The 110,679-nt window shown below is 46.5% G+C and overlaps 4 protein-coding genes across 4 annotated transcripts; 1 reads left to right on the top strand and 3 right to left on the bottom strand.

Moving 5' to 3' along the window:
- Nucleotides 1–60,274: 60,274 nt before the first annotated feature.
- Nucleotides 60,275–63,732, bottom strand: LOC125945159 (uncharacterized). The gene is made up of 5 exons (XM_049666768.1): nt 63,328–63,732; nt 62,642–62,766; nt 61,766–61,827; nt 61,445–61,689; nt 60,275–60,406 (listed from the first exon to the last, which is right to left on the bottom strand). Exons 1-4 carry the CDS (start codon nt 63,373–63,375, stop codon nt 61,520–61,522), a joined length of 405 nt encoding a protein of 134 aa, XP_049522725.1. The 5' UTR covers nt 63,376–63,732; the 3' UTR covers nt 60,275–60,406; nt 61,445–61,519.
- Nucleotides 63,733–65,916: 2,184 nt separating this feature from the next.
- On the bottom strand, nt 65,917–67,694 carry LOC125945155 (uncharacterized). Its single transcript, XM_049666763.1, has 4 exons — nt 67,218–67,694; nt 67,050–67,146; nt 66,316–66,441; nt 65,917–66,183 (listed from the first exon to the last, which is right to left on the bottom strand). The coding sequence occupies exons 1-4, from the start codon at nt 67,557–67,559 to the stop codon at nt 66,029–66,031; spliced, it is 720 nt and encodes a 239-aa protein (XP_049522720.1). The 5' UTR covers nt 67,560–67,694; the 3' UTR covers nt 65,917–66,028.
- Nucleotides 67,695–80,379: 12,685 nt separating this feature from the next.
- LOC125945153 (uncharacterized) lies at nt 80,380–90,024 on the bottom strand. The gene is made up of 10 exons (XM_049666761.1): nt 89,893–90,024; nt 89,337–89,450; nt 88,692–88,771; nt 88,405–88,587; nt 87,453–87,546; nt 85,421–85,579; nt 84,074–84,280; nt 83,874–84,009; nt 82,385–82,458; nt 80,380–81,409 (listed from the first exon to the last, which is right to left on the bottom strand). Exons 1-10 carry the CDS (start codon nt 90,022–90,024, stop codon nt 81,143–81,145), a joined length of 1,446 nt encoding a protein of 481 aa, XP_049522718.1. The 3' UTR covers nt 80,380–81,142.
- A 542-nt stretch (nt 90,025–90,566) lies between these two features.
- On the top strand, nt 90,567–96,798 carry LOC119449283 (uncharacterized). The gene is made up of 2 exons (XM_037712459.2): nt 90,567–90,702; nt 92,483–96,798. Exon 2 carries the CDS (start codon nt 92,483–92,485, stop codon nt 94,847–94,849), a length of 2,367 nt encoding a protein of 788 aa, XP_037568387.1. The 5' UTR covers nt 90,567–90,702; the 3' UTR covers nt 94,850–96,798.
- The last annotated feature ends 13,881 nt before the right edge of the window (nt 96,799–110,679 follow it).

Genomic DNA, 110,679 nt, shown 5'->3' with positions numbered 1-110,679 from the left:
GAGGCAACTGCTAATGATATTGCGATCCTTCTGTACATGGCATCGTACTCCGCACGTGCTCCAACAGTGGTTATAACCGACCGGGGCACAGCATTTACTGCGCAGCTCACAGAAGATATCCTGCATCTCAGTGGTTCAGTTCACCGCAAAGCCACCTGCTTACCATCCCCAGACGAATGGGCTTACAGAAAGGCTAAACAAAACGATCGCTGATCTGATTTCCATGTATGTTGACGTCGACCACAAGAACTGGGACGACGTTCTCCCATATGTTACGGTTTGCGTATAATACTGCCGTTCACGAACTACCGGCTTCACCCCTTTTCGCTGGTGCATGGCGGGAAGCTGTAACAACGTTGGACGCGATGCTTTTACCCACCCACTGTTCTAATGTTGTCACTGATGCTGCCGAATTCGCTCGATGCGCCGAAGAGGCGCGCCAGCTCGCACGAATGCGTATCCGCTACCAACAACACAACGACGCCAACCGATACAATCTTCGTCACCGAGACGTCACTTATCAACCTGGTGACAAAGTATGGGTGTGGACACCGATCCGCCAGCGTGGTCGGTCGGAGAAACTTTTGCGCCGCTACTTTGGACCCTATAGGATCGTTCAACGACTCGGCGACGTGACATACGAAGTGATTCCTGAAGTAGAAGGCACCACTCGCCGTCCCCGACGCCCACGCCTGTCGATGTCGTTCACGTCTCTCGGTTGAAGCTTTACTACTCCCGCTGACCTCAAAACTCTACAACTCTCTCATCATCTACGTACCTTAACAGTATCACTGTGGCACCCCCCAAGTGCATCAATGTTCTGCATCGAGCCGATGCTTCTAGGGAGGGGGGTAATGCCACGACCTTGACACGACTGAAAGCCACCGGTGCAATTCCATGCTAGGCCGTCGGGTGATCATCGAAGAAGACAACGACGAAGGTGCCAGAGTGTTCTATAAAACATCTATAGCGTCGACGGAAGTCTTTTGTTGTTTTGTCTGTGACAATATATATACGATGGATATATTTACAGGGTAAGGCGCACAACGCTGCAGCAATCGTTCAGGGGAGCGCGTGCACACCAGAAAAACCACCCGTCGTCGTCGTCATCGTCCAAGCACCGACCACAGGATCGCGGCTCGTGACATTACCCGCCGGCGGCAGAAGCACCGTCCCGGTGCAATTAGGGCCCGGGCCGAGAGTGGTACGGTTTAAGACGCGAGACATGGACTATGTCACTCGCGATTGTTGCAGAGGCCGACGTATGATTTAGCGGAGCGATTTCATAGGTCACATTAGTGACTTTGCGTACGACGCGGTAAGGGCCAGCATAACGGGAGAGGAGTTTTTCGCATAGGCCAACGCGACGTGACGGGAACCACAGCAAGACGAGCGATCCTGGAGGGCAGTTCACCTCCCGGTGTCGGTGGTCATAGAGACATTTTTGATTGACCTGTGAAGCCGACAAGCGATCGCGGGCAACCTGACGGGCGATGTCAGCACGGGCAAGAGCATCACGAGCATAGGCAGAGGATGTGTCTGCGTGAGCATGAAGTATGGTGTCCATAGGCAATGGTGGGTCGTAGCCAAACAGTAGATAAAAAGGTGAATAGCCAGCTGTGTCGTGACGAGAAGAGTTGTAGGCGAAGGTCACAAAAGGCAAGTTAATGTCCCAGTCTCGGTGGTCCTCAGACACGTACATAGCAAGCATATCTGTGAGAGTACGGTTGAGGCGTTCAGTAAGGCCGTTTGTCTGTGGATGGTACGCAGTGGTGAACTTGTGATTGGTCTTGCAAGAACGAAGAATGTCGTCGACTACTTTAGTACAGGAAGCAGCGGCCGCGGTCCGTGATTAACTGACGAGGAGCACCGTGGCGCAGGATGACGTCGTGAAGAAGGAAATCGGCTACATCAGTAGCACAGCTGGTGGGAAGTGCCCGTGTAACAGCGTACCGCGTTGCGTAGTCAGTAGCGACTGCAACCCATCTATTGCCAGTGGTCGACATGGGAAAAGGCCCTAGAAGATCGAGTCCCACCCGGAAAAATGGTTCATCAGGGATGTCGAGGGGCTGAAGGCTGTCAGCAGGCAGTAGGGCAGGAGTCTTGCGTCGCTGGCAGAGGTCACAAGCCGCAACGTACTGTCGCACAGAACGGTAGAGACCAGGCCAAAAGAAGCGCCTACGGATGCGATCATACGTGCGTGACACGCCTAGGTGTCCGGCCGTCGGTGCATCGTGAAGCTGGCGCAAAACAGTAGAGCGAAGATGCGCGGGAAGAACAAGCAAGAGCTCAGCGCCGTCAGGCCGGGCGTTGTAGCGGTGTAAGGTGTCATTGTGGAGCACAAACATCCGTAGGGAAGGGTCAGGGTGTGGTGAGTTGAGACCGTCTATAATAGGCCGCAAAGATGAGTCCCGGCGCTGTTCATCAGCTATGTGGACGAAGTCTGTAATGGCCAGAACAAAGGTGTCAGGTTCATCTTCCAGTGTATCAGGGGGATCGACCGGGTATCGTGACAAGCAGTCAGCGTCTTGGTGAAGCCGTCCAGATTTGTAGAAAACAGAAAATGAGTACTCTTGCAAGCGGAGTGCCCAACGGCCAAGGCGACCAGTAGGATCCTTGAGCGAGGAGAGCCAGCAAAGCGCATGGTGGTCTGTAATAACTGAAACGTGCCTGCCATACAGGTACGGACGGAATTTTGCGATGACCCAGACGAGTGCTAAGCACTCGCGTTCTGTGATAGAGTAATTTTGCTCCGATGGCGACAGAAGGCGGCTTGCATAGGCGACCACGCGGTGGAGGCCGTGCTGCTGTTGTGCAAGGACGGCGCCTATACCGTGGCCACTGGCGTCGGTACGAACGTCCGTGCTGGCTGACGGGTCGAAATGTACTAGAACAGGTGGGTTCGTTAGGATGGCAACGAGCGATGAAAAGGCGTCCGCTTGGTCACGACCCCAAGTGAAAACGACGTCCTTCTTGAGTAGGCCAGTTAGAGGGCGGGCCACTTCCGCGAAGTTCTGGACAAAACGACGGAAGTATGAACACAGGCCAAGAAAACTGCGGACATCCTTGGCCGACCGTGGAGTAGGGAACTGACTAACCGCGCGGACTTTGTCAGGGTCTGGCTGCACGCCTGCAGCGTCAACAAGGTGGCCGAGTACGCAGATTTGACGGTGCCCAAAGCGACATTTCGACGAGTTAAGCTGAAGACGAGCACGGCGAAAACATCAAGGATGGTGGACAGGCGAGTGAGATGGTTTTAAAACGTAGTCGAAAAAAACGATAACATCGTCCAGGTAGCAAAGGCATATGGACCACTTGATGCCTCGAAGAAGAGAGTCCATCATGCGCTCGAAAGTAGCAGGGGCGTTACATAGGCCAAAAGGCATCACTTTAAATTGATAGAGGCCATCAGGAGTCACGAAGGCGGTCTTCTCGCGGTCTTGGTCGTCCACAGCGATTTGCCAGTATCCTGAGCGCAGGTCGATGGAAGAGAAATATCTGGCGCCGTGCAAGCAGTCCAGTGCGTCATCAATACGCGGGAGAGGATACACATCCTTCTTGGTAATCTGGTTGAGGTGGCGGTAGTCTACACAGAATCTCCAGCTATTGTCCTTCTTTTTCACGAGTACGACGGGAGAGGCCCAAGGACTGCATGAGGGTTCAATTATGCCTTTGCCCAGCATTTTCTCCACTTCCTGTAGGATGACAGGACGCTCCGGAGCTGACACACGGTAAGGCCGTCGGTGAATAGGACTCGCATCGCCGGTATGAATGCGATGGGTGACGACGGAAGTCTGGCCCAAAGGACGGTCGCCAAGTCAAAGATATCCTGGTAGGAAACCAGCACGCGGCGAAGGGCAGCGGACTGTGCGGAGCGAGGTCTCCTGATATCATGCGGGCGAAGTGGTCGCAGGACGAACCTGACTGCGATGACGGCGGTGAAAAATCCGGTGGAGGTTCTGTGGTCAGGGCAGAAACCGTGTGGCCGGCCAATGGGGTCAGATGAGCGAGTGATATGCCGCGAGGAAGAACTTGCGTCGAGTAGCCAAAATTGAGGATTCCTCAATTGAGGATTTCCTGTATTCTCCTTAATCTTAGCCTCGCTCTTCGTTCTCAGTCCTAGGTCGGTAACTTCAACTCTTTCAGCCATCCGTCAAGGTTCGGAATGGCGCGGCGGGCCACGAACATTCCTGTTCTTTTTTTTATTTTTCTTTATTTTCTGTTCCCTTCCAACGGAGAGCGCCTTGTATAGATGTCTTGGTCGTCTGACCAAACCTTTCTCTTCACTCCCCCCTCCCACCCTCGTATATCTCTTGTCGCGTTTTATCTGTTCTCCGCCTTCCCCTTTCTTTTCAGTGTAGATATATTTGGTGTCGTGCAAAATAAGCATTTCATTATAAGTTAGCGTTGGGCTTGTCTCACATTCTTGTCTCTTCTATTGGCTGTTTTTTGTTTTAGAAATATGCACCAATAGCCCAGCAGAAACCTCTTTCTCAACATGACGCAGTTTCTTTTTTTCCCCGGTTCTTTCTGCGGGGAGGAATTTACGCATACTGTGCCAGTTGGTCTGAAAAAATCATCTGGCATCAAAAAAAAAAACAAAAAAAAAAAACAAAAAAAACACGCATGACAGAGTTTTCCGGGAAAGGCACCTAACATTATAATGAAGCTGGCCACAGGAGACACTACTGCACAGTTCGATACGCTCTCTATGCAAAAAAATAATATAAGGAGCAGTCATCCAAAATGCCTTGCATTGTACTGGCAATAAAATTTACAGCCCCTACAGAAGTTGAGCTAGCGACGGCATTAACTGGCAAGCGGTACAGATGATTGCACCATAAAGTTATGCAGTATTTTGCAATTCACTACCTGCAACACTACTTAAACGACGCACATGTAAGCGCACATGCTTTTTAATTATATACCCCCTTGAATTTGTTATTGCGCCTATTGAGGATGCACACGGCATGCGCGCATTGACGCATTATAATGGCGTGCCCTTGTGCCACTTGTTAACAATGTCCGATCGAATGATTCAACACAATAAATACAATTACGCGAAAGCTAACAGCCTTTGTAATAAAACGAAAAACATGTGCAGAACTTACATAATAATTTAGTAAGAAACAAAAAAAAATACCAGAGTGATCTCGTTGCAGTTGGCGTGAGTGGTGAAAAATTCAAATAAATATTGCGTGCTGTAAACATATATAATCGGGAATGGCCAGCGAATGCGGCGTGAAAAGTAATATTGAAATGCCGTTCTCTTTGACAGGCCGATATTTACGGGTCTATCAGAACTGCTAAACAATGTGGCTATGCCTATAGCTTTGAACGGACGTTGTCAACCAATGTTTAGAGATGTACAGCCAATGACGGCACTCTTACGGCAAAGCAGGCCCGGGATAGCCAGGTGCGACGCCCGGCCTAGCCATTAGCGGGCATTCACCGGCAAAGCAGGGCCAGCGCTGGATGTCTGTTACAGTGGCCTTGCCAGCACTGGCATTACGGAGGCAACGGCGGGCCTTCGCGGCCCAGCCAGTGCCGATTGAAAACCATCATCGGCCCTAGTTGGCCCCATGTGATGTGCTGCCTGGGCGTGAACTATTTCTCGACCACGACGACGTAAGTCTTGGGACGGTGTCAAAGGCTCAACGTCATAATTGACTGGAGATGTCCGAGCGAGGATGCGGTAGGGCCCATGATATCTTGCCAATAATTTAGACGAAAGGCCAGGCGTACTCGGGGAATCCAAAGCCAAACTAGGGCACCGGGTGCGAAAGTAGTAAGAGATCGGTCGGTGTCGTGCCTGAGCTTCTGGTGACCTTGGTCCTCGGTTGTCAATGAACGGGCCAATTGTCGACAATCTTCGGTGTACTTGGCGACATCAGAAATTGCAGTTTACTCAGATGGGTCAGGTGTGTAGGGAAGCATAGTGTCCAGCGTGCATGATGGCTCACGTCCGTACAAGAGAAAGAACGGCGAGGATCCTGTAGTCGCGTGCGTAGCAGTGTTGTACGCATATGTGACGAATGGAAGGACGGTGTCCGAATTGGCCTGGTCTGACGCCGTGTACATACATGGTCAGCATGTCCCCCAGAGTGCGATTGAATCGCCCAGTGAGGCCATTAGTTTGCGGATGATATGCACTTGTCATGCGATGAACGATGTTACACTGAACGAGAAAGGCTTCAATAGCACCAGACAGGAAAACACGTCCCTTGTCGCTTAAAAGTACACGCGGAGCACCGTGGAGCAGTACGAAGTTGTGTAAGATGAAAAACGCAACGTCTCTTGTGTGGCTGTGGGCAAAGCTGCAGTCTCGGCGTAACGCGTGAGGTGGTCCACGCCGACAATTATCCACTTATACCCAGAGGTGGTCGAGGGAAGCGGGCCGTATAAGTCGATACCGACGCGGTCGAATGGACGGGCCGGGCAAGGGAGAGGCTGAAGTGTACCGGCCGGGCGTTGAGGTGGAGTCTTGCGCCGCTGACAGGCAGTGCAAGCACGTATGTACTTGCACACAAATGCATACGTGCCGCGCCAGTAGAATCGCTGTCGCAGGCGATTGTAGGTCTTGAGAACGCCGGCGTGAGCGCTTTGTGGGTCAGTGTGGAAAGCAGCGCATATGTCCGTGCGCATGCATGTGGCGAGGTACAAGTAGAAGCCACCTCCGGCCATCAGACGCGTAATTCCGGCGATACAGGAGATCGTCGCGAATACTGAAATGGGCAGCTTGGCGACGTAGAGTTCTTGAGGCGGGATGAGTGGATGGGTCAGTGAGAAAGTCAAGGAGTTGACAAATCCACGCATCCTTGCGTTGCTCCGACGACATGTCTGCAAAGTCAATAGGCGACAAGGGAGCCGAAGAGGCTGACGGAGAAGCCGTGTCAGACGCTAGCGGCGAACGGGACAGTGCATCAGCGTCCGAGTGTTTTGCGGCCGGATCGGTACACAACACGGATGTCGTTATCTTGCAGGCGAAGCGCCCAACGACCGAGGCGTCCCGAGGGATCTTTTAGCGACGAGAGCCAGCATAGAGCATGATGGTCCGTGACGACGTCGAAAGGGCGGCCATAAAGGTACGGACGAAACTTAGCCAAAGCCCAAATTATGGCGAGGCACTCTTTCTCGGTGACAGAATAATTACACTCGGCTTTCTTGAGCGTTCGACTCGCGTAGGCAACGACGTATTCTTGGTATCGTGGTGTTTTTGAGCCAATACCGCACCAAGGCCAACACCGCTGGCGTCAGTATGGATCTCCGTAGGCGCATTAGGGTCAAAGTGACGAAGTATTAGTGGCGACGTTAGTAAGCACCGTAGCGTTCGAAAAGATTCGTCGCACGCTGTTAACCAAGCAGACAGGCCGTTAGAGGCGGTCAGAAGGTTGGTAAGAGGCGCGATAATGGTAGCAAAGTCGCGCACAAATCGACGAAAATACGAGCACAGCCCAATGAAACTTCCAAGTGTTTTCATGGAATTGGGCTTGGGATATTCGGTTACGGCACGGAGCTTCGTAGGGTCCGGAAGAACGCCCTCCTTGCAGACGACGTGGCCTAGTATCGTCAACTGGCGTGACGCAAAGTGGCACTTAATGTTAAGTTGAAGGCCAGCAGAGGTGAGGCACCTGAGAATCGCATGAAGACGAACAAGGTGGATTGGAAAATCGCGAGAAAGAACGACGATGTCGTCAAGGTAGCTGAGGTAGGTATTCCACTTGTAGCCACGAAGGATGTTATCCATCATTCGTTCGAAAGTAGCTGGGACGTTGCACAATCCGAACGGCATGACGTTAAACTCGTACAGGCCGTCAGTAGTGACAAAAGCCGTCTTAGGCCGGTCAGAGTCGGCCATGGGAACTTGCCAGTAGCCTGAGCGCAAATCCAGTGACGAGAAATATTCTGCCCCTTGCAAACAATCGAGAGCATCATCGATGCGGGGCAACGGGTATATATCCTTCCGAGTTATCTTATTGAGGCGGCGGTAGTCAACACAGAATCTGATAGATCCATCCTTTTTGCGCACAAGTACAACAGGAGATGACCAGGGACTCTGGCACGGCTGAATGACACCGCGCGTAAGCATATCATGCACTTGTTCATTGATAATACGCCGTTCTGCCGCTGAAACTCGGTATGATCGTTGGCGTAAGGGCGCATGGGAACCGGTGTCAATGTGGTGTGTGACGCTTGTTGTACGACCTAAAGATGGTTGAGCGCAATCGAAGGAGGAGCGGAAGTCTCGAAGATGGGCCAGGAGTTCTCTGCGTTGTGTTGACGATAGATTGGCAGCAATAGAAGGGTGGAAACTGTCTGGACCCGAAGGTTTGGGAACAGGTGACGTCATGGCATTCAGTTGAAGATGGGGTTGGTCCTCTGCAAACTCGAGGGAGCGCAGGAGATCAGCACCTTGAATGTGACCCAAAGATTCCCCACGAAGTAATGTAACGGAGGATGGGAGCCAGTTGGAAACTAACATAGTAGTAGCACCCGATTCAACCGTAAGTACAGCAAACGGCAGTCGTAGGCCGCGACGGCGGAGAAGTACCTCCGATGGGGCAAACAGAACAGTTCCGTCAGGGGCGGCCGTACAGGACAGAGGCACAAGGGTCGACGTTTCAGGGGCAATATCTGTGTCCGCAGCAACGACAAGTTTGTGAGCGTCGGGATGATTATCCACCGAAAGAGAGCTTTGCAGTGGCGTAAGGGCCACTTCTGCACGGGAGCAGTTTATGACGGCGCGATGACGTGAAAGGAAGTCCCATCCGAGAATAACGTCGTGGGAGCATGACGGGAGCCCGAAAAACTCGATGACATAAAGTTCACCTTGAATATTGACACGTGCGGTGCAAACAGCTGAAGGCGCAATGCACTGTGAGCTGGCAGTCCCGAGAGCGACGTGGTCACTTTTTTGATCTTGCGACATAGGTTTTCGCAGATAACCGAATCAGCGGCCCCCTTGTCAATAAGCGCTAATGCGGCGGTTCCTTCAACGTCGACATCGATAATGTTTTGCGGCGAAATAGATGGAGGCCTTGGGCAGTTAGACGCGCATGCAGCTCTTGCCTCCGGAACTGCAGCGACCAGTTTCCCTCCTCCGTAGGAGGTCGGCGACGCATGGGTGATAGTGAGCGTCGTCGCGGAGGGCGGTTAGCAGAGGCTGGTTGATCATCAGGGACATACCTTGGTGGCGACCGGGCAGACGAAGGAACAGGCCTGCCCATGACGTCAAATGGCGAAGGTGGACATCAGCGACAGTGGCGGGCGACGTGTCCGGCGACCAGGGGCGTAGCCAGAAATTTTTTTCGGGGGGGGGGGGGGGGGGGCAAGCTTCTGCTTTCCTCTACGTCACGTGATCGATAATACATATCGGTAGTTTAAGCAGACTCTATTCACGTATATCAAAGACATGGGACCCCCCTCCCCCCCTCGCCTGTGCGTGTGCTTGTGAAGAAATTCAGTAAAAAGTAAAGTAAGGTCAGTAAATACAGTAAGTACGACAGGTACAGCGGGCGTTTGGAGCAACGGTCTCTCATCGCGCCACTGAATGGACCAGTCTTCGAAAACGCATCATTGAGACGACCCGTGCGATCGGAGAAGGCATCATTAATTGTAAATTTCCGTTAAGCGTAGATGGCGTCGTCCTCGTCGGGGCGAAGTGCGTTTCACAAGTCAAGGACGCCTATACGCGTGAAAATGCACGTGTGACCAGGCTATACCTACTCCCATAGCAATAGCTTGTTCGCTGCGACTTTGCGCTAGAAAACTTAAATACGCGCAAAAACGCGTGAGGCTTTTTTTTTTTTCGAAGCTTTCGTCGCCCTGCTCCCTCATACGAGAGGGTTGCATTTCGTGCGGCAAATGCATGGGCCGCACTGTCTTCCGCTGTGTGCGAGCGTGCAGCCGTCATTTGCCTTTACGTCAACAGATTCAGAATTGTACAGAATATTTCACCGCACAGCATAGATATGGCATGTGTACGCATTTTAAGTAGTGCGTGCAACTCATTTCTGCTTCACTTACGCCGGTGCAAACAGGAAGCGGCCTTGACCCTAACAGAATATCGACTGATTGGTGTACTAGTGATGCAGGAATGAACTCCGCTCTTGTTCAGTGCATAGTGCACATAATCGAGAAAGCAGTGTCGTCACTTTTCCAATTTTGAGGCATATACGGGCATCTATCGCTGAAAGCGCAGCGCCGGTGTCAACAAGGGCTAGCGTCAATATTCCTTCTAAATTCTCGCTGAAACAGCTTCGGTGTAATAATCCGGAGTCACCCACTACGGCGTGCATCGGATCGTGATTTTGACGTAAAGCCCCAGTAAGGCAAAATTATCCTCCAATCAATTTCTCAGGACGCGTGAACGCCGACGAGAACTGTCAGCGCCTGCAACAAGAGTTTACTTACGCAGTACTGCGCACAGCAGTAATTCATGCTTGTCAGCTGTCTGTTTCGTGCATTCTGTGGCGAGTCGGTGGAATTTCACTGCTGTCATCAACCCCTTCGTGTGTACATTGCTTGTTTGGGATTCCACAATAAAACAGCAACTACCAGCCTTCCGTAATTGCTGGTTTGGGATTCAACAACACAACAGTAATTACCAGCATTCCGTAGGGGCGCAATCGCAAACAAGAGACGTTTCTCGCGCAGACTAAGCCTACGTTCACACTTGGGAAGCGGCAAGCGGGCGGAAAGGCCAAAGCGGCCGGAAAATTTTTTCCGCGCCCGTCTAAGGTTGTTCACATTTGTTTTGCTACCGCCGCGGCCGCCGCTGCCATTTTCGTCCAGATCCTTCTAGTCTGCGTACGTTTGTTGGTGTGGTGGCGCTCATTATCGCATTATTTCGAGCGGTATGTTCATTCATTGACCCACGTACCGTCATCAAAAGTGATCATCTTACGCAACTTCGCGTGTCATCTGCGACCTTCGGTAAATTCCTCGTTGGCACTCCGTAATTCTCCTCACACGGGCGCGGTAGCGCTGAGTCACAGTTTGGTGCCTAGGCGCGATAATATTTATTCAATAGCTTTTATTTACAAGTTGTAATAACATTTCATCATTTCGTATTGTCGGCGCCTCCAGGACACCAAAGGGGCAACGGGAACACCAAAGCTAAAACCCGGGCTGGCCCTTGTGTTGGGGCTCGCCAAAGCCTGCGCGTCCTACGTGAGACCTACGCTCTCAATCTATCGTCGCGACGAGAAAAGCACCCCACGACTTCTGCAACATACCGTACACGTGCGAGGAGAATTATGGAGCGCCAACGAGGAATCTGCCTAACTATTGTCTGCCGTGGAAGTGGAAGAAGAAATGGCTTTTATACTTCTACCTACTTGTTTTCTAGAAATGGACAATGACTAAATGGAAGACGCGGACACCTCGGAAACGGCGGTGGTGGGTTCGCCTGGCTTTGCAAAAGCGCGAGAAGTTGGGTCACGCCAAGGCTTCGTTGCCGCACCTCCGGTCGCGTAACGTTGAATACTATCGCGAGTATTGCTGACAGTACGTTTTAGTTCCACTCTTGTCGTAGAGCAAGGGCTGGTTCTTGATTGCGTCGATCAGCATTACAGCCTACACTTTTGGTGGCATGTTCAATTTAACGACCGGTTGTTTACATGCTAGTGTAGCTTCCAGTGAAGCAGAACGACTTTCCGCCGCGTTTCCGCTTCGCCATGGCGAAAAAATCAGCCCGAGACCGATTTGGCTCGCAGCCTGTTTTTCTGCCTGTTTTGCCGCCTAGGCGGCCGGATTTTTGCAAGATTTTGCCGCTTCCGGCAGCTTCGAGACCAAGTGTGAACGTAGCCTAAGATCCTGCGCGAGCGCGGCCTAACCGGCATCTGAAGGGAAGCGGCGGAAATGTATACCGGAGATTTCGACCACCTGGGGTCTCTAACGTGCACCTAAATCTAAGTGAACGGGCCTCGAGCGTTTTCGCCATCATCTAAAATGCGGCTGCCGCATTTGTTGCTTCATTTGTTGCGCATTTGTTGCTTCAGAATGCGGCCGCCACATTCTCGCCCAAAACTTCACAGAGTGTCAAAGCCTTGACAAACACCGTGACAGTTTTCTCCATATGCAGACATGATTCGCAGTAAATTACCAACCCAAACGGAAGCGCCCAGGAATGAAATTGTGATAGTAGCACCGGTGTCATGAATTATGTCAGCGCGAAGCGACGAGAACACAGGGTGGTTAAGGGGGGGGGGGGGGGTTGCGGAAAAAATTTCGGGGGGGGGGTTGAACCCCCCCCCCCCCCTTTTGGCTACGCCCCTGCCAGCGACACCACAGGCGAAGCAGATGGGCCTATTGTCTGGCGTTCGCCACGCGTCGGGGCGGCGGAGGAATGGAGCCGAAGGTCTCGCGAAGGCGAGCGGCGCAGCATTCGCGGTCGTCGGCCAGGCATGGGTCGGCATCGCAAGTCGAGCAGATGGCGCAGGATGTTGAGGGGGCCGAGCCGCGACGGAAGCGTAGGTAAGTGGCGCAGTGACGGGTTGTTGGTGAGTCACAGGCGGGAGGGCCTCAGCAACCTGGGTCCGAATGACGTCTTGAAGGTCCGGAGCTAAAGCCTGCGAAGGCTCGTGCGTGAGAGGTAGCAATGAAAGCTGACGCGCTACCTCTTCCCGGATAAAGTCCTTGATGGTAGATAGCAGCGGCTGTTGATCGGCAGGGTGGGCAGCTAGCTGCAAGCTCGATAGTGTGTCTGGCGTCATGAGGGCTTTGCGGGCGATCGTGCGCTGCCGACGCAACTCGTCAAAGCTTTGACACAAGGAGACGAGTGCCGCGATCGTGGTGGGATTTCTCGCGAGCAGCATCTGAAAAGCGTCGTCCTCGATGCCCTTCAGTATGTGCTTGATTTTCTCCCCCTCTGCCATGGTGGGGTTGACGCGGTTGCAGAGATTCAGCACATCCTCGATGTAGCCCGTGTAATTCTCCCCTGGATGTGGCGCACGTTCACGCAAGCGCTGCTCTGCGCGAAGCTTGCGGGCCGTAGGCCGACCAAAGACGTCCGAAATGGAAGTCTTAAAAACGGACCAAGTGAGTATGTCGGTCTCGTGGTTGCGATACCACAGTTACGCGATGTCCGCGAGATAAAACATGACGTGACTCAACTTCGTTGAATTCTTCCCATTTGTTATTGGCGCTGACCCGTTCGTATGTCGACAACCAGTCTTCAACATCGGAGTCACCTGAGCCGTTGAAGGTGGGCGGATCCCGCTCACGGTACAGGGCGCTGCAGGTGGCAGGCGCTGCCGAAGGGTCAGTCTGAGTCGAGGAGTCTGACCATCATGAGTGCAGGAACAGAAGGGAGCGTCCGGGAGCGGAGTTGAAGGTTGGTGTTGGGGACCCACGCAGCCTCCACCAAATGCAACGTGATTTATTCACGTGTAAACGTCAATGAAGGCGAGAAACGTCAGGCGAACGTCAAGAAGCGGCGAGGCGACCAGCAGCCAAAAACCGGGCAAGCGCAAGCTCGGGGCGCGTGGTTAGCACCAACACTGTGGCTTGCTTGCTGACTGCTTCGTCGTCGTCTTGGCTTCTTCATTACACCTTTAATAAAAATTACACTGGAAACTTCGAGTGACCTCGGAAGATAGTTCACTGAAGTGTCGAGCTTATATGAGTATTTGCAAGACCTCAGAGTAGGAGACAATTCAGTTCTACAGCCTGAGTCCCCTCTTACCAACAAGAGAGTGGTATCTCTCGGATCAGCCGTGCGACAAGCAGATTCAGTTAAACACGTTAGGGTGTTATATTTGTTTTGTGCGCATTATGTCGCACAAATACACATAAATGAAAAGAGCCGCCCATGTAACGCCTTGTACATGTTTTAATACAAAAGATACAATCTAGAAATCTTTTCCTGACGAAAGGTAAGTTATTGAGAAGATACGACATAACATATATAAAAATTAAACAATATATAACAATTTCTGAACACAACTTATGACGAATAAGTATGTAATTTCATAATGCAATAGTTTCATTACTTGTCAAAGCATGCCTTGTGCCCCGGGTTTTGTTTCCGGGGGCAGAGTAAAAAGCAACAGGTGCCCAAATGAATAAACATATTAACAAATAAATAAGACAGCGATATCTCAAAAGCGCGAAAGGACTCGATAGCAAATATAGGAGCAGCGTGGATTGTGTTATTGAGCGGCAAATGAAGCATATGACGAATAAAACAGCCGGCAGATCCCACGCCCTGTGGGAATCGATGTTATGCGAAGCAGTGTGCGGGGGGCGTACCAAATTAACGAAATGACCATGAGAGCACCAAGACTGAGGCGGCTGTTTCATGTCCTACATGACACGCATGATATGACATTCATGTCATGAGTTCCTCGGGAGTCCCTTTAGCTAGGCCTAAGAGACCTTAAGGCGAAAGCCTTAGTCGTGCTCATGACTATGACATCGACCATCAACCTTTAGCCTTTTCCTTCACTTAGTACCCACGTCCAAACCCATTTAAGTGGTTTGTGAGTGTTAATCTTTTCTCGATGACTCATTGTCATTTTTGCTGAGTCATGCTCATGACTATGACTTCTACCATCATCCTTTAATGTTTCCTTCCCTTAGTACCGACGTCCGAACCACTTACAGTGGTTTTTGAGTGGTAATCTTTTTCACTGGGTCATTGTCATGACCTACATAACACGCTTGTTATGGCATTCATGTCATGACCTATTATTTATGTTCGCCATACACTGTTGTCATACTATGCCTTGTTTTGGTACCTACCAAGTTAACGAAACGACCATGAGAGCACCAAGACGTAGGCAGCTGTTTCATGACCTACATGACACACATGTCATATTTATGTCATGACCTATCGTTTATGTTCGTCATACACTCTTGTCATAGTATGCCAATTTTGCTAAATACCAAGTTAAAGATACGTCCATGACAGCACCAAGACGTAGGCGGCTAGATAGATAGATAGATACTGTCAAAGTGGCAAATGTTCGCCAAGAAATGGTTCACATTTAAAATTAATAAGGAAAATGCACAGACAGACTAGGGAGTTTTACAATTAGCCAACCATGCATCTTTTCTTACCCGAATGGCCTCACTCTGCTTGCGCTGTTATGTACCCCATTTTCGTTCTTTTGTATAACTTTTTACATTGTTTTCTAAGCCAGGTGGTTTGCTTTGACTTGTAAGTTGGTGCCTTTCTCTCTCCTATTAAAGACATCAGTTCGTTGTCTGATGCGATGATTTCACCATCATTGAAAAAGTGTTCGTTCGAGCACTTGCTCTGGAAATGAAGTCATCGGCAATCTTATTCAAATTGATTTCGCGGGAGAGTTCTTTGTGGGCGTGCAAAATTGCCAGATGGTTCAAACGGGCTTGTCCAGTTGTCGACCGCAAGTACATTTTCAGTCGCCGAAGGCAAGAAAAGGACCTCTCGGATGTGGTCGACGAGACCGGTATGGCCAACGCAATTTTTTCTAGCTTGGCCATTTCCGGCAAAACGTTTCGCAGGTGTTTGCCCTTGCCCCCCGTAAACATGTGCACGACGTCTTCGAATGTGTGCAATGATGCCGACCTTTGCTGGCTTAAAATGTCAATCAGCATATCTCTGTGCAAAATCAGGCGCCCTGGTTCAAGGGCGTCGCCGTAGTTTTCTATCACTGTAGAACTTCCCTATGGCAAGCTGCTGAATGTGGGACTTATGCTGCCACATATCATGTGAATACCTGTTGTTTCACGAAGACAGCAGTGTGTCAAGTGCTTCATAGAACCTCTGGCGGTACATGTCACTCGCTGATGGAAACACGTGAGCTGAGGAACCTTCTTGATAGCGGCGTGGTGTCTTCTTTTGTCTAGAAGCTAGAACACACGGGTCCTCAACTCGTACTTTTCCTGCCTCTGCCATACGTACGCGGGTCACGCGCTATATTTTGGAGTTAATCTGCACCTAGTTCAAGCTTGGGCCATCCGAGATGGCTGGTCACTTCGCATGCGCTGTCTCCCCACGCGCCTAGTGTTATGTTTCCGCTGGTGCTTATACGGTGGAAAATACGCTTCCTTTTCAGCGTCAGACGGGTTCTGGCGAAGTACCGATAAGCGAGGTGCCCACTGTTGGTTTTGTCGTTCATACTCATGCTGTGTTTGTAGCCGGTGCACACTGCAACGTCCGCAGTCGCGGTAGAAGCGTGCTCGACGCCTGTTTTCTATTTCTCCTTTTATTGCGACCACAATTGTATCGACACTCCAGGCAAACTTTCGCTTTCGTCTTCGCCGTGATATTCCGTATAAAGTCCAAAAGTCATACGAGTAAGTGACCCATACACTGGGGGTGCGAGAGAAAGCGCGTAACACTGAGCCGAAAGTGATGGCGGCTTGATCGACATTATCTTCCCCCGCGGACAATATTCTGTTTAGTTGGAGGTCACGTCAGTGAATGAGTGTGGGGAGGTCACGTGACCAAATGTACGCATGGGGAGGAGAGCACGCGTCTTCTCATCTAGCCCTGCCGCAGCTGGCTGCAAATTACTGCGTGCGGTTGATGCTTACGCGGCCCGCGTGCCGTATCCAATTGTTGGTAATCTTGGGGGGGGGGGGTGCAACAAACAAGGGCGAGTAGGGATGGCTGCTAACATTTAGTTGGAGGTCACGTGATCAAATGCAGCCTTGGGGAGGAGAGCACACGTCTTATCTAGCCCTGCCTGCAAATTTCGCCGTGATATTCCGTATAAAGTCCAAAAGTCAGATGAGTGAGCGACCCATACACTGTGGGTGCGGAGAAAGCGCGTAACACTGAGCCGAAAATGATGGCGGCTTGATCGACATTATCTTCCCACGCGGTCAATATTCTGTTTAGTTGGAGGTCACGTGAGTGAGTGAGTGTGGGGAGGTCACGTGATCAAATGCACGCATGGGGAGGAGAGCACGCGTCTTCTCATCTAGCTTGATGCACATTACTGTGTGCGGTTGATGCTTACGCGGCCCGCGTGCCGTATCCAATTGTGAGTGACCCATACACCACATGTGGGTGCGTGAGAAAGTGCGTAACACTGAGCCGAAAATGATGGCGGCTTGATCGACATTATCTTCCCACGCGGTCAATATTCTGTTTAGTTGGAGGGTGCAATCATTGGAGGGTGCAATAATCAAGGGCGAGCAGGGATGGCTGCTAACTTCATGCGCGCTGTCTTCCTTCTAAGGCTGTTTTTCCGCGCCCCAAGTGTTGCTTTCGTCTTCGGCGTGATATTCCGTATAAAGTCCAAAAGTCATATGAGTGAGCGACCCATACACTGTGGGTGCGAGAGAAAGCGCGTAACATTGAGCCGAAAATGATGGCGGCTTGATCGACATTATCTTCCCACGCGGTCAATATTATGTTTAGTTGGAGGTCACGTGAGTGAGTGTGGGGAGGTCACGTGATCAAATGCACGCATGGGGAGGAGAGCACGCGTCTTCTCATCTAGCTTGATGCACATTACTGTGTGCGGTTGATGCTTACGCGGCCCGCGTGCTGTATCCAATTGTGAGTGACCCATACACCACATGTGGGTGCGTGAGAAAGTGCGTAACACTGAGCCGAAAATGATGGCGGCTTGATCGACATTATCTTCCCACGCGGTCAATATTCTGTTTAGTTGGAGGGTGCAATCATTGGGGGGGTGCAATAATCAAGGGCGAGCAGAGATGGCTGCTAACTTCATGCGCGCTGTCTTCCTTCTAAGGCTGTTTTTCCGCGCCCCAAGTGTTGCTTTCGTCTTCGGCGTGATATTCCGTATAAAGTCCAAAAGTCAGATGAGTGAGCGACCCATACACTGTGGGTGCGGAGAAAGCGCGTAACACTGAGCCGAAAATGATGGCGGCTTGATCGACATTATCTTCCCACGCGGTCAATATTCTGTTTAGTTGGAGGTCACGTGAGTGAGTGTGGGGAGGTCACGTGATCAAATGCACGCATGGGGAGGAGAGCACGCGTCTTCTCATCTAGCTTGATGCACATTACTGTGTGCGGTTGATGCTTACGCGGCCCGCGTGCCGTATAGAATTGTGAGTGACCCATACACCACATGTGGGTGCGTGAGAAAGTGCGTAACACTGAGCCGAAAATGATGGCGGCTTGATCGACATTATCTTCCCACGCGGTCAATATTCTGTTTAGTTGGAGGGTGCAATCATTGGGGGGTGCAATAATCAAGGGCGAGCAGGGATGGCTGCTAACTTCATGCGCGCTGTCTTCCTTCTAAGGCTGTTTTTCCGCGCCCCAAGTGTTGCTTTCGTCTTCGGCGTGATATTCCGTATAAAGTCCAAAAGTCATATGAGTGAGCGACCCATACACGGTGGGTGCGAGAGAAAGCGCGTAACATTGAGCCGAAAATGATGGCGGCTTGATCGACATTATCTTCCCACGCGGTCAATATTCTGTTTAGTTGGAGGTCACGTGAGTGAGTGTGGGGAGGTCACGTGAACAAATGTACGCATGGGAAGGAGAGCACGCGTCTTCTCATCTAGTCCTGCCGCAGCTAGCTGCAAATTACTGTGTGAGGTTGATGCTTACGCGGCCCGCGTGCCGTATCCAATTGTTGGTAATCTTGGGGGGGGGGGGGTGCAATAATCAAGGGCGAGTAGGGATGGCTGCTAACTTCATGCGCGCTCTCTTCCTTTTTAGGCTGTTTTTCCGCGCCCCAAGTGTTGCAGATCGCATAGCCTAAGTTAAGAGACAGGGGTAATTGGAGATCGCTGACAGAAGCCGTTTTGTAGTGGGCATAAAAATATACAGGTGATGATGATGAATCTAATTTTCGGAGTCGCGGTGAATCGCATGGCTGTACGAACCGTTCACCCCCGCTGCCGGCGTTCATCATAATGCCAGCGTTTGGATAGCGACTGCTCGTGGTCTTACAGCGAGATATTTACAGGCTTACATGGTCGGTGCATTGCACGATATTTGTTATTTTAATTAGTAAGTAAGAAGAAGAACGTAAGCTTTATTATCAAATCGATAAGATTTGAGTCCGGCGTATTTTTAGTGGGCCTGGGCACCCGCTGCCGACGCGGTTCCGAGACCTTGTCTCGAAGCCCTGCCTGCAAATTTCGCCGTGATATTCCGTATAAAGTCCAAAAGTCAGATGAGTGAGCGACCCATACACTGTGGGTGCGGAGAAAGCGCGTAACACTGAGCCGAAAATGATGGCGGCTTGATCGACATTATCTTCCTACGCGGTCAATATTCTGTTTAGTTGGAGGTCACGTGAGTGAGTGTGGGCGGCTCGTTGGACGGTCCAGAGCTGTACTGTCAGGTTCGAGCTGAGCAGTGCGGTCTTCCAACGCGAGCGGAGGCTGACGGTGGAAGAGACGGAGGTGTCGGCACTGCCCGAATTGTTTGTTATGTCCTGACATTCCCATAACATGTGATTAAGTGTGGCAACCTCGCCACAGGATGTGCACATGTTTGTAGTGTACATGTCTGGATACATGGCGTGGATGAGTATTGGGTTTATGTAAGAATCAGTTTGTAATTGCCTGTAGTGTACTGCTTGCGCCCTGTCTAACCTAGCGTGAGAGAATGGGTATACGCGTCTCTGTAACTGGTAGTGTGTCGTGATGTCGTGGAACCTGGTCAAACGATCCTCCCACGCCCAGACGTTTGCAGTACCCCGCGGGGGCTCTTCCTCCGATGATGCTTGATGAGTGAGGCCTCGAGCAACGCGGTGAGCCGCTTCGTTGGGGGTGCTCAGTCCAGTGTGTGCCGGGATCCATAGCAAGTGTCTTCGGTTATCGACGTCGGCCTCTCCCTGGTGTATGGGATGTCGCTTGAGTATGTGATACGCCTCTTGCGATATGCGCCCATTTGAAAAATTGCGAATTGCCGTTTGCGAATCGCAGATCACGTATGTAGCCTTGGTTTGTGTGAGGGCCAGTGCTATGGCCGCTTTGGCATATGTCGTGTTCACGGTGACGCTCGTGAGGTGGTTACCTCGGTGGCTAGTAACTGCCGCCACGAAACTCTTCCTGTCTCGATAACGGGCTGCGTCGGTGAAGACTGCCTCCTTGTCGTTGGAGTAACTTTTGTTCATGTGTTGTGCCCTGGCTTTACGTCTCCCCGTGTGGTGTTGGGGGTGCATGTTGCGAGGCAATGGGGGCACGTATAGTTGCTCGCGTATGGTTCTTGGCATTTCCACTTTGATGCCGTGCTGCGTGTGGTATGTAATGCCGAGCTTTTCGAGCACGTGCCTGCCCGAGCGGGTCTTGGATAGGCGCTCGAGTTGGGACACTTGTTACGCGCCTCCACGAGTTCCTCGAGCGTGTTGTGCAAGCCTAGTTCCAGGAGCTTGGTGGTGCTCACTCCGGGCGCAAGTCCCAACGCACATTTGTACGCCTTGCGTATGAGGGCGTTGAGCTTGTTTCTTTCTGCAACCGTCCAGTTGTGAAACGCTGCCGTGTACGTTAATTGAGAAATAACGAAGGCTTGTATAAGTCGTATGACGTTGCCTTCGCGCATGCCCGCGTGTTTGTTGGTGATGCGTCGGATGAGCTGCATCGTGCTGGTGGCCTTTGCTGTTATCTTGCGAAGTGCTTCGCCATTGCCGCCCTTGTGTTCAATCATCATTCCTAGTACCCGAATCTTGTCTACCATCGAGATGGGTAGGCCGTTTGATATCGTTAATTGGATCTCTTCCTTTTCCGGGGGGGTGTAGCCTTTAGGTGGGCGCCACTTTCTGACCGGTCTATATTGCAGCAATTCAGATTTTTCGGCCGAGCAGGTGAGTCCCGTGCCCACCAGGTAGTTTTCCACGCACTGGATGGCCTGCTGTAAACGTTTCTCGATCGCTCCGTCGCTGCCCGTTGTCGTCCAGATCGTAATATCATCCGTGTATAGCGTGTGGTGCAGTCCTTCGATTTGCAACAATCGGTCGGGTAACCCCAGCAGGACGAGGTTGAAGAGCATCGGCGAGATGACCGAGCCCTGCGGGGTGCCCGAGCTCCCGATGTTGATTTGATCTGAGTCTAGTTGTCCCACTCGCATGCGAGCTGTTCTTCCCGTGAGGAAGTCTCGAATGTAGTTGTGCGTTCGCAGTCCGAGATTTAGCTTGTCTATTTGTCGTAATATGGCATCGTGGCGAACGCTATCGAAGGCCTTCTTCAGGTCCAGCCCGAGAATGGCTCCAGTCGAGCGCCCCGGACTGTCTATGAGTTGGTGTTTTAGTTGCAGAAGGGCGTTTTGCGTGGAGAGATGTCTTCTGAACCCAATCATGGTGTGTGGAGATAATTCGTTGTCCTCGAGGTAATCCGTGAGTCTATTGAGAAACGCGTGCTCCATCAACTTGCCCACGCAGGACGTGAGGGAGATGGGCCCGGGCGCAGATCCCCCAGCTGTAATTTCTTGCCGGGTTTTGGTATCAGTATGATCTTTGCTTCTTTCTATTGCTGTGGTAGCTTGCCGTGTGCCCAACACTCGTTAATGCATTTTGTGAGTTTCTCAACTGATCCGTAATCGAGATTGCGCAGTGCCCTATTGGATATTCGATCGGGGCCAGGGGCCGACTTGGTGTTGAGTTTGACGAGGGTCGCCTGGATTTCGGCAACGGAGAATTCCGCGTCCAGGGTGGCGTTGCTTTCTCCCTTGTAGTCCGGATGTATTAGCGGTGGCGTTTGAGATACGTAAAGGCGTGCATCCCGTAAGAATTGTTCCGTTCCCCCGTAAGCGTGTATGATTTTGTATATGCCTTGCATGTGTGTGGTCTTAGTGTTGGCGGGATCTACAGGTACCGCAGCATCTGCCACGTGCCACGCGTGGTGAGTTGACTGTCCATCTCCGCGCATTTCTCTTCCCTTTATTGTCGTTGCAGGGTAAGCGCGTGCTTTTCTATTTCTTTGTTGAGCTGCGCTATCCGTTTACGCAGTCTCCTATTGTGTCTCTGTTGTTTCCATCGGCGCTGCAGGTGGGTCTTGGCTTCCCACATGTGCAGTAACCGGGAGTCTATTGTATCGAGCCCAGCTTTTGACGAGATCGTTTCCGTCACGCGCTCGATGTCCCGCCGCAGTTGGTCGGTCCATTGGTCTATGTCTTTGATGTCTACCACCTGTTGCTTGTCACGATGTTTGCGTAGTTGATTCCAGTTGGTGATCTTCATTTGGCGACCGGCATTGTGTTCCTGCGGGCCGTCTTCTGCCGTTATGCAAATGATGTAGTGATCGCTTCCCAAGTCTTGCATGGTGTTTGTCCAAGTGACTTGGCGAGTGTTGCACGTAAAAGTAAGGTCCGGCGTCGTGTCGGTGCTAACGCTGTTGCCCTGCCTTGTTGGTGCCGCGGGATCGGTGACGAGCTCGACTCCGGCGTATTGCACCGTTGCCCACAGATGCGTGCCTTTGGGCTGATCATGCTTGTAACCCCACGCCGTGTGCACCGCGTTAAAGTCCCCGCCAATGAAAAGCTGTTGCCCTTGGGCGATGTCGATTGCCCGTTTGGAGAGAACATGGAAGCGGTGCTAGCGGCATCTGGGACTGCTGTAGATGTTGAGTACGAAGATGCTGTTGCGCGTCTTGCGTGGTGGAATTAGTTCTACGAGGACGTTTTCAATGTCTCTGACTTTAGTGTCGTGTTCGATAGCTGTGTGCGCTCGCTTGACCAGCGTGGTGACGTTTGGTTTCTCCGCCTTGCCTGTTATAGACTGGTACCCCGCGAGTTTGGCGGGGCCGTTCGTTTCTTGCAATATGATGACGTCTGGGCGTTCGGGGATCGTTTTCAGGTATTGCTGTAAGCGCGCTCGTTTGTTTTGGTAACTTCTGCAGTACCACTGCCATATTGTGTGTTTTTGTTTAGGTGGGTGTCGGGCCATGTTTATACGTTGTTACACGTGTTGCGCCGCTTCCCTATGCGACGGTACGATCGTGCTGTTCGTGGCTTCTAATCTGGACAGTCTGAGGTGAACGCTCTCCAAGCTCTGCTGGATGGTACGTGTGATGGACGCGATGATGGTTTCCTCGAGATTGCTTAAGCGAGCCTCGAGTGCATCTATTTGCGCGTCGCGTATCGCTGCGCGCGTGCGCTTGCGTCGTGTTGCTTCTGTAAGGGCGGGAGTGGGTCTGCCTTTAGTATCGGGGTATTCGACCTCGTCGTCCTCTATGAGTTCTTCTTGTGTTTCCTACATGGCCTCTGTATCAGTACCGCTTTTCACGGCATGCTGGAGTTGTTCTATGAGTTCGTATTTTGCACGAATCTGTGTCTGCATGTGTTCTATTTGCTTCTGCAGCGCTTGTATCGCCTGTGTTAATTTAGCTATCTCCGTCTCTGTCTTAGCGGGTGTTTTGTCGCCAGCCTTCGCGGTTGGTGCTCGTTTTCCGGTGACCGCATCTGCCCAGCTCACCTTCTCGGTGGTCTCGGTGTCTCTCGTTGCGGTCCTTCTGGGGGTGCGACTGCGCAACCGGCGTTGCTTCCGGGAGTCCGGGGTGCGGCTCCGGGACCGGGAGCGGCCTCGGCTGCGGGTCCTGGATCTCGAGCGGGACTTGCCGGCGGAGCTGGTGGCTTTGGCGGCCTGTTCCGCCTCTTCGGCGGCCCTGTGTCGTTACCATTGCCTCTTTGTCACGACGTAGGGGGTCTTGTATCGTGCGCGGCAGTTGCGATCCGCCGTCATGTGTGTTCCCCCGCACAGCTTGCAACGGGGGGAGCACTGGTGGCCGGGGCCTGGGTTAATGGCGTCGCAACCACGGCACACTTTGTCCTGAGGATTGGGGCACACGTCCATGCGGTGACCGAGTCTTCCGCAGCAGTGACACATGTCGATTTGCTTACGATACAGGGCGCAGGGAAGGAGGGCGCCGCCGTACCTGACATAGGAAGGCACTCGCGGTCCTTCAAAGGCCACTATGACCGTCTTGGTATTACTGAGCCGTATGCCTGCCACGGCGTGGGGGTTGCGTCCATGAATGATGTTGGTGTGAATAGACTCGGCGTCCTCCTCCAACGGGATTCCCCTGATTATTCCCTTCACCGTGTAGTGGGGGCCGTCTCGTAGGCACTGACCTCGTGGCGGCGATCACCAATGGTGATGGCTTCTAATTGTCTATACTTCGCGGCATGAGTAGCGTGGGGTGTACTCACGACAATGATGTTTTGGCGGTTGTTGGAACACACGGTGTCCTCCCCTGCTTCATGCGCCGGCACGTTGGCCGCCCGGTAAATGGCCGATGCGAGGCGCACGGTTCCGGTGGTGGCAACGTCGAGGCCTCCTCTTCGTCGTATCACGATCTTGAAGTCACTTCGTGGGAGTAGTGACATTTTGCTGTTCCTGATGACTTGCTGCCTTACGTTACGCTGCTGTTGACGCGAACGCTGTCGGTTGCCGTTCGCTCCCTCGCCGGTGTGGGAGTGGGCTCCGTTCTGGGTGTTGCTCTGCGCGGTCTCGCGGTTAGATTGGGTCTTGTATCTGATGGTGCACCAACCGTTGCCTTAAAGAAACTCTTCGGGGGAGATTTCCTCCCCGTTCACTTGGACTTGCATCATTGTGACCCTTCGGGGGGCTGGTGACGTCCAGTGTGCGGACTACTCCGGTAAGGGTTAGCGTGGTGCCGGTCGGGCGTGGGTCAAGACCTCTCTAATTCGGAAGGAAGTCGTTTCCCACCTTGAATATGGTGCCAGTAGAATCTTGGTGACTTCCTGCATACGCTGGTGTTAAATTCATCGAGTGAATGACTGATAATCACTGCGAAATTCTTTGGAAAACGGAAGCCGACGTGAGATGCGGCCGCTCCCTTCGGCGACGTAATGCTGTACTACCTCGCTTCACACGCTTCGAAGAAATGCACAGGCTACAACAGACACCATGCCAGAAAGCGCCGAAACATTTTGGTCCCATGATGACCCTTAACTCTACTACACCTGGGCATACCGTGAACAGACATTTAAAGACCGTCACAGTACCCACTGCGATCGGGAATGAACACGAATGACCATCGGCTTACGAGCACCACGCTACAAATATATTCGTCTAAAAAATCAGCTATATAACGTAACAACCTGAGATCCGCAAGATATCTGCTGAGAATAGAGAAAATCACAATGCTTCGCTTGCCACGTACACAATAGCCGCTCTCCCCAGAAGAAGCACTGCGTTCTTTAGTCCCAAATAACCAGTAGCGAAAAAACAAACTGAGGGAAAAAAAAAGAAACAAGAGACACACGATGTGTGCTTCCCGTGAAAAAGTAAAATAGGTGGTTTACATGACGATTTGTAGCTAATGTAAGGCTATTTCGCGGCGAAGCATTTTCGTCAGTTCTTAAAATAAGGATACTACTCGCATAGACGGCGCTGATCAAAACGGCAAAAGCCTATGCGACGCGCGCTCGCAACCCATAGGCTACTCAGCATCGGTGCAGTGCTTAGTTCGTGAGCGAACGTAGGTACGTGAGCGAGGATCAGAGAATACTTTCTTATTTATGAAAAACACGATGCGATAGTCTAAACTTTCTTGACACTTACCTCGCAAATGTAGGAGCTATCCGTTGCCTTCCAGTGATACCGCTTTACTTGGGCTTCCCATCTCTTCCTTCGCTCTGGGTCCCGGGGGAAGCGTAAACAACGAAGCCCTTTACGCGTCGATCCGGTGCACTTGGGAACACAACATCCCGTCATGTCAACTCGATGCACTTGACAAGCTTGTCATTCACGCGGCTGAACACTGTTCAGCAAGTAGAAGCGTCAGCGAAGCATCCGCGCGCACTGTGTCTCGAACTAAGCACTCGCAACCGCTCGCTGTGACTCAAGACGGCGTCGCAGCGAGAAAGCGGCGGCGCGGGTGCGGTCAAAGGAATGCACCACCCTGAACGGCGGTGCTGGCATCGAGGCACCCTAGGCACCCTAACCGTTGGCGCCTCCGCAAAACGCGTTCACAGATGCGCTCCGCCACCAGCAACATCTGTGCAACTCCGGCTGTCAGACGCAAGTTATCTCGAATTTTAAAGCCTAATCTTTATTTTCAAAGCCAGTAGTCAACACCATAGCCTCATACGATGTGGATGAAACGGCTTACAGCCTCTGCTTGAAGCCACAAGCCTGTAGCAGACGACGTTCGAAAGATTAAAGGGGAACGTTAAGCCAACATGACATGACAAGAACTTTGAGTCCTGAGGAACTGAGATCTAGGCGAGCCGAAGGCTCCCCCAGATTAAGTCGGTGGCTCCGCCCACGATGGGACCGGGAGACCAAGTCCCGTCGCGATGTCGTGGGCCCTCTGGACAGCCTGGAGTTGAATTTGAATATTGCTGCTCTTGATGGATTCCTCCCATTGCTCTTTCGTGATGGGTGAAGAGGCGTTAAGGGCTGGGCACAACCAGAGCATGGGATCAAAAGAGCATGAGTCATGACCTCACTTGGAGCACGACTGTGAATGGTCAGTGTCTATCCTGTTAAGGGACCGGGGAGTGGGATGCGAACGGGTTTGCAGAAGTCTGAGTGTGCTAGCCTGAGGTTTGTTCAACTTGGGGGGGGGGGGGTGGAAATGTCCTCCTGCCGAGACGATAATGGGAAACAATTTCGTGGAAGGTACACAATGGATCTTTGTGGATGTTGACCTCGTTCCGAGCCTGGCTACCCCTGATAGCGCGGTACGTGAAATCGCGCGCTATCCGGTGGGCCTGCTCGTTAGGATTACATCCGAGCGGGTTAGCTGAGGCATCTATATGGACGAGATGTGGTATCCTCCTTCGCTGCTCTCCCGAGTTCTTTGAAGTGCTTTGTTCACAATATTGTTCGCCTGTTCAGACACTAGTGCGGCCGAGAAGGATCTAACTGCTGTGCGTGAGTCCGAGAAGATGATGGGGGAACTCTTGCGCTGCGAAAAGCCAGAGCGATCGCCGCTTCCTCCGCCACATGTGCAAACTTAGTATAGACAGAAGCTGCATTAAGCAGGTTGCCCTCCGCGTCTACAACCGAGACAGCGAACTCACTGTCATATCTGGCAGCATCGACAAAGAGGACCCCTAGTTTGTGCTGATTGATCTTTTTAAGGATCGACTTGGCTCTCGCGAATCTTCTACCCTCGTTATGCACTGGGTGGATGTTTCGCGTTACGGGGTCAACCATGATGCGAGTTCTGGCTTGCTGGGTCAGGCTAATTTTGGTCCCCGGTTCATGTCTGGGTTGGATACTCGCTTCTTCTAAAATTTTGATCCCTGGCTTAGAGGACGACAATCTCATTATTTGAGCCACTATATGAGCTTCTATTAACTCATCGATAGTGTTGTGGAGTCCTAGCTCCAGCAGCTTCTCGGTGCTCGTGGACTGCGGAAGGCTGAGCACGCGCTTGATACCGGTTCTGAATAGAGAGTCGTAGTTTGGCCTTTTCCTCCTTACCCCAATTAAGGTACGGCGCGATGTAGGTAACATGACTTAAGAAGAATGCCTGGTAAGCTCTGAGCAGATTGTCCTCTTTGAGACCGCCTCTCCGATTTGAGATGCGGGCTAAAAGTCTTAGGACATTACTAGCCTGTCCAGTGAGCCTGTTGAGGGCCGTCGAGTTACAGCCCTTAGCATCAATGTGGAGACCTAGAATCTTGATCAAATCCATCCTTGGTATGGGATGTCCATTCTTAGCTCGAATTTCTATCGGCAGAGTTTTCAGAGGCTCAAGGTTTCTGACCCCTTGTCGGGACTGTCGGTATAACAGTAGTTCTGATTTAGCGGGGTAGAGTTCAAGGCCCGTGCTGGAAAGAGTTTTCCGTTGCCTCCAACGCGCTTTGTAACGAATGTTCGAGCATGGCAAGCGAGCCGCCCGGCGCCCAGATCGTGATGTCGTCCACATATATGGCGTGACCCTCTTTTGGGATTGCATCGAGGCAAGTGGAGAGCTTGTGCATGGCTATATTAAATAACAGTGGGGAGAGGACCGAGCCCTGAGGGGTGCCGCAGTTGCCTAGCTGGTAGGGCCCTCCCAAGATCGTGCCTAGTCGGACTCGGAGGTGTGCCTTGCGATCCGCGAGGAAAGATTTGGTGTAGTCATGAAAACGCTGACCCAGGTTAAGAGAGGAAATCTCTGTTAGGATGTGTCTATGCGCGACCCTGTCGAAGGCCTTGGAGAGGTCTAGTGCCAGGATCCCTCTCACGTCACGAGTGTTGTTGTAAAAGATTGCACTCTTAAGCAAAAGCATAGCATCCTGTGTGGACAACGCCTGTCTAAAGCCAATTAGGTTGTGTCTAAAGAGCTCCTTGTTCTCAATATGCTCAGTGATCTTGTTGTGTATCGCGTGCTCCGCAACCTTGGCGATGCATGATGTAAGGGATATGGGCCGCAGGTTGTTTATATGTGGGGGTTTGCCTGGTTTGGGTATGAGTACCACTTTTGCGGTACGCCAGTCTATCGGGACCTGTCCAGTTTTCCATACCTCGTTTATTTCGGCCGTGACTATCTCAATTGCCCTATCATCTAGGTTCCTGAGGAGTTTGTTCGTGACTCCATCGGGTCCCGGGGCTGATCTGCCACTTAGATTGAAGAGAACATGTCTGATTTCTGACATGGTGAAGGGTTGGTCTAGATCAGGTGCCGAGAGTCCCATGTAGTTTACATCTACCGGGCGATCTCCGTCTTTGGCGAGGGGGAGATAGGTATATGCTAAGTTGTTGGCTAATTCCCTCTCGGTGAGACCGCTTGCGATTTGCTTATTTATGAGCCTATCCGTCGCGAGGCTAAGGGTGCCCTTAGACTGTTTATCGTTAAGTAGACTTTTCATTAAGCTCCATTTGCTACCTCTTCGCATACGCCCGTCCGTTTCGGTACACGTCTCGTCCCATTGCTGCCGGGCGAGCTGGGCCGAATAGGACTCAATCTCCTTGGTAAGATGCGCGATTTTCGCTCTGAGTCTACGATTGAACTTTTGGGTCTTCCACCTGGTTGAGAGGGCGTGTTTTGCCTCCAGAAGGTGAGCTAGTCTCGAGTCCATTTTAGGAACATCCAGATCCGTAGTGATTTCCTTGGTTGCTTCTTTAACTGCCTTGTTGAGATTCTCTAATAGATCTGCATACATCTCGTCTGGTGGGGCTGTTTCTGCTCTGATTTTTCGAAAGAGATCCCAGTCCACAAACTCATATCTGGCGGGCTGTCTGGATTTAACACGCAACAGAATTTCGAGTATGTGATGGTCACTGCCTAGCCCCTCCTGGAGGTTGTCCCACGTGCCTTCGATACCTCGGAGGAAGGTGAGATCGGGGGTTGTATCTCGACTAACCGAGTTACCGGATCTGGTGGGGAGCGTAGGGTCTGTTATAAGTATTAAGCCGAGCTCTGAGGCGTTGAAGGCCAAGTTCGTCCCTTTTGCACTTTTATAACCGTACCCCCACTCCGTATTGGGGGCGTTAAAGTCACCCGCAACAACGAGAGGTGTGTTTCTCGCCGCCCTAGCCGTGGTGACTAGTAACGTTTTGAATTTTCTTTTCCTATCCGATGGCGCGCTGTACACGTTTAGAATGAAAACATTAGTCTCGCTTGTTCTGCTGGGTATGATCTCTATTAGCTGAGCCTCGAGGCCCGTTTTGTGCCAACACCCACAAATATTGAATACACATGTCGTTACTTAGGGAAAATTATTATCTCAGTACATGCACTTGAATTTATAAGAGAGGTACAGATACTGCGAGGCTACAACAAAGGTAACAATTTTACAGGTACAAACTATTTATTTCCTGATCAATACAGTGTACTCTTGTACATTTTGGTGCCAACAACCTTCACATCATGTACATTAAAGCCTAAAATATTTTCTGGATGGCTTATGCACAAAAGCAACTGGTTTTTCATTTTTTTCGTTAATCTTTGTGATCTACTAGAAGTAGTCGGACAAATTTGTCAGCAATCACACCAGCTGTGCGCCTTGTGTGACCATTGCCAACATCTGGGCAGTTCAAGATGCGCGATTATTCAAGGTAGAGCGCAACGAGAAGTTGAAGCACTTCATGCACTTTTGTTCGCGGAAAGTGCTTCGCAGCCGTTTCAAAGAAAGCCACAATGTTGTCCAAAAGTGCCGAAAACATGCGATTTGGGTGAAGCGCCGGCACTGTCAAGAGGTCAGATTTTTGAGCGTGATCATAACCTTTTGGCGAAAGGAAGCGAATCTGGTGACGGAGAAAAACAGCCTTTTTCTCACGTTTCTCGGAATCGGCAACGATCTTTTTGACGGCAATATAGTGTTAGTAGTCGTTGTACTCTTTCATCTTTTCTCAGTAGCCCCCCGCACTTCGAGCGCTGGTAGGCAATCTGAGCCTGAAGCCTTTTCATCATGACCAGATAGTGACAAGCTCGGTAAGCATTGTTACTGGTGGTTTGTGTTGAAGCACTTTGTCTCTCCTCGGTTACCTCCTCCCTGGCTTGGCATGGCAAGAACTTTATTTTGGTCCAGAGAAACTAGGGCCCGAGGCAAAAGCCCCCAGGCTAAGTCGGTGGCTCCGCCCACGTAGGCACCGGTAGGCCAGAGGCTTTCCCGATGTCGTGAGCTCTCCGGACGGCCAGGAGTTGATCTTGGAGGACTTCGCTGGATATGCGTCGACTCCAGTCCTCCTCACTGTTGAAGTCCGAAGCCCTTTGGTTGGGGCACAGCCAGAACATATGATCAAATAGACACGGAGTGTGTCCACAACTTTTAGCAGACTTCTAGCAGACTTCACTCAGCAGAGTGAGCTTGCTCGTTAGGATTGCAGCCATTGGGGCTGACCGAGTGGCCCTGATGAGCCGGAAACCAGACTAAGTGTGAGCTATCCGGTTGCTGGTAATTATGAGTATTAATACTGTGTATAAGTAACTTGTGTGCTTCCATTGAGACGAATCCGGCGGAGTAGTTCCTAATAGCTGTACGGGAATCGGAGAAAATCGTGGAGCTTCTCCTCATTGTAATTGCAAGTGCTATGCTTGCTTCTTCGGCGGCATGAATTGAGCTCGTTCTTAGTGACGCCGCGCTTATTAATTTACCATTCTCATCGACCACGGCAATAGCGTAGCGGTGGCCCTATCCGTAACTAGTTGCATCGACAAAAAGCTAAGCTTTGTTGTTGGTGCAATTTACCCAGAATGCATTTGGCCCTGGCGTCCCTTCTGCCCTTGTTGTGGACAGGATGAATATTTCTAGGTATGGGGTCGACAAGTAATTGTGTCTCCACCTCCTTGGGTAGTTTGAATTTAGAACGTCTCCTCCTCGAGGCAGAATTCCGACTTCATCTAGAATTTTGCGCCCTGACTTAGTGTTGGATAGTCTTGCAATTTGTGACATCGAATGCGCCTCAATAAGCTCATCTATAGTGTTGTGAAGTCCTAACTTGATGAGGAGTTCGGTACTCGTTCCGTGCGGGAGCCCCACTGCCCTTTTGAGTCCGGAGCGTATAAGTGCGTTCACATTAGCCTTCTCTCCTTTCCCCCAGTTCAGGTATGATGCAATGTGCGTGACATGACTGATGAAGAATGCCTGATATGCTCTGATGACATTGTCCTCCTTGAGACCTGCATTTCGAATTGAGACCCTGCCCAGGAGCCTTAAAGTACTGTTGGCCTGCCCTGTGAGACGGTTTAGAGCCGTAGCATTACAGCTCCTTGCGTCAATGAGAAGACCCAGAATTTTAATTGTTTGCACCCTTGGTATGACCCGTCCTGTGTTGTCTGTGATTTTAATTGGCAGAGTTTCTAAAGGCGCAAGGTTCCTAACACCCTGTCTCCCCTGTCTAAAGAGCAGCAGCTCAGATTTACTAGGTGATAGCCTGAGTCCGGTGCCCTTAAGGAAGGATTCTGTGGTGTCTACGGCTGCCTGTAGTGTCTGCTCTAGTGCAGCGAGTGACCCCCTGGGGACCCACACTGTGATATCGCCAGCGTATATGACGTGCCCCAAGCTCGGGATTTTGGCCAATTCCTCCGAGAGCCTGTGCATGGCAATGTTAAAGAGGAGTGGGGCCAATACCGAACCTTGTGGTGTGCCGCTGTTGCCTAAATTGTATGGACCGCCTGTGACTGTCCCGAGTTTGACCCGAGCTGTCCGATTAGCTAGAAAGGACCTCACATAATTGTAAAAATTGCTTCCCAGGTTCAAGGTTGAGATTTCATGCAGGATATGTTTATGTGCCACCGTATCAAATGCTTTGATAAGATCCAGACCCAGAAGGCCCTTTACGTCCCTGCTAGGGTCGTGAGCATGGCGTCATGAGCATGGCGTCTTGTGTGGATAATGCCTTCCGAAAACCAATCAGATTGTGCCTGAAAAGCTCCTGGTTTTCTATGTGTTAATTCTACTATCCTGTTATGAATAGCATGTTCGGCTACCTTGCCAATACGTGATGTAAGAGATATGGGCCTGAGGTTCTCCTTTGTTAGTGGTTTGCCAGGTTTCGGTATAAACGTCATCGCGGCCTCCCTCCATTCCGGTGGGACCGGGCCGGATCTCCAGTGACTGTTAATTTTGACCGTGATTATGTCTATGGCATCATCGTTCAGGTTTCGCAAAAGCTTATTTGTGATGCCATCCGGACCCGGGGCAGATCTGCCATTTAAATTAAAGAGTACGTGCCTTATCTCAGCTGCAGTGAACTCACTGTCCAAGTCTGGTTGCGATATTCCGGAGTAAGGTGCGCTCATTTCTTCTTCGTTCTCATATTCATTTTTAAGTGGCAGGTACATGTGTGCGAGGTCGTTTGCGACCTCTCTTGCTGTCCGCCCTATAGTTACCTGCTTATTGACGAGTCTGTTTACGGCGAGGTTTGTAGTACCTCTGGAGAGCTTGTCATTAAGGAGGCTCTTCAATAGATTCCATTTTCCACCTCTGCGCAACCTGCCGTCTGTTTCCGAACAAGATTCGTCCCATTGTTGACGTGAGAGTTGAGCCGCGTAGGTTTCAATATCACGATTAACTTGGGCGATCTTGGCTCTAAGTCTTCTATGAAGTCTGTGATTCTTCCATCTGGTTAGAAGTGAATTCTTTGCCTCCAGCATGTGAGCTAGCTTGGAGTCCATTTTCGAGACTTCGATTTCTGTTGAGACTGCTTTAGTAGCTTTTTTAATCGTTACCTTTAGTTGATCTAAAAGCTCTTCATAAGATTCGCCATCCATACTGGTTTCCTTGCGTAACTTACAAAAGAGATCCCAGTCCACGTACTCATATTTCCTTAGTGGTGCTGGTTGCGTCTGTAAAATGACCTCAATTATGTAATGATCACTTCTTAAATTCTCCTGCAGATTGTCCCACGAGCCTTCAATTCCCCGAAGGAATGTTAGATCCGGGGTTGTATTTCTGGTAGTGGAGGTACCAGTTCTCGTGGAGAAGTTAGCATCTGTGATAAGAGCAAATTAATTTTAACTCACTGGCAGATGTTGCTAAATTAGTGCCCTTCACGCTCTGATGACCATAGCCCCATTCTTTGTTGGGAGCGTTGAAGTCCCCAGCCACTACGAGTGGGGCTGTATCCGCCTTATTGGAAATTCGGGCCAAGAGGGTCTTAAAATCCCTTTTCCTATCTGCCGGAGAGCTATAAACGTTAGCTATAAACACGTTCGCTGCTTTTTTGTTTTTCAGGATGAGTTCGATCATCTGTGCTTCTAGACCAACCTTGTACTTGGGAAGCTCGTGAGTTTCATAGGAAGTATCCTTTCTAACCAAAGTCGCTATTCCCCGACCCCCTGGAATGATCAAGGTTTCGGAGTTGTAACCCGGTAGAGAGATATCCTCCTTAGCTAGTGTTTCTTGTAAGAGAATAACGTGTGGCTTAACTTTGGCCGATCTAATGAGCTGCTGCAGGAGAGCCTTGCGCCTTCGGGAACTCGCACAATTCCACTGCCAGATTTTAATGTTATTGCTGTTTGTAGCCATTATGATACCATCGGTTCACTACCCGAACCCCTAGAGTCCGCGCTCGGGATACCGCTTGTGCCTCCGTGGACTGCCGATGCAGCCGCTGCGTTTGCCTTTGCCTTAACTTTGGGCCTTTCTAGTTGACCCACTCTAGCATCTAGATTAGTGATGAGCTCCATGATTTTCGCCAGAGTCCTGTCTATTGTTGCTAGCCTTGCGGCTAGTCTGACTTTCTTGGGTTTAGGGGGTGCCTCACCCTCTTCCATCTCCTCTGCCTCAGTGGTTTCTAAATCTTCCTCCTCCTCCGTTTCGCTAATGGGATCAGGGTGGGGGGCTTTACGTTTGGGTTTGCCGGCCAAGGCTTTTGTAGCCGTCGTCTCCATCTGACTACGGGGTGTTTCGGACCCTTTAAAAGATTTGAAAGCTTCCCTGAGCTCAGACAGTTCTTGCCTCAATTTCCGATTTTCGGATTCTAATGCCAATATTCGTGGATTTGACTCACGTTCCGGCTGTGCCCTACCGTTAGTACTTCTAGACCTTGTCCTTGTCGGGTGTCCTGGTTTCCCAGGGCCTCCATACTTGACTCGGTCGCCCCAGGTTGCTCTTGGGGTTGACTGTGAACGGGACCTCGATCTTGTCCCAGGCCCTCGTGGTTTCGAGTCGACACCAGAAGATTCTCCGGAGCTGGGTTGTCCTCTGGATCGAGAACGCCTCCTGGAGCGGGAGCGCCCTCGTGAGCTGGAGCGCCTTCTCGTGCGAGAGCGCAAGTTGGCGTCATTTTCTTGCATCACCCCTTTGCACTGGGTATCGTCGCTGTCGTCAATGTCGTCGGCCACCTGTGTATAGCGCTCTTGTTCTTATATCTTCGACGCCTTCGTCTCACGATATAAGGCATCTGGAAACTTTGACTGCACTTTCGGTCTCCAGTTGGGTGTGCGCCACCGCAAATGGCACACTTGGGATCACATTGATGATCTTCAGGTGGGGAAGTTATTCCACAACCCCTACATTTTCTAACACTCGCCGGATTGGGACACACGTCAGATCTATGTCCGATTTTACCACAACCGTAGCACACATCTATCTGTCGTCGGTAGAGATTACAGGGCATGAGTACGTTACCACAAATGACGTGGTTTGGCACTCTTTGTCCCTCAAAAAGTACCACCACCGTTGTAGTTTGCTTGATCCGACGTACCTCGACGAGGTCCCGATTTCGATGATTGACGAAAAGGGTTTTCAGTTCCGTGTCGCTAATGTCCAGGTCGATACCGCGAACAACACTCTTGCATGTATCTTCTCCTGCTGCGGTGTAGGCCGCCACTTCGAAGGGTCCATCCTTCGTATGGATCTTGCGTACCTTGGCGTTAGCTCTTGCGTTTTCTTCCCACGGAGTCGACACCACCAAAATGTTTTGACAGCCGTTCGGACAGTACGTGTCTTCCGCCGTGTCTTCCGGTGCTAAGGCTGCCGCCATGACCAGCGCTCTGGAGAGATGTACCATGCTGAATTTTTTAACGTCGAGGCCGCCGCGTGGGCGTACAATTATCTTGATGTGATCCCTCGGTAGCATCGGGATCCCAGAGGCGGTAGCGACGCGCTTAAGCACGTTCTGCGGGGTGGCCGTGCGGCGACTACCTTTCCCGCCATGGTTGGTATCCTTAATAGCCACGGATTTTCCGCCAGCGGCTCCTCGTCCTCCCTGGCTCCAAAATATTGATGAGTAGGCAACAGCGACTCTGCTTTTCGCTTTGATGAATTCCCAGAAGCTGGGGGGTCACGATCGACATTTAGGGTCCTTAAGCGGTCTCTTTGCAGCTGGCACCATGAAGAACGGATAGAGTTCGAAGATGGTCGGTACAGCTCCCACAAGCAACTTCCGTATTCGGCATCCGGGAACATAATCACTCTAATGGAAGTGTTTGCTACACACTACAGTTTATAGTTGATGAGGACTTGTCGTTGATGACGCGATTCTCACCGGAAAGTTTTTTCGCCACTTGGAACACAGTTCCGCATCGCTAGGAAATTGGTGAAAGGAAACACCTGGCGTCTTCCCCTGTTGAGATTTGAAAAATGGCACACAACAGTACACCATGGCTACAGTGATCGCGTTTGAGGCAGGAGGAAGAAATGACGCTTTCACGCTTGCAACGATCCCATGGAGTAAACTCACACATACAGCTGCAAAAGCTGGCACACAGTAGGTAGCACACGAGGGATCGGCGACATAGGCTTGCTGCTTCAGACGCCGCCGTCAAGCACAGAAGTGGTGAAGTAATTGCGCCCACAAAAGCAGACCAAGCAGACCATACTCATGTCGATCGTGGGCATCAGCGGACAAGTCTGATGAACGTTGTGCGCACAAGAATCTCACTAGTCGGGACACCAGCACACAATAAAGAACCAATTTGACAGCAGCTATTGAAGAAAATGGCAGCAGCAAAACCAAGCTCGCGCAAGTTTGTATGGGTGTTCTGTGCCCGCGCTACGGTGGCTACCCGCGCGACCCTTCGCTCCCACGGACACGGTTACGATGGATGGATGGATGGATGGATGGATGAGGCTGAACCCTTTAAACCGGGCGGTGGCATACGCCACCTAGCCATGACTATTTACATATTTTGTACTTTGTGGTGGGTGAAATTTCACCCCTGCCTTGACGATGATGATGATTTATTGGCATCCCCTTTGAAGCGGGGTGGCGACAAATAGTCACCTAGCCTGCTTGATTTAATCAGCTATACTACACATGTTCTTTATCTAGCATTTTTGTATACCTCTCATTATCTTTCTTTTTCAAAAATTTAGCTTGTACCGCTGCCTATGATTTTAAGAGATCAGGTAGTATCCATCTTTTCCCTGCTTTTTTTCCACCAGTACTCTAATCGTCTCTTGCTGATCTCTACGGCTGATCTGTTTATGTTTCCTTCCACTTTAAACCCAAGCGCTTCTGGGAGTTGCACGTTACCTACGGTTCTCGCTGGGTGGATCCCGTCGCATTCCATTAGGATGTGCTGAGTGGTCTCTGGATCTTTACTGCAGCATACACATGTCTCATCTAGTTCCGAATATTTGTTCCGATATGTTTTCGTCCTTAGGCAACCGGCTCGAGCCTCAAATAGCAAGGCACTGCCCTTTGTGTTATCGTACAGATTTTCCCTTCTAATTTCTTTCTTCTCATTCTTGTAAATCTCCATTGTCCTTTTCGTTTCCATTCTTTGCATCCAATTCACGGTCTCTATTTCTCTCACTTTCTTTCTGATGACCCCTGGTTGTCTATTTACAGTTTCGATTATCCTGTACTTGGTTGCCAACTTCCTTGACCTCTTCCTCCATTCTGTGTCCACGCTTTTCATGTAGAGATACTTGTGCACTTTAGCCGCCCATTTATTTTCATCCATGTTCCTGAGCCTTTCTTCAAAACTAATTTTGCTTTGTGCTTCTCTGACTTCAAAGAGGCCCAACCCATGTCTCCATGCACTGCCTCATTTGTCGTATTACCGTGTGCTCCCAAAGCCAACCGGCCTACTGATCTTTGGTTAACTTCCAAACCCGCCAATATATCCGATTTTAAGCATATAATGACATTTGCGAATGTTAGCGCTGGCACCATTACTCCTTTCCAGATTCCACGCACCACCTCATACTTATTGTGGCCCCACAGTGCTCTGTGTTTCATTAATGCTGCATTCCGCTTCCCCTTTATTTTCAGATTATCTTGGTGGTTGCTTGAGTAATTCTTTCCTTCGTTTATGTGTACGCCGAGGTACTTATATTGCTGCACTATGGGTATTACTTGCTGTTGAATTGACACCACGAAGTTACTCGTGTGTTCATTAACGATCATAATCCCTGATTTCTCTGTGCTAAACTTAAGGCCAAGATTTGTCGCTGCGTTCCCACAGATATTCGCAAGTATCTGTAAATCTTTTTTATTGTCCGCTAGTAGCACAATGTCGTCTGCGTACATCAATCCAGGGACCTTCTGTTGCACCATTTGTCCATTACGCATGTAGGATAAATCAAAACCTAATTCGCTGTTTTCCAGTCGTCTTTCTATGCCCTTGACGTAAAGCGTGAACAACAATGGTGACAGAGGGCATCCTTGCTTCAATCCTTGGTGAATTCCCACCATTTCATTTCCTTTTCGGCCTTCCCATGCCACTTGTACTTGGTTGTCTCGATATATCTCCCTCAGCAGCTCCACGAAATCGTCATCTATGCCTTCGTATTGAAGAATATCCCACAACAATTCCCTGTCTACGTTGTCATAAGCTCATTTAATATCTAGAAATGCTACCCATAAAGGTCTTTTCTGAGCTACTGAAATCTCTATGCACTGAGTTAGTACAAACATATTGTCTTCTAAGCGTCTGCCTGGCCTGAATCCATTCTGTAGTTCCCCCAATACACCGTTTTCCTCCAGCCACTTCGACAGTTCTAATTTTATGGCTTGCATTGCCATTCTATATATCACCGACGTTACTGTAACTGGCCTGTACGAGCTCGTCTTATCCTTATCTCCTTTGCCTTTGTAGATGAGATTCATCTTGCTTTCACGCCATCCAACGGGAATATTCTTTGTTCTAATCACTTGCTCTATGGCATTAGTCAGCAGTGCCTTGCTTTTTGGACCGAGGTTTTTGATTAGCTGTATTGGGATTTCATCGGGTCCTGCTGCCGTGTTGTTAGGGACATTTTCTGCTGCCTTTTTCCAATAAAAGCTTTCTATGCTGAATTTTGATCTCTCAAGCCTCTCTGTTGTTGCTGGATCTGTTGTCTGAACTACGCTTTTTCTCGTACCGAAGTTATGCCTGATAACGTCTGTGATGTACCGCAGCGCATCATCGCCTTCATAGATGTTACCGTCTTCATCCCTTATAGCCGTTTGCGAGTTTCTAGTTGGAGCTCCGAGTGCTTTTATATGGTTCCAGAATCTTTTTGGGGCGCCTTTGTCTCTTTTGTGAATGTTATGCACCCAAAGTTCACTTGCGCATTTAATTTTCTCTTGCACGAGCTCACTCGCAACCCTTTTCTTTTCTCTGTATGTATTCCATCTAAGGAGCACCTCTTCTTCTTGTAATCCCAACTTTTTGGCTTTTCGATGAACCCTAGATGCCTCTTTACGCTCTTCTATAGCTTGTTTAATTTCCTTGTTCCACCACTTACGTGGTTTCCTCTTTCCAATCCAACAATTGTATTGCCGTGTCCGCCTTATTTCATGCTGCATAACCTCCACCAGTTCCTTATATTCCCAGACTGCTGTAGGAAAAGCCTGAATTTTCTTCTCTATGTTGTTTGCGATCTCTGTTATTTGCTCGTCATTCATTTTTAAAAACTCTGAGGCTATTGGTTCACGTTCTGCGCTGGTATCTCTCCCAAACTTTAATGCTAAACGTCTATGATCGCTTCCCAGGCTATTTTTTCCATTTTCGTCTATTATCATTTGGTCCAGTTGTTCGTAGACCATTTCTGAGACTAAGGCGTAGTCGATACATGACTGCCTGTTTCCGCATTGCCACGTTACCTGTCCATGACACTTATTCTCCCTGTTAACTACTATAAGGTTATGTTCATCACACAAATCCAGCACTAGAGAGCCGTTGTAATCAGTATATCCGTCTAAATCGTCCATGTGCGCGTTCATATCTCCCACTAATATCACCTGGCCCGAGTTCCTGAACTCATTAATATCGCTTCTAATGCAATCGACCAATTCCTTATTTTTTTCCTGCTATCACTACCTGTCCATAGGTAAGCTACTCCCAGCCACGTCTTTTTACCTTGCCATGTACCACTAATCCATAAATGCTCTTTACATGTCTCGTTTACCCTTCGCCATTTCAGACCTCGCCTAATTAGTACGCCTACGCCTCCGCCTTTCCTTGACCCGGTCATTCTGTTGCACCCTTCCCATACAAAGTTGTCAATAACAGGCGGCTGCTCCAAATCTCGTAGATGCGTTTCGGTCAAGGCGTACACGCTAATCGCTTCATCATTCAGTTGCGTTTGAATTTCCAGCCATTTTTCCTGCTTACGACCACCCTGCATGTTAATGTAGCAAATTTTACCTTCTCTATTCTTATCCTTTCTGCGTCTTTTCCTGACTCCTGGTCGCCTAATTCTGCCCTTTACTGGTGTTTCGCTATGTTCAATACTCAATCCTGCTTCCTGATTGCCTGGGGCCCGCCTAAAAAGCTACAGCTCGTGCCGCGAATCGACTTCCGACCGGTGTTGCTACACTTTCACTAAAATGTATGCCGTCACGCACAAAAGCGCCTTCGCGGCCTGCTCGGTGCACTTCTCGGTTGATGTCAATGACCGTAAAATTCATTGCTTTAGCTAGACTCCAAATTTCCCTGTTTACTGCAAGAACTGCCCTTTCAATTTTATAACCCTGCCTTTCAACCTCTGGCACCGTGCACACCGCGATTTGTACTTCTTTTGAAACATTCCGCAGGTCGGTGACCCCTTTGGCTATTTGCTTTGTGATTCCTGCTCCTCGTCCGTTCAGTACGTAAATCACTCCGCCCATTATCACCACTAGGTGTCTCTCCTCCATTGTGTCCCAAGGTAAAAAGACGTGGCTGGGAGTAGCTTACCTGTGGACAGGTAGTGATAGCAGGGAAAAAACTAAGGAATTGGTCGATTGCATTAGAAGCGATATTAATGAGTTCAGTAACTCGGGCCAGGTGATATTAGTGGGAGATATGAACGCGCACATGGACGATTTAGACGGATATACTGATTACAACGGCTCTCTAGTGCTGGATTTGTGTGATGAACAGAACCTTATAGTAGTTAACAGGGAGAATAAGTGTCATGGACAGGTAACGTGGCAATGCGGAAACAGGCAGTCATGTATCGACTACGCCTTAGTCTCAGAAATGGTCTACGAACAACTGGACCAAATGATAATAGACGAAAATGGAAAAATAGCCTGGGAAGCGATCATAGACGTTTAGCATTAAAGTTTGGGAGAGATACCAGCGCAGAACATGAACCAATAGCCTCAGAGTTTTTAAAAATGAATGACGAGCAAATAACAGAGATCGCAAACAACATAGAGAAGAAAATTCAGGCTTTTCCTACAGCAGTCTGGGAATATAAGGAACTGGTGGAGGTTATGCAGCATGAAATAAGGCGGACACGGCAATACAATTGTTGGATTGGAAAGAGGAAACCACGTAAGTGGTGGAACAAGGAAATTAAACAAGCTATAGAAGAGCGTAAAGAGGCATCTAGGGTTCATCGAGAAGCCAAAAAGTTGGGATTACAAGAAGAAGAGGTGCTCCTTAGATGGAATACGTACCGAGAAAAGAAAAGGGTTGCGAGTGAGCTCGTGCAAGAGAAAATTAAATGCGCAAGTGAACGTTGGGTGCATAACATTCACAAAAGAGACAAAGGCGCCCCAAAAAGATTCTGGAACCATATAAAAGCACTCGGAGCTCCAACTAGAAACTCGCAAACGGCTATAAGGGATGAAGACGGTAACATCTATGAAGGCGATGATGCGCTGCGGTACATCACAGACGTTATCAGGCATAACTTCGGTACGAGAAAAAGCGTAGTTCAGACAACAGATCCAGCAACAACAGAGAGGCCTGAGAGATCAAAATTCAGCATAGAAAGCTTTTATTGGAAAAAGGCAACAGAAAATGTCCCTAACAACACGGCAGCAGGACCCGATGAAATCCCAATACAGCTAATCAAAAACCTCGGTCCAAAAAGCAAGGCACTGCTGACTAATGCCATAGAGCAAGTGATTAGAACAAAGAATATTCCCGTTGGATGGCGTGAAAGCAAGATGAATCTTATCTACAAAGGCAAAGGAGATAAGGATAAGACGAGCTCGTACAGGCCAGTTACAGTAACGTCGGTGATATATAGAATGGCAATGCAAGCCATAAAATTAGAACTGTCGAAGTGGGTGGAGGAAAACGGTGTATTGGGGGAACTACAGAATGGGTTCAGGCCAGGCAGACGCTTAGAAGACAATATGTTTGTACTAACTCAGTGCATAGAGATTTCAGTAGCTCAGAAAAGACCTTTATGGATAGCATTTCTAGATATTAAAGGAGCTTATGACAACGTAGACAGGGAATTGTTGTGGGATATTCTTCAATACGAAGGCATAGATGACGATTTCGTGGAGCTGCTGAGGGAGATATATCGAGACAACCAAGTACAAGTGGCATGGGAAGGCCGAAAAGGAAATGAAATGGTGGGAATTCACCAAGGATTGAAGCAAGGATGCCCTCTGTCACCATTGTTGTTCACGCTTTACGTCAAGGGCATAGAAAGACGACTGGAAAACAGCGAATTAGGTTTTGATTTATCCTACATGCGTAATGGACAAATGGTGCAACAGAAGATCCCTGGACTGATGTACGCAGACGACATTGTGCTACTAGCGGACAATAAAAAAGATTTACAGATACTTGCGAATATCTGTGGGAACGCAGCGACAAATCTAGGCCTTAAGTTTAGCACAGAGAAATCAGGGATTATGATCTTTAATGAGCACACGAGTAACTTCGTGGTGTCAATTCAACAGCAAGTAATACCCATAGTGAAGCAATATAAGTACCTCGGCGTACACATAAACGAAGGAAAGAATTACTCAATCAACCACCAAGATAATCTGAAAATAAAGGGGAAGCGGAATGCAGCATTAATGAAACACAGAGCACTGTGGGGCCACAATAAGTATGAGGTGGTGCGTGGAATCTGGAAAGGAGTTATGGTGCCAGCGCTAACATTCGCAAATGCCATTATATGCTTAAAATCGGATATATTGGCGGGTTTGGAAGTTAACCAAAGATCAGTAGGCCGGTTGGCTTTGGGAGCACACGGTAATACGACAAATGAGGCAGTGCATGGAGACATGGGTTGGGCCTCTTTTGAAGTCAGAGAAGCACAAAGCAAAATTAGTTTTGAAGAAAGGCTCAGGAACATGGATGAAAATAAATGGGCAGCTAAAGTGCACAAGTATCTCTACATGAAAAGCGTGGACACAGAATGGAGGAAGAGGTCAAGGAAGTTGGCAACCAAGTACAGGATAATCGAAACTGTAAATAGACAACCAGGGGTCATCAGAAAGAAAGTGAGAGAAATAGAGACCGTGAATTGGATGCAAAGAATGGAAACGAAAAGGACAATGGAGATTTACAAGAATGAGAAGAAAGAAATTAGAAGGGAAAATCTGTACGATAACACAAAGGGCAGTGCCTTGCTATTTGAGGCTCGAGCCGGTTGCCTAAGGACGAAAACATATCGGAACAAATATTCGGAATTAGATGAGACATGTGTATGCTGCAGTAAAGATCCAGAGACCACTCAGCACATCCTAATGGAATGCGACGGGATCCACCCAGCGAGAACCGTAGGTAACGTGCAACTCCCAGAAGCGCTTGGGTTTAAAGTGGAAGGAAACATAAACAGATCAGCCGTAGAGATCAGCAAGATACGATTAGAGTACTGGTGGAAAAAAAGTAGGGAAAAGATGGATGCGACCTGATCTCTTAAAATCATAGGCAGCGGTACAAGGTAAATTTTTGAAAAAGAAAAATAATGATAGGTATACAAAAATGCAAGATAAAGAACATGTATAGTATACCTGATTAAATCAAGCAGGCTAGGTGACTATTTGTCGCCGCCCCGTTTCAAAGGGGATGCCAATAAATCATCATCATCATCATCCACATGCGTTCCTTGGCCTTCGCTATCACCTCTCTAATCGGCTTTCCGAGAAGCGCGCTAACCTGGACTCGTTCGTCTGCCCCTACCCTCTCTGCTATCGCCGGTTCTACTTTACGCATGTTGGAATCCCCAACAAAGACAACTCGACGCTTTCCTTCCCCCTCACCGCCGAAAGCTGCCCCCGAAGTCACAATGCCCTCCCCTCCTTTCTTATCCTTGCCCTTGGCTTTGTTTTCTTCCCCGGCCGCGTCAGTGGTATCCCCTTCGTGACTATCACTGACGTTTCCGCCACTGCTTCCCGGCGTGGCGGGTTCGGCTGTCTCTGCACTCGCATCGGAGCCAGCTCCGTTCGCGGTGCTCGCCTCGATGCGTTCATCATTGCTTTGCAGAATGGTGGCGCTCAGCTGGATTTTTGCGTTAACTACCTTTTCTGCGTTAGGTAGCGAGCTACCACCTCACACGGTGAGGTGGTAGCGACCTCTTGCGGCGAGCCATCGAACTACTCGTCAGAAAAAAATACATTGACTCCCTACGCGTTGCAAAGGCCGTAAGGGAGCGCGGAGGAGAGTCGAGTCTGGCCGTGAAATGCACTTTGCCCTCTCCCGGTTCTCGCTTGCCTCTCGCGACGCGCGTGCCGCGCGGGAAGAGGGAAAGTATCCGGCGGGCGAGGAGGACACTCCCCTCGCAGAAAGGTAAATAAGGATAAAAGAGCGCGACCGAGAGACACCCGGGTCTCTCTGAACACGCTTGTCCTACCTGCCCATACGGAGGAGGACACTCCCCTCGCAGAAAGGTAAATAAGGATAAAAGAGCGCGACTGAGAGACCCCCGGGTCTCTCTGAACTCGCTTGACCTACCTGCCCATACGGAGGAGGACACTCCCTTCGCAGAAAGGTAAATAAGGATAAAAGAGCGCGACCGAGAGACGCCCGGGTCTCTCTGAACTCGCTTGTCCTACCTGCCCATACGGAGGAGGACACTCCCCTCGCAGAAAGGTAAATAAGGATAAAAGAGCGCGACCGAGAGACTCCCGGGTCTCTCTGAACTCGCTTGACCTACCTGCCCACACGGATTTACCCGCTGAAACCCGTGAGTGACCTCGTTTGCGCGACTACTACACGCGACGAGGCAAGCCTATTTTATTACTTATTATACAGAGCGGACTTCCCTCTGCAAGTGTGTTTTATTGCCCACAGCAATAAACGTTGTTGAGTTGGCTCGCTTGTTTCCTTATTGGGCACGGCGGCACCATCGGAATGCACCCTGCTAATCCATTCGCCTTCTTTATGCAGTTACTCGTCGTTCTGCTGATGTTGCCATCGGGCTACGAAGGACAGGCGCGCATTGCGCAAAGCAACTTGACAGAGACATTCCACGATACTAGCACCTTCGTGTCATTGATGCCGCTGATATTCAGCGATGACATAGGCGCTTCGCGCCTGGTGACAGCAACGAATACGGACGCTACATTCGACGGCACCCTGGCGGGAAGGTGGTCATCGTGGGACATAAAAGTCGCATTCAGGCTTCGCGCGTGTCAAGGGCACGGCGGCACCATTGGAATGCACCCTGCTAATCCATTCGCCTTCTTTATGCAGTTACTCGTCGTTCTGCTGATGTTGCCATCGGGCTACGAAGGACAGGCGCGCATTGCGCAAAGCAACTTGACAGAGACATTCCACGATACCAGCACCTTCGTGTCATCGATGCCGCTGATATTCAGCGATGACATAGGCGCTTCGCGCCTGGTGACAGCAACGAATACGGACGCTACATTCGACGGCACCCTGGCGGGAAGGTGGTCATCGTGGGACATAAAAGTCGCATTCAGGCTTCGCGCGTGTCAAGGGCACGGCGGCACCATCGGAATGAACCCTGCTAATCCATTCGCCTTCTTTATGCAGTTACTCGTCGTTCTACTGATGTTGTCATCGGGCTACGAAGGACAGGCGCGCATTGCGCAAAGCAACTTGACAGAGACATTCCACGATACCAGCACCTTCGTGTCATCGATGCCGCTGATACTCAGCGATGACATAGGCGCTTCGCGCCTGGTGACAGCAACGAATACGGACGCTACATTCGACGGCACCCTGGTGGGAAGGTGGTCATCGTGGGACATAAAAGTCGCATTCAGGCTTCGCGCGTGTCAAGGGCATGGCGGCACCATCGGAATGCACCCTGCTAATCCATTCGCCTTATTTATGCAGTTACTCGTCGTTCTACTGATGTTGCCATCGGGCTACGAAGGACAGGCGCGCATTGCGCAAAGCAACTTGACAGAGACATTCCACGATACCAGCACCTTCGTGTCATCGATGCCGCTGATACTCAGCGATGACATAGGCGCTTCGCGCCTGGTGACAGCAACGAATACGGACGCTACATTCGACGGCACCCTGGCGGGAAGGTGGTCATCGTGGGACATAAAAGTCGCATTCAGGCTTCGCGCGTGTCAAGGGCACGGCGGCACCATCGGAATGCACCCTGCTAATCCATTCGCCTTCTTTATGCAGTTACTCGTCGTTCTACTGATGTTGCCATCGGGCTACGAAGGACAGGCGCGCATTGCGCAAAGCAACTTGACAGAGACATTCCACGATACCAGCACCTTCGTGTCATCGATGCCGCTGATATTCAGCGATGACATAGGCGCTTCGCGCCTGGTGACAGCAACGAATACGGACGCTACATTCGACGGCACCCTGGTGGGAAGGTGGTCATCGTGGGACATAAAAGTCGCATTCAGGCTTCGCGCGTGTCAAGGGCATGGCGGCACCATCGGAATGCACCCTGCTAATCCATTCGCCTTCTTTATGCAGGTGAGCAAACGTTACGGCAAATGTTGTCGATCAAATTATGTATTTTTGGTTGTGCTGCCGTGCCCGAGGCTGCTTATAGAGTTGCTGTGTGGCTGTGTTAACGTTACGCTTGCCGATACACTTCTATTATTATGTGGTGATGTTGAGACTAACCCCGGGCCTGAGGCTGCTGCTCTCTCGAAGCAGCTTCAGCAGATTGCTGAGGATTTGAGGGAAATCAAATTGGAACGATTAACCGCTATTGAGTCTAAGTTGGAATTGCTGACGGCTCTAGACGATAAAATAACAGGCTGTATGAAGCAGGTGACTAATTTGCAAAATGTTGTACAAGCTCTGGAGCTTAAAGTAGACGATCTGGAAAACCGTTCCAGAAGGTCTAACTTGATAATTTATGGAATACCGGAGCAGGAAAAGGAAAACAGTGACAGTCTGGAACTACTAATTAACGAAAAAGTTGTTAAGAGCGTCCTGAAAACGGAGCCTCTAGCTATAGAAAGAATTCATAGGCTCGGAAGACCAGAAAAAAGAAATCTAGGCCAGTAATTATGAAGCTCGTTGACGCTCGAGAAAAAACTAGAGTACTGAAAAATTGTCACAGGTTGAAGGGGACCAACTACTCTATTAGTGAAGACTATTCAACTAGAATACGAGACATAAGGAAAAAGCTCTGGAACTACGCCAAAACAAAAAAAGGAAGCTGGTGATAAGGTGTCCTTATCGTACGACAAGTTGAAAGTTAACGGTGAACTGTTCTGTTGGGATGACCCAAAGGATGGCGTAGTTTCATTAAAGAGCAACCGCTCCCCCCCCCCCCCCCAAAAAAAAAAAAAACAGAGAAGCGAGCCAATGTCGCTGCGTCCGCGCCGAACATAGGAGCATCCGGAATAAGTTTCATAAATGTAAATTCACGTAGTGTCATGAATAAACTAGATGCTATCGAATCCGTACTGATTAGTCTAGAACCTGATTTTGTTGCAGTTACGGAAACATGGCTAACGGCTGATATTCTAGACGGTGAACTAGCCACGCCAAATTATTCAATAATACGGAAAGATAGACCGACACGTGGTGGAGGCGTTGCCTTACTAATAAAAAGAACATCCCTTTTGTGGCACTACCTGATGTCGAGAACGTGGAAGCAATCTTTTGCAAGATAAATATAGGCCAGCACACTATCACCGTGGGTTGCGTTTACCGCAGTCCCACGTCTGATAATGACGTGATTCAATCATTATGCGACTACTTGGAACGTCATGCATCATCTGGTCGACTAATCTTACTTGGAGATTTCAACTTGCCAGATATTGATTGGTAAGCCATGCAGTTCCCATCCGCTTCATCTGAACTTATTTGTGATATGATGCTCCATTTTAACTTATGCCAAGTTGTCACAGAGCCCACGCGCATTAAGGGTACCGCATCAAACATTCTTGACCTGGTATTCTTGAGCAATCACTTTTCGCACGAACGTATAGATACTCAAATAATGGAAGGAATATCAGACCACAAGCTCACATATTGCACTATACACATAAAAGGTTCTACGCATACTCCGAAAACGTGCACGACCTTTCTTGACTTTTCAAATGCTGATGATGCCAGTATAATCGACCACCTTAGTTTTGAATATGCTAAGTTTGAGGAAATTTCTAAGCATGCCTCTACAGACAATAATGTCCTGTGGAGTAAGTTCAAAGACATCTTATTTTTTTGCACTCGTACGTACGTGCCAAGTAAGACAAAAAATCAAACACGGCTAATCCATGGATTACACGTGAAATTATCCAGGCGAAACGAAAAGTAAATAGGCTACGACAAAGGCTAAAAGTAAACACTGCGCACACAACTAGGCAGTGGCTGAGTGAAGCCATTTTCAATATGAAATCTAAAATTAAGGACGCTAAAGCTAACTACTTCGCCAATACTCTTCCTAATTTCTTGAAGACCGCACCTCAGAAATTTTGGAATTATCTTAACGCTAAGAAGCATGACGGCCCTACAACTTATAGTGCCGACAACCGAAACACCGCGACTTCTTTTAACACTTATTTCCAATCAGTATTTAATATCGATGACGGGAGGCTTCCGAACGTAGAGCCGTGCACCCGCACACGTATTGGCCCACTTAATATAACTGAAGCAGGGGTACTACACCTTCTACTGAAAATTGACACTAAAAATCTGTTGGGCCAGACAATATACCCAACGTATTTCTTGTGAGATATGCTGAATGGAGCGCTAAATATCTGTGCCTAATTTTTAAGAAATCTTTAACAACCAGTACTGTTCCTGCAGACTGGAAAATTGCCAAGGTTGTCCCAGTTCATAAATCTGGAAGCGCTTCTCAGGAGTCGAATTTCAGACCTATTTCACTAACTTCGACTGTATGCCAACTTCTTGAACACATAGTCCTAAAACACATAACCACATACCTTGACGAAGAATCCATACTATCACCGTGTCAGCATGGTTTCCGGAGAGGACTTTCGACAGTCACGCAACTTATAGAACTAACGCACGACATATCTCAATGTATAGACAATGGACAACGGATAGACCTAATTTTACTAGACTTTGCAAAGGCCTTCGACCGCGTACCCCACAAAAAACTAGTTTAAAAAATTCGTTCAGCAATATGTAACGGTCCTGTTGTTGATTGGATTGAAAACTACCTCGCTAACCGATCACAGTTCGTTCAAATAAATGATGAAGCTTCTAGCTTAGCCCCTGTAACTTCCGGTGTACCCCAGGGTAGCGTCCTGGGACCTGTTTTATTTCTTATTTACATAAATGACTTACCTGCTAGGTGTCAAGTAAATATCCGTCTTTTTGCGGATGATTGCATCTTGTATCGTGAAATTAATTCTAATGATGACCATGAAATTCTAAATAATGCTCTAGAGTCGGTCTTCATTTGGTGTCAGGAGTGGCAGATGACACTAAATGCACAGAAATCGGTAACATTAACAATAACTAGAAAGAAACAAATATCGCACTTCACCTACACATTAATAAGCACGCCTCTGACTAGGGTTTTAGAGCATAAGTACTTGGGTTTAACGTTATCCCATGATCTTCGATGGAATACGCATGTTGAAAACATTACATCGACTGCACTAAAGCGACTCTTCTTCCTGAGAAGACGACTTCGCCTGGCATCACCCGCCACAAAGCTGTTGGCTTATCGCATGATTGTTCAACCAATCCTTGAGTACGCTAACGTTGTTTGGTTTCCTTTCACTAACGAACTTATTGACAGACTAGAGGAGGTGCAGAGAAAGGCGTCAAGGTTTATCTTTAATAAATACAAGCTAACTGACTCACCAACTAGCTTACTAAAGCAATCTGGTATGCTAACCTTACAAAATCGAGCAAAACTAGCCCGACTGAAGTTCTTGTATCAATTAATTCATGGCGAAATAAACATTGACACATCTAAAGTTGTCTCTTTCTCCCGTACAAGACCTACACGTCATAAACATCCTCATGCCCTTATTGAACGCAGGTACAACTCAAACTGTTTTAAATACTATTATTTTAATCGTGCAATCAGAGAGTGGAACCAACTGGACCCTTCAGTCACGAGCACTCAGACTTTGTGAAATTTTCTAGCATTGGTCGAGGAAATAATACGTGCATAGCTGTTCATCACTAATCTTACACCTCATTATGTACATTTTTGAACTGTATTACGTTCTATGTATTCTGATTTCGCACTTGCGTCACAATTGTGCTCCCTTTCTTTTTGCTGACTTAGTTTTGTTCTACTTACTTTAACTGTGTTCCAAGTACTTTCGTCCGTTATATTGTTATAGTTGACTTGATGAATAATTATTGTAACACTGTATTGCGTTGTGTTTTACATACCTGTCTTATGTATCTTTTACACCGTACTCATGTATGTGCCCTCCCTGCTATGATCTCATGTGAGATCAGCAGTATTGGTAAATAAATAAATAAATAAATAAATAAATAAATAAATAAATAAATAAATAAATAAATAAATAAATAAATAAATAAATAAATAAATAAATTCGCCCGAACCCTACGGAGCTGCGATTATACGCGCTACGGGTTGGGGAAGACCCCCACAGTTGTGGGAATCCTCGGGTCCCATAACAGCCGCACGGGCAGCGAACGTCGCGTCAAGCGCATGCGTGCCAGGGAGAGTTGGGAGAGGGGAAACTTTCCTTCCGCGGGCGGCGCGCGGGAATCGCAAGCGCTAGAGTTACTGTATATGCTACCAAAGGTAGGGAGCATATACAGTAACTCTAGCAAGCGCTATCAGCGGCACCGGGTGGGTCACGTGAGATCCCGCTGATATCGCCCGGGTCTTTTTGGTCCCCAGCAAGCGGCGTTGGCGGAAGTCTCCGCCGCCGCTCCCGATTCCCGCACGTGGTTAGTCAACCGCGTTCTTGCCGCGGCAAACGCCGCGGCCGCCCGTATTCCCCAGTTGGTAAGTCGGAAGCCCTTCTTTACCTAGTGTATTATTTCTCTTCGAGGGAACCCTCAGCGATGTCAACTATAGCTAGCTGGCCAGCTCGAAGTGTTAGTTGCAGTCGTAATAAATGCTTTCCGAGTGTACACGTGGTTGTCGTCTATTGTTTCCTCGAGCTTGTACCGGACCGCGGTTGATGCGCAGGCATGCGCCAACCGCGGGGCTCGGTGTGTCGAGGCAGAGGGCCGTTGGCATCCGTTGGCGTTTCCAACGGATGCAGAGGGCCGTTGGCGTTTCCAACGTGGGGCAAGCTATTGGAAAACGGGACGACGATCGGTTCGGATGCGAGGAAGCCTGAAGGCTTTGTCCGGACCGGCGTTAGGCCTCAGCCGAAGGCGTGATTGCTAGCTAGATCTGTGTGTGCTTTCTTGAGGGCGAGTTAACGCTGCGCCAGTGTCGCCGAACTCGTGTAGACGCTGAGATTTGCAGCAAGTTTTCTTTTAAGAGTACGCCAGAAGCGAGTGAGTGCAGCAGCCGACGCGGTGGTCGATTTCTCCTGTACATATGTAAATAGCCTCCTTTCTGTATCTTTGGCTCTGGGAACCGGGCGCCGGAAACGCTGGCTAGGACGTCAGCGGGGCGCAGTCCCAGGAGTCGGCTCGAAAGCTGCGTGTTGAGCAGCGAGCGGGGACCGCTTAGCTAGGCCTGCATCTCCTCGCGGCGGCTCATTGGAACCCTTTATGGGTCTTTTGTGGCATTGGTATCCGTCATGGACGCGATTAGGCCTAAGGCTCTGCGGAGCTGCCGGTCGCATGTCCGAAGACGACCATGCCGTGACATTTAGCGGGTGCAACCGGATTCGCTAGTTCTACTATACTCGCCCGAGCGGAGAAACCTCGTTCGAAATAGAAAGCTTATTTTGTTCAGATGAACTCAATATTTTGCGGGCGGAATAACCGAAATCTCGGGGGACCAGAGAGCGCTTTGTTCATACGAGCATCGCCCACGTTCGCGCTATATCGGACCGGAAAAATTCGGTCGAAGCGAATAACTTCATTCAAACGAACTGGATTGTTTTTTTCCTCGTTGCCGCATAAAGCTATGCGGTAGACGGGTGGTTCAGCATCGTGTCAGACGGCCGACGCTGCGGCGGCCTCTACTGCCTTAATTCTAAGTGTTTGTGGAGTGCATTTGAGCGACTTTGCAGAACGAGTGAAGCCTCCTCGACTTGCTATTGCTGCCATGGTCCACGTCCCTGCCTGCTGTCTCGGCCCCTCCCTGTTCGCGGCCCGATGCAGCAGCACATGGCAGCCACAATGAGGGAGGCCCACCATCATACACTCCCACGAGGATGCGTCGGTGCGAGGTTCATCGAGCCGGCGCACGCGCCGCTTCGAGAAAGTCCTGACCCGCTGTTCCCGGGTGGACATTGCGGCGCGCATCTTGAGGGCAAGCCATCTTCAGTCCCGTCATCGCCAACCACTATGACGGCTGCCACATGTGGGCGGCCGCCACACAGGACTGTGCTGCCTATCAACGTGGATTCGGACATTTCCTGCCGGAGTTTACCATCGCATCTGCCCGGATACTTTGTCAATACGTCGTTCCAGCGATTTCTCCGCCGTAGGGCAATATTTAAGGGTGGAGGGATGTGGGCCGTTGGCATCCCCTCCATTTCCCGACACAGTCTATGAGAAAAGAATCATGATTTTTTTCTGCAAGTACGATATCTCTTAAAGGAGTACTGACACCAAAAATTTCCATATCGTTTTTATGGCTTTAACAGGTAGTTAATGACCCAGTAATCACGGTACGAAACCTCATTTACTTCAGAGCGCGACAGGTAATTATTTGGAGTCTTTTTTGTAGCGACCAGTCCCAGTTTCGGTTTCAGAGAGCAACGAGACGGGAGAAGAGGGATTGTAAACAAAGTGGGCACGTGATCGCAAAAAGCCGTGACGTATGCTCTGACGCGCAGCCAGCGTGCGCGCCGGCGTGCGAGCTTCGTTTTGCTAGTTCGTCTGCTACGCCTGCACGTGATTTGCCATGTCCTCGCCAACATCGTCGTCCTCGTTTTCGTCGTCCAGCGGCGATGATTTCCTGCATGTGGGAGTCGCCGCCGTATTAGACGTGGCCCATCACTTTCAATTTGACCCACTACAGAGCAGCGACTCGGATATTGCGGCCGGCGACGGGGAGGACGAACCTGAACAAAACCCTCGCATCGGCCACGTTCAATGGTAAGACACAACGAATCGGCGTTGAACGTTGTGGCCTGCACGGTATTTAACAGTAGCGTATATATATATATATATATATATATATATATATATATATATATAAGCATATCATAATGGGCCAACAAACAATAACACCAAGGACAACATAGGAGAAAATTACTTGTACTGAATAATTGAATTAAAGAAATGATAAATTAATGAAAATGGATGAAAAAACAACTGTCCGCAGGTGGGGAACGAACCCACGTCTTCGCATTACGCGTGCGATGCTCTCACCATTGAGCTTCTGCTTATCGCATCTCCATTTATTGTTACCAGACAATTCACGCAATACATTTCGGTCAATGAAAACTAGAAACCCTCCGAGAAATGACATGCATTTAGAGATTATTCGCTTTCTTTGCATGCACATACCAAATGGCTAATTCCAAGTGCAACATTATAGCAGCGAGTGGAGCGTATTATGTATTTGTGTGATGTACAATTGCACCGAGGAGTAGCTGCACAAAACATATTTAGAGGGCTCAGTGGTTGTGTGTATTTAACTACACAGGCAGCTCTCAGAAAAGGGAAACTAGCTTGTGCAAAGTCAGGCTTCTTGGTCTATTTGGTAAAGGTTTATCTTGCAACAAATGGCACAAGAGAAGACGACACGTAGTAGACTAGACAATTGCCCGTTTCTCGTCGTGCCATCATCCTTTCTGCCAATTCAGCCAAGGCTTACGCCAAGTCGTGCTATATAAGACAAGATTTCATTAACTATGGCAGAACTGGCCACTTTTCTTTTTTTGTCAGAATGATGCAGAAACAAAGTGGGTGAGGTTACAAGGTGGTTCAAAAAGATAAAACACGAGACACAACAAAGTAGTAGCCCCTCACTTCCTGATGTTGTACAGACCATGCTAAAGTGGCAGTTGCTGTCAGAAGGGGCCTAGAGGCACCAATTTTAGATATAAAGTTTGTGAGTTTTTTTTGTAACCTTATGAGGCTCTCTACTCACGGTTACAATGATAAACAGAGAACACTGTAGTCAGACGAAAATGTCATGGCCCTTTCACAGCAATGACTAGCGTAAATACAATGTTACAATGTTGCAGTACATCAAAAAGCAGGAGTAGCAGCAGAAATGTTTATTAGTACAAGAAACGTAACAAGCTCCAAAAGAAAACCAAGATAAATATTGTGACGATGCGTCGCATTTATTTACAGGATAGGAGATGATAGCTCAAGGTAGGCCATCTATGGAGACAATCGCAGTACAGTGCAATTCATTGTCTTCATTTGCATTATCACATTTCATTTCCCCATTCGCAGACGATGCCCAGTGGGCAAGTCAATCAGAGGATCAATGGTGGTAAAGATTCAGGCTTGCGGCGTAAGTCGATTGTCTCTTACTAAAGCGGTGATGGGTACTTGCGAGACGAGAGATTACATACGTAACGTCACCGAGGTGTTCAAGAATGACGAACAGGCCAAAATAGCAGGCCAAGAACTTCTGACACAAACCACGGCATCTAGTCAGTCACACAAGGTCACCTTTAGCATAAGAAACGTGTTGATGGCAGGTGTCGTAGATCGTCTTTGAATGCTGCTGGGATGCCAGAGTGCATAGCTGGGTGATACAACAGGCCTGTTCTGCACGGGATGGGAGATGATAGCTAAAGGTAGGCCACCTACGGAGAGGCTCGCAGTACAGTCCAACTTTGTTGTCTTCTACCTTCCGTTAGCATGTTTTATTATTGCACATCATCTAAGTATAAATTGCAATGCAGTTTCAAATGGATTTGCACCTTCAGCCAAAATAATGTCCCTCGGTAGTACATTACATTCACTGATTGTGCATGGAAAGAATACATTAAACAATTTTCAGCATGGCTTATGGAAGCAGGTCGCGTGCGTGCTGTTACTCTATGAGAAGGACAGGAACAGCTCTATGTATGGACGCACGAGTGCTAATTTTCACCAACGTGTTAAAGAACAAAAATATGCACCCTGACATTTTTCATTTGTAATGCCGGGGCAGAGTTTTGATGCACTATGTCCGACAGAGAATTGGTCCATTTCTACCTTCTAGAAGTAAAACGAAATGTGCGCCTTTGAACCATTTCTATTTAGTAATGCCCTTACAGGCTGCTGCTGAATAGCTCTTGAGGAATGAGTCATACTGAAAGTATGGTTGTTGCCACATCATCGATGTAAAAATTGTCATCACTGCTGTCTGCTGGCATTGTCTTGCACGACTGACCTGTACTGGGCATAGTACGAACACTGGATATGGTGCAAATTTAGGCACCAGGTGATGCACGTAAGCTTGGACGTGAGCTCCAACATTATCACGCGTAAATCATGCCACCACCACTTCGTCAAACCCCCCTACAAGCTATAATCTCTTCTGTCATCGCAACTTACGGACAGAAGTCTCTTACCCTCTGTTGGCCGACGTCGACTGGCCGATGGATACTGGATGGATACTGGATCTTACCCTCCGTCGACGTCGACTGACCGAGCGGATACTGGCCGATGTCGACCAGTATCCGCTCCCAAAAATGGACATCTTCGCCTCTCTCAAGAATGGCTACTGGAAGCCTACTGCCACATACCACTGGATGAACAAGCGAAGCAAGTTGCAGTACTAAACACCCATAAAGGCTTATTTGCTTATAATAGACTGCCACATGGCATTGCATCAGCCCCTGCCACATTCCAAAGGATGATGGAAGAACTTTTGAAAAACGTACCAGGCACTCAAGTCTTTTTAGACGATGTACTGATCGCAGAGGCAAAGAACAGCTACGGGAAGACGGTAAACAAGGTACTGGAAATCTTTCGGGAAAATGGTATCCGTTTGCGGAAAGACAAGTGTGTGTTTGGCGCACAAGAAGTGACCTACTTGGGACGCAAAATTGACCAACACGGCTTGCATCCAGCAGAAAAGAAACTGGACACTATCATGGAAGCATCAGCGCCAATAAATGTCCAAGAACTCAGATCGTTCCTGGGTCTGATCACCTATTACCGCAGTTTTTTGCCTAACATGTCTAGTCTCCTGGTACCCCTGTACCGGTTGCTACAGAAAGACAGCAAATGGCTGTGGGCAGCTGAAGAGAAGACAGCGTTTGTAGCTGTAAAGAACGCTCTGATAAATTCAAATTTGCTTGTGTACTTTGACCCCACGAAGGAACTAGTGCTAGAATGTGATGCCTCGCCACAGGGCATTGGTGCCGTGCTATCTCATGTGATTGATGGTATTGAGAGACCAATAGCATTCAGATCCCGTACCCTCACAAAGACAGAGAAGAATTATTCTCAGTTGGAAAGGGAAGCCCTGGCCCTCGTGTTTGCTGTGATGAAATTTCGTGACTATTTGGTATGCAGGGAGTTCACGGTGAAGACTGATCATGAACCACTGGTGGGGCTCTTCAAAGAAAACAGGTACATTCCTAGTACTGCTGCATCACGCATTCAGAGGTGGGCAATTTACCCTTGGGGCCTACAAGTACACTATAAAATACAAGCCTGGATCCAGCAACCAAAACGCAGACGCATTGAGTCGACTACCTGTGCCAGCCAGTGAGACGGAACAGCAAATGCAAGACTCTGACCAAGACAGTGCATTGGTAGACAGCATTTTGGACACAGCACCTGTCTCAAGGAAGCAGCTGGCAGACATTACTGGAAAAGAGCAACTGATGCAATGCCTTCGTTTATAAATACAGAGGGAGTGGCCCAAGAAACCCCCATGGTCTAACCATGACGAAGTACTGCCATTTTGGAGACGAAGGAATTCCCTCACTACAGATGGGCAGCTCATCCTTATGGGAGATCGACTAGTTGTTCCTGAGGCAGCTAGAAGAGCATTCCTGCTGGTACTACACGAAGCACATCCTGGAGTCAGTACCACTAAAGCGTTGGCAAGGAAACTTGTGTGGTGGCCTGAAATCTATCAAGACATTGAACAGCTTCTACGCAATTGCCCGATCTGCCGGCAGACAGCATCTATGCCTCCATCTGAGAAGCCAGCGGCATGGCCAGCAACAACTCAGCCATGGACACGTGTTCGCATAGACTATGCCGGCCCAATTGAAGACAAGATGGTGTTGGTTGTTGTCGACAGCTATTCAGGCTGGATTGAAGCCATCGCAACAAACAGAGCAACCACCGCAGCAACTATGGAGATCTTAAGGAGCATATTTGCCCGATTTGGTCTGCCCAATTGTCTAGTGTCCGACAATGGCAGTGCCTTCGTCAGTGCTGAATTTGAAGAATTCATCACGAAGAATGCCATAAGGCACATCCGTACAGCACCCTTTCATCCCCAATCTAATGGGTTAGCAGAAAGAGCTATCAGGGCACTCAAAGATGGTCTAAAAAGGCTCACAAGTGGAACACTCTCAACGCGCTTAAACCGATGGTTGCATGACCACAGACGCACACCATCTGGAGGTAGGGACAAGTCTCCTGCTGAAATGCTTCTGGGCTATCGACCCAACGGACGCCTGGACCTGGTTCTGCAGAAACCGCAAGGACCGAAGATCGAAAGGCACACGCCAGTGAAAGGGAAATGGGTCTGTGGCCAGACTGTCCTTTTTCGTAAGTTTGCCCTTGGTCAATGTTGGATGAAATGGATTGTTGAACATGTCTTGGGAAACAGAATGCTCAAGATCACCACAACGGAAGGATCTGTCACCCGACACTTCGACCAGGTTCGTCGTCGTGATGATGATCAATCACCGATCATTGAGCAAAATGCATGGTGGGACATACCGGAACCACAGTCAAGCTCAGCACCAACCCCTCCAGGTGAAGCTCACTCAGGACGGCCCACTCGTATGCGACGACCGCCAAACCGACTGAACTTGTGACCTGGACTTCAGTGGTGCGGCTCTAAAACCAAGTGTGGGGGAGTGTTGGCCGACGTAGAAAACAGGTCTGGCAACTGTGGGCGCGTGTGGGACAAGAAAACATGGCGTGCAAATAAACGTGTTCGTACCGTTGTTCGTTGTCGGCCTCATTACCGCGGTCTGGTGACCCAGGGTACACCACAAGTGGACAACTAGTCAACACCCGCGATCTTGGTCTTAAAGGAAGGTTGCAATGGCTATTTTGGATAGCAAAAATTTGCTATGCCACATTAGGGGCTGATTTATTGACATTTTCATCTACTCGTCTGCCCATCTGTGGCAAACTTTCTTTCTTCTGGCGCGTTGCCCGTTTAGACATGAGCATGTAGTGGGGGATGGCTGAGCGAGGTGAAGAGGAGGAAGTGAAACGATGGAGTAGATCAAGTGAAGGGACGTACAAATAAAGCCCCAGTGTTCTTAACTGTGCTTGGTGGTTCCACAGAGGCTATTCCCAGTGAATATGTGTCCAACTGGGATCTGCGGATATTTTAGGCTTGGCATGATAAATGTGATACGTTTGATTACACAGGGTTATAAAGAACACTAGCTTTTTGAACAGTCAGCTACTTTCGAAGCACAACTTTTGAGACACGCGGAAATGCTATGACATTTGCGCTGTTCCTTGCACATGAGCAGGGCACGTCAGAGATCATGAAATGGTCAGGAAATTACTGCTTCCCAAACCTAGATAAGTGGGATTGCACAAGTGATGTCTTGTCGACAGGCCCCGAAGAACTTGCGACATGAGGTGGCTTCGCTGGAAGGACATATGGAGTGCCTCCATTGACGTACTCTTCAAGAGTGCAGAATAGACGGTTCACATAACCTGCATGGCCAAGAGGCACTCATGATCACTTAATATGCAACGAAGCAAGTGTAAAAACACACAATAGCAAATTTTGCACTGAGTGCTATGAAATTGTGGTAAGCAATTCTAAAGCATTTCTGAGCTGCTGTGAGCCTATCGAAATGCAAACAATTATGTGCATAAGGCTGTTGCTCTAAACAAATGACAATAATTGCTCTTTACAGACAGACAATGCTGAAATATTTTTCGTATACCGTCTCGCTAGTTTCAGTTTCTTTCTCCGATTATGAAAGCAGTATTCATATATTTCTGGTTGAGCTGAATTTTTCTACGGGCTTCAATGAGCTAGTGTGCTAACTTTCAGGACATATGCCCAATGTTTAGAAAGAGTGCCTCAGAAAATAAGCAGTTTCAATATATGTTGCTGGTCTTGCATGCAGTTTGTGAAAAGTTATTTAAAAAGTAGTGGTGATACCGGTGACAATTTTGCCAAAATTTCATAACAAGGACACCAGCCCCTTGCATACCATAAGTGGGCTCCTGCTTGATGGAGGAGACACTTGCTTCTCCGTTCCGCGCTTTCGGGTGCTTCACCTTCCAGCGAAGTTCCCCACTCAGTGTCACGGCCTGACCCTTGTCGGCATTTTCGTTGTAATGCAAGGCAGCCAGTGCAGTGCTGCAGTACAGAAATATGCCACAGCTATGTACATGCTATATTTGTTATGTGCACTTGCCCAACTCAACATGCAAGCAGTAAGGCAACTAATTGAATACACTTTCACAGTCGTCAATATGCACAGTACCATAGGCAGAAACTGCTATATTCCTCTGGTAACGTAACGGAAACGACACTCTGAAAGGGAACGTACACTTCCCAGACTGAGAAGTGTACTTAATGAGTAAACAAAGGCAACGAGAAACTGAAATCAAGTATGTGTTCTGTCTGGGGAATTCGCGAACTTTTTTTTATTTAGTGTCACGAGTAATAAAATTTTAATCACATTTTTATCACCATCTAGCAGCACATTTAGTGTACCAGATCGCAAAAGCAGCTCTCTATACATGCACTATTCGGTTTCTCTTGCATGTTTGTGTGAATTGATGTCAATTGGTTTGGGTGATATTTGCCTGATGTCAAATGAGTGAGTCAGGGCAGCAGTAGGTTTGTGAAACTCGGCACGAAGGTTAAAAAAATTTCTCACTAAGACAGCTCAGATGCTAGGAACAGCTCTTGGGATTGCAGTTTGAGGGAAGGCTACAATGTATAAATGGCGCGAACATTTTGAAGAAGGCCATAGTTCTTCTATTGAAGAAGATGACCATTCAAGAAGACCATTAACTTCAAAAACTGATTCCACTATGGAGAAAGTGAATCAAGTCATTCTTTCCATACAGACTTTGTATGCTTTACAGAACACTGCTTATTAACCTAGTGCAGTGAACTAAGGAATCGGAACGGTATCAGGAAATGCTAACACATCTAGTTTTGACCTTACTATCACTCCATGCATTTGCTCACAATAATTTCTACAACACACTTACCTTGCAAACATTCCATGGAATGAGTAAGCATAAGCTTTCGGGGCGAGGCGATTGATTATTGCATGAAAAGATTCCACGCTAAATGTCTGCATGTGTGGCGACATTTGGCGGATATCATTCAGAAGCCTCTTGTTTGTCAATAGGCTGGAGAGCTTGTCATAAGCATGGGTACCTGCAATAATGTATACAAAAATGAAAAAAATGAAGACACCTATTACACCGTGTGTGGTTGTGCAAAAAATGTCATTTTCTGGCATTACACATGTATGAACAACTCCAAAAGGTCTTGTAGCAAAGAATTCGAGAAAAAGTTAATTTACTTGTTAATTCGGCTCTCACCCTTGAATATAATGAACAATCTGACGTTCATAAAGGGAAGTCTCCAATGCACATTACAATGGGAGAGCAGGCACAATTTCTTTCATGGTGTCTGTGCTCTAACAATTTTTTGCAGTTGCAGATACTTTGCTTCTACACTTCCATCAATTCAGCCCTGACATGACTAAGAAATGGCCAATAATTTGGTGCACCGAGTTAAACAAGAGACAAATTTTATTTAATATCCATTGTCAACGCACTGGACAGCACTTCATTACTGTCTGTGAAGAACCACATGTCCTCCTCTGTATACACTGTAATCCACAGCGCATGTGATACTTTGCATTTATGAAACAACTATGCAGCAATTAGAAATCGGTATGGTGGCCCATGCCTATACTAACCCCTTTGCTAGTTTGTCCTCCACCAAAAACATGCGATGCAACTTGTTGCCACTAGCTATATCGAGTAACTTATGGTTTGGATGTGCTTTCATAATTATACTGAAAGCAGCAGGCCACCATGCTACATTAATCATGCTGGTCATGCTATGCAAGACCGTTTTTCAGTTACTGATGCTGCCTAGGCATGTGGTTTTAGTTTCATATCAGGCTGCACCACACAGGCAGTTTCCAGGCGAATGTTCTAGAAAAAATGGTGTGCATTACAGTTGTGGAATATACTGTAATAATTCATTGTCAGCTATCCATTCTTGCTTAATATCTTCTTGTGACAGGTGAAAAATAGGGATTTTCGATGCGGAGATGATGCACGTTTGTTAGGCTCACTGTACCCTAAGCGCCGCCCAGAGAGGTGCTGCCACATTTATGGTAACCATTGGATAGGGTATGCAAAGAAAGATTTCCTTTAAAAATGTACAAGAAAGGTGCACCTGGAAAGATCCACTTCCGTGGCTCAAGGTTCGCCATGCTGGCATCTGTCATAAAGCAGGCTGTGGCCGTGGTGTTTATCTTGCACATGGTTCATTACAGACATCCCACACAGCCACGGCAAGGTCGCTATTGCCATTCCCACACTGCACTGAAAAGTATAGGTGGTTGACAATTGAACGCGTCCACAGGCCAATGGCAACGCATCCTGTGGATTTCGCAGCCTGCAAAAGCTTCTTGTTTAGCCCTGTACAACCAAAAAAGAAGATAAGAAGCAACTATCAGTAAAGGAGTCTCTAGCAGAAAAGACAGACAATGCTGACCTTTGCAGACGTGCCATGCATCAAACAGGTGGTCCACCTCAGGCCTCTCAGACTTGAAGTACCTGCATTAGTGTTGCAGACTTTGCTATTTCACAAACAGCTGCGTTACAGCCTGCACCACAATCGTTAGTATGTGGCCCAGACAAGAGAGATGTTATTGTGGCACATTGGTCTCTCACTTTTTGTGAGAAATGTATAGAGTGGTGGCCTTACATTGCTTTCCTTGTGCTTCATGGTTCCCACACTACTCAACTGTTTTCATACGCATTAAGAGTAGATGTAATAAGTTAGTTGTATTGACACATGTACTTGTTTAACTTTCATCAGTGACCGCTTTTAACCGGCTAATGCGCAGGATGCGCCTGCATGCATCGGAAATTTCTTGAACGTTATCGATGCTTCTATTCGTTGTCTGTGGTCATTGACGTTTATGTAATCTGATTGTATGAGTGACACGAATTGTGTAGTACTTTCTGGAAGAAATGCGAGCACCAGGGATTACTCTGGAACCTTCGATGACTCATGTATAAAAGCCGCTGCGTTTTGCCGCTGATCAGTTCATCAACGACCGACGATTGTGCACGCCGCTCTTGTTGTCAAGTGAGTTAGTTTCTTTGCTGGGCACAGGATCGCCCAGTAAAGAATCAGCTTCGTCATTCACAGTTTTAGCACTGTTTTCTTCAACGTCACTGCTACATGACATTATTGTATTATTTTCTGCCAGGGAGAATTTCTTTTTACTAATGTCATGCCTTTTTTACTTTTATGAATACTGCCATGATTACAGCACAATACTAATTAATTCAGGTTGTTTTCTGGCTACATTTGAGGCCACGGTTACCTAGCACTTTCTCATTTCCATTTGGCAACACTGACCTGCGCACTTGTGGATGCCGGTCCGTCACCGCTTCAGTGACATTGACACCGCTTTCATCAAGGGAGGTGAGAGCCCTCTTCAGACCCTCAAGCTCCATGTGTGTGCTTGAGGATACCTCGTTGCACTGGAAACCAAAGAAAATGCCTGATGAGGTTCACCTAAATGCGGCTACTAGATCAAACAAACAGCTGAAGAGAGATGGTTGGCTGATGGAAGAGGAAAGCTTGCTAGTCACACCGCAACTATTTAGCATGCAAATGGCACCTAAACAGTGGCCAAGAGTAGTGAAAAGGAATAAAAAAGCGGTAAAGAATGCCAGAAGAAAGGAGATAAATTTGCTGCTCTGCAGGTGGCAACTGCCCACGCGTTCTCAATGTGCTCTGCTGGGAAAGAGAGGTCAAGGAGCAGTGCATGTGGCAACCAAATAACATTCTGTGCTTTTTAAATACAGCACTTGTAGCGGTTAATTGTAAATATAGTACTAATAAATGGACATCATCATAACACATAAAGAAAGAATGACTCTGCAGGGTGAATGGAAATTTCTGGTTAGTTGCAAGTACAATGAATATTTGCTGGCATTATCCCATGGAAGAACGTGGTGGCAACATGAAAGAAAAAAAGTGTAAAGCAATGCACAACGCAACATAATAGCAGAGAAACAAGTGCTTTACTGTGCTCTCACCTGCACAAGCTCGATATGAATGATGCGATTCAGGTTTGTCTCAAGCATTGAATAAACGCCATACTTGGCACTATAGCCAGGAGAATCAGCGCGGCTGTCGCCTGCTACTTTTGCTGCTCCTCCACACGACACTACCGTTTGCGTGAGCCGCCTCTTTTCATCCTGCCAGACCTGGAAAACGCATAAAAGGCATTTGTTGAAACCTATTCCTTTGAATATGAAAGGCCGGCCATGTATAAGATGTCATGAAATCATCTCAAAGACACTCACACACCTTCCAGTGTAGTTACAGTGTGCGGTGTGTATGATTTTGACCAATTATTTTTATCAGCATGCAACACCCAAGCACCAACAGACTGTGGTCATCTCAATTTGTGTAATACAGAAATTCTATTACCTCGTTCACTGCCGGAAGCAATAAGGTGCTTTGCAAGCGATGGTATGTTCTCTCGCTGAAGCAGGCTACGCCCGCATTCTTCAGAAAACGCAAGGACTGCGCCATGCTGCAGCCGGTGAAAAGAATTGCAGCCGCGAGTGTAATGTCACCCAAGGCACGCTGCCCTTTGGCTGACTGTGCCAGATGTTCACATGCTTTTCCTGGCATATCACAGAAGCAGTGACTAGGGAACTTTTCACCTGCAAACAGGATAATACAGCGCAAAATGTATTTGGATACACACTGGAGACAACCCTACACTGCGTTATTGAAAAGCATGTCATCTGCTGTCACATTAGTAAACATTGGGAATAGGCATACATGCAGCGGGGTGGTAGCCTCAGGGCTATGGCCATCTATGGCTTCTTGAGCGGGGCTGCAAACTAGCTCCAATTAAACACACACGGGTCGAAGAAACAAGTTATTCAGGACAGTGCCTTTCCTAGGGAGTCTCTCACCAAGTACTGATCGAGCCCAATGCTACTCAGCTTATACAACCTCGCGACAGCCGGTGTGTTCGTGCAACCTTACATAGTGGCACACTTGCTGTGCACAGTCGCTTTATTTTACTTATGAGGAAACATTTTATGTCTTCATAGACTAATGGTTGCTGCAGAAGGCACCAGGTACATTTTTCTGATCGAATGATTAACACCTCTGTCTAATATGTTTGCTGCCATTTTATTGGTAGTGAGAATGGATTTACAACATCAGAATAGATGCAAGAAATTCCGCAACGAGACAGTGTGCTGAAAGTTTGCATTCCTAGTTCCATTTTACCCCTCTCTTTTAACATAGGCAGCACCAGAAATTTTTGCAATGATTGACATGCCACAAGAATAGGGGACAACACGAAGCTGGATCTTCATAGCAGATACTCTAAATGGCACTGTTAGTCCTGTTCAAAGACGAAAATAAGGCGGAGGTGACATGCCACTACTTAGGTAATCTTGGGACTTTTGGAACCTGCACACACTTATGTAAAAAAACTTGCTGGGTTTGTCATTGTATCTGTCTGCAAATTTTATTTTTTAGCTATACATCTCTGAGAACCGGATAGCTTGAATAGTATATTAGCATTGTGTCATTAAGACACATCACAGTATCTGTAATTTTGTTAATAATTACACCATTTATTTGTGAGAAAGAAACACACACCTGTAGTGAAGGTTCAGCAGGTAAGCCACAGGTCTTGCAAGCTTGGAATACCTGCAGCAGGCATTCCTCGTACACAATGAACTTCCTAGCTGCAGGAGGTTCACCTGAAGATCTGTTAAGAAGAATATTCATTGGAACATATGTAAACATTGTTCTTTCATGAACTGGCACAATTGTGGATATACTTATATTGCTGCTAGAAGCAGCTTCTATTTTGATGCAACCGCCAAGCATTGCAATTATAATGACAGCCCACCAAGAGGAATTGGTGAAGCTATAATCACACAATTTATGAAGTGCATGAAATTTCATTGCATGAACATGACGCCCACACATACACACAGACGACAAAGAAAGGCATGAGGAAATGAGAGATTAGATACTGCAAGTGCAGCGATACACTGCTCGCCAAAAATAACATGGAAATATAAAAGGTAACCTTTAGGGCGATACAAGCCTATTTGCTCTGCAAATTTCCTGAACACATAGTGGGGAAGTGCACAACTGGTACCTTATTAATACTGTTTTCACATTACTATCGAGAGGAGCATGTCCATGATTAAATGGAAAGTAAACTGTTTGGTTTTACAAATGTTAGAACCACAATCTGATTATGAGGCACAACGTAATGCGGTACTCCTGATTAATTTCAACTACCTGGGGTTCTTTGACGCATACCCAATGCATGGTTCACAGGCGTTTTTGCAATTTGCCCCCATCAAAATGTGACCGCTGTGGCTTCATCCCACAACTTCGTGCTTAGCAGCACAAAGACATAGCCCCTAAGCCACACAGCAGGTATATGCCTATGATGCTGGAAGTTGCAAACAGGGTGATGGTCACCGTCCCTGGTATTATTTGACTGCCACAACTAGTACATGGTCAAGCAAGTACAGCGGCGGGCAGAAACCATTCCCCTGAATCTTCGTTCCCTTGTGCACATTTAATGCCCCTTGATTAAAGCTGAGACAGTGCAACTACTGAACTCTTTGGATTGTTGTGGCATAGTGAAAACATGACGTTATGTTGAAAGATATAAACCAAGGCCACCGACATTATAGCTCTTTTTACTGCACGCTCAAACAAGAAAACAAAATGTCATGTCACTTACGCCACTGAGTTGTTCAATGTAGGCTCATATGCCTTGTCATGAGTGTTGTCTTCATAGGTCATGGATGGCTCTGAACATAAAGGTGTGGAACACCGCTGACGCATTTCCTCCATCAACAGGATGTCCGGCAATTCCAAATCAGTCTGGCATGCTGGAAGTGCAATGAGGCATTAATTTGCTAAGGGTACCCCATTGAGATCAGCACATAAAGGGTTCCATAATAGCTTCAAGTTTCAAGATCTGCAATAAAGGTACATATTACAATTGCGTGACAGGCACTCACCCACTTCCTTGACAGTTCGGCTTGCCTGCACCTTTGCAGATTTTGTTGTAGCTTTCAGAGCCGTCTGAGTGGCCTTGGAATAAACTTCAACGAAGCACTGGGATTGTGCATCCAGCTTTACTTGACCTGTGGAAATAAGTAGTCAGCCGTGTGCCTTAAATAAGTTTTTATTTATTGTTATTTTGCCATTATATCTTGATTTCTAAAAATACTTAGTACCTGCTTTTTGCTGCATGTACTTCACGATTGTTATATATATTGCCTTCGGTAGTCTCCAGGACGTTTTCTCGCTGTTAAACAGCCAAATTTATATAATTTGGCAGTTCAGCCAAATGTATCGGGCAGTTCTACACTTCTTTCACTTCATCAAAGATCAAAGCACTGTGCAGCGTTACAGAAATACGGAGCCGTATAAAGGGCAGGCAAATTAAAATGTCTACTTAAATTGCAAGAACTTTCATATCTTTCTGTTATTTGTGTGTCCTAACCCTAGTGTAATATCACCTATTTCTATCGCGATGCTCGTTTACTCGATCGAGGGGCGCGGCCTAGCCTTTCTCGAAGGAAAGGTCAAACATATATCAATTTTTCAAAACGTGATTTGATTATTTGCCGTTCGCACGGTCATATGGTCAGTACATCGCGCACAGCGCCAAAAAGCAACGTTGAGCAACCGCCAAAACTGTTAATCAACGCTTACAACTAGTCATCGCCACGATGCACTAAACACCCACCTGATGCATTTGCGGGCTCGTTTATCTCGCAGTCAGCGTTCAGGTCGATCGACACGTGATGGGGGGCAGCAGGTTCAAGCTCCGTGTCCGAGCACGACTGCGCAATATCAGGCATCATCACATATGACGCTATCATTATGCGTACGCACCACTGCAAGTAGTACGAACCTGTCGTCGAAGACGCTTGGGCAATGGAGCAGGACCAATGCCTCCCTTAGAAGCATTGGCAGGACACATGGCGGCGTAAATAGTCGGCAGAGCACCAGGCTTGAGGGTATGTAGTCTTGGTTGAAAATCGGACAGCGTTGGGTTTTCTTTATAGCATGCACGCTCGAAATGAAGGGAGCAGATACGGCTGTTTTTCAGCGGGGTCCACTCTAAGCGTCCAGAGGAGTGCACAAACTCGGTCCACTTCTGCCAGTGAATGCTATCGCGGGGAAAACCATGCATAGCTATACCCAACCCTGAATATGTTCCGCAGAAGTCAACGACGCAGTATGTACGCGGCATTGTGCTGTACTTGCAATTCGTGCGTTGTCAGTGCAGCGCAGTCACGCTGATAGTGCGGGAAATATCCCGACGGATAACGACAAAAACTGCAGTTGCAGCGAAACGGAGAGCGCCCCACTACAAGTACGACAGCTAGAACAAGCAACAGAGGAGAAGAGCACATGTAAGCAGCATGGCAGACAACGAAAATTCGTGACGTAGCCACATGACGTAGCGTTTTCTTGATTGTTTACAGTCCTTACATGATGTCAATGTCGCGAGGTGCTCCGTTTTGCGGTTGGCTGCGGGCACGTATTTTAAAATTGATTTTAAATATGTTCTAGGCTATATTCGCCGCTGATATTTTGTAGGCGATGTTTGTGTGACCACCTAAATCGATCTCGCAAGTTATCTCGACTTCAAATTTTGGTGTCAGTACTCCTTTAAGTCGATCGACGGGGTAGACAAGCCGGTTGGTCGTTCCGTACTCGAGCGAACACAGTGAGAGAGTCAGAGTCGGGAGTAAACAAAAAAAACAAGATATTTATCGGCTGATAAATATACACAAATTAACAAAATAAAATAATAAAAAACACAAGACAGACTAACACCCCTGAACTTAATATAACACAATGATGAAGACAAATAAATACGAGCAATTAACAGTAGATATAAAAATGAAACAGTGTGAGGATCAAATACACAAGAATACACTTAACAGTATTTCACTAAAGCAAAGTTCAAAAGAAAACAAATGATGTCATACGCATGGCCGGGCAGCAGCAGGAAGTCCATAAACCATGAAGTCGGCGCGCAGAGCTTTCCCGAAGAGTGCTGGCGAGCCGATCTTGTTGAGGTAGATGCGATTGCTGGGCTGGGTTTCTCGGGAGTCTAGATCTGACGACTTCCCTCAAGCAAGTTGAGCTAACTTGAGGCGAATTGTTGCAGACGCTGGTTTGACGTCTCGTACGTCAACTAGTTACTTGGAGTTCTGACGCGGCTAGGTGGCCCAGGCGATACTGGACGGCACTAGCTCCTTGACTGCTTCTCCGCAGATTACAGGCTCAGCTTCTAGACTAATTAGCAGGGACCAAAACCTGCTCTTAAATAGCGTCTCCTTACCCCAGTTCCCTATGTAGGGGAACTGCCGTTATGGAGAGTTCACCTAATTAATTCACGACTCATCCCAAAAGTCTTGGCCCTTTCACCATGGACGAAGGACGGTAGATTCCCCTCTCTCCAAGGTCGAGCCCCGGCACTGCATGCACCACACGGACGCACACGCACTCCTCTGGGTCCGTTAATCGGCGTGTTGATGTCTCGAAACGAGATGCCACCCCGTGGGGCCACGACGTTTTTGACGCCCGTTATTCGGCGTGTCACCTTCTCGAAATTATATGCCGCACATTGAGGACACGACGTTTTTGGCGGCCGCTAATCGGCGTGCCGATGTCTCGAGAGACTATGCTGCCCTGTGAGGACACGACGTTTTTGGCGGCCGTTAATTGGCGTCAAAACCACTCGACAACTCTCGAAAATATGCCACTCCGTGACAGCCAGTGAAACAACCATTATTGGACCTTTTGAAGTAGTAAAGTTATCGGTGCAACAAGGTGTCCTCAAGACTGTGGGGTACGTGAACAATGGACAGCTGGAGTTAGCGGCCATAAGCAACGTTCTTCGTTATCACACCAGGAGGAGTGACGCAAAAAAGGTGGGAAGTGTAACCTATCCGAAGAAGAAGCGAGGGAGGTACGCCTGAAGATGAAGTGTGGGGCTTTTTAGCAGCAGCAATAAAGGGTGATGACCGCCTTGTTAGCCTGGTCACTTGTTCTATTACAATAAGCACTAGAGATTTGTAGTGCACCCTCTTGCAAGTCGCTGCTGCTGCGATAGCATCGCTTTGTATCGCACATGCTTGCAGGCCCTCGCGCTTCAGGGGCTCTGGAAATGCAATAGTGCTTCTTGGAAATTTTCACCAATGACATAATGTAGTTCTTATAGTCATATCCCTTCGCAATGTATCTTTTGTGTTTATAGTACACTTCATTTGTCATTTCCATAATTTTATTACACATTCACTTTACGGGTTTTACAGCGACTGTTTCTTTAGGCCCCTTTAAAATTAAGTTACGGCGTTTTGCGTGCCAAAACTACGATCTGATTATGAGGCGCGCTGTAGATGGTATGGTGGCTATAGCCACCATAGCGGAAAGTAAAGCGCGCGCCGAATCGTGAACACGGTGATCGTCGACGCTCGTCGGAATGGACCAACTAGTTGACGACCCTGACAACGACACATTGGCTCGTGATTCTGCGCTCGATTTTAGCGATTTAAGCTCCGATAAGCGTGACATGCTGCTGAGGGCTGGCGCTGCCGGCGTCATTGCGTACTACGACGGCGGCCTCGACACCGGCTCTTCCGAGCACGAACGCCGCGAGGACTCCAGCAATGCGACGTCGGAAGACGAAGCTGGACGTGCCGTCACGACTCTCAAGCTGCAAGCAAATTCAAGTGCGAGTTTAGCGAGCCAGCAACACCAGCGCAGCACTACGCGATATCGGAACTACTCAAACTCGAAAGCGCGCGCGGCGCAGAGTCGAGCGAAAACGAATCCTTTTGACCGCCCGTGTCGTTATCAAATGTAACGCCAAAAAGGTATTTATTGTAAGAATCCAATAGAAGTAGACAAGTAGCATTTTCTTCCGTCTTATAATCCAACGAAACAATCTTTTTAATACGAGCGGTGGAGTACTACACTGTAAACGAAAATTACTCCCAGGTGGGAGTAAACTGCTTGTCCTCTAGCGACCCCCCGGTTGGGAGTTTATTTTACTCCGTGTGATCGGAGTATAATTTTTACTCCGACTGGACGGAGTTTTTTCGTGGTGCATCGGGAGTATTTGTTCCGTTTTTTTACTCCGACTGGCGGAGTTTTTTCGTGGTGCATCGGGAGTATTTGTTCCGTTTTTTTACTCCGGCTGTCGGAGTTTTTCCGTGGTGCATGGGGAGTATTGGTTCGTTTTTTTTTACTCCGGCTGGCGGAGTTTTTCCGTGGTGCATGGGGAGTATTGGTTCGTTTTTTTTACTCCGACTAGCGGAGTTTTTTCGTGGTGCATGCGGAATAATTTTTTTCGTTTTTTACTCCGACTGGGCGGAGTATTTACATGGTGCAGTGGGAGTATGTTTTATTGTTTTTTACTCCGGTTGGGCGGAGTATTTGCGTGGTGCAGCGGGAATATATTTAGTATCATTTACTCCGGCTGGGCGGAGTATTTGCGTGGTGCAGCGGGAATATATTTAGTCCCATTTACTCCGGCTAGGCGCAGTTTTTGCGGAATGCATGGCGAGTCTCGCAGGTGTTCGCGAGTGGTGCGTTGAGAGTATTTTAAATTACACACTGTGCTTCGTAAAGAATCTGCAGGAGCCATTGGGAATAGTTTCTATTGGCCACTGGCAGTATTTTTATTGTTACAGAGACTTGCAAAGAGACCAGAAGAGATGTTAAAAATATATATTGCACAATTCACATCCAACACAAACAATGCGCCAATCGCCAAAGCCGCGCGCTAGGGCCAAACAATTTCTTTTTATCTATCAAGCTATACACAGAAATACATATACAGGGTGTTTCAGTTTAGCTGCACCAAAATTTTAAAAAATTACCCGTGACAGACAGCACAATTACAATCCTTGATCGAAACTACTTGATGAGGCGGCCATTACTTCAATGAGAAATCAAAACGCCCGATTTATGCTAATTAACTTTAATAATTTTACGTCAGGCACATCTTTCAATCTGCAAATTATAGCCGCTGAGTTTACAAGGCGATACACTTCGAACAAATTCTCAGGACCGAGCCAATTCTGAGATAATGTTCAAAGTGTACGACGAAATGTATGTGTGTTCCAGTTAACCTTTTGAGGAAAATGCTGTTTTATGCATTGAGGCAAAAAGTTAACTGGAATGCCCATGCATTTCGTCAGACATTTTGAAAATTATCTCGAAACTGCTTCAGCCCCGAGAATCCGTACCAAGTGAATACGCTTTGCGAACTCAGCAGTTATAATTCGTAGATTGAAAGATGTGCCATAAATTAATCAATGAAATAGTGTAATTATGTTAATTAAGCATTTTATTTTCTCGTGGAAGTAATGGCCGCCTCAACAAGTAGTTAGGTTTTACTTTTTTACGTTTAGTTTAATTTTACCTGAAAAAAATTTGGTGCAACTAAAATGAAGCACCCTGTATATTACCATAGAAAAAATAAAACAATGTTCAACATTTCACATGCATTACAACAGACTAAACATTGCTTAAACGTTTTGCAATTACAACAGACTAGCATCAACTAAAAAAATTCACTAGACCAACACAATAAAATGGCAATATACCGGGTGTTTCAGCAAACACTCTCAGAAATTTTTTAATTTAGCCTGTGGCAGATAGCACAATTCTGGTTTGTGAGCTGGCCTACTTAAACATTGGGTCATTCTTTCACAAGCTGTTGAAATGCATTATGGACTAATCAACAAAATCTAATATTTAAGGTATTGATGGCCCATATTGAAATTTACAAATTGTGACCGTAGAGTTCGCAAGGCAGATCCACTTGTAACGAATTCTTGGAATGACACATGTTTCGAGATAGTAATTGCCGAACTGCACGGAGAAATGCATTGGCGTTCCAGTTACTTTTTTGCTTCAATGTGAAGCGATGTTTTGTGAAGCAAGTAAATGGAACGCCAATGCATTTCTCCGCGAAGTTCAGGAATTAATATCTTGAAACTGGTGTCATCCCGAGAATTCATTCCAAGTGGATCCACCTTGCGAACTCCACGGCTACAATTTGTAAATTGCAATATGGGCCCAGGTAATGAGCTAAACACTTAACTAGTAAATTTTTGTTAATTAGTCAATTATGCATTTCAATTTCTTGAAAGGGTAATGTCCCCCTCTTCGAGTAGATCAGCTCATGAACTAGAATTGTGCTATCTGCCACAGGCATTTCTTTTTTAAAAATTTGGTGCAGCTAAAATGAAACACCCTGTATATTACCATAGGAAAAATAGAACAATGTTCAACACTTCACACGCATTACGACAGACTAGCATCAACTAAAAAGTTGACTAGACCAACACATTAAGAGGGCGAATATACCGGGTGTTTCAGTGAACACTTTCAGAAATTCTTAAAGGTTTCCCGTGGCAGATAGCACAATTCTAGTGCATGAGCTGATCTACTCGAAGAGGGGAACATTACTTGAACAAGCAATTTAAATTCATAATTGACTACTTAACAAAATTAAATTCACTAATTAAGTTTGGCTAATTACCTGGGCCCATATTGCAATTTGCAAATTGTAGCCGTGGAGTTCGCAAGGCGATCCACTTGGAATGAATTCTCGGGATGACACCAGTTTCAAGCTAATAATTCCTGAACTTTGCGGAGAAATGCATTGGCATTCCATTTACTTGCTTAACAAAACATTGCTTCACATTGAAGCTAAAAAGTAACTGGAACGCCAATGTATTTCTCCGTGCAGTTCGGGAATTAAAATCTCAAAACTGGTGTCATCCCGAGAATTCATTCCAAGTAGATCCACCTTGCGAACTCCACGGCTACAATTTGCAAATTGCAATATGGGCCCAGGTAATTAGCTAAACACTTAATTAGTGAATTTTTGTTAATTAGTCTATTATGAATTTAAATTGCTTGTTCAAGTAATGTCCCCCTCTTCAATTACATCAGCTCATGAACTAGAATTTGTGCTATCTGCCACAGGCATTTCTTTTTTTAAAATTTGGTGCAGCTAAACTGAAACACCCTGTATATTACCATATGAAAAATAGAACAATTAACAACACTTCACATGCATTACAACAGACTAGCATCAACTAAAAAAATGACTAGACCAACATATTAAGAGGGTGATATACCAGGTGTTTCAGCGAACACTTTCAGAAATTCTTAAAAGTTGCCTGTGGCAGATAGCACAATTCTAGTTCATGAGCTGGCCTACTTAAACATTGAGTCATTACTTGCACAACCAGTTGAAATGCAGAATTGACTAATTAACAAACATCCCCTAATTAAGTTTTAACTAATTACGTGATGGGCCATATTGCAATTTACAAATTGTAGCCGTGGGATGACACCAGTTTCGAGATATTAATTCCCGAACTTTGCGGAGAAATGCATTGGCGTTCCAGTTACTTGCTTAACAAAACGCCACTTTATGCATCGAAGCACACAAGTAACTGGAACGCAAATGCATTTCTCTGCACAGTTCGGGAATTACTAACTCGAAACTGGTGTCATCCCGAAAATTCGTTCCAAGTGGATCCACCTTGCGAACTCCACAGCTACAATTTGTAAATTGCAATATGGGCCGTCACATATTTTAGTTAGAACCTAATTAGTGGATGTTTGTTAATTAGGCAATTATGCATTTCAATTTCTTGTGCAAGTAATGTCCCCCTCTTCGAAGTAGATCAGCTCATGAACTAGAATTGTGCTATCTGCCACAGGCATTTCTTTTTTAAAAATTTGGTGCAGCTAAAATGAAACACCCTGCATATTAACATAGGAAAAAATAGAACAATGTTCAACACTTCACACGCATTACAACAGACTAGCATCAACTAGACCAACACATTAAGAGGGCGATATACCGGGTGTTTCAGCGAACACTTTCAGAAATTCTTGAAGGTTGTCCGTGGCAGATAGCACAATTCTAGTTCATGAGCTGGCCTACTTAAACATTGGGTCATTACTTGCACAAGCAGTTGAACTGCATAATTCACTAATTAACAAAACATCCACTAATTAGGTTTTAACTAATTACGTGATGGCCAATATTGCAATTCACAAATTGTAGCTGTCGGGTTCGCATGGCGGACCGACCCACTTGTAACGAATTCTCGTGATGACACCAGTTTCGAGATATTAATTCCCAAACTTTGCAGAGAAATGCACTGGTGTTCCAGTTACTTGCAAAATAAAACATCGCTTTATGCATTGAAGCAAAAAGTAACTGAAACACCAACGCATTTCTCCGTACAGTTCGGGATTTAATATGTCGAAACTGGTGTCATCCCGAGAATTCATTCTAAGTGGATCTGCCTTGCGAACTCCACGGATACAATTTGTAAATTGCAATATGGGCCCACGAAATTATCTAAACACTTTACTGAATTTTTGATAATTAGTCAATTATTCACTTCAATTTCTTGTGCAAGTAATGTCCCCCTCTTCAAAGTAGATCAGCTCATGAACTAGTATTGTGCTATCTGCCACAGGCATTTCTTTTTAAAAATTAGGTGCAGTTAAAATGAAACACCCTGTATATTACCATAGGAAAAATAGAACAATCTTCAGCACTTCACACGCATTACAACAGACTAGCATCAACTAAAAAGTTGACTAGACCAACACATTAAGAGGGTGATATACCAGGTGTTTCAGCGAACACTTTCAGAAATTCTTAAAGGTTGCCCGTGGCAGATAGCACAATTCTAGTTCATGAGCTGGCCTACTTAAACATTGGGTCATTACTTGCACAAGCAGTTGAAGTGCATAATTGACTAATTAACAAACATCCACTAATTAGGTTTTAACTAATTACGTGATGGCCCGTATTGCAATTCACAAATTGTAGCTGTCGGGTTCGCAAGGCGGACCGACCCACTTGTAACGAATTCTCGTGATGACACCAGTTTCGATATTAATTCCCAAATTTTGCAGAGAAATGCATTGGCGTTGCAGTTACTTGCATAATAAAACATCGCTTTATGCATTGAAGCAAAAAGTAACTGGAACGCCAATGCATTTCTCCGTGCAGTTCGGGAATTAATATCTCGAAACTGGTGTCATCCCGAGAATTCATTCTAAGTGGATCTGCCTTGCGAACTCCACTGATACAATTTGTAAATTGCAATATGGGCCCAGGTAATTAGCTAAACACTCAGCTAGTGAATTTACGATAATTACTCAATTATGCACTTCAATTTCATGTGCAAGTAATGTCCCCCTCTTCGAGTACTTCAGCTCATGAACTAGAATTGGGCTATCTGCCACAGGCAACCTTACATAAATTTCGAAAGTGTTCGCTCAAACACCCTGTAGTTACAATTATCAATGTGCCCATTCCAGCAGGCCATGCCCTCATAACTGCCTCAAGACTTAATTCTCACTTAAAATGAACTCGCATCAGATTCAATGACTAAAAAAACTCATCACATTCAGTATGAAAAACCACATTCGACAATTGCAGGAATAGAAGCTAGGATTGAAAAAATAACACACATAGCAACATACAACATGGAATTACTAGTACCCAGCCACAGTTGCCTTTCCTGAACCGGTGGCCCAGCTAACTCGGATCAAGATTTAAAAAAAAAATAAACCAAGAAATTGTACCAAATGCATATTAGCAGTAGTGTGTACTTACAACCAGTAGTTTTAGATCACAAAATAACTGTTCATATTTGCTCACTTTTTTAATGATTGCCTGAATCTTACATGTTAATTACAATGTCTTAGAGTGCCACGAATAACCACATATTCAAGCATTTCTTTCGTGCAAAAATTTGCCTGGTTGTTTTAACCGAGAAAAAACAAAAGCCTGCGAAAAAAAAAAGGATGAGACGCTCACATGACTGATATTGTGCTGCGCTAAAACTTGCGATGGATGAACAAGCGCAGCCGCAGTCCGAGTGAAAACGTGCTCTTCCTCTTGTGAGAATGAGTGCACCCGCCACAGAAACATATCGGACCATTTTTATCCAACCGACATCGCTCTAGAAGTCATCGCCTTCCATCGTTCTTACAAGCTTTAAGCTTTCCTTCATTGAAACAGAATAAAAAGCTGTTTCCTTCTTTTTCGCAGTCTTGGACGGTTCATTGCTTCGTCAGCTCTCGGCCAGTAGCATGCATTTGCGCCGTTATGCGACAAGAGCCAGAGACAAATGATGCCTAGAACAAGAGTAGTGCCCGGTCACTGCCTGTGGCCACTGTCGGGCGGTGACCATGCTTGTTTATCCATTGCACGCTTGAGCGCAGCACAATTAGCAGTCGCACAAGCGCCTAATCACATGGCTTCTATCGTATTTCATGGGCTTTTGTTTTTTCTCTGCAAAACCAACCAGGCAAATTTTAGCACGGAAAAAAATGCTTGAATCCGAGGTTACTTGAGCCGCTCTACAACTTTATAATTGACATGTTTGAGATTCAATGATTAAAATGCTGAACGAATAAAAACAATCAATTCTTATTTAGCGATAAAAAATACTGGTCGTAAGTACATGCAACTACTGCTAATACAGTGTAGACCACTTATAACGTAAGTCGCCAGAGTCGCGAATATCTGCACTATAACGGTACCGCACTATAACCAAAACAACGATTTTCAAGCCCTGCACGTATGCAAAACATGTAGACCAAGGATGTAGACACGCTTTGTAATATCGCATGCATATCGTGATTACGTTTTCGCCAGTGAGCTGGCGAAAACATAATCGCGATGTAGTCGGTGCTCTTCAAGCTCGACAGCTTTGCACCGAGTCAAACGAAACTGTTTGCCGCAACCGCTGCGGAAAAAACCATGACCGCTATCGACGCGATAATGAACAGCGACCTTGCGGTGCTGAAGGCATGCGCCCGACGCACGCACCGAGTCGTCGCGATTATGAACGGGGATTTTGCGGTGCTGAAGGCACGCGCCCAACGCATGCACCGAGTCGTCCAGTAGCTGCAACAACTGGCCGTCGAAACCGCGGTCGCTATCCATGCTATCATCGATGGCGACTACGCAGTTTTTTAGGCACGCGGCCGACACGGGTACCGAGTAAAAACGAAACTACTGTTCACCGCAACCGCTGCGGAGAAAACCGCGGCCGCTATCGACGCGATCGTGGATGACGACTACGCAGTTACGAAAGCACGCGGTCAACGTGGTGTTACACGCGGTGGCAAACGCAAGAATACAGGCTTTAGAGACACAAATAGGCTTGAAGCGTTCCGGCGTTGCTGTCATTCACGTACGATTTCAACTGATGGCTGTGGCGATGCGGACTCCGCCGCTTCGTTTTGGTTGGACGCTAGCGCCGTTCTTGGTCTTTTGTGTAGCACATTTGCGGCGCTCCTCGCTCAGCGAGCTCCGAAAGTCGTCCGAATTAACCGATGCGCGGCCAAATAAGTCCGAATTAACGAGAGTTTGATTGCATTGAATAATGCATACGCCGGCCGGGAGCACGCACCTTGTTGAGAAGCGTGCTTGCAGCCGCCCTTGTCGGCGAGATTTTCCCGCGGAAGCCGCATTATAACAGGTATTTCGTCTCACGCAGCTACACTGTAAGCGGTATGCGTATGCATGGAGTGCTATGGGAAAATTGACGGGATTCTGAAAAGACCGTACTATATCCGGTCCTGCACTATAAGTGGTTACGTTATAAGTGGTCTATACTGTATGCAATTGGAACTATTTCTCTAGAGCTCTTGCTTCTTTTTTAAATCTTGGTCCAACTTAGCAGAGACACCCAGTACACTCATGCAACAGCCATTCGAGCTGACCACTTTTTCGAAGCAGGCAAACAGCACTTAGAACAATTAATACCTTGTACAACACCAGTCTTACAGCCATCCATGCAACTTATTTGCTAACTTGAGAAAATTTACACTGCACCTTAATAAACAAACCAACAAAAAATTGTGGGCTCAAGAGATTTTAAAGGGACAGCATGCCATTTTTAAAACCAGTCTATTTTGCTACGCAAGTAGAAACTTTTAAAACAAAATTTTCCAATCTACGTAACATCTTCTAAAAAAATGGCTGATGTTTAACTCTTGTAAACCTAGTTATCACGAGCGAAAGGCCCATCACGAGCACAAGGTCTGTTTGGCTTGATTTTGTAAAGGCTATCCACACAGTTTCATTAAGCACGCTTCCTCACTTCGTAAGATTCTCTATACCGTGCCAATCTGGCCTCCCTTTGCTACGGTGTTTCAACAGCCAACTTTGCTTTGCTTGAGATTTCACAGCCTGGGGGGGGGGGGGGAAGGGGGGGTAGTCTGTCAGAGTCCACCGAGTGGACTGTCCACTTCGGCTATCGTCCATTGGCTCCAGCGGCACACACGAGGAGGAGACTGGCTGGCTTCTCGTGCGGCACGTGCCGCAGGAGCCAATCTTAACAGCCGAAGTGGACAGTCTACTAGGTGGACTCTTACAGAATCCCCCCCCCCCCTGCCATCTAGCTATATCTACTGGATGACTGGATACAGCCTGTCGCTTACGCTGAAGCGCACACAGATGGCCCAGCAGGGCGCATCCACAGCGAAACCGAGCGACCAAGCTTCAGTGAAGCAGCCGTTAAACCCTCTCCTAGTCACATGGTACCGCAGCGGCAAGGCTCCGATTGAGCACAGCTGCGACGCCAGCGACTCAAGCTCATTGCAACGCAATAAATGACCTCGCGAGACCTGGCGTAGTAGAGCTTTCGCTCTAAAACTGCATGGAAGCCCACAGCACTAATTACTGGATGCGATGACAATGCCGTTTTGGTAAATGTAAGAAAATAGAAGCACATTGGGTTTGTGCAGGAATGATTATTTTGCAGTAAATACTAAAGATATTTTAATATAAAGCTTTTCTACAGCTTGTTTTGGTCTTTTTCTAGTGACGTTGCAATATGTGGTCACGTCAAAGCAGGACATAGCGACATTTTGACACTCATTCCAGCTTGCTAGGTTGCCCTGTATCCTAGTGCGCATTACAAGGGTCTATATGTAGCAGCATAGTGGACAACGGAGCGAGCCGCAGCAAGTGTCGAAACGTTGCAATGCCCTGCTTTGACGTGACCACATACTGTGATATCATGGCACAGTATACAGCTGGGAAATGAAACCATAACTCTCTGTAGAAAAGCTATTCCAAGCAATTATTCGCGTTGCTCTGAGGCTTTTCACTATCTTCTTTAGGATTAGCTTTAGGACATTCATTTACCGTAAGAAATGAAGTTTTCAGGCACTGCCCACAACTAGAGTATACCTTTGTGGGGATTGAGGAATGCGCCTGCACCATTGCGCGAGCTTCACCTGATCTGCCATCCCTACGTTTTCCCCCTCGGTTCCACTCGCAACCGGCTTCAGCGGCGGCACTCCACTCGCAACAGTTTGCGGTGGGGGCAGGACGCTGACGTCTGGACGCGGCCTTGCTGACTGCCGAGTGTGTCTCTTTATCTCCGGGACCAGTGCAGGGTACGTACATGATTTCCTCTCGTCTGCCGGCACCTTTGCCCGTGTGGGGAGCGCGTACTTTGTGCTAATCCTTTCCTGACTCTAAGCCGAAGAGCGGCGCCTAGTGCTCGTGTGAGGTCGTACCACACCGAGCCACACTTGCTGAAGGAGATTGCCTGAGCTCTTGCGAGTTGGCCCATTGGTCATCGCGAGAACAAGTAGCATAACCGCCAGGACTATTCCCAACTGCGTGTCCCTGCTTGAGCCTGTGCTTTCGCAGAGACGTGTTATAGGTGCTTGTGTCTATTTTCACTCTTGGTGCGGGACCCCTTTGGTTCGCCGCCTCCCGGGTGTTTGTGCAGTGTTGGTGCCGCCGGAGTCTGTAAACGGTTTCCGTTAACTCAGGGCAATACCGTGTTCATGCGTGCGTCGCTCGGTAGCCCCTTGCAGGCTGAGTTCGTGCACAGCGGTGCTGGAGGCGACGGCTGACACGGCCCTGTGGCTCACTAAGCTCGAACCCGCGGTGGTCGGTACTCCTGCGAGACGCTAAAACCCCACAGTGGTGCTGCCCAGACGGCGCCAGTGTGGGGTTTTAGCGTCTCACAGCAGTACCGACCACCGCGGGTTCGAGCTTAGTGAGCCACAGGGCCGTGTCAGCCGTCGCCTCCAGCACCGCTGTGCACGAACTCAGCCTGCAAGGGGCTACCGAGCGACGCACGCATGAACACGGTATTGCCCTGAGTTAACGGAAACCGTTTACAGACTCCGGCGGCACCAACACTGCACAAACACCCGGGAGGCGGGGCACCAAAGGGGGAGTCCCACACCAAGAGTGAAAATAGACACAAGCACCTATAGCACATCGCTGCGAAAGCAGAGGCTCAAGCAGGGACACGCAGTTGGGAATAGTCCTGGCGGTTATGCTACTTGTTCTCGTGATGACCAATGGGCCAACTCGCAAGAGCTCAGGCAATCTCCTTCAGCAAGTGTGGCACGACCTCACACGAGCACTAGGCACCGCTCTTCGGCTTAGCGTCGGGAAAGGATTAGCACAAAGTACGCGCTCCCCGCACGGGCAAAGGCACCGCGCACGAGCTCAAGTCCTAGTCACAAAGGTGTCGGCGGACGAGAGGAAATCATGTACGTACCCTGCACTGGTCCCGGAGATAAGAGACACACTCGGCAGTCAGCAAGGCCGCGTCCAGACGTCAGCGTCCTGCCCCCACTGCAAACTGTTGCGAGTGGAACCGTGGGGGAAACGTAGGGATGGCAGAACAGGTGAAGCCACCACAATGGCAACGGCGCATTCCTCAATCCCCACACTTTGCACCATACTGCAGGACAGTGCAAATGTTTCCCACTGTTCGATCACTGCTTATATGCTTTGAAAAAATTGATCAGCTCTAGGGCTTTCACACGTGGCTTTGTGTGGCTTAGATTCAAAAAAGCATGTTCCAAGAATGTTAACTGTTTACATGCTTTCCTAGGATACTCAATATGAAACACCCAGAATGAGGAAAACAGGCATGCAATCCCTGCTAATAAGTTCGACACACTGAAGAGCCGCTGGCCATCCACAAAGAGGTCCAGGGCTCCATCAGACCTAACCAATGATGGGGTCAGCTGTGGTGCTTCCTGCATAAAAGTAACAGATACTTATAAATCATATCACAAGGTATACGCACCTGTGCTGGAAGTTGAAGCATGTTCAGGCCCTCTAAATCGTGCTCGGAAATGAGCTGTTAAACCCAAGTTACAGCGACTTCGAGTACTTACAGCGGACAGCTGGGCTAGTTGGCAAATCGACATTTCATGCATTTCCATGGCTTATAAGAAATAGGAAAATTTTAAAGATGAAAGATGCAAGGAGAGGTGGGACGCTGGTCTTCAACTGATTGTAATGCATGAAAAGGTGCAAGTATATACGTACATTCACTGATCATGCGCCAACAGACGGCCGAACGTGAATTATTATGCATGCTTCAAACTACTTATCAAAGATGCGTGGCAGACAGGCTTTGATTGGGGTAAATGTTTACTTTCATTAAGACCAATGGAAGCTGTACTGATACATTTATAGTTTTCTTTTTTAACGAAAAAATCTTCGATAATCACACGGCACTTTTCGTCCTTTTACCTGCCTAGAACACGTGTGCTGTTAAATACTAGTGCGCAGTGGCATCGTTTACAATGGTCTGCTAAGTGACCAGATCCCGCTAGTGCCCGGACTTGCACACAGTGTTCTCTCAATCTGTCTTGAACACAACGACCGGTCCGGCGGACTTAACATTTGCCAAAGGACAGGGGGATGTGGTAAACAACCCCAGTACTACACGCAATGAAAGGGATAGCATGCTTCTTCGTGCAGGCTGGACCTTTGTGCCCTCGTTCGTTCACTGCTCAACATATGCGAGCTAGCTTTTCAGGCGCTGAAAACAGCAGAGGGACATCACACTTGGCGGCTGTGCATTTGAAGCATTGTGACAGGCGGTGCACATAAGGCACAACCGCTCGTTTATCCAGCTGAGTCTGGATGCCTTTTGCGTTTAAAGTGTGGTGTCCCTGTGCTATTTTCTACTTGCGCATGAATGTCAATACCATAGCACTCACCGTTGTGAAGATGGTGTCGAGCTGCTCCTTGCAGCGCGCTGCTACGAACTCCAGCACAGCCAGCACAGGTTCCTCTGCAAGGTGCAGTGGAATGTTGTTATTTTCGTAAAATAGCAAATTCATTCACTCCCAGCAGCTTCTAACCAGCTCATACTGTAATATACTGTACAACAATATACTGCAGCAAAGCACAACCAGTACTTTTTTTGTACCCATGGCTGAGCAACTGAAGTGCGTGAGGTGATTAGAGTGGATGAAAATTCATATTGATATCTCAATCTCTGAACCAGCTCCCAAGGCAAAGGGAGACTACATTTCAAAAAAAAATGCAGGATCTACATTATAGGTCAGGAAATACCTATCGCTTTTAAATTGTGCTTACATTCACCTGACCCTGCTGTTTCGCTAGCCTTCACAACACCACCAGCATAACTATAAACTTTCGTGGCAGACAAGGTGGTAGCTATTGCTTAAAAATTTCATTAAACACTTTGGAAATGTTCACCTAAATAGTCAATTTTTAGCATAAACCATAATCGCAAATCATGCCACATCATTTCGCAAACTTGCAGTGTATCTTCACAAAATTATACGAAGCTATATAGACCCTTTTCGTAGAGTAGATTGCTCAAGGAGAACGAGATGGCACTTTGGGCCTCCGCGAAACTGCCTCAAGCAAAAGCACACAAATGCTTCTACACTTCTACCATAAGATTGCATGTCGATTGCTAATACACTGTGCTCTATTCATGCTGCAAAAACAGTGACCCGCGTACTAAAGAGAGGAATGAATCTGTGTGCAAGGTACAGGCAAACCGCTGCTACACTAGGACTGCCTATGTTGCTTGCTCTTCGCAATGCGCAGCTTCCCCGAGAACCAGAAAATGCACTCATCACCAGTGTTAGATCACTTACATCAAAAGAGAGGACTTTAACCCCGAAGTGTTGGCAAGAGTGAGCACTGGCACTGGCTGGAATGGCAAGTTTCTCGCACATCCAATTAAACTTATTCACTTATGCCCACTCTATCGACCACGTGAATGTGCACACACTTTAAATCAATGCGATGAAGCATGGTTGACAGACCACTCAACACGCTACTGTTCTAAAGCTGCAAAATGAGCAAATACTAGAACTGTAATTGAAAACTTTTTTATAAACTGGGGTTATTTAATCACCAAAATTTCGTAGATCTGTGCACTTCATTTTGCCTCATTTTCAACATAACCTCCAGAGGTTTAAACCTGTGATTTCATGCTTAAAAACAGAATGCTTTAGATGATATGGCATACCAAGGGATGTTATGTGAATAAACAAATCAAAACATCACTGATGTGGGCAGTTATTCAGAGCTGTTTTATGCATTAGAAAATGCATTGGAGGGCAAAAATTCAAAATTGGCACAACCTGCACCCGCAAGAATGACTATCATAACTACGGGTTTCTTGCCAACACTCTGAAAGTAGAGACAGTAACAATGTTGAATTACCAGTTGCCACTTCCGAGAACGTTGCCACCTCATCGGGACTTCCCCGATCAAGGATGACGGTCCCCATTTTACTGCAGCCATCTTGAATGCAGTCGGCTGCTGCCCTCTTGAAGAGAGTTTCGAACTCCACCAGCAGCTGAAAATGAAGTGCACAAGGATTACTACATATTGCATGCAAAAAAAAGAAGCTGAAAACATACCGAGACTTCCGTTGCCAAAAATGGGTACAGAAGTAATGCTTCAGCAAGCGTCATGCTTTTTAGGCGCTCGTGCCGATCTTGAGCTGTGGCTAGCAGCCTGGGTCGCAGCATCTCCTCATCCCTGCAGTGAGGATTCTTGTGGAGCCACTCGTTGTGCAGCGAGATAGAATCAACGGTTTCACCGTGTACAATCAAGTGGCTGCAATCCTGTAATACATACAACAAAAATGTTAGTAATACGGCTTTTAATTGATTTCAACGGTTTTGCATTAAGTTATGAAGTCAGTAGGGAACAATATGATAAACGGCAGAACAGAGTCTAACACTCTCAGTGGACCCGATAATCTATAAGTGGACTTTTGCCATGTGTTCCTTCGAACGGAAATGAAGCAGATAATGCTCACACCACCAAGTGACATACAAGCCAAGGAGGCGTCGAGCCACAAAGTGTACATTCTTAGGAGGAAAGCAAAATGGTGAGGGGATCAGAAAATATGCGGCCTATGGTTCATTTTAGTGCCACACTATAGTTGAACACAGTAATAATAAAATCACAGGAGAAAGCATGAAGTGTGAAGTCATCACAATATATGCTTGCCAGACATAGCTTCGATTTCGCAAGACTCGGCTCGTCCCGGCTCCAAGCCGAAATAAACAGCCGATAGTGCTCTTGGCACTGATAACGAGCTTGACACAGTGGAAAAGACTTGTCGGGGACACTTTCGGTGCCAAGTCATGCGAAATTTTGCGAACTTGTTTCTGAATTGCGATTTCTTAAATAAAGGCCCCATTTCTTGTCCCATTACATTTCTTGCATTACTTTCCCCCTCCCCTTTGTTTTTTAATGTGACTGGAAAGTATGCCCTTGCGTTACATACGACTAAGTCTGGCCATGTTGAGATCTTAAACTCCAGTTGAGCAATTTGAAATTAGCCTACCATTGTAAAGTATAAAGCAAGAGTGTACAAAAAATTTACAAATACAATAAAGCTGGGGAGGAGTTCAGATAGAATGCAGGTGGAAGGTCTCTCTATCTGCCCTTAATTGGTTCTGCATTAGGAAAAGCGTTCGCCCATAGAAACGTAGTGGCTGGGAACTTGCCATGCCACTTGATCATAATGAGATGAGCCAAAGAGTAAGGTGGGCTGCCTTTGAACATTGGCACTTGCTTCATATTTTGTTGTACCCACACAAATTAGCCTTGGCAATGAACTAACGAGGACTTATGCTTTTCTACAGCCATCAACCAGATAAAATAACTGACAAAATACACTTGCTATGCATGTGCCTTCCCAAAAGAAAGCTGCATGGAAAGCTCAAGAAAAAAATATTTTAAATGCAACTTACGAACAGGCGGCACAACTTCTTGTTAGGTGCATTTGATGGGGGCACCTTTGTCCCTGTGTGGTGGGCCTTCCGCTTCACTGTCTGCATTTCCTCAGAAGGATGCTCGACCTTCTTTCGCATGTTCTTAAATTTTGCCCGCAGTCCCAGCACCCATGACTCCTGTAAATTAATTTGAACGATAAGACAAAAACCAGTATAATACAAGTACCAAAAGGAAACAAACTATTAGAGTGGCTCATATGTTCATCAACAGTGCCTCAAAGGGCACTACAATGACCTGTTATTACTACTTGTAGAGCGGCATGAAGATGCAATTTGCTTCTATGTACATCCCATCTATAATACAATAAAAATAAATGTCACCAGATGTCACTATGGCTTGACAACAATTGGGCACATGATGTCAAGCAAGACAAGCACAAACTGTTGTCTCGTGTGCATTAAAATGTCTAAAGTTGCTTCTGTTCAGTGCTCCAAAATAATCCTTGCATCAAATGAAGGGGTCGGAGAGGTCCTGCTCTTAAAGCTTCATCCTAAGCAGTTATCTCAAAACTGAAGGACAGAAATGCATTGCTAATGCTTGCCATTTGCACATAGCTCCACTAAGATTCAGAAAGAAAAGCAGGCCTGCTGATGGCATCTGGTTCACCAAAGTTGCACATAGGTATTCCACAAGTTTACTAAAGAATTGCAAACTAAACATGCGCATTATTAAAGGTGCACACACACACACACACACACACCACACAGGTGCTACTTCCAACGCTTTATTTTTGTGACCCTGTTGCTACTTTATACACTACTGACACCAGCGTAAGCTAGGCATACCAGTGCACAGCACAGAAAAAGAAAGTACAAACGCTTGACAACAAATGAAAACCAAGCAATCCATACTGTCATTCCTAGAAAATTAGGTTATTTGACTATTAGGACTTCACAAGCAATGCTTACAATCTCTCTCAAGTTTTTGAATCTCACACACTTCAGTAATCTCTCTAGCAAGCTGATTCTCAATTTGACCGACAATTCTGCAGGTATCAAACAATGGACGACAGCCAATGTCTTGCAGTGCATCACAAAAACATTACTAGGCAGATTATCGAAGCATGAAATTGAAAAGCTTGGTGAAATATTTTCTTAGAATGGCAACACAGAATACTTAGACTTTTTATACGTCGTCAAGTGTTTGAATTTTTTTGTATTCCGCACTGATATGCCAAGATTACACTGATGTTAACAGTGCATATAGTAGTAACAGGGTCGCAACATTAAACTGTTCAAAGTAGTGCCTGTGTGTATGTGCCTTTCTTTTACGCCCACGTCTAGTTAATGCTTCTTTAGTCATTCTTATGGCATCTGGTTTCTATGGCCAGGCAACCATTTTTGCAAGCAGCCTTTGAAAAGAACTTTACCATGTTTCAAAACATCACATGCCCATGCTGCTCTAAGGGTGAATTAGCATCATGCAGACAATGCAGTAGTCCTAACAAAGCTAGCATTTCAGCTGTTTCTCCTAAAAACAAGGAAACCAAGCATGCACAACTTGCAAACTCATTTTGTGTGGCCACAGTGGACAAACAGATATGACACAGTCAAGTAGGTTCAAGTTTACATCACTCTGATTGGTAATGGCACTTTTTCGTTCCAGGATTGAGAATTTTGGATTCATTATTCTCCCAGGGTAAACTATTACAAAGCAGTCTTCCTACACTGCTGGAGGTTTCATTAAAGCTACGAGCAGATAGATCTTTGAGGAGGCATTAAAGAGTAACACTAAATGAGTTTAGACTGATAAAGCATTCTTAAAAGCTCGATATTCATTCATTTTGTGACAATTGGTTCATTATTGCAAGAAAACAAAGGCCAACGTTTCATTTCTTATATTTTAGGAATGCATATAATTCATAAAACCTTATCACTCACTACTGCCGCGCTATAACTACTAGAAAAGCAAACAGACTTACATTACGTGCATTATAAAAGCAACAGCACTAAGTATTACACTGAAAGATAAAGAAAGACGACGAATCACCATTCCACTCTGATCTTCAATGTCATCCTTTAGGTGCGGATACTTGGTGATTAGTCTCTCCACTGCCGTTCTATAGAGCAGCTTACTGGGCAGCCTATACGGGAATAAAGAAAGTGATTGCATTAGCAAGATATACATAATACATCCAATGTATTAGCAAAAAGTGCACAAAAGCATCCTACTGTGTTCAAAAAGGTATCAACAGAGCCTTTAATGCATAACCGCTATGCTCTAACACAAACCAAACAGATAGTTAACGAGCTCCAGAGGGCATTGCAGCGACACGATAACAAGGTCCGAACAAGTTTCTCACATCACCTTTCCTCTCTGCCGCGCTTCCTGTCATGTATATACATGCTCCAAACCACCCCCCGACGCGGCATGCAAGATTGCAACAGCAGCAGAAAATTCGAAGAGGCAATGAGATCTTCGCTTTAAAGAATAGGCAGCAGTGCTCAACACATGAACATGACACGGTTCCTCTGCTCCAGTATTAAAGGAGGCAGGGAAGAAACACTGCTTGCGGGCGCTAGTCCAGACAAAAGGAGAGAGTGTCTGCTTTGACAGCGACGCTCACCTCCTGGTGGCATGGTAACAGGATGGTTAATTCTATTTTCTTGAATCATGTTTTGAAAATTATTTTGTTAAAATGCTCCTGGACGGTCTTTTCGAACTTCCAGTGAATAACCGAAATTCGCAACGGGGGCCTGGTAAGGGTCCTTTTAAATTGACATTAGGACAAAATTGCGACGTCACTAAGAGTAAAATTTCGGCATCATAACAGGCAAGACGTACGACATCATGGTACGGTGTGCATCCAATATAAAATGTACTATGAACTCGCTAAAAGATGCTAAAAAATTTGAAGCCCACACCAACACTGCCTTCATCAATGACAGCAACTAAAATATGCATGCAATAATGGCAGAACCAGCATAAAAGCACTGCTTACCACGCTATCTTCACACAGGCTTGAAATAGCCCATCTGTAATGGCGCGTCGAACTCGGCCACTTATGGGTACTTTCCTTCGTAAGATGTCCTCGTAAGGGCCAAACGACGGTAGAACAAACTGCAAGTAATCGCCGCGACTTTGCAGTGGCACACGCTCTGGAATGCCATCCAGACCAGAGGTGCTGACAAAAAGGAAAAATATATATACTCAGTCGCAGCCAAAAAATCACAACAAACAATAATACACTATATAGGCTTGGTTTAATCATGAGACAAGCATTTTTACCTGGGAATGGTGCAGTCACTGCTGCACACGGTGCTGGTGCTGGCGGCAGCGTCTGCATCCTGCACAGCAGGTCTGGCATGCTGCAAAACCAAGAGGCATGCTTATAGAGTACATGGCTGCAATTTCACTTCAGCAGAAACTTTTTACTATAAACTAACAGTGGGGAAATGGGGTTTTGCCACATGTAATCTAAATACCAATTGCTTCCTAATGTTCCCGCTGATAAACAGCAGCTACTCATACAAGTGTTACCATTTATCTGCGTACAAAAGTTTTGTCCCTCAAGCACAACCTTGTTTCTGAAATACATTCCTCTCTCATAAAGTGAGCCACTGTGAATCGTGACCTGCATGTTCAGATTAGGCGTAACAGCAGCAGAACGTGCACTTACACTAATTATTTTCCTTATACTGCGTGGATTGTGTACTGCCAATCTATGTCAGCTCTACCTTTTGGAGCATGCTGTGTATGAGCTCAGCATGTTCTACGGAGCTGGTCTGGTAAGCTGCTAAATAAACAATAACTATTAGTAGATTCTATTTGTGTGTCTTTTATAATGTCTACTTCCGTGCTGAGTTTTCCTGGGTAGCCGGAAAGAATCGTTTGTACTTTTCCACACATAGAAGTGCCACACAAATTACTCACGTCGTCTGGTTCAGGCACTAATTTTTTTGCCAGCTTCACTTTGCCCTTGTGGGGGACGATGGCTTCCGGCTCCATATCAATAAAATCCTCCAGGATTTCATCGTAAATCTGGATCTAAAACAGATTTATAAACAGAATGAACATAAACAATCTGCACGCAGTACATAAACACAAAGACCTCACATAGCCTACGCAGTACATAAACACAAAGGCCTCACATAGCCCTAGTTGCAGTTACTACCAATAAAAAAAAAGCCTTCTCCCATAACATTACCAGTGATAATGGAACAGCCATAATGACTGTACCCGGATCACATTAACAAAAACATTAAAAAGACGCGAAAACATCACGACAGAACCCGAGGCTTGAGTGCGAATAAAAACGGCTCACTGTCGTTCTAACACGACACCGACCATGCAACGCTGCCCTAGTTCCTTCATAAGTACTTCAAATATTATTTAGTTATTATTCAAACATTATTTAACATTATTCTTCGACGAGTCGAACAAAGAGTCGAACTCTTCGTAAGCATTAAAAATTCGGCATGGCACTTACCAAGGTGCTGTCTGAAAGCGTCGTGATTGCCGAAAGAGCAGCCACAACTTCTCGATGTACACCTGTTCTCAGTGTAAGTTTCTTTCGCTCGCCGGTCTCCAGGATTGCGAGGCATACAATAGCGTCGGCCATCTCGACTCGCTCACGTGGAGATGGGGTGGATGGGGAAAAAGCACGTGCGAGCAATCACTGTGAAAAATGCCGCGCAAGTGACGCGAGAATCGAGACGCGAGCTTGCGAGACGAGATAGAACGAGCACAGTCGCGGCGCACGTTAAACTCCAACAAATCTTTTAAATTGTTCAAAAATATTCGTTTGCTGAGGAATCAGTAGATTGAGGCGTCATCTATGGTGAGTTAAAAAAAGTTTCTGCGCGTTTTGCCAAGGCTTTTATGGTTTCAAGCTTACATTTCCTCCCCTAGATGGCAAAGCAATACGCAAGGTTTTTGCTGTGCAGCTCATTCACATATGCTCATTTGTTTCAGAGAGTAGCGCCACCCAGCGTCATCGTCATTTGTGTCTTGTTTTAAGCAGCGGTTGTGATACATAGCTGATACCAACTGTGATACATAGTTGGTCTTTATTCTGTGATTTCACGGTGAGCCTATTTCATTGACGAAATGCTACGTGTGAAGATGTACCCAATGTACATACCTACTGATTTTTTCGAGATGATTCGCTCCCACAACACTACGGCCACCACTTCCAAGGCTTATCACCCAACAGGTGTGTCTGCTCTGCCAGTGCGCGCTGACTTGAGCCGCAAATGGTACAACACCTCCATTCTGTGCTGAGCTCGTAGGCGTGAAGGTAAGACGTACTAGTACCCCTCGTTATTATATTACCGCTCATGGCGACCGATTGCTATTCCTAAGAAGTTTTTATATAGTTAGACCGTATTTCATCAGTACGGCCAACAAGACGGCAGCGCTAGCGCGCTGGGCTGTCGCAGAATCGTTGTCGTTTCGTTGAGAAAAAAAGAAAAAACAGACATACACATACACACACACTCGTGCGCCACCTTTTAAGAATGCCTTTTAATTGGTCATGTCGCTCGCATTCCAGGCTTCTTATTCCACAGTCGATCAAGAGTATTTAAAGCTAGCCGTCGTTTTCTGAGCAAATTACACATTCATGGGCCTTAATACGATGGGTCAGCTGAGAGGGTGGCTAGGCGCGCGTCAGTATTCTTGAAAGTATGAAAGCACTGATCCGACCCAGTGCTGTCATTTCGTCGACTACCACTAATACCGATGTCACACTGGCACGTGCGATCGAAAAGATGTGCAATGCGCAGATCGCGATCAATGGTTCCGAATGGAGCGAAATCGCGGCCAAAAAATGTTCTTGCACCCGATCCTGCCAACCCTCAATCCAAAATGCCCATGCGACAGGGCTATTAACGGCTTTGAGACGACCTTTGCTACTTTCCATTCAGTGTTTTTTATTCAAATCAATTTGTCACTTGCTAATTGGTCTTAAAATGTATTTTGTGAGGTGTGAGGTAACGATAGATACTAATAAATGTAGAGCTATCCGCATTTCCCATACTTACTCAGCCTTGCTTGTGAAAATAGCTTGAAACAACAAAAGGTCAAAGAAGAGGATTAAATGGATGCAGCACTGGTCCTTTCTTTGTCCTTAGTTATTCCGTGCTGTTTTTACATGTATGTTATACCAACACGCCCAATGTATGGTTTTAAATCTTATACTAGCCTGTGCAGCATACATACTGAATAACTTTCCTTTGTGATTACCTGGGCATCCATATAATTAACCTGTTTTGGAAATAACACGTGCAGCACACATTCTCTAAAGCAAACTGTACCTGAGGTTGTTTTAAAAATTTCACCACACCTCAGCTCCATTACAACTGTTGATGGTTATGCCCTCCATTTGTCCATCTATATTTGAAAACGCTTCATCTAATTGGGACTCATATCAGGCTGCATTAAAGTAATTTAGACACATTCAAAGCACTAGAAAATCACTCCATCCCCTTCTTATTGTCTGATTACCATCTAACAGCATCACACATTTCTCTTTTCCATAAAACTTACTATCATAACACAGTACTTCGTTTCATTTGAATTCACCCAGTATCATTTTTTGTCAGTCTGTCCAGGCCATCATCATAAGGTCAGCATGCACGCCCATAGCAATGTCCCGTGCTCACAGTCATTTGAAAATGTCCAACAAATATAATATGTTGTACCTACATTATTGCTTAACCTTTGTGGCCCTCCTCTCTCTAAAATGCACTGAGTAATCATATGTAACATCCTGCCTTTCTGTTTTATGTTAGAATAATTTATCATTAGTTTTCTAATAATGCCTTTTATATTTTGTGTATTTTTGTGTCAGCCTTTAAACTCTTGCTTTTTCTGCATCACTGTACCACTAAATCTGTTGCTGGTGAAAATACTTATCTGCTGTATGTTTGTTGCCCCTTCCCTAATGTGCTTGTATATATTATGAAGGCATCACAAATTAATTAATATCACTGGCCTCCTGGCTGCATCCTATTGCTTTTAAAGCTAAGTAACAATATTCATTGTATCATTTATTGCCCTGCACATTTATATTCCAGATGGAGCATCGAAACATCTTCAAATGCCACCGATGTCACCAAAGGACATATTCTTTGGCAAACCTCTTTCGCCACTTTTGCACCTGGCATGGTACAGAAGCTAATTGGAACTGCAATTTGGAAAGCTGTGCCAAGACATACCAACTGTACAGCTCATTCCGAAAGCATGTTGGCCGGCACCACAGTCATCTGTTTCTTACCAACACGAGTGAAGACCAGGTGGTGCTGCCAGTAACTCACAACACTGATGACACGATAGATGACTTATCCAGTGAGCCCTGTGACGAGGAGCCTCAACAAGCATGTAGCCCCAGTGTTGATGCTCATGATGTTAATGGCCAGTGTGCCAGGCAGCTTACCTCTCTATTGCTTAAATGGCAAGAAGGCCGACAGTTGCCAGAGAGCACAGTTAACGAAATTGCAAACGACATCATAAATTTTGCTACTGAGTTTAAAGGCACCTTGCAATCGGTCGACATGAAAAACCTTGAGCACCTCAGGACCAAGTTGGGTAGAGAAAATGAATGGAAAAGTATATTTACTTTTGTTTCACCTCAGACCATCCATCTTTCAAATCAAGATTCTAGTGAATGCTTTGAATACATCCCACTTTTGGAAACCCTGAGGGCTGTAGCAGCAGTGCGCAATCTTTTTGAGGGAACTGAAGAAAACAGCTCAACTCTGCTGCGGGACATGCATGATGGCACATATTTTAAACAGCATAGCATATTCAAAAATGCAAGCACTCAGAAGCTGTTGGCGCTCCAGCTCTATTTTGATGAATTTGAGCTTTGCAACCCCCTGGGGAGCAAGCGAGGAAAACACAAAGTTCTGGCTGGATATCTGACAATTCTGAATTTGCCACCAAAATGCCGCTCGAAACTCACAGACAAATACCTTGTTCTCCTAGCAAAAACATCCACTGTATCCAAGTTCACTCTGCACAAAATTCTTGAGCCACTTGTTAATGACATCTGCCAACTCGAAACAAATGGTATTGACCTTAATGGAGAGATTGTTAAGGGGTCACTTTTGCTTGTGAGCGGCGACAATTTGTCAAGTCACCAGCTGGGTGGTTTCCGCGAATGCTTCTCATCTGGCCGCATTTGCCGCTTCTGCTTGGCTTCCAAAGGAGAGATAAATGAAAAGTGGCATGAAAGAGACTTCATAATCAGAACAAAGCAAATGCATGCGCATCATGTTCAGCTAACAAAGCAGGATCCAAGTCTCTCCAATGCATATGGTATCACAGGTGAAAGCTGCCTGAGTCCTCTTCACTCGTTTGATGTAACCAAAGGCTTGCCACCAGATGTAATGCATGATCTATTTGAAGGTGTCATTCCACTTGTCATGAAGTGTGTCATTAGACACTTGATATCAAATCGTGTTTTCACGCTAGATCAGTTGAATGACAGGCTTGCTGCATTTGCTTTTCAAGGTGCAGACAAGAAATCCAAGATACCCCCTTTGTCACGCCAGGCAGTATTTGGAACCTCTGTCATAAAAGGTTCAGCAGCTGAAAAGCTCTGTTTTTTTCGTTTTTTCTCTCTTCTTGTCGGTGACAGTGTCCAAAAGGGGAATGCTGCATATGAGGTGTACCTCACGTTGCGCGCTGTAGTGGACATAGTTCTTGCACCTCAAGTGAGCCGTAGTGCAGCTGCATATTTGAAAGTTCTGGTAGAGGATTTCTATGATGCATTTAGAGAAACTTTTCCAGATGTAAACATAATTCCAAAAATGCACTACTTAATCCACTACCCAAGACTTCTACTTATGTATGGCCCCCTTTCTAAATTGTCGTGTATGCGTTTCGAAGCTAAGCATCAATTTTTTAAATCCCTTGCTAAGAGAATTCGCAACTTCAAGAACATATGCTCAACACTAAGTCGCCGGCATCAGATGCACTTGATGTATGCCTTAGCTCAGCCCCAAGAAACATATATCACTGTAGGGAGCAAAAGTATTGACCCAAGCTCACTACCTGACCTTTTAAAGGATAGGTTTCAAGACCTGGGACTGCTTACTACAAATGTGTGCTCTGTAACTTCAGTTACTGTCTCTGAAAGGGAAGTGGCTGTGGGCTACGTGCTACCCATCATTATACCGAATGATGGCCTCCCTCACTTTGCTGAAGTAACACTGATTGCAATGTGTAGCTCACAGTTGTTTGTTCTTGCAACACTTCTCAGCACAAAATACTTTGATAACCACATTCATGCCTTTCTTGTAGAACGGACGACTCACAGTGTCATAATTGAGAATATTGCCCACTGTGGAGAGTTTTTTGACCTCTTGTACGTGTACAAACACGGAAACCATTGCTGTGTCAGTCCTCGTTTTGCCTTCTTCACCGACTCAGATGACTAACATTGTGTATACACTGTATAAAACCCTGTAATAATTTCGCATGCTTTGATTCTGTATTACTATCCTCGCTAAGTCTCAGTTATTTGTAATGAATTTTCTTGTGTGCGTGTCATTCTCATGTGGGGCAGTTCATGGCTTGAAGTGGTTACAAATGTGCGATTGCATTGGCCGAGTCATTCAGCTCATTTCCTTTTTAAACACTCCTTGTGTTGTGTGTGTGAGCACGGCTTTCTTTTTTGGTAGTCTGGATATTCTGATCAAATTCAGCCCCAAAAAAGTGACTAATGTCTTAAATTAAATTATGGGGTTTTTACGTGCCAAAACCACGATCTGATTATGACGCATGCTGTAGTGGGGGACTTCGGAAATTTGGACCACCTGGGGTTATTTAGCGTGCACCTAAATCTATGCACACGGGTGTTTTCGCATTAATCTCTACATCAAGTGCGGAGATTCGATTCCCAAAGTCGCGTCCATTAGAATCTTGGGAATGACACTTGAAGGGGCGGGCACAAATGGCATCACCATTCACAAACTAGCAAAGAAGACGGATAGCATCATCGGTCTAATCAAGCGAGTAGCTAACAGAAGGAGAGGCCCGAGTGAAAAGAATCTGATAAGGCTCGTCCACGCTTTCTTGTTATGCCATTTCACGTACGTAGCGGCCATGCACGTCTGGAAGAGGGCCGAGCGAGACAAGCTAAATGCCATAATAAGGAGGGGGATAAAGAGCGCGCTCGGACTATCAAACTACACACGCACGAACCGACTTCTGCAGTTGGGCATTCATAATACACTGGAAGAAATTACAGGAGCACAGGAAAGGGCACAGATTCTCAGACTCTCCGGCACCATGGCGGGCAGACGACTCCTAACAGAGATGGGTGTCCCCCCCCGGCTAAAGTCAGACTCCTACCAGGGCCTTCCGAAAGAGCAGAAAGACCACATCATCATATCCCCCGCCCAGCGCAATGTGAAAAGAAGGAAGGCCAGGGCCGTGGCGCTCCTACGCCGGGCGACAGAACTCCTTGGCGGCAGCTGCTTCGTTGACGCGGCCCAATATGGCAACAGCAAAAATTTCACACTAGTGTCCATCAACCACAAGGGTTCGACCATTAACGCAGCTTCGGTACGAAGCACGTCGTCATGTGCGGCCGAGCAAGTGGCCATTGCCTTGGCACTCCTGGACGAGAAACATGCCAACATCTTCAGCGACTCCAGGACAAGCATCCGCGCCTTCAGCGTTGGCGCCGTGTGTAAGGAAGCCTGTCGCATCCTCGACGGCAAAAGCATCGCCACCCACACTCACGTGGTACCCCGCTCACATGGGATCCATCATGGGAGGCCCCACAAACCTCAATGAGCTGGCCCACTCCAAGGCGCGAGGTCTCGCTTTCCGCGACCATGGAGAACTCCCCGGCCGGTCAGGAGTGGTGGAGAACAGAGATCAACCGACAACATACAATGAAATTACGCAGTACTTTTATCTCGGCAGGAGAGACTTTCCCCTTCCTCACAAGAAGTTAAATAGAGCGCAGACATTGACCCTCAGATTACTGCAAACAGGCTCGTATCCCAGCCCAGCTTTATTACACAAGCTCTATCCCGACACTTATGCCAGTAGTTCTTGCAGGCACTGCAATGACTTCGCTAGCTTAGACCATATGTCTGGCGCTGCCCCTCGTTACGAGGCAGGGAACAAATAAATGAGGACAAGTGGCTCTCCGCTATCAAGAGCCCCGATGCCGGGGCGCAACTATGGGCTGTCCAGAGGGCCCACGATGCGGCGGTCGGGCATGGCCTGACTGTCCCAACGTGGGAGCGGCCCGCTGAGTCGCGTACCTCAGGACGTTCATTAAAGTTTTACATCCATCCTGGAGCACACTATGCGGCATAAGCAATGCCAGCAATGTGCCTACAACGTCTCATAAATGTTATTCAGAAGCTGACGACGGTGACTTAACGATGCTAGTAGCTGAACTTTTTGACAGCTCGTCCTCCGATGGTTTGGACTGAAGTCCTAAAAAATGTTTGTTTTATGCGCCTAAGAGGAGTTCTTGCGGCTTATAAAACATGTTTACAAAAAATTAAGTGCCCTAAAATGGGCAAGCACTGCATTTTGCAATGAGTGTACACTGGTGCGATTTGTATATTAACCTTTTTCGAAACTCTCAAGAAGTAAGGCGTGCAACTTGAAGTCTGGGAAATACGGTAGTCTTCATGATTCTAATCAACTGAGCTCAGAAGCGATCGTATGAACACATTCAAGGGGTAGTGTCTCACCATTAGCTGGCTATGTACAATCGAGTTTCACCATAGGCATTTGCAATCTGCCATTCATTCGGGTGTGCCAATGTGCCCACCACATGGGTGTGTTTGGGCTGCACAGCATGGGTCACTTTTTTTTATTTGGATGTCACATGTACACAAAAAGTGTATAAATGTGTGCAAGGAAGTTTGTTAAGGTGTGGAGAGATGTTCAAAGTTTCCTGTGTGTGATTTCACCATGAGTGTCACTGCAATAAAACTTAAGATGACTGTCATCCATGTTGTCGTTCAATTTTTATCTCACTTGGATTATTTACCCATTGTGAATGAGGCATACAGCCGTGCATGGCAAAAAAGTAGTGAGCGATTAGTGCAATACAGAAGCATGCACTATTGCATACCATAAAAAGGGTCGACCTATTATTATTTTTTTTTCATATTTGCATGGTCAGCTCAATACAAGGATGCCGTATTGCAGCATCCTTTAAATAAAAGCCTTGTAACTTGCCTGCTCACTATATTTTTATATTTGACAAGCAGCAGCGCTTACTAGATGAGGACGAAGAAAAGAGGATTGCTACACAAGCGCTGACTCTCAACTAAAAGTTTATTCGAAAAAAAACATGTAAATAAATGCTGAGTACATATTTGCTACAGTAATGCTTGCATGGCATGTAAGCATGCTCAAAAATGTATGTTATTAGCTAACCTCGTCTGATGAAGTGCACATAGGAAAAGGTGAGGCACACCAGAAGCTTTCAAGGAGATTAGGCATAAATATTTGTGAAATCAGTGGGAACCTTGTTTCTGTAGGCTAATTTACTTTTCTTTGCAAGTTAAATGTAATGGCACCGAAGGGTATGGGCAGACTTTTCTGTAACACATTACAAATTACGAAATTACTTGTAATAATTGTCTTTTTTCCCCAGTAATTTGTAATGGAAGTGTTATATAGTACAAAAAAGGTAAGGCATGCAGACACGGACACAAGAGAAGCGGACAACACAAATGCCGACTGTCAACTGCTTGGATTTCAATCCAAGCATTCCAAAGTAGTAAAAAACGGAATTGCCATGTCGTGCCATGCATGCACAAAATGAGTGCCAGTTTTATTGCACAGGTCCGGCGCCTATTAGAAGCAGGTTATCTTAGCATGGAAGTGGCCACTGTAGCTGAACACCTAAAGAGGTCGATTTTGCGGGAGATGAATGTGATTGCAGAAAGCAGTAATAGCAAGAAAAGTGTTGTGGCTATTCCTTACATTCATTCAGTATCACACAGGCTTAGGAAGGTTGCAAGTAAATATGGTGTTAAAGTTCTTTTTACTGCTTCCAATAAGCTAGGTAAGATATGTGCTGCCGTGCAGAGGAAAAGGAACAGGTGAAAGGCAAAAAAAGAACAGATATTTGTCCAGTGAAGTGCATCAAAAACAACAATTTTAGTGACTGTCGTATGGGTGTGGTTTATAAAGTTCCCTTTAGCTGTGGCCATTTCTACATAGGGCAAACAGGGCGGTGTATCAATCAGAGGCTAATGGAACATAAGAGGTTGTTAACTGGTGGGTCGCCTTCCAATCTTTCCTTACATTGCCAAGACTGCCAAGATTGTAACTGCATGCCAGAGTTGGATGAATGCGCTATACTGTACAGGCATAGGAATGAAGATACGTGTCTAATGGTCGACGCTTGGCATATCAATAGTGGTAGAAGTGCGTGTGTGAGTCAGCCTTTGATTACCTTAAATAAAGAAGAGATCAATTGCTTCAACACTTATCTTTCACGTAGACCGGCACGTGTACCCAATTGACACGAGGTTGATAGTCGGCATTTGTGTTGTCCACTTCTCTCCTCTTGTATCCGTGTCTGCACGCTTTACCTTTTTTGCATTATGAATCCTTGCCAACTAGCTCGGCTTTCTGTCGTTCTATTATATAGTTACAAATGCCAACAAGTAATTTAATTTTGTTACGTACTGCATTATATTTTTTGTGACCTTCAGCAAACACTAAATAGTGATTTATTATGAAATGAGCATGCCTTTTCATTTTCAAGTTTCATTACAGAAGTCAGTCTTTAGAATGAAGTTATTAGCGATTCAACTGAAAGTTTATATAGTAGCATGGTTTTACATATTAGGTTGTATTTCTTTAATGATGATTTGGCCCAAACTACTGCTTTTGCACCTGCCTAGTATGAAGAAAAGGGATGAGTGGAGATGTTAGCTCATTTTTCTATTCGTTTGCGTCTCTATTGCAACACGTCTAAACGCCATTGACTCCTGCACTGAGAACAGAAGAAGGGGTAAAAAAAAGGCTTTTTTTGGCACACTTCTCAATGACTCTTTCTTTAGAAAGTGTTTCGTTCAGACTAGCAAGAGACTCCACTTAAGCAGGTTCGACAAAGCAAAATATATAGTGGGAGACATCTCCGCTCTCTATATCAGGACTTTCAAACTCGAAATAGTGGGCTGCTTTCACACAATTTAACTCTGAAGGGAAAGATTAGAAGGAAGACGTGTTAAAATTGCACGCGAGGGTGTTTGATCAAAAGAACTTTGTATTCTTTTCTTGAAACCAGAACATTAAGCAACCAAGGTGACCTGTCAAATGATTGTATGGCCAGATGAGAGATTTTTAGCTATTTCTTTTCTTCAACTTAGGCAAAAAAAAAAGTTGAAGCAGATCGTAGCAGTAGAAGTCTAAAGCAGAGGTTAAATATGATGAAAGCTAGCAGACACCCTAGAGTGTTTAGCGTTGCGGCTGACATCGTACATGGAAATGAGGGAGGTTAGCTTCACTTCTTATAACCCAGGAAGCTTTAATTGTTTACTTCTTGTAAATCATTACCTGCAGAAGCCCTAACAGTTATGATTTAGAAGTAAATAATTTCCCAAACATTTTTTTCTGTATTCTATCATCAGGAACATAATGTAAAAAACAATGGCCGAAAAGTAATTAGTACTCTGTAATGTAATTAATGGCCAGCTACTTTCTTGAAAATGTAATTTGTAATGTTAATTAGTTATTTAGTAATTGTAAAGTAATCTGTTCTTTTTATTATACTATTATAATAATTATTATTATTTTATTATTATTATTACAAGCACAAGTTTGTGTATGGGGAATGCTTTTTAAGTTTCAAGTCTCAACCAAATGTTTTTGTGAGTGATCCATGGCAATGTAAAATAAAAAAAAAACATGGAAGTCTTATTTGAAATTTTCATATGCACTAAATTATAGTTATGTTACCTTCGACTGTCGTTTTGATATGGTGACAATGTAGGTCGCAGAAAAACTAACGCGCTTGCCAAAAAAGTGGAAGGAACATGTGGGTAATTCATTGGCAAAACGTATACATGTAAAAAGTTTAAGCCCTCATTTGTGTGTATCTTTCTTCCTTTTTTCTTTTTCCTGAATCACACTTTCGTTTGAAGTGAGCACGGGTAATCTGTTAGAGCCTACGGCCCCATTCGTTTCAGGCTTACATGTATGTGGGTTAGTATATTTGACACAGTTACAAAAAACCTTGCATGGTGCCTTTTGGCTATCCTTATATTGAGAATGACAAAAATGTCTTCCGACACGAGTAAAGTTAATATTATGGAGGCTAAAAGAACCCTTCTACTAAAGGTATTCAAAACAGACAAACATTCCAGGGCCGGTATTTTGTAGCGATGCCTTTAAAGTAATAATGCCTTTTCGCGCTTATCGCGCTTTGTCAATGGTCAGAGCGACGGTCCGCTCGCGTTATCAAGTTGATAACGCGAGCGGACCGTCGCTCTGACCACTGACAAAGCGCGATAAGCGCGAAAAGGCATTATTACTTTAAAGGCATCGCTACAAAATACCGGCCCAGAGCTGCCGCTGAAACAATTGCAGCACACTGCTCGATAGTGCTACTGTAGTACTACGATGAAATATATATATAATATATATTAAGATGATAACGGGGAGTGATGCCGCTAAGAAACGGAAAACGACGCAGAAAAGTGAATGCCAGCAGGGTCCTTTATTCATCGTTACTGCGAACTGCCGTCGCACAATAAAGTGAAATGGCGACGCGTGTTGACATTTTTATCATTGTCGGCGAGAACGGCGTCGGCCTCCGTGACACACACCAACTTTATTAAACAAATAAAACTTCAGAAATTCCCGCGACAGAATCGAACACTGCAAAGAATGTTGCGGATTTTGCAGTGTATCATCGCGCGACTTCGAAGACCGCTCGATCGCTTGACCATAGAATAAAGAACCAACTTTGACCCGCCTGCACAAGCGCCGATCGTCTTTCTCGAAGTTGCGATTAATACACCGTAACCACACTGATGCGGCACTAACAGCGTTCTAAATCAGGAAAAGAAAGACGGCACAATGTGGCAGCTACCAGCTCGCCACTGTTGCGCGAGGTGAAGTACCAGCGGGCACGCAGAACACGGCGGTAGAAAAACAACATAACAAAAGAAACTCGTTATATTTGTGTAACGATCTCTATAACACGAGGCGCGTTCTGAGGCCAGAAATGTCGAAAAAAATAAAAACAGGGGGGAGAAACTAGTTACATTTGTGAAAACACGGTATAACGTACGTTGCTCCACTTCCAAGATGTCAGGATGAATGTGAATGTGTGATTGATGACATGGTCCGTATACGACGGATAAAGCTCGAGGGGCTGGTAACTGACCAACAGCTAGGCTTACGTACGTTTAATTTTATATTGTATTTGTTGGCTTCTCAATGAAGAGTTTAGCCAACCTGGAGACTGTCCAAAAGCTAGGCCTACATGCTTTTATATATTGTATTTGTTCGCTTCTCAATCCTCAACCTGGAAACTGTCCAAAAGCTAGGCCTACACGATTTTATATCCTGTATTTGCTCGCTTCACAATGAAGAGTTTAGCTAACCTGGAAAATACAGTTATGTCGTGTTAATTCACATCATCACAGCCTACACAGCCTCGTTATGCTATGTGACCCTGTATTAGGTTGCTTTATTGCATAGAACTCCACCTGGTTTAGTTAACTAACTTAGCGAGAGCAATTGCTTAGGCATTCCATTGTTTTTACATTATTGATTTCTTGGAAATCGATAAACATTGGTACATTTCTCAGTAAGAATGTGGCATTCATTGGCAGAAAGAACAAAACACCAAGATATGGAAAATATAAAAACAGCTCAAAATGTTCAAAGAAATCGGAAACCTGGGTGTGATTTGGCTATGTTCATGCCTTCAGCTTGTGTCAGCATGTCCTTTAATTATCTATGTACACGCAAACAGCTGAAGTAAAAAGAAACCACAGGAATGAAGGCACCAAGATGTGGGTGCGTGCCACGCCTTTAGCCTGTACTTCTAGGCCTGATATAGACGTCGGTCAATCAATGTTCACTCGACAGTGCCGGCACCTACCTTTCTGCAAAATATAGAAAGAATTGACAGGGTGCAGCAGAAGAAAAGAAAAAGGAATGCAATGCAAAAGAAGCATGATGCAATTGCGATTACTTCTCACAACTGAAGCCTGATTGACGAGCGGTGTGTTGTTACAGTTGGGAATGCTTCAATGCCAAATATTACAGAGAGTACTACGGTATGTCTGACGCCAATCTCCCCATGTGCCGTGGCCCTTGCTTCTCTGGTTACTGTTCACACTGGAGCTGAGACGTGCACCTCGGTCGAAAGGATTTTATGCTAACTTCCTCAGAACTGTTGATATCAAAACTAATGAACAAAGATTATACTGCAACTCGGCAACATGAAGTTCATGCTGCACATGTTTTTCACGAGTACAGGCTTTCAGCGACAGCCTTGTAGAATTCCTGTGCTTATTCAGACAAATAATTTACTGCAATGCAGCTCATACATTCAGTTTTGATTTATGAGCACAGGTCAGTTTTACTAGAATACTTCCCAATTTGAGCTCTGGACATGCCCTGCATTCACATTACACAACAAGTTCAGTTCAAACAAAGTAATGAGGGCAAAATCTCATAGTTGGATGCTGTCCATTAACGCAGAACAAATGTTTGTTATTTAACAGTTGCCGACAACTACCGAATGCGCTTTCTATATTTGACTTATCAAAGAGTATTTTCTAACTGTTAGATCAAATGTCTGACTCAGTGCAAAAATTGTTCCTCATTTACTCTTTGAGTAAATATACAAAGTGCATGGATGTTTTTTGGCCACTGCAGGCTACAGACAAGGCCACTTGTATGAGGTGGCCAGTACATGCTTTTATCTTCAGTTTCTATGCCTCTCAGTGAAAAGTGAGCTGATGCATGGTTTATGTCTTTATGAAGTCGAATTAGCCTTATGTGCATCATTCAGCTTCAAGTCTAATGCCTAGGCTTGCTTTTTATTTTAAGTAACCACTGTGGCAGCAAATAGAGAGCCTTATGCTTTTCAGTGAAGATTGTGTACTTCATCATAACTAGCCAAGCTGGTTCTCGCTGTTTTTCATATTGTGAGCACGAGCTCTGAGTAAGTACTGGCAGCTGCATTTATTTCATATGCAGTTACCGCAAATTAAAACGAAACAAAGTAAGAAAATGCAAGGCAAGCCCTACAGTCAACATGCTACATGTAGAAACCTCAGAGGAAATAGCTATCGCATTAGCCATAGCACATAATCATCAGCGATTCCCAGAAGGCGATACGAAACTTCGCCAAGGGTCGAATCTCCATAGAGGCATTACGACTCCTAAAATTAGGGAGTAATCACGACAAAAGTGTCCATCTCATCTGGACATCCGCTCACAGACTACCAGATGGTATTAATGAGGCCGTGCACCACATGGCTCGAGAGCTTACGGGCCGAGCCTCGGTTAGCCCCGTCTCAACGCCTACCGACAAGTGGGAGTGGGAAGATCGAATGACCAGATTTCATGAAATTACACAACACCATAGACTGCACAGGCGCACATTCCCACTGCTTCCCCCAAAATTAAGCAAAACACAGTCTGTCGAATGGCGGCAGTTACAAACCAGATCTTATCTGAGTCCAGCTATCATGCACATAATACACCCAGATTTATACACGACTGACAAGTGTAGACATTGCTACTCTAGAGCCACCCTAGAGCATATCCTATGGGAATGTACGGGTATAATGCACAACAGTGATGCAGCCTCAAACCACGACAGCCTCCGTGCATGCTGAGAGTCTGCGTGACTCGGCTTGGATCTGTAGCACCAACTCTGGGCCGTCCAGCGAGCCGAGGAAGCCGCCAAGGGCCAACAACCCTTGGCAGAAGCCTAGGCGGGGTGCAGGTCCACCCCACCAAATTGCAGGGCACTCAATAAAGTTATTTGAATCAATGAAAGTAAGAGTCCACATTCAGCTTAAGACACTGGAGAAGACAACGAAGTGATGTTACACAGACTATCCATTTTAATAATCTTAATCCAGGCCAGAACCCCATCGAGCCACACAGGCTCCTTGGGAGCACTTTGTGTGGATGGATAACGAAAAGAAGGAAAAAAAGCTACACACACAGCTGTATTAATATGCAGTGCTAGGCTCCTGGTATATAGCCATGGCCCATGCAGAACAGTGTGACACAGCTTATAACCTGCCTGAAAAGGGTGCAGTGCAAGTTGCGTGATGAGAGTATGCTACTTTATGATCTCAGGGAACCTCATAGCTTAAACATTACAAACCAGTGCATGTTCATGCTTCAAAAAGTAAGAAAATGGAGCAATGAAAAATTGTTGCACAGCTAGTAAAAACCCGTCACAATGCAAGAAAAACTTCTACCTCTTTCTGACATTTATAAGAAAGCCGCTTCTTGTGTAGAATTTAACAAAGCATTTCCAATTCTCACATGCACAAGCTTCATTGTGACAAAACATGTAGGACCCCCCCCCCCAGAACAGGCTTTATTCCAATCATACATTCCATGGGACATTACACAAGTAACACATTTCCTTTATCGCCTTTCATGCCAAGTAGAACTTGGTCGCTATACGTACATCCTTCATATGTTCTAGTATATCAGAGCAGAATATTTGTGTTACTGTAAGTTTGCTGCCCCTTTTAAAGTAACCACCATAACAGGGTGGAGTACAAGCTTCACAGTGGTGCGGCACATAATAGCACAAACATATAAGAAGAATATGCAAGTTTCATTTCTATGGATGTCTGATATGTATTGATGTCACGTGCGTTCAGCTACCCTCCTATTAGCCATGTGCCCCTTTCTTTATTCACTATCTTGCCAGTGTCAGTCATGTAAAACAATTGTCAGTCACCACATTAGGATAACACAAGGCAGATATAATCATGCTTGTCACAGACTGTAATACCTTTCAGCATCAAACAGCCCGATGCACTCCATTAAGCCCACCTGTGCCTTGTGTTAGAGGAAACACATTTTTTAGCAAACAAGCAAGAGCAGTGTAATTTACGTGTGCATGACATGCACAATATGCTTTATTTTTAATGAACCAACCTGCAGTAAGTGAACTCTTCAAAGGAGTAGACTGACCTCATGAGGCCACAGTTAACTTGGCATTTAATTGCCACTGCCGAGCCCTGCCAATAGTCAAGTGCTAGTGTAAATTTTTTCTCTTGCTCAGTGAGCCTGTGTTTGAACCTTGTGATTAGGTAAAGTGCTTTTGTTTTCCTTTTCAAGAACATCTTAACCCTTCCTCTGTGCACTGCAACAGCAACACGTGGATGACCTAAGCCAGAATATTTTTGTATTTATTATCTAAAGAAAAAAATCATGCTGATACAACGTACATGTTGGAATCTAAGTGAAGCGGTTAATGAAATGCAATAAATTTGGCCATTTTCTTCCAGCCTCTTTGGCGTAAGAGAAACTGGCACGTGCATGTGATCTCGCTCACTCATGCTACGTAATGTGACAACAGTTATACTGCCTTGTATTTCTTCATTCTTAATTATTTAAAATGTACCAGCCACTTCGTGGCTAATCGCCTGTTCTATATATGTGCTGCATTATGGAAATTATAATCATGATCAAAACATAGGTGATCATCTCAAAAAGCTAGTTTATGATCGCACGATATGTACTGCCCATTTCTTGGCCAATCCCCACACGTAGATTTGTGCCATCATATGCTAACCATCATCATCATAATCTACATGTGGACATACTTCTTTGCCGATTCCCATGTAGTGGGCATGTGCCATAGTACAGAAATCATAATCATCAACAAGCAGAGATTATATCAAAGAGCTTGTTGGCTGCACGATATGTACCACCTGCTTTTTTGCAATCCCCCATGAGGGTTAGACATGCTGATGTGATTGTACACTCAGAACGGGAAAATTTAATAGAAAGTGTTGTGCAGTACAGACAAGTGTATAGGGGGCTGCCTGAACTGCCCGATTGGATGGATGCTTGCCAACTTGGTTGTATTGAAGAAATGTTGATCCAGTTGTGTCAGCAAAGATAGGCTAACTCATTTGAACTGTACTCTGTTTTTTCTTGTCAAAACCGGCAATAATAAAAAAAAGTGTTTGTGGGCAAATGGTTACCACATCGGGCTGCTGCGTTGGCGGACTGAGGTTCGACTCCTGCTGTTCGAAGTGCTTTTTCTTTAAAGAATAAGGTTAAATCTATTCGGCAAGAACTTGACCAACCATGGAACCATGGAGACCAGACAAAACCATGGAATGGTTAGCAAAGAAAGCTTCGCTTTATAACAATTACATGTCTGAAAATTCATTAACACTAATGTTTCTTTTAAGGTGAAGCCACTAGCACCGCAAAGCATGGCTATCAGCTACGCAGCAGCTTTTACTGTGATATGACATAAAAGGCTTGCCAATCGGAGTTGCATGTCATTAGCATAAACCTAGACAAAAAGAATATTTGCCTCATTTTAGTATTTCACCCATGAGCCCATGAATGAGAAAAAATACTAGCACTCAAATAACGAAATAATGTAGTTATGGCGGAGAAATGTCAGATTTTTCCCCTATGGCCCTATGAAGCAGGTTATTTCTATAATGAACTTGCTTATTGCTGGAGTGTTGAAAGGACATCTGCTGTGCATACAATGAATGTTGTGAAAATGGCTGCAATCTCTTAACAGGTCCGGTGAGCCAGTCATGTTTGCTTTGTTACTCAGTACGGTCTATAGCACTCTACACAAATCTGCTGAAAATGCCAGCATAGTGTGGAACACAGTGTAAACCTGTATGACAGTGCAATGTTAGTGGAAAATTTAGTGGCTTAGTGTATGTAGAAGTGAAATACTGCTGATGAGATAGCCAGCTCCTAATTACAAGTCTGCGGTGGCCCAACAATGCTAGGTTTTAAGTGGCATTCAGGCCCCATTTGGTATTCTTACTCACACCACAAACGAGAGCCACAGGAAAATTAAAAACACACTGTCAACAGCAGCAGCATACAATGGCGAATGGCAGCCTAGACAAAAAGGCAATGTCGCTTTGCAGGGAACCACAAAGCACTTGGACTGCTTACTGTAACCAAGCGGTTAAATATAAATGGAGACATTCTCATTTCATATTTATTATATGATCCTAATGAATGCACCCAGCAGTGCAGAGATTATGCAAATTCAATGAAGGATCATTGGATCGGTGATGTAATTTGCTTGATCTGAAAGCAGCTCTTAGCACTGCCACCACATAGGGCTGTACATATATAAATTGAAAAAAAAAGTTCAAAAAGCATAAAGTCGGTTGATTACTTCAGGTCTATGCTGTGCATATTACTAGTATCCTTCCGTATGAGATGTAGAGGCATTTTCTACAAACAGTACCCTGTAGGAAATTTAACTATGCAAACGAGTACTGATAGTGAAAAAAAAAATCACCAGGCCCAAAGACAGCCTACACTTTCCCGAGTCACTATACACGTCCAGTTTCCCACCTGAACCCTTGCTCCAGCTTACCGCAAATGCAGCTTCCGGAGTTCAGATACGTGTTCTTACAAGCGCATGAGATATACAATGTCGATCAAACCAAACAATTCCTAATCGGAAAAGAAAAGAAAAATGTGATGATTCTCGCAAAAGCTTCGTTGGTAACACTAAAATCTTCACGCTAATTAAACCAACAGTCGTTGCAAGAACATCGCCGCGGGTATGTAATAGAAGCCAGGAATAATTTCTAAGTATGTAAGCGCGCGGCGCGTATGGAAGCCGACGGGCACTAGCACTCGATTGCGATGTGATCGCTTCGTTCGGCACAGCAACACCTGCTGTGTACACACACACACACACACACACAGAGAGAGAGAGAGAGAGAGAGAGCGAGAGATAGAACTTTTTAATTCTTGTCTGCACTTTTGAGACATGCAGGATATCTGCGTCCGCTGACACAAACCTTGCATTGACGGCGAACGCTCGGTGCTGTTAACGTTTCGGTACAGCGACAGCGCGCGTACATTTCGGCACTCTAGCTGTGTGTCAAGTTCATAATAACCTTGTCATTTTTGAATCAGTTGTGGTCACTGCACTTGGGAAACACGCGAGAAAAGCCGATCCGTGCACCACACATTCGCGAGATCGAAGCCGGCCAACTATGTCGGTCACTGCACGACACCGTCACACATTTAGGGGTTCGCACCAGGCACAAAGGCTTGCTACAGTCGATGACAACCTTCGCTGTTGCTGGTCGCCACTCGAAACAATCACAATAAGCCCGAAACTTTTTTTTTCCGAGCGCAGCCGAAGACCAGGCCTACATCTCGTTTCACCCCGGTTTGTTTGAAGAGCGCCATGTTGGATTTTAAGGCTGCCAGCCAAACCGCTGACGTCACTTCTCGGGCAGCCAATGAGTGCCATGGTGCGGAGTATTTATTGCAAGAGCGCGGAATTTAAAAATAAACTCCGCTCTTGTCTATCGGAGTATAATCAGGGAAATTACGCCGTTTTATTCCGTCATTCACCATACGGAGTATATTAAAGCTGAATGCCTGATACACTCCGATGTGTCGGAGTATATGGTTAGGTCACGGAGTATAGCGGGAGAATATACGTGCAAAACCTCCCAGCTGGGTATATTTTCGTTTACAGTGCACTACGCAGCATGTCATGCGTGTTGCCGCAAAAAAAAAAAGATGCATTGGTCGTTTTGGAAGGCCCTCTACAAAGAAACGAAACGCACTGGGCCCTAACGTGAACACTAAACACTTTGCGTAATTTATCTAAATTGATTAACTACTTAGGCGCAACATAAAACATACCCTAATAAGCGCCACATGACGGCCAAACTCGCCAAACCTCTTCTTTAAAAGCTCTAGGTGAATTGCACTGTCTAACCAAAAACACGCAAGTCTCTAACTTAACCGCTTCGTGCGTGCACCAAGCATTCAAGGATTTTCCTCAAAGATAAATTATCAGTTTTTTTTATTCCATAAAGCGAACAGCAGTCGCCGAGATATAACGAAACGCAATTTCCGTCACTTGTTCAGCTGGCACGCACGCTAACACACTTGTATATATATATATATATATATATATATATATATATATATATATATATATATAGATGTGTGTGTGTGTGTGTGTGTGGGTGGGTGTGTTTGAGCGCGCGCGCGCACGCGTGAAATACGTGGGTTTATTATCTATTTGGTGGCGTTTCATTAAACGCCGGAAAAAATCACTACGCAGCATGTCATGCGTGTTGCCGCAAAAAAAAAAAAGATGCATTGGTCGTTTTGGAAGGCCCTCTACAAAGAAACGAAACGCACTGGGCCCTAACGTGAACACTAAACACTTTGCGTAATTTATCTAAATTGATTAACTAATTAGGCGCAACATAAAACATACCCTAATAAGCGCCACATGACGGCCAAACTCGCCAAACCTCTTCTTTAAAAGCTCTAGGTGAATTGCACTGTCTAACCAAAAACACGCAAGTCTCTAACTTAACCGCTTCGTGCGTGCACCAAGCATTCAAGGATTTTCCTCAAAGATAAATTATCAGTTTTTTTATTCCATAAAGCGAACAGCAGTCGCCGAGATATAACGAAACGCAATTTCCGTCACTTGTTCAGCTGGCACGCACGCGCGCGCGCGCGCACGCACGCTAACACACATGTATATATATATTTGTGTGTGTGTGTGTGTGTGTGCGCGCGCGCGCGCGTGAAATACGTGGGTTTATTATCTATTTGGTGGCGTTTCATTAAACGCCGGAAAAAATCACTACGCAGCATGTCATGCGTGTTGCCGCAAAAAAAAAATGTGGTTGATCCCTCTTATATAGGAATCGGTATAGAACACGAAAGTGAAACGTGTCTTCACAGAAGTAGTGTAATGTTTATTGCACATTGATATATAATGTCTATTGGTGTTTTGTGGCTAAAGCGCCCTTAGGCGTTGATGCACCCACGCTGACGCCTGGTGGCACGTCTCCTCCATCACGACTACCAACGTCGATGACCATGAGCAACCGTCGTGCATATGGAAGCTGCACTACGCTGCACACGCTAGCACAACGCGAAAGACGAAGCACGTAACTGACACACTAATACAACGCGCAAGACAAAGCACGTAACTGAATCGTCACCGAGTCAAATCAGCGCGTACAGCGCGTCGTAATTGCAGCCTCCGCGATCAACTTCA

This window comes from Dermacentor silvarum, chromosome 4 (assembly GCF_013339745.2).
Source record: "Dermacentor silvarum isolate Dsil-2018 chromosome 4, BIME_Dsil_1.4, whole genome shotgun sequence".
Taxonomy (NCBI): Eukaryota; Metazoa; Arthropoda; class Arachnida; order Ixodida; family Ixodidae; genus Dermacentor; species Dermacentor silvarum.
Note: the sequence above shows the minus strand (reverse complement) of the source record. Positions and strands in the feature narration are given on the sequence as shown.

Excerpts from the sequence above, each read along its gene's own strand:
- LOC125945159 (XM_049666768.1), bottom strand. The coding sequence starts at position 63,375 with ATGCTTGAGACAAACCTGAATCGCATCATTCATATCGAGCTTGTGCAG. Across the intron at positions 61,828-62,641 it reads CGGCATCCACAAGTGCGCAG|GTACTTCAAGTCTGAGAGGC; the intron begins GTCAGTGTTGCC and ends ACACTAATGCAG. Across the intron at positions 61,690-61,765 it reads TGCATGGCACGTCTGCAAAG|GGCTAAACAAGAAGCTTTTG; the intron begins GTCAGCATTGTC and ends TTGGTTGTACAG.
- LOC125945155 (XM_049666763.1), bottom strand. The coding sequence starts at position 67,559 with ATGCCGCGTACATACTGCGTCGTTGACTTCTGCGGAACATATTCAGGG. Across the intron at positions 67,147-67,217 it reads CCAAGCGTCTTCGACGACAG|TCGTGCTCGGACACGGAGCT; the intron begins GTTCGTACTACT and ends GATATTGCGCAG. Across the intron at positions 66,184-66,315 it reads CCGAACTGTCAAGGAAGTGG|CATGCCAGACTGATTTGGAA; the intron begins GTGAGTGCCTGT and ends TTGCACTTCCAG.
- LOC125945153 (XM_049666761.1), bottom strand. The coding sequence starts at position 90,024 with ATGGCCGACGCTATTGTATGCCTCGCAATCCTGGAGACCGGCGAGCGA. Across the intron at positions 88,772-89,336 it reads TAGTGCCTGAACCAGACGAC|CATGCCAGACCTGCTGTGCA; the intron begins GTGAGTAATTTG and ends TTGGTTTTGCAG. Across the intron at positions 84,281-85,420 it reads AGAAGTTGTGCCGCCTGTTC|GATTGCAGCCACTTGATTGT; the intron begins GTAAGTTGCATT and ends TATGTATTACAG.
- LOC119449283 (XM_037712459.2), top strand. The coding sequence starts at position 92,483 with ATGGAGCATCGAAACATCTTCAAATGCCACCGATGTCACCAAAGGACA.